Here is a 144,179-nt window from a genome sequence, read left to right as displayed (position 1 = left end):
GCAATGTCATATAGGACGGGGTGAACTTGGGGGGAAAGGGAAAGAGAAGAAATAAATAAAAGACTAAAAACCTTTCTACTAAAAATGAGCCAGTGTTCTCATGTCAGTAGACCAGGTTGAGGCCTTGACTCAGAGGGAAAGTCAGCTTCGAGGTGACAGCCAGGTTCACTTCTGAGCAGGGAGGGGGAAGGGGAGACAGAACACACTCACATGGAAGACAGGGTATCTTTAAAGTCATATTGTGCCATTGTAGATGAGAGTAACTACAGCCTCCCTTGGGATGAAATGTGAACATTGAATGGCTCCAATAATTTAGGACAAAGCAGCAAATCAAAGGACCCTAAAAGGATGTTAATTACTGGAAGAGTACAGAATCTCAGAACAGACGACCTTTCTGAAAAGATAGCAATCCTAGTACTGAAGGGGTAAATTTAATACTGAGACCACACAGAAAAGTAAGATTGCAAAGGAGAGCTAAATAACTTTAAATAAGGATTTTCCATAGAAAGCATTCTTCAAAGAAAATATTTTAAAATATTTTGGCATATTTTACAAACACATTCCTAGACATCCCAAAGTTCTCCCTAAAGAGAGACAGCAACTCCAAGACAAGAAATAGGATTTTGCAAGCTTTTGAAAAAACACACCTATGAACTGAACATTTGTTTTGTCTCAATGGTTGAAATAGGTTCTAGTTCTACAAAGGTGGATTTGGTCCTCCTACAGAATAAAGCACGTTTTAATTATTAAAGTATTTGCCAATGTAGCTACAGTCAGAAAAGAACATGTCTACTTGCTGGATTTATCCTTCTTCTCTCTCTTTCTTCATCTTTCCTGTCTTCCTTGAATTACAAATTCCCACATCCATAAGGGCCAGGCAAGTTGTGTAAATAAACACAAGTTGTGGATGTGAGTGTGGGAAGTCTGGGGCAATGGTGGGTTGGAGAACACAGGCTCCATGGGAATGGGCAAAGTTACTGGCCAGCAAGAGCCAGCAGGAATGCAGGCCCAGTGCTAAGAGATAGTCCCATTTTTGCAATAAGCCAGAATTATAGATACTCATATGAAATCCATCAGGTTTGAAATGGCTACAATTGATTCAAATATTGTTTAAATTGGGCAGACCAGCTTTGGCCTTTTTGGCTACTTTGCAGTCTCTGATTTAACCTATTTAAGGCTAATGGTCATATTATCAAGTATGAAACAGATCGCCGGTCCAGGTTGGATGCATGAGACAAGTGCTCAGGGCTGGTACACTAGGATGACCCAGAGGGATGGGATAGGGAGGGAGGTGGGAGAGGGGTTCAGGATGCGGAACACATGTAAATCCATGGCTGATTCATGTCAGTGTATGGCAAAAACCACTACAATATTGTAAAGTAATTAGCCTCCAACTAATAAAAATAAATGGAAAAAAAAAAAGGCTAATGGTCTCATCTACCTCACAGGACTATCATATGGATTGATAGATTTCTTTTTTTAAATAACAAAAGCTATACTCATTGAAACTTTACTTTTTGCTAGTCAATACTTGAAGTGCTTTACAGGTATTAATTCATTTTTACTGCATGTCAACTTCATGGTGAACGGACTTTAGAACCTTATTTTGTAGATGAGAAATAGAGGTACATTGAAAACAGATGAGATGATGCACAATTAGCATGCTAGTAACACTTTATGTGCTACAAGAACACAAGGCAGTATTATAATTATTAATGAAGGATGGGACTTTCCTGGTCATACAGTGTCTAAGACTCCACGCTCCCAATGCAGGCGTGTGGATTCTAGCCCTGGTCAGGGAACTAGATCCTGCATGCCACAATGAAGATCAAAGATTCTGAGTGCTCCAACTAAGGCCCAGTGCAGCAAAATAAATTTTCAAAAAAATTATAATGGTGGAATAAGGGGACTCTTTTGAAACTGGAAGGAAAAGTTGCACAACAGTCTTCTGAAGAGCTGGGAGTCTAGATGTGTTCTAGTTATCTTGCTGTGTAACAAATGACCTCAAAACTTATCGGATCAAAACAATAATTTACTGTCTTCTCATGGTTTGGGGGTTGATGGGTTCATCTGAGCAGTTCTTCTTGGGGCCACTCATGCAGCTGTAGTCAGATGGCTTCTGAGCCTGGGGTCATGTGAAGGCTTCTTCATTCACACGTTAGGCACTTGGGCCAGGATGGCTGGAACCACTGGGTGCTGGCCGGGCATGGGTTTCTTTGCAGGACCTCTCAATGTGGCTAGCTTTGGCTTCCCTACAGCATGGTGGCCTCAGGGTAACTGAGCTTAAGGGGTGCCTCGGGGCTCCAAGAGCAAACGTGCTAAGGAACAAAAAGTGGAAGAGGTCTGTGAGAGCTAGGCGCTGAAACTGGCAGTCACTTTCACTTATCCTTGGTCAGAGCAGTCATGGAGCCTACCCGGACTGAAGGGATGGGTCACAGACTCCACCCCTCAGTGGGAGAAGTGACGGAGAATGGACAGCCGTCTTTAATCTGCCAAAGGATGGCCAACCAAATGGTTAGTCTCCATTATCCCAGCTGACAGGCTATCGCCAGAGTGAATCACTGTCAATTTTTGTCCTTGTTTTGCCTGAGTTCTGTCTCCATGACAGCAAGATTGTCCAGGCCAAGGGGACATGCAACAGGGAAGTCGCAGTTCCCCGAAGGAAAATCATGTAGTCCACACTACAAAAAAAAAGATGAATGGATGCTATAGAGGTAAAAAGCTTCAGGCATTTATTATTTGATTTAAATCTATTTTTGATCAACATGAGAGTCTTCACATAAACCGTTGCCCCTCCTTCCATGCCCTTCACACCCAAACATTGTCTGTGTCCCTCACTTTATTCAAATAACAAATGTTCACCAGTGGCAATGCTAGGCAGGCCTAGGCTAGGCTCTCTATGGGGGATCAAAGAAGAAACAGCCCTGGAGCTTGCCCGCCAGTCATTCACTCTTGAGTAGCAGGAAAACTCAGGAACAACAGTAACATCAGAGAGGAGAGAGGAGGTGCCGTAAGAGGCACAGACAAAGTGCTCTGGAAGTTTAGAGGAAAGGGAGATTTCTCCCAGCTGCACCCTAATCACATACTGCCTCACATCTCTTGCATTGTTGTCTTGTCTGGTTACTGATTCCCGTGTTGTTGAACAACAGCACACCAGTCACACTGAATAATTAATTCACAGGGCCGCTCCTTCCTCTGCCTCCAGACCATCAGCTCCTCCGAGACAGGGCTGGAGAACTCTGACAGGCATATTGCAGGGGCTCATGTCTATAGACTGAAGAATGCAGCTCCAACAGAAGAGAACATCAATAAGATGCTATCTGAATATGCAATATATGCTCATAAATATAGGCCTCTATTAGCTTCCTCATATTTCTTCAATGCACTAAATAGGAGATTAAGAGGAGATAAAGCCACCTTGCCTTGCCCTGTCCACCCCTCCCACCCCTTCCCCTTCCCCCCCACCCCCCTGGAATGATATATCTTTCTAATGGCGCCTCCTGCTTCCAATGAGTGACATCTCACTTGGGTGTGTCCTCCACTGCAGCTATGGAGAGATGTCAAATAAAGGTGATTGACTGTTGTAGTAAAACACACCTTGGTGACGGCTCTACAAGGACTTCTGGCGACCTCAGATTTCTTCATGGAAAGTTCTTTTGTGTGTGTCCCATTAGAGGGTCGCCTTTTGGCATCCCTTCCAAGTCTTTCTGAAAAACATACTATGTTTTCTTTTTTGCTTCTTATTTTTAAACGACAGATGGTTAGGAAATATCTCCTTCTCTCGTACAATTATTTTCCTCAGTTTTTCTCCATTAAACTGCAATTACCCTCATGCATAATCTTTCTAAGTAGTTATTTTCTAGCTCCCAAAGAGAATAATCACAGTGAAGGCATTCATCTTACGTACTTCATGGTTTTTCTCAGCAGGAAACTTCTAGTGAATATAATTTGTACCACAGTAACTAACATAGACAGACATGTTTGGTAGTTAATTTTTTTTTGAGTGGGACCAAGTTTACAGATGAAACATTCATCAGTTTCACAAAGGGTGGTTTTCCTGGATTCTCTCCAAAAATACCTTCAAGGAAAATTAGATATGTGACTACTGTACTTCAGATATTTTCCAAGGGAGAGATGGAGTGAAAAAAAATTGTTTCCTCTGGCTTAAATTACCTCATTTTTGTACTATGCTAAGCACTTTACAAAAGATGCAAATTGTCTGCTTTATGGAGAAGTAAAACCCCTCCAGGATTTATTTCTTGATGCCAGCAATATTGAAAAACAATTTAATTCACATTATACAAAAAAAAATCCTTAGATAGACTTAACAATTAAACATATAAATCAAGTCACAGCAAAGTAGTAGAAAGCAGAAATAAGCAGTTATGACATCTTTAGAAGAATTATAAGTTATCCAAGCTCAGAAACAGTAAATTAAATATCAAAGGACAAAAACAAGAGATTTGATGTTTTATAAATTGTAACATTAAAGATGATTTTAACAAGCAACATTGTTTTACCAAAGATCATTCATGATTAGTTTAGAAGAAATTATTCTTGGCTTTTGGCATTCAGTGATGGTCACATTTCACAAGCAATCCCCAAAGCCAATGACATAGAGAACAATGTTAGTTTTGACCCAAAATTTGAATTATGCTGAGACCATGGTATGCCTAACAGAGTCCCTCACGTGAAAATATCCTATATGACCCCCCAGCACCTGAATTTCAAGGAGGCCTTGTTCTTTTTACCAGGTTGTTGTGACATACTTCTCTCCAGAAACCACATGTTAATATATTAATATTTGTACAAAAGAAAACATTCACTGCAATAGTTTTTCTCAAATGTGGGGATTCAGAAAGGTTTCACTCTGGAGAATGATATCGCTGGGAAATTCTATCGAATGGTGATAACAGAAAGATCAGTGGAAAGTTGCTGAATTTCTAGAGATATTAGCTGAATATCAGGACTCAAATTGACTTTAGAAAAATTGCAACTTTGAATGACAGTATACAAGGGAATCAATTAATAAAAGGGATCAATTTTTAACAATCACTGATTAAAAAAATGAAAAAGAAAGAAAAATACACATACACACACACTAAAGATCCTTGTCCCCATCATACAGAACAAGAATCACAAGCGGTTAATGTGATTTCTAACAAGGAGACCTCTTGAATTAAATGATCTCTCCCCGCAGTATTAACAGCACACCCAGCTGGACAAGTCCCAAGGTTATATACCTCAGGAACAACAGCGGTTCCCAGCCACACCTGCATTCCTGCGTGCTGTTACATCTCCTTCCTGTTTCTCTCTGAGCTGGTCACACTATCATTAACCCACATCTGGACCATGGGCTTCCCAGGTGGCGCTGGTGGTAAAGAATCCGCCTGCCAATCAACACCTGCCAATCAAGACCCTGGTTCCATCCCTGGGTGGCAAGATCCCTCGGAGGAGGAAATGGCAACTCACTCCAGCGTTCTCACCTGGGAAAGCCCATGGTTAGAGGAGCCTGGGGGCTATAGTCCATGGAGTCGAAAACGAGTCGGATACGACCGAGTACAAAGCACGGAGGCATAACTGGACCGTGGCAAGCCCTCCAATCGGTCCCTCCAGGCTCCAGCCCATTAAATGGTCAATCCATCAGACACATTCCCAAGAGGCTGCTGTAGCCTCCTCCCTCCCAGCTCTAAAATACTTCAAGGAATGGCCCATTGCCTTCAAGAGACTTCCCAATTCTTTCTTTCTTATTCTGGTAAAAAAAAAAAACAGAAAACAAATAACATGAAGTTTACTACTGTAACCATTTTTAAGTATCCTGTACATTCATGTTAATGAACTATAAGCACACTGTTGTGCTGAACAGATCTCTTGAACTTCTTCATCTTGCAGAGCTGAAATTCTATACCCACTGAACAATTCCCCATTTCCCCTCTCCTAGTTCTTGATAATCACTATCCTGCTTCCTGTCTCTCTGAGTTTAAGAACTTTAGATACTTCATGTAAGTGGAATCATAGAGCATCTGTCCTCTTGTGACTGGCTTATTTCACTTGGCACAATATCCTCAAGGTTCATCCACACTGTGGCAGGCAACAGGACTTCCTTTTTAAGACTGAATAATACTAATATGCCACTCTACATGAAGATCACCACATTTTATTCAGCCATTCATCCATTGATGGACATTTGGGTTGTTGCCATCTCTTGGCTATTGTGAATAATGCAACTCTGAGCAGAAGTGGACAGACACCTCTCTCTTCAAGATGCTGCTTTTGATCCTTTCGCATACATACCAAAAAATGGGATTATTGGATTACATGATAATTCTATTTTTTGAGGAGCTTTCATACCATTTTCCATACTGGCTACACTATTTTACATTCCCACCAACAGTGCACAAGCGTTCGAATTTTTCCATATCTTCACCAGTACTTATTACATTAGTCCCCTCTTATCTGGGGTTTCACTTTCCATGGTTTCAGTTAGCCATGGTTTAAAAATATTACATGGAAAAATTCCAGAAAGAAACAATTCATAAGTTTTAAACTGTGGGCCATTCTGAGTAGCATGATGAAATAGCGAGCCACCCTACTCCAACCCACACAGGACGTGAATCACCCCTTTGTCCAGCGAATCCGCCCTGCAGTCATTAGTCTTGGTTATCAGCTCAGCTGTCATGATGTCTCAGTGCTTGTGTTCAAGTAACCCTTATTTTACTTAATAATGGTCCCAAACTGCAAAGGCAGTGATGCTGGAAGAGACTACCATATTGTTATTATTTTACAGTGGTCAGCCCCTTGTGATTAGTGAAAGGGAATATCTTTTCATGTTTGTTGGCCATTTGTACATCTTTTTTCTTTTTTGGCGATATGCCTAGTGAAGTCCTTTTTTCCTTTTAATCTGGGGTCTTTTTGTTGTTGTTGTTTTGTTTTTCTATTGTTGAGTTGCTGTTCTTAATTCTTAAGCATGGTCTACACCCTTCCTGATCTGCTTTGGACATCAGCCTCATTTCCGTCTTCTCCTTACCTCATACACTTCTCCTTGGCAGGCTCAGTTCTTAGAAGTTCTCTACCAGAGGAGCTGGGCTATTGATGTCTCCAAGTGTAGCTCCTGCCAGGGTGCTCCCCTCCCTACTCCAAAAACATCTTGTTCAAAAAAAAAAAAAAAATCTTGACCACTGGAGAAAAATTCTGCTTCTGTTATAAAGAGCAATTACTTTGGGGGGATTACCTCTGAGAGGCCTTCGCCCACCATGTCTTGTAGCCCATCCATTATCTGTTGCAAAGAGAACCAAGTTCACCCTCTTCTGGACCATCGATTGACCCTATGCTCAGGGTTGATCACGTGGGCCTGTGATTTTTATCAGTATCTGACTCCTCTATGAGATGATACTCTCCTTAAGGTCAGCACCAATCTTCTTAATATTCAGACTCTGATACCAAGCATGGAAACTGCCATGGGATCTATATTGTTAATTTTTTTTTCTGAAGGAAGGGGGGTAGAGAAGGAAGAAAGACTGGTGGGCAGGTGAGCAAGCAGGAGCAAAGGCAAATACATAGCCAGGGTTCTTCTCTGTGCCACCTGGTTCTCCTCACCCAGGACTAGAGAACCCTGAAGACCTGGTCACTAGGGTCCCACCCATACCCATGTCTCAACTTCACCAAGTTGAAATGGCTTAGTCCTCACAAGGGTCACTCTCCACGCTCAGCTGCAGGGTCAAAATGGGAGTTTAGATCCAGGGGCTGGAAATGACACTCTTGGGCAATCTGGCAAATATACTGATCAAGTTTTGGATTGTTGAGAAAACAATCATTTACTCCGTGCCAGCCAACATTCAAAGGCCTTCAGATTCGTTATCACATTGCACACATTTCGATTCTTTTTCAGTCCTTTGGGAACTTTGGTATTATCCCCACTTTTGAGAAGGCTGTGTTCTGATGATTGTATCATGATACCCAAGGTTGGAGTCCTTTCAGATTTACAATAGATTCAGTCCATTTCTTTCATATTTATTAGGTACTAGGGCTATAGGGTTCATAGACTGAGAGTCTTTTAGGCCTGGTAAATACCTTAGAGAACATCTAGCCTAATCCTCTTAATTTACAAATAAGGAAGCTGACAACTTGACGTGATTTATAACCATACAGTGAATGTTGTTGTTTAGTTGCTAAGTCATGTCTGACTCTGCGACCCCACGGATATTGTAGCCAGCCAGGTCCCTCTGTCCATGGAATTTTTCAGGCAAGAATACTGGAATGGATTTCCAGGGCAATCCATTCCTTCTCCAGGGCATCTTCCTGACCTGGGGATCAAATTCACATCTCCTTTGTCTCCTGCATCTCCTGCATTGGCAGGTGGATTCTTTATGACTGAACCACCTGGGATGATATAATCATGCTCTGTAAAGATTTTTTTTCCATTTGATTTTAAGTTTTTTTAAAAAATATGAAACCAATACAAGCTCAGGAAAATTAAAAATCAAATAAAATTAAAAAGAATCCATAATCCATATTCCAGTAATCCTAACATATTGATAAACATGGTTTTAGACTTAGTTCATCTGTAACCCATTTTAGGCCTTAGAAAACAGATGAATTTATTCAGTGAATGGTTGCATATTTGTTCACAAGCACATAAGTACATGTAGAATTAGTTTATATTATATTCTTTATAAAATATGGTATTCTTGCTGAATACTATGAATAACTTATTTCATTAAAAATCTTTATAAATATTCTTTGATATGGAAAGGATTTTCACCATAATCATAAAAATAATACTTTTTCACTGGGGAAATGTTTTTTAAAAATATGTAACTCCAAAGTAAAAACTACCTATTATCACCGAAAGAAAACGTCCATTAAGACTTCGGGTTTTGTTTTGTTTTGTTTTGTATTTTGAGAGGAGAATATCTTTTTGCTGTTTATTAATGTGTATTTAACAGAAACAAATGAAATAGACATTTTCAACCCTTGATATATTTTTGCCAAATTACTTTCCAGAAAATTTGTTTTTATTAAAATGAAGAGCATTGGTGAATAAAACTGTTCATCTCACAGTATCTTTTCCAACTTCAAATATTATCTTTTAAATTTTGGGGTTAATTTTATAGTGGGGAAAATGGTTATGAATGTGAACTTTAAAAATACTGATGGTTATGAAAATAATGGTTAAGAAAATAATCCTGGGAGAAGGAGCAAGAGTGAGGTGTAAATGTTTGGACTGTACTTCGTAAACACCAAGACACATGGGAACAAAGGCAAAACATTGGACTCTATTACAGCCTGTGAATGCAATATAATGCTGTCCTCAGTGTTACTATCTGAAGAGGTGAAATCCCTTCATACAGAATGTATTGTCTGGTCTGTGACTGTTATTCATCAGGGATTAATGCTCTCACTGTTCTGGGGCCCTTGGTTAAAAATGCATGATAATCATGATAATGGAAGCACAGGACTCAAACTTCCAACATTCAAGGCCTTAATGTTGACCTAAACAACCTTTTAATCTTGATCTCTCTCCTATGCAAAGCCTTGTTCCAGGAAAACTAGTTTCTCAACATTCTCTTCCCACCTCCATGCTATGTTAACGCCAGTCACTCCATATGGAACACCCTTCTTACCAACATGGTCTGGCGGTTCTGTCTGTTAATCAAGAATCATCTTCTCAAAGTCACCTCCACAATAGCTCCCTTGTTGACCTTTCTCTCCACTCTGAGGAAGGTTCTAGAGACCTCTAGTTTGTTCTCTTCCTTCCTGAGTACGAACTTGTTGCAGGAAGTGGCCGCTCAGCCAGTGACTACGTTGGTCAGTACTGTACAGCCAGGTGTGCCTGAATGCCTCGGTCTTACTAGTTGAATATAAGTGGAAGGGACAGGTGTCACTTCTGGGCTGTGTGTTTTAAGAAATATGTCTGCATGAAAAGATGCTCAACATCGCTAATTATTAGAGAAATGCAAATCAAAGCTACACAGCTACCACCTCACCCTAGTCAGAATGGCCATCGTTAAAAAAATCTACAAATGGCAAATGCTAGAGAGAGGGTGGAGGAACGGGAACCTCCCTACACTGTTGGTGGGAATGTAAGCTGGTGCAGTCACTATGGAAAACAACATGGTGGGAGGGGCCTAGGAATCACCTGGAGCCACCGGGTGATTCAGCAATCCCACTCCTGGGGATATGTCTGGACAAAACTATAATCCAAAATGTTACATACATCCCTGTGTTCATAGCAGCACTATTCACAATAGTCAAGACAAGGAAATGACCTAAACACCGTGAAATGAAACTGTTCCTCTCACAGATGAATGGATAAAGAAAATGTGGTACGTACATACAATGAAATACTACTCAGCCATTAATAGGACAAAATAGTGCCATTTGCAGCAACATGGATGCAGCTAGAGATGATCATACTAGCAAGCATGATAGAAGTAAGTCAGAAAGAGAAAGACAAATACTGTCTGATATCACTCACATGGGGAATCTAAAATACCGCGTAAATGAACCTATCTATGAAACAGAAATGGAATCACGGGACAGAGAACAGATTGGTAGTTGCAGAGAGTTTGGGTCTAGCAGATGTAAGCGTTTATATATATATTTGTAATGGATAAACAACAAACTCCTCCTGTATTGCACAGAGAACTGTATTCAGTATCCTATAACACACCACAATGAGAAAGAATTATTTATTCATTTATAGCCGCGCTGGGTCCTTGTTGCTGAACGTGGGCAGGCTCTCTCCAGCTGCGTGGCCCTGGGACAACTCTCTAGTTGCTGTGCACGGGCCTCCCACTGTGATGGCTTCTCTTGCGGCGGAGCACACAGGCTTTAGGAGTTGAGTAGTTCACTGGGCTTCGTTGCACTCAGGCAAGTGGGATCTTCCCAGACCAGGGATGGAACCTGTGTCTCCTGCATTGGCAGGTGGATTCTTAACCACTGGGCCACAAGAGAAGTCCCAGTGGAAAATAATTTTTTTTTTTAGGAATTAAAGAAAAAAAAAAAAGAAAAAGTGTGCCTTCCTTCTTCACTCTTCCTCCTCTTAGACAGTTTGAAGCCAAAAATTCTAGAACCCTAAAGCAGAGATCAAATTGCCAACATCTGCTGGATCATCGAAAAAGCAAGAGAGTTCCAGAAAAACATCTATTTCTGCTTTATCAGCTATGCCAAAGCCTTTAACTGTGTGGATGACAAAAAACTGTGGAAAGTTCTGAAAGAGATGGGAATACCAGACCACCTGACCTGCCTCTTGAGACATCTATATGCAGGTCAGGAAGCAACAGTTAGAACTGGACATGGAACAACAGACTGGTTCCAAATAGGAAAAGGAGTACATCAAGGCTGTATATTGTCACCCTGCTTATTTAACTTATCATGAGAAACGCTGGGCTGGAGGAAGCACAAGCTGGAATCAAGATTGCTGGGAGAAATATCAATAACCTCAGATATGCAGATGACACCACCCTTATGGCAGAAGGTGAAGAAGAACTAGAGTCTCTTGATGAAAGTGAAAGAGGAGAGTGAAAAAGTTGGCTTAAAGCTCAACATTCAAACAACTAAGATCATGGCATCCAGTCCCATCACTTCATGGCAAATAGATGGGGAAACAGTGGAAACAGTGGCTGACTTTATTTCTCTGGGCTCCAAGATCACTGCAGATGATGACTGCAGCCATGAAATTAAAAGACACTTACTCCTTGGAAGGAAAGTTATGACCAACCTAGACAGCATATTAAAAAGCAGAGACATTACAAAGGTCCAATCTGGTCAAAGCTATGGTTTTCCCAGTGGTCATGTATGGATGTGAGAGCTGGATTATAAAGAAAGCTGAGTGCAGAAGAACTGATGCTTTTGAACTGTGGTGTTGGAGAAGACTCTTGAGAGTCCTTTGGACTGCAAGGAGATCCAACCAGTCCATCCTAAAGGAAATCAGTCCTGGGTGTTCATTGGAAAGACTGTGTTGAAGCTGAAACTCCAATACATTGGTCACCTGATGGGAAGAGCTGACTCATTTGAAAAGACCCTGATGCTGGGAAAGATTGATGGCAGGAAGAGAAGGGGATGACAGAGGATGAGATGGTTGGATGGCATCACCGACTCAATGGACATGGGTTTGAGCGGACTCTGGGAGTTGGTGGTGGACAGGGAGGCCTGGCGTGCTGCGGTTCATGGGGTTGCAAAGAGTCGGAGGTGACTGAGCGACTGAACTGAACTGAACTGAAAGCATGGCAGGGACTCAAGAGGTGGAGCCCAAACCCCTAGATCATCCACTGCGAGAAAGTTGCCTGGAAACCATCACTGAGTTATTAAGTGAGGTAACATTAACTTTCAGGGGGTTAAGCCACTGAAACTCAACATTTTCTTTCTTACAGAGCTACAGCCATTCCCTGACTAATACAACTTGGTATATTCGTTTGTGCTTGGCTCATTTCATTCCATATAGCAGGTGCTCAGAAAGTATTTGTTAAGTTGAACTGAAAATTTCGACACAAAGAGATATAAATTAGATTATACTGTTAGAAGATAGTATGAGATATCTGTTCACACCAAAATGCTCCTCCAACCCTATTTTCTGAAGAAAAAAAAAAAAATCCCTCACCCCAAGTCTCTTGTTTTACATGATAAGTACTCCTACTTTGAGATCAGTTGTCACTTATTCTCAGTAAAGAGAAAATAAGATGTTTTGAGAACTGACAGTCACTCTCATTGAATCAAAGTGCCAAGTTTTCTTCTGGTTATAAGAACCAGATGGAATAACTGTGAACAATATTGGCAAGATGAAAGCTATCCTCTTTGATTGTCAGATACTTGGGTCAGATTTTCAAATAAGACATAATTAGTGGAAAAGGGCCCTTGGCCAGTAGCACTTTCATTCACATTCCAATTCAAATTTCATTGTAAAATGATACTGTTATTATTGCTGGTATAATTTTTTAGGCTGAGCTAAGTTGGACAAAAAAGAGATCTCTATTAGCTCCAAGTTCAAAATGTCACCTAAACAAGATTGGGTTATCAGTCCTCCAAATCAAGCTTCAGGCTAATGCAGTATGATTGAATTATTGCATTAGAACATCAGCATATAAAGTTTGAAGAGTAAGAGGAAGGTGATAAGATAATCAGAAACTGGCATACGGCTATACAGCTCTGCCTGGAATTACTGTTTAATCTTTTCTCAGTGTGCTTCCCCCCCAACCCCCCCCCAACACCCCTGCCCCTCACCTGGCTATGTGGCTTGTGGGATGTGATTTCCCAGACCAGGGATCCAGGAACCAAACTTACACCCCTTGCAGTGGAAGCTTGGAGTCTTAACCACTGGGCCACCAGGGATGACTCCTCAAAGTGCTTCTTCCTTTTTAAACCTCCTTCACCCATTTTGGGCTTTCCTGGTGGCTCAGATAGTAAAGAATCTGCCTGCAATGCGGGTTCGATCCTTGGGTTGGGAAGATCCCCTGGAGAAGTAAATGGCAACCCACTCCAGTATTCTTGCCTGGAGAATCCCACAGACAAAGGAGGCTGGCAGGCTACATTCCATGGGGTCTGAGCAACTAACACCTTCACTTTCACATTTTCCACCCATTTTATTTCTCATCTATCTCAATAAACAAGCATCCACACGGAGCCCTAATCCTGCCTCTGTGTTCAGATACATTTTCTTAAGATCTGTCTGTTTTCCTCGGCTTCCCTGGTGGCTCAGCAGTAAAGAATCCACCTGCGATGCAAGAGAGGCAGGGAGTGTAGGTTTGATCCTGGGTCGGAAAGATCCCCTGGAGGAGGGCATGGCAACCCACTCTAGTATTCTTGCCTGGAGAACCCCATAGGGTCGCAAAGAGTCAGACATGACTGAAGTGACTTCGCATGCATCTATATTCCTAGATTATTTAATTTGCCTGGCTGGCCTATTGTATCATCAGATTATTTTCCATGAAAACATTCATGAACAAGTATACATTTGTTTTTGATCATTTTTTTTCCAAATCTTTTTTTTCTTTTTCCTAAAACAAAAAGCTGAACCCATACTTTCTGATAGCAAGTGGACTAACTGATTCAGACTCACTTTTGGGGACCCATTGTGCTCAGTTGTGTCTGACTCTTTGTGACCCCATGGACTGTAGCCTGCCAGGTTCCTCTGTCCACAAGATTCTACAGGCAAGAATACTGGAGTGGGTTGCCATTTCCTACTCCAGGGAACCCATTTGTGGTTCATAAAAATAAATTTACTGAGTCACAACTGGCATTTCCAAAAATGAAATAGAACAGGAAAAAATATTAGAGGGTGTTATACATCAGTTCAATTCAGTTCAGTTCAGTCACTCAGTCATGTCCCCCCATGGTCTTTGTGACCCCATGGACTGCACCATGCCAGGCCATTCTCTCCATCACCAACTCCAGGAGTTTACTCAAACTCATGTCCATCAAGTCAGTGATGCCATCCAACCATCTCATCCTCTGTCATCCCCTTCTCCTCCCGCCTTCAATCTTTCCCAGCATCAGGGTCTTTTCAAATGAGTCAGCTCTTCGTATCAGGTGGCCAAAGTATTGGAATTTCAGCTTCAGCATCAGTCCTTTCAATGAATATTCAGGACTGATTTCCTTTAGGATGGACTGGTTGGATCTCCTTGCAGTCCAAGGGACTCTCAAGAGTCTTCTTCAACACCACAGTTAAAAGCATCAGTTCTTTGGTGCTCAGCTTTCTTTATAATCCAGCTCTCACATCCATACATGACTGCTGAAAAAACCATAGCCTTGACTAGATGGATCTTTGTTGGGAAAAGTAATGTCTCTGCTTTTCAATATGCTGTCTAGGTTGGTCATAACTTTCCTTCCAAGGAGTAAGCATCTTTTAATTTCATGGCTGCAGTCACCATCTGCAGTGATTTTGGAGCCCAGAAAAATAAAGCCAGCCACTGTTTCCACTGTTTCCCCATCTACTGGCCATGAAGTGATGGGACTGGATGCCATGATCTTAGTTGTTTGAATGTTGAACTTTAAGCCAACTTTTTCACTCTCCTCTTTCAATTTCATCAAGAGGCTCTTTAGTTCTTCTTCACTTTCTGCCATAAGGGTGGTGTCATCTGCATATCTGAGGTTATTGATATTTCTCCCAGCAATCTTGATTCCAGCTTGTGCTTCCTCCAGCCCAGCGTTTCTCATGATAAGTTAAATAAGCAGGGTGACAATATACAGCCTTGATGTACTCCTTTTCCTATTTGGAACCAGTCTGTTGTTCCATGTTCAATTCTAACTGTTGCTTCCTGACCTGCATACAAGTTTCTCAAGAGGCAGGTCAGGTGATCTGGTATTCCCATCTCTTGAAGAATTTTCCACAGTTTGTTGTGATCCACACAGTCAAAGATTTTGACATAGTCAATAAAGCAGAAATAGATGTTTTTCTGGAACTCTCTTGCTTTTTCGATGATCCAGTGGATGTTGGTGTTTTGATCTCTGGTTCCTCTGCCTTTTCTTTCTTTTTTTTTTCCTCTGCCTTTTCTAAAATCAGCTTGAACATCTGGAAGTTCACAGATCACGTATTGTTGAAGCCTGGCTTGGAGAATTTTGAGCATTACTTTACTAGCGTGTGAGACGGGTGCAATTGTGCAGTAGTTTGAGCATTCTTTGGCATTGCCTTTCTTTCGGATTAGAATGAAAACCGACCTTTTCCAGTCCTGTGGCCACTGCTGAGTTTTCCAAATTTGCTGACATATTGAGTGCAGCACTTTCACAGCATCATCTTTTAGGAATTGAAATAGCTCAACTGGAAGTCCATCACTTCCAATAACTTTGTTTGTAATGATGTTTCCTAAGGCCCACTTGACTTCGCATTCCAGGATGTGTGGCTCTAGGTGAGTGATCACACCATCGTGATTATCTGGGTTGTGAAGACCTTTTTTGTATAGCTCTTCTGTGTATTCTTGCCACCTCTTCTTAATATATTCTGCTTCTGTTAGGTCCATACCATATCTGTCCTTTATTGAGCCCATCTTTGCATGAAATATTCCCTTGGTATCTCTAATTTTCTTAAAGAGATCTCTAGTCTTTCCCATGCTATTGTTTTCCTCTATTTCTTTGCACTGGTCACTGAGGAAGGGTTTCTTATCTCTCCTTGCTATTCTTTGGGGAATATTGATTCATGAAAATTCTATTTAATTTGCTTATATATTAGTATGGGCTTCCCAGGTGGCACTAGCCGTAAAGAACCAGCCTGCCAATGCAGGAAATGTAAGAAATTTGGATTCGATCCCTAGGTCAGGAAGATCTCCTAGAGGAGGGCTTGACAACCCACTCCAGTATTCTTGCCTGGAGAATCCCATGGATAGAGGTGCCTGGCAGTCTACAGTCCACAGGGTCGCAAAGAATTGGACATGACTAAAGTGAGTTTAGCAAGCATGCATATGTTAGCATGTTCTAGGAGGCAAAAAAAATATTTCTCAGTGTGAGCTGAAGTGAAAAAGTCTGAAACCCACTGATCTAGCAGATATGTTTCTGCTTATTATTGCCTTAATAATTTAGCTAATAATTGGAGTTTCTTAGGGTGGAAGGAAAAGGGGAAAGATCAAGATTTTAATGATTAGTATTGTTCCTTAAGGTAACAATGAAAGAGAGAAAATTCCTTAATGAAGAAACAATACAAACTTCAGCAAGTCTTTTTACAATGAAAAACTTTGAGGCTTATTTCCTAAAACATCCATAAAATTCATAAGAAAATTATCACCTTGTACTAAAATACTAAAACATTAATTTGCTTAATTATTAGCTTTAAAGGCTAACTCACTTTTTAAAAACAGCTTCATTGAGATATAATTCACATACTATAAAATTTATTCAGTTAAAGTGTATAACCTAAAATTTATTCAGTTAAAGTGTATAACCCAGTAGTTTTTAGTACATTCAAAGAATTGTGCAGTCATTACTATGAACTAATTTTAGAATATTTACATCTTCACCCAAAGAAGGCCCACACCCATAGCAATGACCCCCAGCTCCCCACCCTCTGCAGCTCTAATAAGGCACTATTCTATTTTCTGTCTCTATAGATTTGCCCATTCTGGTCATTTCATATGCAACTGAGTCTTGAACAATGTGGGGGTTGGAGGCACCTATGCTCCTTGCAGTAGAAAATCTATATAACTTCGCAGTTCGCCCTCCCTTTATCCAAGTTTCTTCAATCTTGAGTTCAATCAACTACTGATTATGTATTACTGTAGTATGGATTTATCAAAAAAAATTCATGTATAAGTGGACCCACATAGTTTAACTCCCTCTTGTTCAAAGATCAACTATAAATAGTATCATGTAATACATATAGTCACATATACACAAATTCTTACTGTCTTTCATGTTTGGCTTCTTTCACCAAGCATGTTTTCAAGGCTCATCCATGTTGTAACATGTATAAATATTGCATTCCTTTTTATGGGTGAATAATATTCCAGTGTAGGATATACACATTTTCCTTATTTATCAGCTGATGGACATTTGAATTGTTTCTACCTTTTGGCCATTATTGACAATGCTACTAAAAATATTTGTGTACAAATTTTTGTGTAGATATTATATGCTTTCATTTTTCTTGAGCATATACCTAGGAATGGAATGATAAATCATATAGAAACTCTATATTTAATATTTTAGGAACTGTCAAACTGTTTTCCAAAGTCTTGTACCATTTTACATTCCTACAGTAACTTATAAGGATTCCGGTTTCTCCACATCCTCTCCAACACTTGTTATTGTGTGTATTTCTATTATAGCCGTCCTAGTGGGTATGAAGTGGCATCATTTTATGGCTTTGATTTGCAGTTCTCTAATGACCAGTTATATTGGGCATAGTGTCTTCTACTTATTGGCCATTTGTAATTCTTTGAATAAACCTAAATTTAAAGATGCTGCATATTTTTAACTGGGGTGTCTTTTTCATTGCTAACTTGTAAATGCTCTTGATTTACTTTGAATACAGTTTTATTATCACAAGTGATTTACACATATTTTCTCCTGTGATTGTCTTCTCACTTCTTGATGGTGTCATTAGTACAAACATTTTTAATTTTGATAAAGTCTAATTTTCTATTTTTTTTTATTACTTGGGCTTTTGATGCTGTGTCTAAAAAGCTACTACCTAACCTAAAAAGATGTTTCCCTATGTTTTCTTCTAAAATTTTTATGGTTTTAGCTCCTAAATTTTCGTCTAGGATCTATTTTGAGCTAATTTTTGTATATGCTGTAAGATAAAGATACAACTTCATTCTTTTGCATGTGAATATCCAATGGTTCTGGCACCCTTTGTTGAAAGATGCCAGAACCATTAATTTGGCCATCGAATTATGTTGGCACCCTTGCCAACAGTCTGCTTACCAAAATTACAAGTGTTCATTTCTGGAATTTCAGTTCTGTTCCATTGGTCTATATGTCTCTCTTCATGTCAGTAGCACAAAGTCTTGATTACTTTAGCTTTGTTGTAAGTTTTGATGTTGAGGACTGTGAGTGCTCCAAAACTGTCCTTTTTCAAGGTTGTTTCATCTATTACAGGTATCTTCCATTTCCATTTGAAGTTTAAAATCAGCTTGCCAATTTCTCCAAAAAGTCCAGCTGGGATTTTTGATACGTATTGCATTGAATCTGTAGATCAGTTTGAGGAGTACTGTCATTTTAATAATATTTTCTAGGTCCATCTATGTCAGACAGAGTAAAGTCAGAAAGAAAAACAAATATTGTATTTTAATGCGTATGTGTGGAATTTAGGGACTTCCCTAGTAGCTCAGAGGTAAAGAATTTGCCTGCAAGGCAGAAAATAGTATAGATGATCTTATTTGCAAAGGAGAAGTAGAGACACAGATGCAAAGAACAAACGTATGGATAGCAAGGGGGACGGGGGGTGGGGGGAGGAGTTGGGAGATTGGGATCCACACATACACACTACTGATACTATGTATAAAATGGATAACTAATGAGAACGTACTGTATAGCACAGGGAACTCTGCTTAAATGCTCTGGGTGGTGACCTGAATAGGAAAAAAGTCAAAAGGGAGGGGGCATGTGTATACATATATGTGTGGCTGATCCATTTTGCTGTGCCATAGAAAGTGACACAACATTGTAAAGCAACTATACTTCAATAAAAATTAATTAAAAAATAATATTGTCTTGTGAGCCTCAAACATGGGATGTCTTTCCATTTAATAAAGTTTCAAATTTCTTTTTTTCTTTTTTTTGGCTACATCCTGCAGAGTGCAGGATCATAGTTCCCTAACCAGGGATTGAAACCACACCCTCTGCAGTGGAAGCCCAGAGTCTTAACCACTGGATTGCCAGGGAAGACCACCAGGGGAGTCCTTGTTTGTTTATTCTGTCCTCACCTTTTTAAGACCATGGGAATTTCTTTTATGCCTGCTTATGCCCTAACTTCAACGTTTGCCTCTTTTTTTAATTTCAGCATTAATGATGTAAAATAATTTTCCTAGAGCTGCTTCAAGAACTTAAAAAAAAATCTTAAATTTGAAACTTCTATTTTAAAAAATCTCTGTTCTATTTGACCACTTCTAAGTCTGTAAAATGCAGACACATGGATTTGGAAGTTAGTGCATCTGCCCTTAGCTACTTCCATAATGTGACTGGCATCAGAATTATTTTTGGCCTCATAAACTGCTTTTTTTTTTCTTTTTTTAATTAGAGGTAACTCCAATGCTCTAGAAATTCACATATCCAGCAAAACACACACCCACATCCACTGAAAAAAACCTATTTTAGCAAAGAGCTTCTCCCTCCAGCTCGTTCTGTTCAGCTTCTCTTTGCTCCTTCTTCAGTTCTGCAAATTCAGGTTTAAATTTAGCTCCCTTTTGATTCTCCATATGCTCCTTCTAAAAACATTTCCTATTAAGGACGTTTCAACGCTGATCTCTTGGAGAAATACTGAGTGAATGTGACCCAGAGTAGGTGTGACTGAGGTGTGTCTGCTGGGGGCATCCTGATCAAACCGTAGTCAGGAAGCCCCTCCGGGAAAGGTCTGGCCTGCAGCTCTCCCGTTTTTCCAGAACACTTGCTGCTGATGACCAGAGAGGGTTAAACACGGTGTGTGCGGGGTTGTGGGAGGGTGGTCACAGTCACCTGTCTTTGCCCATGTGTTTCACTTCATGAGGAGGGGGAGTGGGCAGAAGATAGGAAAGGTGGGGTCCCAGCACCACAGACTAGAGAAAACAATCTCCTGGCAGGAAGAGGCCAGCATGCCTAACTGCCCAGGGTCAGGTCCGGTGGGGGCGTCCCAACCCAGCCAGGTCCCTGACTCCAGACGGTGGTTCTCTGACGGAGCTGACCCTGGCCCCCTGATCTCAGACCAACTGCTTAAGCTTGGCCTGAAGGACAGGAAGGGAGAGAGGAAGGGTTTCAAAGCCGGTGAGACCAGCCTTGGACTCCCTCCGCTGGCCCTTTAAAATCACTCTGGTTTCCTCATCTCTAAAGACTATATAGTGCATTAATCAAATCTGTTTTACTGTGTTGGTCTGGAACTGAACCTATGATATCTCTGAGTTATGTTGGTACTGCAATAAAGCAACTCACGTGAATTTTTTGGCTTCCTAGTGCACATAAAAGTTATGTTTGTATGACACTGGAGTCTATTAATGGGCATTAACATTGTGTCTAAAAAAATACATACCTTAATTTTAAAATACTTTATTGCTAAAAATGATAACCATGATCAGCCTTCAGCACATTATAATATTTTGCCTGCGGAAGGTCTTGCCTCATACTGATGGCTGCTGTGGTGGTTGGTGAAGGCTAGGATGGCTGTGGCAATTTCTTAAAATAAGACAATGAGGACAGCTGCCTCATCGATTGACCCCTCCTTTCAGGAACAATTTCTCTGTAGCCTGCAGTGCTGTTTGATGGCATTTTACCCACAGTAGAACTTCTTCCAAAATTTGAATCAATCCTCTCAAGCCCTTCCACTGCGTTATCAACCAAGTTCATGTAATATTCTATTTTTTTTGGTTGCCAATTCAACACTCTTCACAGCATCTTCACAAGGAGTTGACTCCATCTCAAGAAATCACTTTCTTTGCTCATCTATCAGAAGCAATGCCTCATCTATTTAAGTTTTATCATGAGATTTTTATTGGGTCTTCCTGGTAGCCCAGTTGGTAAAGAATCCACCTGTAATGCAGGAGACCCAGGTTCAATCCCTGCGTGGGGAAGATCCCCTGGAGAAGGAAATGGCAACCCACTCTAGTATTCTTGTCTGGAAAATCCCATGGACTGAGGAGCCTGGCAGGCTACAGTCCATGGGGTCACAAAGAGTTGGACATGACTTAGCGACTAAACCACCACCATGAGATTCCAGCAATTCAGTCTCATCTTTAGGCTCCATTTTTAATTCTAGTTCTCTTGCTATTTCTACCATATCTGTAGCTACTTCCTCCACTGAAGTCTTGAAACCCTCAAAGTCATCCAGGAGGGCTGGAGTCAACTTCTTCCAAACTCATGTTCATTGTTGATATCTTGACCGCTTCCTATGAATCACTAATGTCCTTCATGGCATCCAGAATGGTGAATCCTTTCTAGAAGGTTTCCAACTGAGTTCACTATGAGCCTTCAGGGGAATCATTATCTCTGGCAGCTACAGCCTTATGAAATGTATTTCTTAAATAAAACTTGAAAGTTGAAATTACTCCTAGATCCATGGGCTGTGGAATGAATGCTGTGCTAGCTAGCATGAAAACATCAGTAATCCCACTGTACATCCCCATCAGAGCTCTTGGGTGACCGGATACATAGTCAATGCCAGCAATATTTTGAAAGGAATCTTTTTTTTCCTGAACAATAGACCTCAACGGTGGTCTTAAAATATTTAGTAAACCATATTGTAAACAGATGTGCTGTAATGCAGGCTTTATTGTTCCACTTATAGAACATAGGCAGAGTAGATTTAGCATCATTCTTATAGACTCTAGGATTTTAGAAATGGTAAATGAGCATTGGCTTCAACTTCAAGTCATCAGCTGCATTAATCCCTAATAGAGTGTTGTTATTGTCGAGTTGTTAAGTTGTGTCTGGCTCTTTGTGACCCCACGAACAGCAGCATGCCAGGTTTCCCTGTCCTTCACTATCCCCAGAGTTTGCTCAAACTCATGTCTATTGTATCAATGATGCCACCCAACCATCTCATCCTCTGTTGTACCCTTCTCCCTCTGCCTTCAATTTTCTCAGCATCAGGGTCTTTTCTAATGAGGCGGCTCTTCCCATCAGGTGGTCAAAGTATTGGAGCTTTAGCTTCAGCATCAGTCCTTTCAATGAATAGTCAGGGTTGATTTCCTTTAGGATTGACTTGTTGATCTCCTTGCTGTCCAAGCAACTCTCAAGAGTCTCCTCCAGCACCACAGTTCAAAAGCATCAATTCTTCAGTGCTCAGCCTTTTTTATGGTCCAACTCTCATATCCATACATGACTACTGGAAAAACCCTAGCTTTGACTCTACCAACAATTGTCAGCAAAGCATGGTCTCTGCTTTTTAGTACGCTGTCTAGGTTTATCATAGCTTTTCTTCCAAGGAGCAAGCATCCTTTAATTTTGTGGCTATAGTCACCATCCACAGTGATTTTGGAGTCCAAGAAAATAAATAAGTGTTAGCCTGTCGTTCGAAGCTCTGAAGCCAGATACTGACTTCTCTCTAGACATGAAACACCTAGATGGCGTCTTCTTCCAACATAAAGCTGTGTACCATAGCCACCTTCATTAGTTACCTGAGCGAGGCCTTTCTGGAGAACTTCGACACCAGTGCTTGCTGCTTCACCTTCCACGTTCGTGTTCTGGCGATGGTTTCTTTCTTAAACCTCATGAACCAACCTCTGCTGGCTTCATACTTCTCTTCTGCAGCTTCCTCACTTCTCTCAGCCTTCATAGAATGGAAGGCCAGTTAGGGTCTTGTTCTGGATCAGGCTTTGGTTTCCGGGAATGTGGTGGCTGGTTTGATCCTCGATCCAGATCACTCAAACTCTCTCTATATCAGCAATAAGGCTGTTTTCCTTTCTTACCACCCACGTGCTCACTGAAGTAGCACTTTTCATTTCCTTCAAGAACTTTCCCTTTGCATGCACAACTTGGCTAACTGGTGCAAGATGCCTAGCTTTTTTTTGGCCTCTCTTGGCTTTCGACATGCTTTTCTCACCAAGCTTGACGGTTTCTAGCTTTTGATTTAAGGGGACAGATGGTGACTCTTCTTTCACTTGAACACTTAGAGGCCATTGTAGGATTTTTAACCGGCTTAATTTCAATATTGTTGTGTCTCAGGGAATAAGGAGGCCCCAGTAAAGGCAGAGAGGTGGGGAAACAACTGGTCAGATGAGCAGTGATACAATACTCATGAATTAAGTTCACTGCCTTGTATGATCAAGGTTCATGGTGCCCCAAAACAGTTATGATAGTAACAGCAAAGATCACTGATCACAGATCATCCTAACACATACAATAATAATGGAAAAATATGAAATGTTGAAAGAATTACCAAAAAGTGACCCAGAAACACAAAGTGAGCAAATGCTGTCAGAAAAATGATGCCTAGAGGCTTGCTTAAAGCAGGCCTGCCTCAAACCATCAATCTGTAAAGAACACAATTGTCTGTGAAGTGCAGTAAAGTGGAGAGCAGGAAGGCGAGGCACGCCTGGGCTTTTCAGGGCCGTGAATGTGCTCGGCGCCTGCTGCCCTCAATAAATACGACGATACTCCCTCAGCCGCTGCCCCTCCATCTCTGCTGGTCGCCGGCCTGTTCTCCTTCCCTCTCTGTCTCTCTCTCTGTCGCTCCCTTATTTTCCTGAATTTAGTCCCCATGTCCTCAGCACATCTTGGATTCCCTTTCAGCTCTTCGTCTTTATTCTTTGGCCTTCATTTTCAGTGCTTTTCATTCTACTTGAATGGATGCCAGCTTGATCCTGTTGATTCATTCCAGTTGATCCCAGTGGTCAGTGGGTTCGGCTTCTTTCTTTCTAGACTCTTCGTTTTCACTGTTGCTGAATGTTACCAGATTTATTTACCATGAGCTAAAAGCCACTTGAAGAACTCACCACCACCATGGGAGGAGACAGTTTTTACCGGCCTGGCACATTCTGGAATCCTTTCTCCAGCCGTCCTCAGCCCAGGGCTCCCGCGGGCCAGGCAAACAAGCAGGGCTCCTTCCCCTTCCTGGGATCTTCAAGACCATCACTCCAGGCCTCTCTGCCTTTTGACACATTTGGGGAAGGATGAACTTCTGAGACGTGCCTCAGGTCTGTCCTTTTTCCTCCTGGAAGCAGGTCTGTGTACAGAGCCCAGGCTCCCTGTGCGGTGAGAGTCACCTGTATGTGCTGCCCTCACCCAGGGTCACCTGTGACCTGGCCATGTAAATCAGCTTGGTTTTGCCTGCAGATATAATCCACGCCCTCTGGCCTCTTCTCTCTCAGTAAGTAAAAAGGATATTTTTGTTTTCAGCTTTATTCACTGTTTTCTTTCTCCCGCTTCTTTAGAACCCAAAGAAGAAAAAGAAGAGATCCTATTTTTTGAGGGCCCCTCAAAAACTCCCATGGTGTTGGCAGTGGATAAGGAGAAGCGCGAAGGAATGGAGGGGACTGAGGCAAACTGGAGAGAGAGTGTACCGTCCAGAGAGGAGAGTGCCAGCTCAGCTCTAACTCATTGCTATCTTCTGGGCTTTTAGGCTCATTTTAGCCAGATACTTGCAAAAATTTCAAAGAAAGCCAGAGACCTTGATTTTTACCTGAAATTTCCTCTTCTTTTTTTTTTTTTATAATTTAATTTTTAAATCAAAAACATTTTTTTTGGCCACATGTGGGGTTTTAGTTCCCTGAGCAGGGATCAAACCCATGTCTCCTGCATTGGCAGCTCAGAGACTTAACCACTGGACTGCCAGGGAAGTCTGTATCTCCCCACTTCAAAATGTTGACAAAATTAAAATTAAAACCATGAGAGCCAAGTTGGTGTGGAACGAACAAAACCTATCTGTAAGTCAAGGCTGTCCAAAGGCTGTCAGCCAGGGACAGCTGCCCAAATCCTGTCCTGGACCCTCAGCACCACATCCTCCCTGCTCACATTTGCACGTAATTCCACTTCCATCATCCCAGCTGGAAAACTTCCTTACAGCCCATCAGCAAAACTTGAACGCCAAAGGCCATGTGACACCTGAAGAGGGGCATTGCTGTGAGTGAATGAGTTTTTTTGGAACTGGCAAGCTAATCATTTTCATTTGATAACATTGATTCTCCTTTTGATCTGGCTTACTTAAAATGTATCCACTTTTATAGTAGTTACATATCAATTAACATGCCCAGTATGAAAAGCAAATGGCTCCACCCCTTATCTTGGAATCAGGTTGATAAAACACTGCTAACTCTTCAGCACATTGTCTCGAAGGTGCCTAGTAAGTGGAATTTGAACTTAAAAGCTCTTGCAGTGAGGTGGGCAATAGTTTTGTGTGAAGGTTCTGAATCATCACATTGACTCAGCAAATATTTACGTGGTGTATGCGTGTGTGTGCGTGCTCAGTTGTGTCCGACTGTTTGTGACCCCATGGACTGTAGCCCACTGGGCTCCTCTGTCCATGGGATTTCCCAGGCAAGAATACTGGAGTGGGTTGCCATTTCCTTCTCCAGGGGATCTTCCTGACCCAGGGATTGAACCTGAGTCTCTTGCATCTCCTGCCTCAGCAGGTGGATTCATTTCCACTGCACCACCTGGGAAGCTGTGTTTACTCAGCAGTTCTCTAAAAACCACGGCTGTGATGGCAAAACCCACCAGAACACAAGCCTGGAAACTTCTCCCGAAGCTGCCTCTTGTGCTGTTGAACAAAAACGCCAGGCTCAGCTGCAGCTGCTATGCAGCTATGAACCAGGGCGACCTCACCGGCAACATGAAACGTCCGAATGCGGCTACTGATGTTGCCCATCCCCTTGGGGCAGAGCTCCTGGCAGTCCTCCTTTTCTCTCGGTGAGGTCCTCCGGAAACTTTGACATTCAGAAGCTACAGGATAACTTCAGAAAGATGGTAATGAACACGGTCATGCCAGGGCTCTGAATGTGGTTAACTTTCTGTGGCACCAACGTGAGCCTTGTTCCTTAGGCTTCTCGAATATCCTCGAGACTGTCTCTCTCTGGCTGTGTTCACGTCATCCAGGGCAGTCAGCCTCACCCTGGAGCCACCCAGGGCTCTGTGACTCAGCCAGAGGCGCTGGGTGGCGGTGCCCCAGAACCACCTCTCCTGCAGGGTGAAAGCTGGGCAGTCGGGTCCTTCAGTGGTTCAGTGCCAGGTCTGACTGCTCTTCAGGCTCATCTCCTGGTGCCCCCCTCGGGCTCATCTCCTGCCGCCCCTCCTCAAGTTCATCTCCTGGCGCCCCCCTCAGACTCATCTACCGCCCCCCTCGGGCTCCTCTCCTGCCACCCCTCCTCAGGTTCATCTCCTGGCGCCCCCTCAGACGCATCTACCGCGCCCCTCGGGCTCCTCTCCTGTCGCCCCACTCTGGCTCACAGCTGGTCTTCCTTTCCTCTGGAGGCTTTTGTATCTTCTACTCCCTGGCTTGGAAAGCCTCCCAGCCTCTTTAAGTAGTGGTTTCTTTTTAATCTTTAAAAATTTCCATTTAAATATCACCCCCTTAGAGTTCTCTCCTTCCAGTGAGGTCCCTTATGTATTAGTGAAGATGGGCCGGGCATTTGTGAATAAGCTCCAAATCTCTGTGGCTTAATAAGATGAAGATTTATTTCGCGTTCCTGTCACAATCCAGCAGCTCAGGGCTCCAGCTCCTCATCTGTCTGCCTCCGAGGGCATGAGGATGGGCGAGAAAAGGCTTTCAGGCAGGGATGCTACGGCCCTCACCCTCATGGCCAGACCCAGCACTCGGCCCCACCTTACCTGAAAGGGGGCTGGGAAAGCAGTCTTCCTTTATAGGCATTATTTCAGTTAAACCCCACAGCAGGCCTCTGAGGTAAATGGGAATAGCTTGCTCATTTTCCAGGTACGACACTGAGGCTGAGAGAGGCTATATGACCCCTCACCCCTGACCCAAGGCCATGCAGCTAAGTGGTGGAGCCGGGATTTGAACCCAGAGCATCAACCTCCTGAGTCCGCTCAGAACCCAAACTCTGTATTGCCTATGTTGCTTCCCTGTTAAAGAAAACACGAAAATTGATAACCTGTAAATTATATATTTGTATTTGATGTTAGAAACCCAGAGTTTTACAAGAATTCTTGCTACTTCTTCCCTGAATAAACAGTAGTTTAGATAATAAAGACAGTTTTACCACAAAGGACAAGGAACATTTTGGATAAATGGTTCTCAAAGTGAGAACTACAGGGTCTGGGAAACCTGGAGACCTTTCAAGGGGACCCACAACATCAAAACTATTTTCACAATAAAACTGAGATGGTATTCACCTTTTTCACTCTCATTCTCTCATGAATAGATTATGGGGCTTTCCAGAGGCTCCCTATGTATGATAATATCATTGCTGTAACAGTGACATATAATGGCGATATGGCTGTAACTTTAAAATGAATTAACAAATAGTTTGTTTTACTTTCTTAAAAATGTATCCTTTCTAATATAATATTACTAGATCTAACCCACACAAAGGGCTTCCACAGTGGCTCAGAGGGTAAAAAATATGCCAGGCCTGCAATGCAGGAAACCTAGGTTCAATCTCTGGGTCAGGAAGATCCCCTGGAGAAGGGAATGGTTACCCATTCCAGTATTCTTGCCTGGAGAATCCCATGGATAGAGGAGCCTGGTGGGCTACAATCCATGGGGTTGCATAGAGTCGGACATGACTGAACAACTAACATTTTCATTTTCAACCCACACAAAAGTTCTTTGGGGGCGGGGGCTCTTCAATAATTTCAGAAAGTGTAAAGGATCTTGAGACCAAAAAGTTTGAGAACTGCTGCTGTGTTAAAAGTTCAGGGCAATGCGTTTTCTAGTCACAGTTTAAATGCTAGCGTACAGCAATTAAGAGTCTCAGTTTAAAAAATACCTTATAAAAATGCCCACATCTTGGGGGTTCCCTGGTGGTCCAGTGGTTAAGACTCTGTGCTTCTACTGCAGGAGTCTTGGGTTCAATCCCTGGTTAGGGAACTAAGAGCCTGCATGCTGCAAGGCATGGCCAAAGGGGGAAAAATGCCCACATATCTCAATATCTATATCTTTAAAAAGAGGTTATGGTACAACTATAATATATTACTGGAGAAGGCAATGGCACCCTACTCCAGTACTCTTGCCTGGGAAATCCCATGGAAGGAGAAGCCTGGTAGGCTACAGTCCATGGAGTCGCTAAGAGTCCGACATGACTGAGCGACTTCACTTTCACTTTTCACTTTCATGCACTGGAGAAGGAAATGGCAACCCACTCCAGTATTCCTGCCTGGAGAATCCCAGGGACAATGGAGCCTGGTGGGCTGCTGTCTATGGGGTCGCACACAGAGTCGGACACGACTGAAGCGACTTAGCAGCAGCAGCATAATATATTACAGGCTTCCCTGGTGGCTCAGATGGTTAAGAATTCACCAAAAATGTGGCAGACATGGGTTCGATCCCTGGGCTGGGAAGATCCCCTGGAGGAGAGCATGGCAACCCACTGCAGTATTTTTGCCTGGAGAATTCCATGGACTGTACATTCATGGGGTTGCAAAGAGTCGGGCATGACTGAGTGACTAAGCACAGCACATAATATATTACAACCATAATTCAGTACAAATAATCTGTATTACAACATTGAATAAAAGAGTAACTTAAAACATTAATCACAGTAGCTTAGATTAGAATTGAGCATTCTAAAAACTGAGAGGAATATTACTATATAATAATAAATTCAAAGAAACTTCCCATATTTTCTATACCTTTTTCTCTCAAGTCCATTCCTTTCAAGATTAGTGGGGAAATGTGGCCAATTTGCTCTTACCATAATATTCAATGAGTGAGGCTTCTACTTTCCAGAGATTGATAGTCTAATCAATTTACCTTCACCCGTATTAATGAAAAGTCACTCCAGGTAAAATTCATAGTAGCAAAACCCATTTTACCTATGTACTGTGTAAACAGAGAGCTCTTGAACTTGGCCGATGGGTTATGTTGTCCCATGCTGCTGTCATTATGGGAAAGTTCAGTTTAAATAAAATCAAGCAAGCACTGTCTTCCAGTTCACTGTAGTGGCTATACAATGTCACAATGGCTAAATTTTATAATCTGATTTACCTTCCCATAGAGGGTAGGCCATGTGAGCGGAATGTTCACTGCAATGGAATATAGTGTCTGAATTACTTGATATTTATAATCCCTGTTACTTAATAGAAGGTGAACTGTATGAGCATAGAGGAGCCCATTTACAAAACGACAGCTGAGGATTGCACGAGTGCAAATAATGCTTGATTTAAGGTGCAATAACAATTCCTTTAAGATGTTCTAGCTTTTTGAAAAATTAAGATTCTAAATGACAAATTAAAAAGGAGTAAATCAGAATACATGATTAAATACTACTATTAGGTCAGGTGTTATACATGGTAATTGACATGTTTATCATGTCATGTTTAGCATGTTAAATTGACATGCTCACCACCTCCCAACAGTTCAGTGACATAGGCATTACTATTTTTGTTGTTATTCAGTCGCTAAGTCATGTCCAGCTCTTTGTGATCCCATGGACTACAGCACCCCAGACCTCCCTGTCCCTCACTATCTCCTGGAGTTTGCTCAAGTTCATGTCCATTGAGTCTGTGATGCCATCCAACCATCTCACTACTATTAACCTATTTCTGAAAAAGGGAAGACGTTTATCTCTTTAGGATTTAAACTCAGACGTTATGATTCAGTGGACCAAGCTCTCAACCACTGTCCATACTGGTGTCTACTATAAAATTGTGAATTTTAAGCAAATTTGGAGTTTTTTAAAAAGCTATTTTTCATTAAAAGTTTGTTCTCACTTGTTGTCCTCGCTGCTTTGCTGTGGATTGAGTTGTGTCCCCATAAAAGAGATGTTAAGCTTGAGCACCTAGCACCTGAGAATGTGACCTTATTTGGAAAGAGGGTCTTTGCTAAGATGTCATTTAGAAGACATGTTACATTAGAATGGGCCCTAAGTCCAATGACTGGTGTCCTTATAAAGAGCAGGAAATCTGGACATACAGGAGAAGACTCCCATGTGAAGACGGAGGCAGAAATTGGGGTTGCGTTGTCACAGATCAGGGAACACTGAGGGCCACCAGAAACCCCAAGAGGCAGGGAAGGAGTCTTCCCTGGAAACTTTGGAGGGAGTATAGCCCTGCCTGCCTACACCTTGATCTCGGACTCCCAGCCTCCAGCTCTGTGAGGAATTATCAACACATTTCTGTTTTTATAAGCTACCCAGTTGTGTGCTTTGTTATGGCTGCTCCAGGAAATGGATACACTGACTTCATAGGCTGGAGCCCAAGCTGAACTCACGCTCCTGAGAGCGAGGCTTGACTACTGATGCACTGCTGTGCCAGGCACAGAGTAGATGCCCCTGGAGACAATGTCTGCAAGTGAACGGATGATCTGAACAAATTAAGCTAATAATTCAGTCTGGATTCTGAGACTGTTTTGAAGGTCTAGTTTTGTAGTGAGATCACTAAGAATCTCAAAAAAGTAAATAAGATACTATCCTAAATATCTTTTGGAACAAAGGAGGATAAAAAAAAACTTAGGTATTTTAATTTGATGCAATGAATTGATAGGCGATAGGGAGCTACTGAAACGCATGGCTAGAAAGATGGTGTGCAGGCAGAATGGGCTCTTTAGAAGTGGGCTTTGAGCCCCAGTCACTGAGCCACCGCCGAGGACTCAGCAACCTCCCCCTTGAGCCCCCTCGCTTCCCGACGCTCCGTCCCCCCTGCCCGCCTTCTCCCGCCGCCGCCTTCCGCAGGCCGTTTCCACCGAGGAAAAGAAATCGTATCGTATGTCCGCTATCCAGAACCTCCACTCTTTCGACCCCTTTGCTGATGCAAGTAAGGGTGATGATCTGCTTCCTGCTGGCACTGAGGATTATATCCATATAAGAATTCAACAGAGAAACGGCAGGAAGACCCTTACTACTGTCCAAGGGATCGCTGATGATTACGATAAAAAGAAACTAGTGAAGGTGTTTAAGAAGAAATTTGCCTGCAATGGTACTGTAATTGAGCATCCAGAATATGGAGAAGTAATTCAGCTACAGGGTGACCAACGCAAGAACATATGCCAGTTCCTGGTAGAGACTGGACTGGCTAAGGACGACCAGCTGAAGGTTCATGGGTTTTAAGTGCTTTTGGCTCACTGAAGCTTAAGTGAGGATTTCCTTGCAATGAGTAGAATTTCCCTTCTGTCCCTTGTCACAAGTTTAAAAACCTCACAGCTTGTATAATGTAACCATTTGGGGTCTGCTTTTAACTTGGACTAGTGTAACTCCTTCATGCAATAAACTGAAAAGAGCCAAAAAAAAAAAAAAAAAAAAAGAAGTGGGCTTTGAGAAGGGGATCAGAAGAGTGAAAGTATTAGTTGCTCAGTTATGTCCAACTCTTTGCGACTCCATAGACTGTGGTCCACCAGACTCCTCTGTCCGTGGAAATTCCCAGGCAAGAATGCTGGGGCTTCCCTGGTGGCTGCAATGCGGGAGACCTGGGTTCTATCCCTAGGTTGGGAAAACTCCCTTGAGAAGGGAATAACAATCCACTCTGAGCCTGGAGAATTCCATGGACAGAGGAGCCTGGCAGGCTACAGTCCATGGGGTCACAGAGTGGAACCTGACTGAGCAACTACCACTTCACTTTGAGAATGGGAGGGTGGTGGAGGGACGACCTGGCGGGACACTGACCCATGGGATGCGAGCAGATCAGCCAGCCAGGAGACCACTCTCGAGCAGCCAGCTCTGGCCCCTCACTCTCAGCAGCTTAGGTTCAGCCAAGGCTCCAGCCCATGAAGTCAGTGTAACCATTTCCTAGAGCTGCCATAACAAAGTACACCAACTGGGTGGCTTATAAAAAACTGAAATGTGGTATAGACAATCTTATTTTACAAAGCAGAACTAGAGACACAGAGGTAGAGAACAGGCATATGGATACAAAGGAAACGAGGGCAAAACAGGGGTGGGGTGAACTGGGAGGTTGGGGTTGACACATACATACTTGCAGCCAATGTTGGAACGTTTCAACCACCAGCAGGGCTGCCCAGAGTGTTCTGATGTTGGTGGCAGACAGGAGATCAGGAGGCCAGTCTACAGACAAAGGGGTTTGTCTCAGAGAAGGAAAGTGTTTAGGAAGAAACAATAAGAGCCTGCTACACATCAAGTTCAGACAAATAAACCGAAGGATGGCAAATCATATAAAGACTTCACGGTGTCCTCAGGTCAGAGGCAGACCCCATGCAAGCAGCCTGGGTGGAGGAGGATGTCAGGATGAGACGGGGGAGACAGAAACCACAGGTTTCTTCCCTGGATGTGCACCACCAGGGCCAGTGCCTTGAACACACCTTGGTCACCGAAGCCACCTGGGATCACATGAGCACTGACATGTGAAGACTGAAGGACGTGGGCATTGAACAGCGGGAAGGTTACAGATCCTGTGAACTAGGGAAAAGCTGGGGAAGCAGATATGGGTGATGAAATAAGTAACAGCAGATGTTTAGTAAACACTTCCTGTGTGCAAGGTACTGGTCAGAGCACTGAGCGTGTGGTCACCACCTTCCTCTTCCCGTTAAGAGGGGAAGGGTCATGATAAGACGTCCCTTTTGCAGATGAGGAAAATTCACAAAATGCTAATTCACGAGTCAAGGTCCTACAGTTAGGAAGGGATGTGGCCAGCTGTAAGAAAACGACCTGTTTTCTTAATTTTTCAGTCTAAAGAGACTCAATACCATGCATTAAGTGTTCAGTGAGCTCTTCCATACAGCATCCCTCTTGGTGCCTGCAGCAATTCTGTGAGATGGGTGTTATCATCAACCCCATCTCATGGGGTTATTGTTATTATTGTTATTATAGGCTCTTATTGTTATTGTGATTTTTCATGAAATCACCCTCATTTCAGATGAGGAAACTGAAGCTCAAGGCATGGTAGTAACTTGTCCAAGGTCGTGAGATTCGGGACCAGTGGAAGTGGGACTCGAGTCCACATGCTGCGGTCCCAGCCCCCCACTCTTCCACTGCCCGGCCGAGCTGCTGAGCAGAGAGCACTGCTTGTGCGGAAGTGGTGATTTTGAATACAGTGAACCCTGAAATTGCAGAAAAGAGGCTAAGTAGGCAAGAGCGTAGGGAGAAAGGCCAGCATCCTGAGAAGCCGTAGCAGCCTGGAGGACCCTGGTGGCAGAAGGGTGACACCAGAGACCGGTGGCCTGATGTCCTAGAGGAAAGAACCTCTTTACGTCCAACGCCCAGGGAAGGCTGGACCCAGGACGGAGCCAAGGCCTGCTGGCAGAAGGGTGACACCAGAGACCGGTGCCCTGATGTCCTAGAGGAAAGAACCTCTTTACGTCCAACGCCCAGAGAAGGCTGGACCCAGGACGGAGCCAAGGCCTGGCGCTGGCCAGAGACGCTCTGAGAGAACAGAACGCTGAGAACAGTATGCAGGTTACAGGCAGAGGCAAGCCTGCAGCACTCTTAAAATCCTGAATTTTAGATAACAGGGGACTCTTAGACTTGTTTGAAGGCAAAAAGGAGCAGCCATTGGTGGAAAAAGTTGGGGAGCAATCCTCCCCAGTTCTGGAGAGGAGACAGAAGTCCTAGGGCTATGTGGGGTGGGGGTGGGGCCTTTTCATCCTAGAGTAGACAAGAGAGATGCAACCAGACATCACACTTCTGTTTCGCCAACGTATTTATTAAGGTGGTAGGGGAGGCTTCCCAGGTGGTGCTAGTGGTAAAGAAACTGCATGTCAATGCAGGAGATGTAAGAGACATGGGTTTGATCCCTGGGTCGGGAAAACCCTTGGAGAAGGGCATGGCAACCCACTCCAGTATTCTTGCCTGGAGAATCCCATGGACAGAGTAGCCTGGCAGACTACAGTCCATAGGGTCACAAAGAGTCGGACACGACTGAAGCAACTTAGCACGCAAGTGTGGACTCCAGTTATCTGTTGACAGTGAGTGTAGAGAGGAGACTTTTTGTCTTTCAAACACAAGTCCATGTATTAGGATCATATTTGTTGTTTGGCAAATACAGTAGCAAGTTATTATACATGTGAAAGTTGCTCAGTAGTGTCTGACTTGTGACCCCACAGACTATACAGTCTATGGAATTCTCCAGGCCAGAATACCAGAGTGGGCAGCCGTTCCCTTCTCCAGGGGATCTTCTCAACCCAGGGATCGAATCCAGGTCTCCCGCATTGCAGGCGGTTTCTTTACCAGCTGAGCCACCAGGGAAGCCCTATGATATACATGGGGACCTTAAAGACCATTTATTTTCTGTTTACGTTACTTGCTAAAAAAACACATCAGAAAATACATTTCAGAAAATCGGTTTACTATTTTCTGAAAGTAAACCTGAGCTTCACTATCAGGTTACACTGGAGTCCTGTAGACCCTGGGAGGCCAGGTGCATCAGGACCTGGAGGGCGATCTGGAGGCCTGCTTCTCCACATACTCACGCTGGGTGGCCCTGATGGGCATGGCTTTTTCTCTTTTGTTCAAGGAACCAGCCCAGACTGAAAGTATCAGGATTGTTTTTCTTCTGCGGGGGACATAAAAGGGAAAAAGCAGCTCAAACTCATTCAAGCTAATTAGGGAATTTAACAGCTCAAATACCCAAACATTTCCAGCCCACTGGATCCAGGTGGTCACTTGGCCCCGCAGGAGGCGCTTCTTCCACTGGCACCTGTGAGAGGTCCAATCCCTCCTGGTTCAGCCCTCTTGGGACCAGATGAATAACAGGACTCGGATTGCTTGTCTTCCTCAAACCTCTGGTTCTCCAAGAGCCTCAGCAAGTCTCAGGATTGGCCACAGGAAAGCCCAGTTTTGGTCACATGCCCACTTCTGACCCACCAGATGGAACGAAATACTCTTTGGCCAGGCTGGGGTCATGTGTCTGGTCCTGGAGTCAAGGCTGAGGTCAGTCCCACCCCAAACATAGCGGAGAAGGAGCAAATGCGACATGAAGTTCACTGTTTGCTAGGCATGGTTTTAAGTACTTTGGACAACTCATTTTAACCTCACCTTGCGTGCTAAATAGTTCCAGTCATGTCCGACTCTTTGCGACACTCTGGACTGTAGCCCACCAGGCTCCTCTGTCCATGGGGATCTTCCAGGCAAGAATACAGAGTTGGTTGCTGTGCCCTTCTCCAGGGAATCTTGCCGACCTAGGGATTGAATCTGTATCTTTTATGTCTCCTGCATTGGCAGGCAGGTCCTTTACCACTAGCACCACCTGGGAAGACCTTGTTTACTAATTAATCAGCACATTACCCCTTCTTTATAGCTGGGGAAATTGAGGCACAGGTGAATGCATCTTAACTATGGTCTCACAACTAATGGAAACTAAGTTGCAGAGCTGGGATATGACCCAGATTCTCCGCCCCGGGCTCTTGACCATTAGCAAAAGGGGACTGCTACCAACAAGACAAGAAATAAATATTGAATTAACAAAGATAATAACAAGAGATGTTCAGTAGCCACCCTGAATTCTCGATCTACAGAGGGAATTATCTGCCCAGACTGAGCTGGGTATCCACCTTGGTCCAGGGCAGGATCACACGGTACCAGGGTGGCTGCATCTGTGGTGACCTTGTACATGGACCAGTTCCAGAAAACAGGAGGGATAAAAGAATAAGCTCTCTCCTATCATTATTCTCTAATGAGGAGTCATAAGATTGGGGAAAGGCAGTTTTAGTCACAGGAATAAAAAAAAAGCTATAAATTAAAAGGTCCTGGGTATACTTATTTATATTCTACCTTACCCTGAAGTCTGCTCTCCACAAGGGGTGAGTGGGTATGAGGGTCCAATACACTAAAGGTACATGGGGAACCTTGGACCTGGAAGAGATGACTCAGCATGGTCCCTTTTATTTGTTTGGGTCCAGGAGATGACCAGGGACTGAAGCCCAGCCACCTTGCTATAAGCAAAAAAGCACACAGATTTAGAGATTGTTATATTATGAACGAGCTTCACTTAGGAATTATAAATAATCCAGAAAGTGAATCTACCTTTTTGCACATCTCCCACAAGACTGTCCCAAGTAGGAAAATGGTCTTCAAGCCTTAGAATCACCGTTGGATAAAGGCAGTCGATAGTCTCAGCTGATGCTGATGCTAACATGGGAGAGTAGGAGGTACGTGAGTGCTCAGTCGTGTCCGGCTCTTTGGGACCCCATGGACTGTAGCCCACCAGGCTCCTCTGTCCATGGGATTTCCCAGGCAAGAACACTGGCGTGGGTTGCCATTTCCTCCTTCAGGAGGTTGAACCCGGGTCTCCTGCATGGGCAGGCAGGTTCTTTACTATTGTGCCACCTGGGAAGCCCCATGCAGAGCTCCCAAAAAGGATCACATTTGCTGAAACTGAGCCACCCACACTATAAACTTCTCCCTGTTCTGAAATTTCCATCTTTTTCACACTTGTGTTCTGGCAGCTTCGGCTGCATTATACTGTAATAACAACCCCCAGTCTCAATAGTGAGCTCAACAAAGGTTTATTTCTCACTCGTGGTTCACGTATTACACAGGTTGGCTGGGGCTCTGCTCCACTGGGGGATGGGGTTAGGAAGCGCCCCCATCTGGGGTCTGCAGGTCTTTAGGAAAGGGAAAAGGAGCAGGGCTCCACATGGGGCGGTCCCTAACCCCATCCCCAGGTGGAGCAAAGGCAATACAAGGGAGAAAAAAAACTGTCTTTTCAACAAATGGTGCTGGAATAACTAGACATCCACATGGAAAAAATAATTCTAGATACAGTCTTACAGCTTTCACAAGAATTAACTTGATATGGATCACAGACTTAAGATGCAAAACTATAAAACTCCTAGAAGATAAAATAGGAGAAAGCCTAGGCGACCTTGAGCATAGTGATTATGTTTTAGGTATAATACCAAAGGCACGATCCATGAAAGAAATAACTGATAAGCCTAACTTGCATTAAAATAAAACATTTCTGTTCTGCAAACGAAACTCAAGAGAATAAAAAGACAAGCCACAGACTGGAAGAATATTTCCAAAAGACTCATCTAATAAAGGAGTATTATCCAAAATATACAAAGAACTCTTAAAATCTAACTATAAGAAAACAATCAGATTTTAAAAAGGTCCAAACAACAATTGTGAAAAGGTGCTCAGCATCATTAATCACCACAGAAATACAAATCAAAGCCACAATCAGCTATTTGTTAGATGCCTATTATCAAAAAGGTAAGAGATAACAAGTGTTGGTGAGAATGTGGAGAGAAGAAACCCTTGGGCACTGTAGGTGGGAATGTAAATCGCTACACTCACCATGGAAAACAGTATGGAGGTTCCTCAAAAAATTAAAAATAGAACAGAGTTACCCTAAAATCCACCTATAGGCTTCCCAGGTGGTGCTAGTGGTAAAGAACCTGCCTGCCAATGCAGGAGACATAAGAGATGCGGGTTTGATCCCTGGGTTGGGAAGATACCCTGGAGGAGGGCATGGCAAGCCACTCCAGTATTCTTGCCTGAGAAATTCCATGGACAGAGGAGCCTGGAGGGCTACAGTCCCTGGGGTCACAAAGAATCAGACATGACTGAAACGACTTAAGATAGCAGATGTTAAAAGTTCTCACCACAAGGAAAAAAATTGCAACTATGTGAGATTATGGATATTGACTAAACTTACTGTAATAATCATTTTGCAATATTTACATATATCATGCTATTATGTTGTATACCATAAACTAATACAAAGTTATGTCAATTATATCACAATAAAACTGGAGGAAAAAAAGATGCTCCATGTCACATGTAATTAGGGAATTGCAAATTAAAACAGCACTGAGAGGCCACTACCAGCCCATTAGAATGGCCAACATCCAAACACTGACAACTCCAAATGCTGGCAAGGATGTGAAGCAACAGGAACTCTCATTCATTTCTGGTGGGACTGCAAAATCGTACAGTCACTTTGGAAAGCAGTTTGGCAGTTTCTTATAAAACAAAACATGTTCTTACCATGTGACTCAGCAGTGATGCTCCTTGGTCTCTACCCAAAGGAGGTGGAAACTTATGACCATAGAGAAGCCTGTACAGGAATGTTTGTAGCAGCTTTATTCATGACTGCCAAAGCCTGGAAGCAACCAGGCTGTCTCCTAGTGGGTAAATGGACAAACTGTACTACATCCATACAGCACTTAGATGAAATAAACTACCAAACAATGAAAAGACATGAAGGAGCCTGAAATGCACACCAAGCAAAAGGCTACATACTGTGCGATTCTAACTATATGACGTCCTGGAAAATGCAAAACTTTTTGGAGTTTTTTAAAAAAACAGAGAGTTAAAAAAAAAAAAATCAGTGGTTGCCAAAGGTTATGGATGGATATGAAGAAGACAGAGGATTTTTAGGAAGTGCAACTACTCTATGTGATACTATAATGATGGGTACATTTCTTCACTTGTCCAAATTCATAAAATGTACAACACCAACATGCTATGGAGATCAGTGGAGAAATAACTCCAGAAAGAATGAAGGGATGGAGCCAAAGCAAAAACAACACCCAGTTGTGGATGTGACTAGTGATGGAAGCAAAGTCTGATGCTGTAAGGAGAAATATTGCATAGGATTCTGGAATGCTAGGTCCATGAATCAAGGCAAATTGGAAGTGGTCAAACTGGAGATGGTAAGAGTGAACATTGACATTTTAGGGATAAGTGAACTAAAATGGACTGGAATGGGTGAATTTAACTCAGATGACCATTATATCCACTACTGTGCACAAGACTCCCTTAGAAGAAATGGAGGAGCCATCATAGTCAACAGAAGAGTCTGAAATGCAGTACTGGGATGCAATCTCACAAACGACAGAATAATCTCTGTTCGTTTCCAAGGCAAACCATTCAATATCACGGTAATCCAAGTCTAGGCCCCGATCAGTAATGCTGAAGAAGCTGAAGTTGAATGGTTCTATGAAGATCTATAAGACCTTTTAGAACTAACAGCCAAAAAAGATGTCTTTTTCATTATAGGGGACTAGAATGCAAAAGAAGGAAGTGAAGAAACACCTGGAGTAACAGGCAAATTTGGCCTTGGAGTATGGAATGAAGCAGGGCAAAAGCTAATAGAGTTTTGACAAGAGAATGCACTGGTCATAGCAAACACCCTCTTCCAACAAGAGAAGACTCTATACATGGACATCACCAGATGGCCAAACCGAAAATCAGATTGATTATATTCTTTGCAGCCAAAGATGGAGAAGCTCTATATAGTCAGCAAAAATAAGACCGGGAACTGACTGTGGCTCAGATCACGAACTCCTTATTGCCAAATTCAGACTTAAATTGAAGAAAGTAGGGAAAACCACTAGACCATTCAGGTATGACCTAAATCAAATCCCTTATGATTATACAGTGGAAGTGAGAAAAAGATTTAAGGGACTAGATCTGATAGAGTGCCTGATGAACTATGTATGGAGGTTCATGACATTGTACAGGAGACAGGGATCAAGACCATCGCCAAGAAAAAGAAATGCAAAAAAGCAAAATGGCTCTCTGAGGAGGCCTTACAAATAGCTGTGGAATGAAGAGAAGCGGGAAAGCAAAGAAGAAAAGGGAAGATATACCCATGTGAATGCAGAGTTCTAAAGAATAGCAAGGAGAGATAAGAAGGCCTTCCTCAGTGATCAGTGCAGAGAAATAGAATAAAACAATAGAATGGGAAAGACTAGAGATCTCTTCAAGAAAATTAGAGATGCCAAAGGAACATTTAATACAAACATGGGCTTAATAAAGGACAGAAATGGTATGGACGTAACAGAAGCAGAAGATATTAAGAAGAGGTGGCAAGAATACACAGAAGAACTATACAGAAAAGATCTTCACGACCCAGATAATCGTGATGGTGTGATCACTTACCTAGAGCCAGACATGCTGTAATGTGAAGTCAAGTAGGCCTTAGAAAGCATCACTACAAACAAAGCTAGTGGAGGGTGATGGAATTCTAGCTGAGCTATTTCAAATCCTAAAAGATGATGCTGTGAAAGTGCTGCACTCAATATGCCAGCAAATTTGGAAAACCCAGTCACAGGACTGGAAAAAGTCAGTTTTCATTCTAATCCCAAAGAAAGGCAATGCCAAAGAATGCTCAAACTACCACACAATTGCACCCATCTCACACGCTAGTAAAGTAATGCTCAAAATTCTCCAAGCCAGGCTTCAACAATATGTGTACCGTGAACTACCAGATGTTCAAGCTGGTTTTAGAAAAGGCAGAGGGATCAGAGATCAAATTGCCAACATCCACTGGATCATTGAAAAAGCAAGAGAGTTCCATAAAAAACATCTATTTCTGCTTTATTGACTATGCCAAAGCCTTGACTGTGTGGATCACAATGAACTGTTGAAAATTCTGAAAGAGATGGGAATACCCGACCACCTGACTTGCCTCTTGAGAAATCTGTATCCTGGTTAGGAAGCAACAGTTAGAACTGGACATGGAACAACAGACTGGTTCCAAATAGGGAAAGGAGTACATCAAGGCTGTATATTGTCACCCTGCTTATTTACCTTATAGGCAGAGTACATCATGAGAAATGCTGGGCTGGATGAAGCACAAGCTGGAATCAAGACTGCTGGAAGAAATATCAATAACCTCAGATATGCAGATGACACCACCCTTATGCAAGAAAGTGAAGAAGAACTAGAGTCTCTTGATGAAAGTGAAAGAGGAGAGTGGAAAAAGTTGGCTTAAAGCTCAACATTCAGAAAACAAAGATCATGGCATCTGGTCCCATCACTTCATGGCAAATAGATGGGGAAACAGTGGCAGACTTTATTTTTTGGGCTCTGAAATCACTGCAGATGGTGACTGCAGCCATGAAATTAAAAGATGCTTACTCCTTGGAAGGAAAATGATGACCAACTTAGACAACATATTGAAAAGTAGAGACATTACTTTCCCAACAAAGGTCCATCTACTTAAGGCTCTTGTTTTTCCAGTAGTCAGGTATGAATGTGAGAGTTGGACTATAAAGAAAGCTGAGCGCAGAAGAATTGATGCTTTTGAACTGTGGTGTTGGAGAAGACTCTTGAGAGTCCCTTGGACTGCAAGGAGATCTAACCAGTCCAGCCTAAAGGAGATTAGTCCTGGGTGTTCACTGGAAGGACTGATGCTGAAGCTGAAACTCCAATGCTTTGGCCACCTCATGGGAAGAGTTGACTCATTGGAAAAGACCCTGATGCTAGGAGGGATTGGGGGCAGGAGGAGAAGGGGACGACAGAGGATGAGATGGTTGGATGGCATCACCGACTCAATGGACATGAGTTTGAGTGGACTCCGGGAATTGGTGATGTTCAGGGAGGCCTGGTATGTTGCAATCCATGGGGTTGCAAAGTCAGACACGACTGAGCAACAGAACTGAACTGAACTGACAACACCAACAGTGAAGTCTAATGTGTAAACTCTGGTCTCGGGGTGATAATGATGTGTTAGGGTAGGTTCATCAGTTGTAATAAATGTACCATGCTGGTGGGAGATGATAAATGGGGGAGGCTAGGCACAGGGCAGGGAGTGTTTGGGGGCAGGGAATGTTTGGGGAATCCTTGCACTTTCTTTCCAGTTTTGGCATAAAACAGCCAGTTTATGCCACTAACATAAAAAAGTTAGTGATGAATAACTGAGCAAAGCAAAGAAAGGAAAGAAAAAAAGAAAAGATTTTCACTGGTGACCTTCAAAGTTCTTCCAGTCACTTTTGCAGCCCAGGGTCCCAGCTTTCTTAGGAAATCTGCACAGAGAGCAGAGCATGCCCCCTGCGGGATGCGAGAGGAATAGGAAGCGGGGACGCGGGGGGTGGGGGTGGTCCAGGCTGCCTGCTGGAATCGCCCGGGAAGCTCCGAAAAATAGGATTGCTCTGGCCTCACCGCTTACCAGCTGAGACTTTGCAGTGGCAGCGTCCAGCCCTGCAGAGTTGAAAAGCGCTCCAGTTTATTCCAAAGTGCAGGCGGAGCTGAAACTCGCTGCGAGAGAGCGGCGGCGGGTGGGTTGCGGGGTCTGGGAGTCAAGATCCAAGAGGAAAAAGAAACCCTCCAGGGAGAAGGAGGGTAGCCCTCATCTCGCCATTTTCGCCCCCCTCCCTCCAAGCCCCAGCGCAGTCACATTCCTGGATGCTCACTCCAACCGCGTCCCTCCCAGGGGCCTGCGGCCAGATGCCACACTCTGAGCAGCTTTCGCCTCAAGAACGGGGCCCCCAGGGCAGGTGTGCTGACCTTTTGGCCGGGGGAGGAAGGAGACAGGATCCCGGCTGACCGCGCGTCCCGCCGCTAGCAACAACCCCTGCCGGGGAGCCACGTGCAGGTCGCGTTTCCCACTCCGCAGCCACGGAGCGCGCGAATTCACTAATTTGAACTTCACCTTGGTGAGATGAGGACGAATGGGTGACCACGTATTCTTAGGGGCGAATTTTCTCCTACACCCGCTAACTGATCACCCTTAAAACTAAAAACCAGCAAGCGCACAAATTTTAAAACCACTCACACACAAAAGCGCGAGCGTCAGAACTAGCAGATAGACTGGCAGGTGGACCCACCGCCCGACCAGCGACAGGCGGGTTGGCTTCGCGGTCCCCGGCCGCGGTGGCACCCACGCCCTCCGCGCCTCCGCATCTCCAGCGGTGTATATCCAGTAGTGTAGTAGTGTTAGTCACTTAGTCGTGTCCGACTCTCTGTGACCCCATGAACTGTAGCCCGCCAGGCTCCTCTGCCCATGGAATTCTCCAGGCAAGAATCCTGGAATGGGTTGCCATTTCCTTCTCCCATCCTGATGGCAGTGGACACTGGAAACGTTTAGGCATAAACTGAAGTTTTGGCTAGCATAGCTCATCAGTAGAGTGAGATCACCTGTTTGCTGGCTTTCAGCACCGCCCTCAGTGTGGCGATCTGCCCCCGTTTGGTGCTCAGTAGGGACCTGAACTCGAGGATCTCTTCCATCAGGTCTTCCTTGTCTTTATCGATCACGGGGGCCAGCTCCCGTGCGGCAGCTCTTTGACGAGACAGTTGCAAGGACCGGTCCACGGCTTTCCGCAGATGGTTGATTTGGGCCCGGATTATGGCATTAAGGTTGTAGATATTCATTGGCTCTTTGCGAATGTCACTTGTATCTAATACTGGAGATGATGGTGGGGCAGTAATAACAGAGGGTATCGTAAATATCCAGAGGGTATCGTAAAGCGGGAAAATCATACCGTTAAATGCCCAGTTTAACTTCAGGGTCGACTCCGCCCAGTTTAAGTTCAGGATCGAGTCTGCGGAGGTCGCTATAGAATACACCGATTTAGACAGCGTGGATCCCCCACGAACTCCACTCTCGGCGGCCAGAGAAACTGACTTGGGGGCGCCGATACCTTGCGGACTCACGCAGCGGGAACCCCGCCCCGCCCCCGCCCCCGCCCCGCCATCCCCGCTCTAGGTCCCTACACTGCACCCGCCGCTCCGCGTCGCTGGCGCAAGGGGATCGCTGGTTCTGGGAAGGCGGGGGACCGGAAACGGGTGTCTCAGCGCCGGCCGCCCGCCCCCGCCCGGCTCGGCGGTCTACCGGCTCTCTGGCCCTTTAAAGCCGGTCATTTCCGCCTCCGACCTTGGGGGCGGGGAAAGCGGCGCGCGCGCCACTCGAGGCCGTCTCTGGAGCTGTAAGTAGAGGCAAGGCCGTGCCGCGGGCCCCTGAGGGGCCCGCCGGGCGCCCGGGCTGCTGGCCGCGCCCTCGGCGGGGAGGTTCCGGGCTCCTGGGGCGGTGTGAGGCCAGGCCGAGCCGGCGGCCCCTCTCCAGGCTCCCGCCGCTTCCCGTAGCCCCGGGGCCCGGGGTAAAGACGAGCGTCCCTGTCCGCCGCCCCTCTTTGGGGTTAGGGGGGCGGGCGACTCCCGGGAGGGTTCCCAGTCGCGGCGGGGGGCCGACTCCATGCCGGACCCAGGGTCCCGCTCCCCTCGAGTGATTCAGAATCCTCGAGTGTCTTTCACTTTCAGTCTCCAGGAAATGGATCTGCGTAGACCCTGGATATCCAGCTGGTATCGTAAAGCAGGATAGTCACAACGTTAACCCCAGGTTGAAGTTCAGGTTCGAGTCCGTCGTGGTCGCCACTGAGCGCACAGAGGGAGAGGGAGCGAGGGGAGACCAACGCAAAACAACAGATGCCCCGCCGACCGCGGCGGGTTGCAAGCCGCAGTCCACGCGGGCCCAGGAGGTTTAGAAAGCGCCACTTTCTCCGCGCCCTGAGCTCACCTCCACTTCGCTCACTCTTAGCTCGCTGCGAATTCACTGAGTGTATAGGGCATCCAGCACCTTTGGCATGAATTCAGAGCGAAGTCTCACTTCCCAGGAGGGCCGTGCAAAAGGGATTAGAGACTTCCCCCCAACTCTTTCTTCTTTTGAACTTGTAACAACTGGCTTTGAGCATTTGGAGCTACTAAAGAGGTCATGCATTTTCCGGCTAGAGCCTCACTCAGGATTCTTTTGCCCCACAGCTTGGAGGGAGCAGAGAGCTGGGCGGGGGCGAGATGGCCCTGGTGCCCTATGTGGAGACCGCGGAGATGGGGCTGCAGAGATTCCACAAGCCTCTGGCCACCTTCTCCTTTGCAAACCACACGATCCAGATCCGGCAGGACTGGAAGCAACTGGGAGTCGCAGCGGTGGTTTGGGACGCGGTAAGTGAGCCCCGGAGGCCTCTGAAAATATCAGCAATTGATGATAAGACTGCTCTTATTTTTGAAAAGTAACAGCTTTATTGGCTTGTAATTCATATACTGTACCTTTCACTTAAGGTTGTTTTTTTTTTAAGTAAATTCACAGTGGTACAAGTACCACTATGCTCAGTTTTAAAACATTGCATCACCACACCCCATCCCCAGAAAACCTCTACCCATTAGAATCATTTTCCTGCCCCCCGCCCCCTCAAATAGATTGCATTTTAAGAGTGAGTAAAGAAAGCTGAGAGAAATGGAATGACTTGCCACCTGAGCCCCTAGCTGCTTTGGACACTTAGTTTTTAAGTTTAACATTGTACAAAGAAAATGACACTGACAAAGCCCCAAATGAGGATCATGTGTTTTCTTTTGTTTTCCACAGTTGTCATGATCAAAAAATGATACTGTAATTGCTGCTTTTTCCTCTCCCCAGCCCTGTTCTTTCAGCTGCTTGTGGCAGACTTGCCCTCAGCCTCTAGCCACACCTTGGATTCAGTGGGAAGTCAGGATTCAGGGAATACTGGATAAATGATTGGCATAGATACAGTTTTACAATCTTAACATTGTATTAGGGGTGTCAGAAACCTTCAGGGATACAAAATATTGATATATCTGTAACCCAGTAGTACTACTTCTAGGAATGCAGTCTAAGGTTACAAGAAAAGTTTTCTCAGAAAGAGTAATAAAGATACAGAATAGTGAGGAATGGGTGAATCTCCTTCATTCTCACCAAGAAGAGGAATTGCTCCGTATACTTATAGTATGTGGCCATGTCCCCTTTGGTTGTGGCCTTGCTGATCTGAACTCGGTTTAGGAACTGGACATTCCTTAAGCCAGATCACAGAGACTGTTTACATCAGCTCTGCCAGAATGGGTTTGTAAACCTCGAGTGTCAGAGTGCTGTGACGCAGAAGTTAACCTTCCCAGGTTCAGCAGGACCCGGTCTCGGGTGGACAGAATGACTGTCCCCCTGAGGGCTTGTCCCCCTGAGGGCCTCCGGAGGGGCTGGGGGCAGCTGGGCGGTGGGACTCAGTATCCAGGCTTGCTCTAGGTGACCCTGCCGGCAGCAGCTGAGTTCCCTGGGTGCCCTTAACCTGGGAGTTGAGCCTGGCGGGGGGAGGGGGTGCGTGGTAACTTCCTGGAGCACGGAGCCTGCTGGAAATCCTCCAGCGCTTGTTGACCTTAACTATCACACTGTGTTTTGACTCAGGCTGTCGTTCTTGCCACGTATCTGGAGATGGGCACTGTGGAGCTCCGGGGCTGCTCTGCTGTGGAGCTGGGTGCTGGCACAGGGCTGGTGGGCATAGTGGCTGCCCTGCTGGGTGAGTGAGACGCAGGGCTCCCTCCGTGGGAGTGGAGGGGTCGCCTTTCCATGACACAGACCCGTTGTTAGCTTCCCCCCTACTGGGTTACTGTCCTTCTCCTTGTACTTGTTAGGAGTCACGGGCCACAGCTGCTATGCTCACAACTCCGGGAAGGCTCGTTCCTTCTCTCTCTCTCATTCCGTTATTTGTATTCTCATTGGAGACTGCTTTGCCCCCTTCAATTCTGTGATGATATTAAGGAGACTGGGTTCAAAGAGAGTTATCTTATTCATGGATGGAGGTTTTTTCCTTTCTTTTTTTTTTACAGTTTTAGGTACCAACCTCCTGCATTGCAGGGGATGCAGGTTTGATCTCTGAGTTGGGAAGTTCCCCTGGAGAAGGAAATGGCAACCCACTCCAGTATTCTTGCCTGGGAAATCCCATGGACAGAGGAGCCTGGCGGGCTACAGTCTGTGGGGTCTCAAGCGCTGGACATGACTTAGCAACTAAACTACTCTCCCTGTCTCTGTGTTCGGATTTACCCCAAGGAAGTAAGGAGAGCAGAAAATCTTCTTTTACCTTTGTTGCTGAGGAATCTTTGGTGGTTTGTTCCTTTTAGGAAGGGCTGGGCCCCCTGCAGTTTGAACTGACCTCTATTAAACAGTACGTAGTTCTGACTTGATGTCAAAGTTTGTGTGGTTTTTTTTTTGCATACAGACATTAATTTAGGCCTAGAGCATTTTTAAGCTTCATTTCTGTTTTATAATTCATTGACTCTTTGTTGACAAAGAGTTGACTGCTGACAAATTTTTTGATTCTTTTCTACAACCTCTGGCTTATGCAGTTCAAGCTATTTGATGATTGGGTAGACCTGCCTCTAAGATACCATATATCCTATTCTTCACTTCAGTATTGTCAGCTGGGGCTCTTGTTTCTGCTTCTCTGGATCTGGGGTGGTGCCCAAGAGCCTGCATGTCTCATGAGCTCCCCAGTGATGACAGTGATGCCCAAACTGCTGGTCCTCAGACCACACTGGGGTGGTCAGGATCTAGAATTCCGTCACGTGCATACAAGTACTTGAGGACCCACTGAAGCCCCACTTTTGTCCTGTTCTTTTTCTGGTAACATATCTTTTTCAGTATTCCTTTTTCTGTTTAGATTTTGCCTTCCAATGGGGAGCATAGGCAGGGGTGGTGGGTGGAAGTATGTACCTAGAAGCTGATTTAGGCCCATCTCTCTGACATCACAGGTGGCAGTAGTGGTAAAGAAACCACCTGCCGATGCAGGAGACGTAAGAGGCGTGGGTTTCATCCCTGGTCGGGAAGATCCCTTGGAGAAGGGAATGGCAACCCACTCCAGTATTCTTGCCTGGAGAATCCCATGGACAGAGAGGCCTGGTGGGCTATAGTTCCCCGGGGTAGCAAAGAGTCAAACATGGCTGAAGCGACTTGGCACACAAGCGTGTCTGACATCACTGCCCTTTCAGTCACCAGGGAGGCCCTCACTGATAACCATCTTTTGTTCTCACATTATGTTAACCTTGTATATCATCCCTGTGTGTGTTAGGTATGTTTTAAAATTTTCATTTTTCCAGTGAAGCTGGAAGTTCTGGGAAATTAACCCACGTTCTGAAGTCCTGATCAGTGTCGAGCTGAGACTCACACCAGACTTGTCGGATACAGCAGCCTGAGTTCTTTTCTTCTGCAACACTAACCCTCCTCTTGGTGACGTGAGAGGAGTTAACTGGATGGAGAGATGAGGTTTCTTCTGTCTCTTCCTGAGAACAAGGGCCTCCTCACTGCTGTCAAGACAGTGTGGTGATGTGCTCAGGGTCAGAGGCCCACTAGGCGCTGACCTCTTTTTTTTTTTTTTTTAATTTAATTTTACTGAAGCATAGTTGATTCCCAGTGTCATGGCAACTTCTTCTGCACAGCAAAGCGACCCAGACACATATACACATTTTCCACTATGCCCTGTGTTGCACCGTGGACTTTGCTGCCATCCATCCCACATACAACTGTTTGCACCTGCTGAACCCAGACTCCCAATACTCCCTCCTGCCCACTCCCTCACCAGCCCCCAGCTGCAAGTAAGCACTCCACCGCTTCTGACTTCTTTTAACTCTTACTAGCTATGTTACCGGAGAAGGCAATGGCACCCCACTCCAGTATTGTTGCCTGGAAAATCCCATGGACGGAGGAGCCTGGTAGGCTGCAGTCCATGGGGTCTCTAAGAGTCCACGACTCAGCGACCGACTCAGACACGACTGAGCGACTTCACTTTCACTTTTCACTTTAATGTATTGGAGAAGGAAATGGCAACCCACTCCAGTGTTCTTGCCTGGAGAATCCCAGGGACGGGGGCGCCAGGTGGGCTGCCGTCTATGGGGTCACACAGAGTCGGACATGACTGAAGCAAATTAGCAGCAGCGGCAGCTGTGCTGAATCTCTAAACCTCTGGTTCCCAATAGAATGGGAATAAAGACCGTATTCACTGCCCAGTGAGGATCAAATGAGATGGTGCGTAGACATCTGTGGGTCATTGACTGGCACAGAGTAAATGCTCAGCACGTGTTCATAGCCCCTCTGCATGTTTGTTTCCCATCTGGAAGTCTGAGTTTGTGTGCTTGGCAAAGCCAGGATAAGGCTCTTCAAAGACCATCCCAGAGCGAGGGACTAGTTAGTTGTTGCCATGAAGGATGGGGCCTCTGGGAGGGACCAGAAGACAGGATGGCAGACGGTGTGCCTGTGGTTGCCCCGGAAGTACCTGCTGCCTCATTTCTGCAGCGCCCCGGGTTTGGTGTCCGCTCTGCCCCCCAGCTCTGTCTCCTGGCAGGCGGTGGCTCCGTGTGTCTGTCTCTCCTGGCAGGCGTTGGCTCCGTGTGTCTGTCTCTCCTGGCAGGCTGAGGCTCCTGAGGAAGGGGACAGTGTCTGTGTCCCTCTGTGTCTCTGGCGCTGATACAGCAGCTGGCACACAGCGGGTGCCCAGATAGCTTTGGATGAAAGATGAACTCAAAAATCAGGAAAATTCCTGTTTGTTATAAAAATGATACAACTCTATTACAAAAATAGCCCTAGAAGCAGTCCCTCCCCCCAAAAAAACAGAAAAACCCACCAAAGATTCTGGTTGTTCATGACTTTACAACATAATTACCATTAGCATTTTGGTGTGTTTCCTTCTTTTCCTTTACTCCATCCATATTTTTAAGAATTTATTTTTAATTGAAGAGTAATTACATTATCATGTGTTGGTTTCTGGCATACGACAATGTGAATCAGCCATAAATATACATATGTCCCTCCTCGTGAACCTCTCTCCCACCACCCACCCCATCCCACCCTCTAGGCTGAAACACGGCACTGGGTTGAACTCCCTGTGTTTTTCAGTAGCTCCCCCCTGGCTATCTGTGTTACGTATGGTAATGTATATGTTTCAGGACTGGTCTCTCTATGTATCCCGCCCTGTCCTTCCCCAACTGTGACTTCAAGTCTGTTCTGTATTTCTGCGTCTCTATTCCTGCCCTGCAAATAGGTTCATCAGTACCATTTTTCTAGATTCCACTGATTTGTTAATATACAATATTTGTTTTTCTCTTTCTGACTGACTTCACTCTTATAACAGGCTCTAGATTCATCCACCTTACTAGAACTGACTGAGCTCCACCCCTTTTTGTGGCTGAGTAATATTCCATTGTATTTGCGTCCCACTCGTCTGTGGATGGATACCTCGGTTGCTCCTGTGTCCGAGCTGTTGTAAACGGTGCCGCTGTGACCACTGGGCTACATGTGGCTTTTTCAGTCGTGGTTTTCTCAGGGTATATGCCCAGGAGTGGGATTGCTGGGTCATACGGTCATTTCAGTACTAGTTTTTTAAAGGAATCTCCATCCATATTTTAATCGTAGTTATAATCGTGATTCCATACATGTGCCTATGCATTTGGTTATTCCCCACCTGTTACCTTCTCAGTGAGGACTTCCCTTTCAAACCAACTCTCTTACTTCCTGATGTCTTGTATCTCTCTTTCCTGCTTTATTTTTTTCCTTAGTGCATACCTTTGACTAACATACTGGATATCCTACTTTTAAAAACACCCCTTGCTGCCTATCTCCTCCCTTAAATGTAGATTCTGTGAAGGTAGGGGTCTTTGTCCCATGGCTGATGGCAGCCACTTGGACATTTATGGAATTGGTGGATGTTTTGGGGAATGGTCAGCTGACAGTATGATTCTGCTGAAACTTGGGGCACACTTGGCAGGTCAGAAGTAGCCTCAGAAACCTCTGAGGCAGGCATTGGAGGAGGTCTCCCTCTAAGAGCTGTTAATGTGAACATGGAGCTGATGTGGAAAACCACACCACTCCAGTGCTGACCGCAGAGTGCTCTGTAGACTGGCGGGAAGTCCAGAGGGGCAGTCCTCGGTCAAAGTAGGAAAAGGCTTGTTACCAGGAGAGATGGAAAGTACCCCTGAATTCTACTCACCAGGCAGCATCCTGACTAGCAACAGTGATAGGTGCATGCATCTGTCAGCTTGCACATTTTCACAGTATCACACTCAGGACTGAGTCACATGTCCAACTGAATTATACACTCTTACATGTCAAGATAAGAAACCTTCAGTATAAACTGTACTGAAATGGTGCTGCCAACAGCTGTTCTGGGATCCTCTGGGGGATTGCCCATGAAGATTGCAGACTGAAGGATGCAGATGAGAAATAATTTATGAAAGAATGAAATGTAATGTTTATGTTTTAGAATTTACAGGGTTAAAACCAAGCAGGATTATGTGTTCCATAGTGTTAATGCAAGGTAGAGGAGGTGTTTCAGGGCTGACCTTATGTAGTTGCTTCACCTGAAGGGTAACTACCAGTTCGGACTTCTCTCTGCCATACTGGTTCAAAAAGTTCTATCTCTTAGTTCATTGTAAACAACCCACAAGAAACAGATGAATACAATACTGCCTCCTTCATTTTACACATTGCTTGTAGAAACTTAGCACGTAGAGAACAGTACGTACAGGACTGTTAATACAATTTTGTGATTTTTAACTTTACCATTTTTCCATAATTATATATAAATTGCATGATTACATATAGATTGGCTGCTTCCTGACAGCATAAGTAGAGGTAGATTGAAATTTCTTAGTAGCCAGTTAATGTTTTTTCTATGCTTCTTTTTAAAGCTCTAGCCCCAGAAAGGAGCCTTTCTTTGTTTAAAAGTATCTCGCCGTCTTCATTATCATTTGCGCCCAGATTTTTCATCTTTGGCTTTCATTTTGCCCTGAAGCCTGCGGACTTGAAGATGGTAACCTAATGAATGAAGTATAATGGTAGACACCTGTGGAGGGTGGGCCACTTCTGCCTGCAGAATTCAGAAGCATCAGCTAGCTTATCACTTGGGGACTTTGTATTTAATAGGCATTTCACAGAGGCAAACCTTTACATTTACCTGCAGGCAGTAGAGGAGGAGCTTCTGGCCTTGTCTGACGTGTCAGGTGAAATGTGTAGAGAGGCTCCCCCTGCTGTTTAACTTGACCCCTCTACTTATTAACTGTACTGATGTGCGCATTACTTTTTGTCCTACATTCTAGGTGCTCACGTGACTATCACGGATCGAAAAGTAGCATTAGAGTTTCTTAAATCAAACGTTCAAGCCAATTTACCACCCCATATCCAGCCCAAAGCTGTTGTTAAGGAGCTGACTTGGGGACAAAATTTGGGGAGTTTTTCACCTGGAGAATTTGACCTGATACTTGGAGCTGATATCATATATTTAGAAGAAACATTCGCAGATCTTCTTCAAACACTGGAGCATCTCTGTAGCAACCACTCAATGGTTCTTTTAGCTTGCCGAATTCGCTATGAACGGGATTACAACTTCTTAGCAATGCTGGAGAGGCAATTTACTGTGAGCAAGGTTCACTATGATTCTGAAAAAGACGTACATATTTACAAAGCACAGAGGAGATGCTTGAGAGAGGACTTGTAATTGGTTCTAATTTATAAGAATGTCGTCACTGAGTGTATCAATTAAGGTCTTACTTGGGGAATATAATCATATAATAAAGTAGTCTGCTGTAAAAGTTTAACCAAAGGTTCTCGAAAGACAAAGCAAATGTGCAGTTTTCAAACAAAGCAGCACTTTTTCCCATTGCTGTGACTTCTTTAGTTATATTTTACTAACTCTGAAATTCAACTAACATTAAAGGAAAGTGTGAGATTTTGGTTTTTGTTGTTTCTGTATCCCATATGCTCCCTCTCAATAAATAATTTTCATTGATGCTGTGATGAAGGGTTGGTATAAAGAACTTGTTTTGGTGAGGCTAGGTCATGCAAATCATTTAAAACACATTGTAAGACATATGTTTATCCCAGTTTTCTAATTTTCTGAATATAAGACAAGACGTTTAATATACATTCCCTGAGCTATTAATACTATTGAACTCTTTTGTCTGATGTATTTAGGCCTTAAGTACTTTTGGTTACTAGAGATTAGGATGTGAGTTTTCTGAGGTCTCATATGCTTTTTTGGTGTAATTTCAGATTTAGGTATATAAACAAAAGAGTAAATAAAAATAAAATTTTAGTTATTTTTTGGTAAGCTCCTAAAATGGGGAATAGGTTATCTTCAAATCAAATGCTGTAGTATCTTCCTTCAGCTTCACCCTTTCTTGAATGTTTTTGTATTTCTCAAGTGTTGTTTTGTAGCCTTTCCCTGCCTCCTCATGATGCACAGGATGACAGTAAAAGAAAAATTTTAGACTTGATCTTTCCATGGGAGGTTAACTCCCCAAGTCTCAGCTCCTTCCACATTGCACTTATAATTGTTTATTCAATGTTTGTGTGCCCCAGAAGATTGTACAGTTCTTGGGGGCCAGGAATGCTTCTGCCTCTTTCATTATGGTCTCCCCAGTGTCTAGTATATCATAGCCAAATATTTTTTGAATGAAAAAGATACAATTAGAGGGTATTGATCTTTGATTGATTGCTACATTGTTTTATGATTACCTTTGATAGACTTTATGAAGTCACACACATACCCTGCCCTTTTGCTTTTTCCCCCACAAGTGTAAAAGCTTAAACAACAGCTTAAACATTTAGACCACAAGAATATTATAATCTCAGTATGATGTTTCCTAGTAGAGATAGATTTCTTTGTAAAACATCAGAAACAAGACCTCCTCCCTCTTAACCTTTTAATGACTATTTTGGATGTGTCATATTTTAAATAGAGGTTTAGATAGAGGTTTTACTTTAATAAAGGTGAATTTAAAGTTCTGCGCATTGTGATGTACCAGGTTCAACACAATTCTGATAAATGCACATGAAATGGAAATATCCACAGATAACTGAATCCATGAAATGCCAGTACTGTACCATGGGTCTGGAACATCTTTAAAAACAAGTAAAATAAAAGCCCTGCAATATTAACACCACTATAATGAAAGGGCAGTCCCATCTAGGTATCTTACTAGGAATGACTATATTAACTGGAGTTCAGCTCCTTAGCTTGAACACCCCTGACTGTGGAGAGAGCTGTGAGAATGCCTGTGGGTGTGGATGGGCTGGGGTGGGGGTAGTAGCATGCTTGGATGCACTACCAAGTGAAGTAAGCTGTGATTGGGTTCTTTTACATTTCTGTAAAACATTAAGAATCAGAAAAGGTGGAAGGTAATTTTTTCCGCTTGTCCTACAAATAGAAGAAAAGGTGAGAAAAATTCACCAGGAATAGCTCGGTTGTCTAAGTGAAAATCAAGTGGGGTTTTTTTTTTTTTTTTTTGGCTTTGGGTTCAAAATGTCACAGGTCCAGTTCCCCAGGGAAATAGACTCAGGGTTGAAGGTTAAGGTTCAGAAAGTTTAAATGAGAATGCTTTCAAGAACAACACCTGAGGGAGTAAAAGTAGCAGGATTGGGAAAGAGGGAGAAATTGGGTTGGGATGCAGGTGGGAAAGCCCTCAGCAGAATTCAGAGCTGGGGTGACCAGAAAATGGGTGTTGAGGCAAGGGGTGGGACTTACATCCTCTTGTAGCTAGTCATTGGATCCAAGGAGCTTAACCTTGGGGTAGAGACAATTCCTGAGAGACTCAGTGGAGTGCCATCAGCCACCGACATTACCAGAAACTGGGAAATGAGTGCTTCAGGGGTGTGTACAGAGGGAGGGGGTGTAAGAATATGGCCCACTATAAATGTCAACAAAGTTGTGATTTTTTTATCTCTGAGAAAAGAATTTATCCCATAAATAGGTATTTTAAGTGTGCTTATTTTGTCCTCAAGGATAGAAATCTAGTCTCCTCTAGACCTACTGTACTAAGCCTTGATTTCTCATATTGCTCAGTTTCTTAACTGTTACGTGGTTAACAGCCAGTGGGTATCAGTAACTTTTTTTTCCCAGTTAAAATCAAATGCCAAGTGCTGAGTTAAAATATACATTAGGTTTTTAGAACGAAAACTCTAAAGTACACCTGTTTTCTAAGATCCCTCTTAAGGGTATCTTGCTTTAGTTCATGATAGAACCGTCTGAAGCCATGGTTTCTAACCGTACATTTATTCTTCGTACTCAAGGATCAGAATTAAAATTGATCAAAAAACTTTATCTAAATGAGCTGAACACTAGATTGAAAACTGAGGGCAAAGTAACATTGTCTGAAATGTTTCATCATCTTTCCAAGTACAGTTTATGCCCCAGCAAGGCAAGGACTGTACCTCATATTTTATATTTCAAGTGTTAACAGTGTCCTCTTCATAGAAGTTCGATAAATATATACTCATGAAAAATACATATTCCTTTACATATAAGTTACCTTATTAAATTGCCTATTCTCAGGGACATCAAAATGTAAAGCATATTCTCAGTAACAAAATTGGTATGAACTTATATAAAAGATTCAGTTCCAACATCATTTCTGTTTAATCTATGCTTTTAGTTTATGGTGGTTGATGGAAGCGTTTTCAGTCATTTTTAAAATCAAGAAACAAAAATAACAATTTAAGATACTGGTCTTAAAATTCAAGCACTTTAATTTTTAAATTTCTTATTTGTCTGACTGCACTGTGTAGCTTGTGGGATCTTAGTTCCCTGACCAGGGATTGAACCCACACCTTTGACAATGAATGGGCAGACTCTTAACTACTGGACTTGCCAGGAAATTGAAACAATTTATTAATAATTCTTTTAAAAATCACTTTTAATGCACTACTATTGGTAAGAGTCCCTTGGACTGCAAGGAGATCCAACCAGTTCATTCTAAAGGAAATCAGTCCTGAATAATTCATTGGAAGGACTGATGCTGAAACTCCCAACACTTTGGCCACCTGATGTGAAGAACTGACTCATTGGAAGACTCTGATGCTGGGAAAGATTGAAGGCAGGAGGAGAAGGGGATGACAGAGGATGCCGTGGTTGGATGGCATCACTGACTCAATGGACATGAGTTTGAGTAAACTCCGGGAGTTGGGCATGGACAGGGAGGCCTGGCGTGCTGCAGTCCATGGGGTCGCAGAGTCAGACACAACTGTGACTGAATTGAACTGCTAAGAGGTCCTAGATATAGTTGGTGAAATAGACATGTGATTTAGTGTGAGAAAAAGTCATGTATGTTACGGCTCCCACAGCCTCTGCTGAGACAGAAGCAGCATTTTCAAGTGCTTTACAAGAATAGGTGAGATACTCTAGTGAGTGTATTTCCGTGTTGTTGGCAACTGAAGACTTGGGTTCTCTCACCATTGACATGAGTCGCCAGGAAAAGCAGGGCAGTCCTCAGGGCTCTTTTTGTCACTTCAAAAATCGAGGACTTGTTAGCTCAGAAGTTTCTGCTTTAAAATCACATTATGCTTTTCTTCCTACAACCAGAGAAGGGTTAAAATTTAACAGTAAAAAGACGGCATCACCGGATGCTCCCTAGCTGAGGACAGCTGTTGCTCAGGAAGATTAGACGGGAAAACAGTAAAACAGAAATGAGAGGAAGGACTGCAAACCTCAGGCTAGTCTGCTACTTCTCATTCTTCTTTGAATACTTATTAAAAGAGACTGTGAAGTTTGACATAAAAAATACTAATGAATATGACATGTAAAATTAACTTAGCAGTTCTTAATACTGCTTAGCAAACCACCTCCAAATATGAAGGAAACTATACTTAATAAGTTTCCACTTGTCGGTATCTATCCTGGAGATACACTATCTTGTATATCCATCTATACTAACTTGTGTATATCTTAACAGTCAGCAGTTTCAAACTAAATGTCCAAAACGAGAGTACTAGTTAAACTGTGCTATATCTATACAATCGGATACTTCACACCTGTTAGACTGAGGTAATAGACATATAGTGAAATACAACTATTGCCAAGACACATTCAGAGGAATAAAGCACCATTTATATAAAAAAGGGACAGGAGAGAAAAGACATTACATTTGTGTGTACATTTAGTGACAGACTGTCACTAAAGGGATATACAAACTCACCCATTTGTACTGTTTTTTCCCAAATATACATATTGCTTTAAAAAACTAAGTTAAAAATTAGAATGAGGACATTTTCAAGAAAATGAGAAGAAAACTTACAGGATAGGAGAAAATATTTGCAAAATCCTATTATTTGATAAGGATGTAGTATCCAGAATATATAAAGAACTCAAAACTCAAGGAAAAAAAAAAGGTGAGCAATGAAGTTGGACACTTCTCTGAAGATATACAAATGGCCAACAAACATGAAAAGATGTTCAGTATCATTAATCACTGAGGAATTACAAGTCAAAACCCCAGTAAGATACCACTTCCCCATCCGTGAGAATGGCTCTACTGTTTTTTTTTTTTCACAATGTAAACAAGTGTTGGCCAGGATGTAGAGGAACATTTCTGCATCACTGGTGGCAATGGAAAATGATGCAGCCACTGAGGCCATTCCTCAAAATTTAACTCATAGAATTATCATATGACCCAGCAATTCCACTCCTAGACGTATATACCCCTCCAAAAGCTGAAAACAAGCACCCAAACACAGAACTTGCACATGGATGTTCATAGAAGCACTATTTACAATGGCTCCAGAGTGGAAACGAAAAAGGTACAACGCATGAACAAACTGTGGCATATACATACATTGGAATATTACTTGTCCATAAAAAGAAATGAAGTACTGATAAATGCTACAATGTGGAGGAACCTCAAAAACAGTATGCTAACTGAAAGAAGCCAGACACAAAATGTCACATATTGTATGACAATGTGAAATATCCAGAACAGGTAAATCTGCGGAAAGACTGGTGGTTGCCAAAGGGCTGAAGGGAAGGGAAAATTGAGTGACTCTTACTTAATGAGTACAGCATTTCTCTGGAGTGATAAAAATGCTTTGGAACTAGATATAGGTGGTGGTAATACAACATTATGAATGCACACTTCAAAATGATCTTTTGTTACATGAATTTGCACCTCAAACAAGAACACAAATCACATTCAAACTCAAATTACTTTCTCTCTTCACTCGTTAGGTCCTCACTAGCATTCTAAGCCCTAGTATAGTCTATGTGCTTAAGTTGTGGAGAATTTAAAATGAAGAGAAAGGACAACCCTGATTAAGGCAGCTTAGTGGATAATAGTATCACCTTCAAGATGGAGAAGAACCAGCTTAGGGGAGAGTAGATTTAGAGAAATTAACAGTTCAGTTTGGACCTCTATTTTACAGTTGGAGTACAGATGACAAATATGAGTCTAGAGTTCAAGACTCAAATTGTATAAATGTGTTAGGATTGTTTCCTTGGTTGTGAGTCTTAGTTTCTTGAAGACAGGAACTTCTCACTGCCCCAAATTGTGTTCTCAACAAGTACATGTTTGTGAAATGAGCAAGTGACAGCAAAGTTGTGGATGGAGAGGACAGGCACTCTGCTTTTACTGGAGGTCCAAGCACCTAAACTCAGCTTACAAGGAGGGTCACCATCGGTCCCAATTTGCTCAGCATAGTCCTGGTTTACACCTCACCCGTTCCCTCTCAAAAATATCTGTCTTTCATTATGTGGTCACTCTTTGTAGAGGAAAAAAAGGAATAAAATTCATGTATTTCTTTCAATACAATGGCAGATATAAGTCTTAAACAACATGGCAATTTTTAAAAGTCCTTTAGGCTGCAACTGCTAATTTTCAGAAATTGAATCAATAGTACAGGAGAGAATCTTTTATTCTTGTGCTTAAAGCAAAGAGTAGATTAACCACATCTCCTCCCCTTTCCTTCCATTTTACATGATCACAGAACTTTAGAATTACGAGACCCAAGAAGTCATCTATTCTTATCCTTCCAATGCAAACATGCATTTTGTGACAATAAACACAGCTGGCCACGTGTCTCCCATCAGTTGTCTCAACAGGGCAGTAACATCTCTAAACCCTCAAAAAGGCGCTGTTGATTAATCTTACTGAAAAAAAAAAATCTTGTGCTAAAAACCAGGAATACAGTAAAATTAAGTAAAGATATGTTAAGTTTGAGTTAGTTTTCTGCTGCTGTGCAACATAGGCTTGTGATATATTCTAGCATTAACTTTTGCCATTTAACAAAATAAACCAAGTCCACAAAATATTCCTTCACACACCTAGGAAAAACCACAATGTAGATGATCCCATCCCAAAAAAGAGACTTAAGGAGTTTTTAAAAGCATGTTTATGTGACAGCACATAAATGTTTGTGTAAAAAGGGCATTATGACAGTTGATACCACAAAGATTACAGTAAGAAAAAGCACTTTATGACAATATTTCACAAATTCACAAGGATTACTTTAATATACAAAGCAATTGCTACCATTCTGAACACAAAGCGGCTAATATGTACATAGTGTTAATAAAATGCATTATAACTCAGTACATTTTTTTCTCTTTACACAAAGCACAAAAAGATTTAGGTAAAAAAAAAAAAATTAAAACAGGGATGCTTCTAGAATGTAGGGAATTTTATTAGAAATGCATTTTCCTCACTATATTTACTTATTTAGTATTCAACTCCAATAGGAACATCAGAGTTAAAAGTCAATACCCTGTTTTGTGCTGACAGTTTTGGGGGGAGGTATTCTTGACCCCAATCCTCAAGGAAAGACAAAACAACAAAACCGAAAACCCAACACTTTTCTCTCTAGAAACTTCCCTGATTATTTTATTTCTGAAGTTTCAAGTGATACAGCTAGGTTAGAAATAATTCCTTCTTTGGGTGGGGATGACAACTGACATGACAAACCAGTTGGGGACTTTACATGGAAAACTGCGAACTAGCACTCTTCTCTGCCATCCTAATCTATACTCAACGAATTATTCCCCAATTTTAATATAAATAATTTTATTACATACACAAATTGGAGTGGCACCTGGATAAAAATACAATGTCTATAAAGCATATACCAATTCAATTTTAAAAACCTAAGAAAATAAAACTTCCCAAACACAATGACAGATCGTTTCACTTGGCCAGCTGACTAAGATCATCGTCTGCAGGGATTTTCTTCCTTCCCTACCAATTTTTGAACTATGTTAGATTTACTCTCATATCTGAGATGCTCCTCAGACACCAGCTTAGAAATGCCATACTTCTATAGGCAAGTATTAAATAATGCCTGTATAAAGCAGGTAAAATTTGCATTTCCTATGGTTTGACACTTTCAAAAGACATTTACTGAAGAATATTCATTTTCCTTTACTTGCTGGTGAGAATAACTCAAAATGTGTCGTGTTTTACCCAACTAGGACCTGTATGCACAGTACCAGAATGCAGACAGGTCAATATTTTCTCTCTGTGCTAAACAACTCAACCTGTTTATAGTATCAAATTGCTTCACAGGCTTTGTTCTTTTTTTTTTTTCTATTTTTATTTTTTTAAAAAATAAATTTCAAGCTAAAACACCTGAAATATAATCCCTCCATTCAAACGTTATCTGGTCCCTCTTAAAGTTTGTCTGCCCCCTGAGGACACATACAAAGGCTTAAGCTACATTCACTCATCAATAAGAACTTATCATCAGCAGATGAGACAGATGGAACTGCAGCACCCTGTTTGATTGATTTGAAATTCTTCCATACTGACTCAGCTCCATGATATGTTCGACCCCTCAGGGATTAGCGCCTCTCTCAGCCGCTGATTCTAGACAGTCAAGGAAACCAGTTCCTAGTACATACAGTGACTGTGCAGTCAACTTAAAAAAAGTCAACACATCAACATTAGAAGTATTCAAGATGTATGTAAGCCATCCAACAAAAAGTCCTAGTTGTGCTTTGTACAACTGAGTGAACAAATTTATCCCACAATTCTTCACCTATAGGCTTACTATAAGCACACATCACTTTTCCTCTCATCTGAAACCAGTCAAATTTAGACAGTTATTTTTTATGTTAACGAAAACAATTTGAAGTGAAAAAATTAATCAAATTATTACATGTGTTCTCCATGACAACATTACCTTGAAGTCTTTCACTGTTCTGCACAAATTCAAGGATATCTTAGGATCCTATACATAGTATTAATGTTGGGGTGAGGACAGAATCTCATTTAAAATTGGAAATATTTACTCACTTGAGTTGTATTTCCTTCTATCTTTATTCATGATGAAAGAGAATTAGACAGGGTTTGAACCCATTTTTAAATTAATTGAACTAGTCTAATTTCCTTATGTTTCTCTTTTTACAGCTATTTATAAGGCTAGCCTTTAGGTGTTAAATAAAATATTTTAATCAATGAAAAGCTTCCATAAAAAAGACACATGATTTGAAGAGAGGAGAAAGACATAAAAGTCAGATGACAATTAATTGATGAGGGAATTTCTCAAGTTTGCTAATACCCCAAACAGGGTCATTTTAAAAGTGCAAGTTACACCAAACATTTACAAAGAATATAATGTAAATATAATCCAAATAAATATACAACTTTTGTCTTAAGTCAATGGGAAACAATATACCAACAGTTTTCAGGGTTACAAAGGCAACAAAGCCTCTTGAAAAAAAATGAAATGGTGTGTAACAAGTGTCTTTGGAACCTACTTTAATTCAAAATTTTAACTTCAAGATGTCAGCCTTATTAATCCTGAAAAATGAAGCAGCCAACCTTCTGATCTTCAAAATAAAGAGACCAATTTATGCTGACAGCTGACTATAGCTGATCACAGAATTAAAAATATTAGAAATGAAAATGAGAAATCTAGATTGAAGTCACTTAAAGTAAGTAAAAGCATCCTGGTTTAAACAAACTTGTATCTTCCTAAGCCTTTGTATGATTCCACATGTCACCCTAAATGGTCAAAAGGATCAGGGATTAGGCCTGAGAGACAGAGATAAACCTCAGCCAGATGACTTCTGATCGGACAGCCTGCCTGACTGGTATTGTGCTTTCGGATACTAGCACTGCTGCTGACTTACCATCTAAGTATATTTTCTGACAAAAATCCCTGCTCAAATGAAAACACCAAAAATTTTCCCCCAGGATCATTTCTGAAAAAAATCAGTGGTACCTTTTAGAAGCTATCTTCAAAATTTTCTTACCACTGTTATAGCTGCCAGAGACAAAGCATAAAAACCAAACACTTTTGGGGGTGGTGGTGGTTGTGGTGGTGGTTCAAGTGACTGGTAACATGTTTAAAAGTATCAAGTCAAAGAAAATTAACAATTAAAAAAAGAAAATCAGCAGATAAAAAAATCAATCATGAGTGCTGGAGTAATGCAGTCCAAGAAATTACCAAAAGGGATGCAACAGATCACGCAAAAATGTAAAATTTCATCTGACCTCAATATACTATAATACTCAGCATTCCTGACTTAAGAGCTCTCAGAGCCTCAGATATATACTGTATGTATATATATATGTACACATGTATTATACAAATGCCATCCCCCCAAGAATATCTAAATGAATAGAGCACCTATGACAATATTATGGTTGCCAATATGGTACTTGAATTTGAAAAAGAATGAACTTAAAAATTACACCTGGTGTCAATTCTTTTTAATAATGTGAACACATTGGATCTAGCCCTTTCTAAACCACTTTTCCGTTAAACACTATCAAAGCCTAAAAACTCATAAGAGCAATATATCAAAAATAAACCCCTCCCACTTCATTTTTATTAGAGTTAATCTGTCCTATAGATAAAAGTGCCACATGGCCCTATATTTGCAAAGTGAGCAATACCAAACTTGCTATTTTCTAGGCAAATCAGTAGCATATGTACAGATTCCTATGATGACATTTTTATTCCCTTTTGGCCAATATGAAGAGAAAAAACATTTATAATGTGGCCACATATATTCTTGGCTGTAAGATTTTTAAAAATTATGTTGTTAACAAAGATTCTCAAAGTTGCATGCTTAAAAACAAACACATTTTCCCAATTCTCTTAAAAAAAAAAAGTCTTCACAAAAGATGCTTAATTTCTACCTGTATAAACGAAAATCTTCAAGTCTCTCCAAGGTCTAAACAGATTTAGCAACAGAATATATACTTCTTACCTCATCATTAACTGACTTCAAACCAGAGCAGTCATCCTCAAAGTAATTTATAAATCCAACCAGCTAATATGGATGTGATTGCCTTGATTTATCAGGGACTAAGAGACCACCAACTTTCTAATTAAACAGAAAGCCTTATTTCTGAAAACATTTAATTTGCTAAATATTAAGCAATTTTCATTTCTAAAGCTTATGACTTAAAATGTTCAGTTTTGACATTCTGACTCATTTAAGAATTCTGGTTTATGAACAGATTTTTGATTTTGCTTGGTTTCTATCAAACCAGTTTTAGAAAAAGGTATATCTAAGTTGGTATACAAATAATTTTGATGCTATAACTTTCACCGTTAGCTCAGCAGGATAAACAACAAAATTTACAGTCGTTTGAAAGCCTTCTTGAGAATCTGGTGAACTGTCCAAAGATAAGACTACATCACTCAATTCTTAGAATGATGCTGCTTCATAAACTCTGTGCATCCTTAAAAAAAGACAATGCTTTGTTACAAACAAAAAATACCATTTACAAATATTAATTAAAAGTCTTACTTTTCAAAATGGACTCAGTAATTAATATCCACATCTGCATATTTTGTTAACACATTAACAAACTTTTAAAAACCCATAACTAAATATAAAACATTAAATCCTAGACTCTCTTAAAAAAAAAAAACCTTCTCAAATGAGAAATTATAATCTAACATGTCAATTTCAAATTTTTCAAATCTATTTCAGTCTTATTTTTTTTTAAAGGGTAGCTTTTAAATTTATCGACTTAGTGAATAAAATGAGTATTAAAATTAAGTCATATTGGAAACAATGTGTGATACATACAAATACAGATGGTTCTAGTCAGGAGTTAAACTAGGTAGCTCCTTTACAGAATAACAAAGGATATACAACATATTGGAAAGCTAAGCATCCCTATCCCTTTTGGAAGAAAACAACAAAAAAGGTCTTGTAAGAATGACAATTCAAATATTGTAGTACAGCAGTCATTCAAATAAGTCTGAAAAAAATTATTTTCCTTGTGTATATCTAATATTGTACTTTTAAACTATATCCTTGTAACTTCTTTCATTAAAAAATTCACTAAACTGTTAAAGTATGTTAATATGGAAACAATTTAAAATCAGTATTTTTCTACAACGTGTAACATTTTATAAACAAATATATCACTTTACTTCAACATCTTGAAGGCTTTCCTGTTGGTGGTATAAGTGCAAAGGGGAGCAGTTTAATTAGAAAAACCCTTTTAAGTAAATGTGTGACAATATAAATAGGTTTGAAGGTGATGACAAAAACATCTATTTAAAAACCTTGTTATATAACTCAAGGAACTGGTTTACTAATGAGCATCTTTGTACTAAAAATTTAGTACTACACTGAAGCTTTGTAATTTTACTTACTTTGATTTAATTTAAAATCAAATACCATGCTTTTTCATTCAGTTGGTTACTTCTTTTAATGTATTCATAAATGCTGAACACACACAGAACTGAATTAAGAAGCAACAACTGCCCTATCGAAGAGCTATGGTTAATACAGAGTATTTTTAAGAACCAAGGACAAATATTCAGTATTGAAGAGAATGTACATAGAAAGCACTCTGAATTCATTCTTAATTTCTTCAACACCATCGTTAAATTCTTTTCTCAGCGGGTATGTCTCTTTCATGATTTTACATAATTCACAATGGAAATGGGAAAACATGTCAGTTTGGCAATCAACACTTCTTCATTGCACCTTACTTACTTTAAGCATGCGGCCCAAACATTACGTCAACTCAAGAAGCTGGGGTAGTTCTGTCCCTAAGGCAATCAAGGAGCTCAGCACAAACCTTGAAATCATTTAAAAAAAGATTTTCTTTTCCTCATTTCCCCCATCAATTTACAAGTAAACAAATTATTACTTCTTGAAGAGGGCAGGGGATAAAAAGCAGAAGTCTCTTCATGATTCCTGGTGCTGAAAATTTCTTGAGGGGAGAAGTGGAGGCAGGTGTTGGAGCATTCACAGTTTAATGCAAAAGCACAAATGAATGAAATTCTGTAGTTGCTTTCAGGCAGTTTTGCGCATAGAAAAAAAGAAATGTTTAGAAAATAAAATGTTTGTCTTTCTGGTTGTGGCCAAGCCAGTCCTTTTCCCACCGTAATAGGTGAAAATTTAAATTCCAAATTAATCTGATTTGTGGCAGTAAAGGTCCTTAAGTGCTTTTAGCTCCTCAATCAGTGTCTTGTTTTGATTTTCAAGCACTGCCACTCTGTTTTCTAGACATTTCACATATTCTTTCTTCTTTCTACGACACTCTCGTGCTGCTTCCCTATAAGCAAAAGACAGGAAAAATTACGCAACATTTCTGCATTCTTTATTTTGTGTTAGATAGAATACATTAAAAAAAATCTGGCTCAAAGCAACAAACATTTTAACATATTATAGATTAGGCACTTGAAAAAAATAAAGAGAATGACTTGGAAATTGCCTAATGTAAAATTTTCAACATACCATAGAAAACTGATTAAAAAAAAAAAAGAACTGTTCTGAAGCACCAATTTTAATTGATGGGGCAGAAGGGTAGCAAGTGTTCTCACATGAAAATAAAAATTACTGTAATCTGGAGTAGAATATAAAATTCAAATGAGCTTTAAATAAAAAATTTAAAGAACTCTTCAGCTTGGGGAGTGACTCTTAAGGCATCTCAAAAATTTCTGAGTATTTTTAAGAACAGAAGAGAATGAAAAGATTCTCCCAGTGGACTGGATGGGCAAAAGGGCAGATACACAAAGCAATGGAGTAAGCCAGACACCCCAGAAACAAGCCTATACAAATATGGTCAAGTACATTTTGACAAAAGTACAAGGGCAATTCCACAAAGAAAGAAAAATCTTTTTTAACAAATGGTGCTAGAATAAACAGTTGATACAGAAAGATGAACCTGAACACACTTCACACCTTATAAAAATTAATTCAAAAGGGATCAGAGACCTAAATGTGAAATATAGTTATAACACTTGATACAGAGCACTTGGAACTTTCATACATTGCTGGTAGAAAGGCAAATGGTATAGCCACTCTGAAAACAGTTTGGCAGTTTCTTATAAAATTAAATATATACTTACCATTCCATCCATCCAGGCCACTCCTAGATATTTACTCAAGTGAACTGAAAGTTCATATAAAAACCTGTATCTAACTGTTCATTGTAACTTTATTCATAATCCTTCAAAACTAGAAATGAACATAAACTTTAAGGTGAATGGATAAACCACATCCATAGAATACCAAGGATAAAACGAACTGCTTGATTCATACACCACTAACAATGAATCTTGAATATGTTGTGCTAAGTGAGAGAAATCAGATCCAAAAGGTTACATTTATAGGAGATTGTGGAAAACACAGAAGATGGAAAACAGTTCAGTGGTTTCCAGGAGCTGGGGAAAGGGGTAGAGGCTGACCACCAAGAGTTACCACCAGGAATTCTTTTTAAAATGGTATAAATGTACTGTACTGCACTGTGGTGGCAGACATGTCTGTCAGACGCCATAGAACCATACAGCACAAAATTTAAAAACAGAAAACAAAACGTCAGGTAATCCCAGAATTGAATGAACATGTTGACAAATTAACTTTACTGTAAATGTATGACATAACCTCACTGAGGGCTTCCCAGGTGGCTCAGGGGTAAAGAACCTGTGAAGCAAGAGACGCAGGTTTGATCCCTGGGTCGGGAAGATCCTCTGGAAGAGGAAATGGCAACCCACTCCAGTATCCTTGCCTGGGAAATACCATGGACAGAGGATCCCGGTGGGCTACAGTCCGTGGGGTCACAAAGAGTCGGACAGAATTTAGCAATTAAAACACCACCACCACCCACCTCACTGAAAGGAGTGGAGAAAAAAGAAGCACAGCTAAGTAACTCTGAAAACAGTGCCTTCACTAGTACTTTAAGGTTATAAGCAAAAAAAAAAAAAAAAAGAATTGTACATAAATGTTGTATTGTAAATTTGTTTCTGACAGGGGTATAAGTTAGCAATTATAAAACTATTTTATATGATACTAGCGTTTAAGAAATACATAAATAAACCTGCTTTATTGGGAAGCCAAGTTTCTGTCAGAGAACGAAGTTACAAATAAGCAAAGGGGAAAGGGGAAAGGGAAGGCTAAAATAAGCCCTGTGGTTACAGATTAGTCAGTGGGGTGAGTTATAATACATAGAACTATAGACGTGTGCATACATGAGCTAGTGTGTATACACACACACACGTATTTATTTATTAGCTCTGTCCTTTAAGAGGGCCTGTGAAACCTCAGTAGCAAAGAGCACTTTGAAAAATTTATAAAAAGAGAAAAATAACTGTAATGGAGGGACAGTTGGACAGCACTTTAACCAAGTGGTCAAAGTAAACCATTTTCCAATGAAAGAAACTAGGGCTCACTGAAGAAATGGCTGATTTCAAAGCTAAGGTAGAGAAAACCGTAAGATGAGAAGTTGAACCCGGATAATGTAGTGTCAGAAAATAAAGATGTGCTTCAAGAAAATTAAGATGCCATCTAAAGGACACAGGGACCAACTTATAAGAACTCCTAATGGCCAAAGCTGGAATAATCTTAACAATATCGTAATTAAGTAATACTGAATTTCAGCCCAAAGAATAAGGTAAATATCTGTAAATTCATACTGATATAAATAATAAATACATGGGGAAGGGACAGCTTTTCCTTAAAGAATTCCAGTTAATAATTGCAGAAGGAATGGGGAATAATAATCACGGCAGGAAAGACCCCCCTGTGAATACTAAAATTAGTGGGGAATACCTGAAAGAGAAATAAGATATTTGCACAGTCTCCAAGTATCTTTGTGAAATTACACCAATTACTGTGTTAGTTTTCACCTAAAACCACAAATTCTTTGATACTCTCAGTTCCAGGAGGTGGCATTTAGTAATCCTCCATTTCAGTGTGGGCTGAATGTAGTAACTTGTTTGTAAGGAATAGGGTGTGAAGAGAAAAACAGATGGAGTGGAGCAGCTGGACAGCACTTTAACCACGTGATCAAAGTGAACACCGTCAGGAATGAATCATGCTAGTAAGTGCTTCCTGACAAGTGACGAGAAGGGGCAGACTACACCTCTGTGGGATTCTTCCCCCAAATTCATTACCTTCACCTGATCATAAGAAGACATCACACAGGTCCAAAGTGAGGGATATTCTGAAAGAAACTTAATTATTACTCTTCAAAAGTGGCAAGGCCACAAAAGACAAAGAAAAAACTGTCACAGACTGGAGGAGATAAGGAGCCACAGTGAGTAAATGCAATGTAGTAACCCGGACTGGATTTTGGTAGAGGAAAGTGGAGTAACTGAGGAAATTCAAATAAAACGGATAGTTCACTTAGTGGTATTATATACCATGATAAAAAAGAAAGCAAGTGAAGTCACTCAGACATGTCTGACTCTTTGCGACCCCATGGACTGTAGCTCGCCAGGCTCCTCTGTCCATGGGATTTTCTGGGCAAGAATAGCCACCAGGGAAGTCCAAAAATACTATGTTAATTACTATCCATAGTATATAACAGAATGTTAATTTCTTTAGTTTTAAGAAACACAGACTGGTTATAGAATATGCTAAAAGTCTAAGAAGGCTGAGAAGGTTGATAGGATATCTAGAACTCTATACTAAAATGTTTTTAACTGTTCCCATAAGCTAAAATTATTTCAAAATAAAAAGTTAAAAACTATACTAAAAATATGTTATTTATCATTGCACATATATACTAGGGGAAAAAATTATACTCCAGAATGTTAACATTTTGGGTGGCACATTAGTGGTGAGTAAATATTTTAGCTTATGTTTTCTAATATGCTTAATAATGAGCATGTTTATCTTTTGTAATAAAAATAAATAAAAATGGGATTGTAATATATATATAGGTAACCTGCTCTTTTCCACTTTGAGCATCTTCCCATCTCAATAAAAACAAATCTTCATTATTAATGGTTGGTTTTTATAGTTGAATGAAAAAGTGAAAGTCACTCAGTCGTGTCTGACTATTTGCAGCCCCATGGTCTGCAGCCTGCCAGGCTGCTCTGTCCATGGAATTCTCCAGGCAAGAATACTGGAGTGAATAGCTGTTCCCTTCTCCAGGGGATCTTCCAAACCCAGTGACTGAACCCAGGACTCCGGCACTGCGGATGGATTCTTTACAGTCTGAGCCCAAGAATACTGGAGTGGGTAGTCTATCCCTTCTCCAGGGGATTTTCCTGACCCAGAAATTGAACCAGGGCCTCCTGCTTTGCAGGCAGATTCTTTACCAGATGAGCTACCATGGAAGCTGAATGGATGTACCTTCAGTGACATAGCATACATTTTACTTGGTTTGAATTTCTGATTTTTTTTAACCCTATTTCTAATTCATTGTCTTTAAATCTACCTATTACATACCCTTAACTTATCAATCTTCTGACTTTATTTGTTAAAAGGTTTCTAGTTTGTTTGCTTTGCTATTTTATCTTTTCCTTGGCTAATCATAGGTGTTGTCATACCTACTTAACCTTTTTCTTTATGACTTCTACTTTTATGAAACCTCTTAAATTCTTCCTGCATTCTAAAATTACAAGATGGGTTGCATTGCTTCCATACTTTTTCACTCCCCCCTCCCTGTGGGAAGAGCATACATCCCCACCTCACTGACGCTGGGCTTGTCCTCACCTGCTTCCTCGCCAGTGGTACTCGAGTGGACGTGATGTCCACAATCAAGCAGATGCTTCAAAAAGCTCTGCCGCTTTCCCTTTGCTACAAGGACAGGCCTCAAAGAGATGCTCCTCCTTTGGCTGGGAGCATGTGGAGGAAAGCCATAGCATATGACTTGCAGCTGCCAAAATGTAAGTGAGGAAGAGATTTTTGTTTCTTAGACACTGATTTTTTGTTACTGTAGCAACACAATTAATGTAACCATCTATACTTTTAGAACATTTACCACTTTATCTTTGAGTATATGGCAATTTGAATGTTACAGAATTTGAGGCATCACAACTTTTCCTTATCCAAGTTTAGAGGACAGCCTTTGTGTGAGGTGCATAAGGGGCACCTATCCTAGTGAGTATGTTCAGGAGAAGACTGATTACTCTCACTTTTCCACCTAAGTAACCATAATACCAGAGAAAACTAAGGATGGGGGCCCAGTCCAAAGCAACTACTGTTGGTATGAATTCAGTTTTACCTTTAGTTTTGAATCTTTAGTTTTACCTTTAAAATGTTTGTTTCTGTCAAATTTTTGAGCAAAATAAATATTCAAGGAAAGCTCCCATGTTTGCTGCATGGCCCTACACATCTCCAGCACACTGCCACCACGTGTTCCAGTTTGAGTGGCAGAGCAAGCGATGACAGTTGCATGCTGGAACCTGAGAGGTAGCATGTGCACATGCTCTGGTGCTAGATCCAGGCTTATATCCCAGTTCTACCCATTTCTTAAAAGGTGTGACCTCTGGCGAAATATTTACCTGCTTACTGTAAAGTGGAGATAAGCTTCTTTCTTACTGTGGGCAGAACTAATGAAATATATAAAGAAACAAAGTTCTAACATATACTGGTACCTAAATAAATAATATCTCAGGGGAGAGGTCAAAACCAGTATGTAATTAAGCTGTATCAACATTAAGGTGATGCCTGAAATACAGGTAGGCATGAAAAGTTTCAAGGGGAAATTTGAAAAGTTGGCAGAAAACCAGGTGACTAAGCCAAAGAAGAGTTTAGAGAAATGAGCAGTTAGAAGTGTCAAATACTCCCATAAAGGTAAAATGAAATGAAAAGAGAATACTAGATGTGCCAAATGGAAGGTTATCTACGTTTTTGTAGACATTACAATGGTATGGTGGGCACAGAAGGCAAATTCTAATGGATGAAAGTTGAAAAAGTAGAAGCAGCAGGAATCTGGGAATAAAGGGAAAAGGGAGCTATAGCAGTCAATGGGAAGTTTCCTTAGAGTGAAATTAAATCCAAGCCAAAGTATTTTATTAAAGAGCTTATTAAAGTTAGGTAGCTTCTAAATCCAAGCCAAAGTATTTTATTAAAGAGCTTATTAAAGTTAGGTAGCTTCCCTGAGTATCTCAGGCAAGCAGAGGCTGTTAGGGGCTGTAGCTCTGTGTGCCCTGTTCCCAGCCTGGGTGTGTGTGTGTGAAATCATAAATCAAATGAATAGAGAAAAAGGAAAATTTGGTATGCCAGTCAAATTAATTTGCTTTTATAAATGGCCAGCTCGCTCTCTGTACACCAGAGCAGACAAGAAGCCCTAGTGCTGCCTCCTTACCTAGTTCTTAAGTGTTTCTGTTCTACAGAGCCAGACTACAGAGCCACAATCTGAAGTCCTTCTGATGTTTTCATAATCAAGAGATTTATTTTTTACCTGACTGCTGTGTCTGTTGAGAACTGGTTTCTTTAGTAAGTACTGTTATCTTAAAATTTTTAACCTAGCCTTTACTTGAGACTTCTAAGCATACTTGCTTCTAATTTTAAAAAGGGTCAAACATTTCCTTACAAACATTTAAAACTGAAAAAGTTTAAACAGAGTTTATATTTTTAAATACATTTAAATATGGACACAGCTTTTATGTTTCTGCTCATTATTCTAACTTAAATACTTACAGAAAATCACAGATTGATAGAGCACAAATAAGCTACCCAGCTTGTTTCCAACTCTTTACCTAATAACCTGGGAAAAAACTGTGCCATTTCTCATAGTCTAGATGTAATTTACTAACATTCTGTAATAGCTAAGAATATTTTAGGAATGAAAGAGGCTGATCTGAGTTGAAAAATGAAATTGCAGAAAAACAGATGTTTCAATAAAGGACTGCAGTTACAAAGTGCTTTCAAAGGAATTATCTTATTTGACCCACAGAACAACCCTCTGGGTGGGTAGTGGGATGCTATTTTACAACAGATCCTTTGTAAAAACGCCAGAAAACTGAGGTTTAGGAGGTTATGTTCTAAAGTCACAGCAAAAGGGGTAGATCCAAGATTTGAATCTAGAGCCTCTAAATTCAACTTTCATGTTTCCTTCACTTCATCACAGCATGTGAAGAATCTTGGGGTGAAAGGCAGAGGAATATTTTCAATGTTTCAAACTTTTAATATCTTTATTTTCCTTTTCTTTGGTTTGTCTTAGGTAACTTCCATATCTTAAGGTAAATATTTAAATCCTAAGCTAAATACATAAAAATACTAAGGTAAATACAAGTAAATAAATTTTTTTATCTGCTTTTGTTTTTTAATGACAAAGCTAATTATAGCTATGAATTTACTTTATGAAAATAACTTTCCCATGTTTAATAAATTTTTGACCTCTAGCATGTTCACTATTGAAGACTAGCTCGATTTTAAGATTTTTGTCAATAATAAGATATTTTCAGAATTAATCTTTTTTGAAAAATCTTTATTTAGGTGTTTAATATGCATTAAAACTTGGACTAGTCGTCATACATTTATCTTATTACAAATACATTTAATGTAAATAAAGCTTACCATTTATACACACACACACACACACACACACACACACAACTGTTAATTTTCTTGATACTACTCGTGACAAGAAACAATTTTTAAATAACTGAGTCAGCTGGCTGAAGCAATAGTGAAAATATAGCAAAGCTGTGCCTTCTCTCTCTCATGGAGAAAGTGCATGAAAGAAAACTATTCATCATCAAAGACTAACCATTAGCCATGTCATTAAGTGCAACTTATTAAATAGAGAAGTTTTAGCAGGATCCATCAATTTTACCAGAGAAAAAAAATCCCAATGCAAAGATCCTATTGACATACATCTGGCAGAATCTGAAGTTATACTTGACCTACAACAATCTAAGTAAATGTACCTGTTCTTCATGAGGCGAACCTCTCTCTTCCGTGCCGCTTCTTCAGCAGGCTGTGTAGGAAGTGCTGGGGAAGACGCCATGACAACTCCAGGGGCAATGGTGCTAGTGGGTGCTGTGCGAATCTGGTATGTCTGTACATCTCCAGAGGCAGCTGAAAGGAGAAAGAGTGAGCATGCTGTGAGACACTGAAGTACTGTGACTTGGTAAAACTATGGGTTAATCATCAATCTGAACATACAAAAGGAAAAAAAGCAACAGATGATTCTGACTAAAATGTTGAGAATCAGCAGCACTCTTTGGGTCATTCATTACTCAGAAATAATTTCAATTTAGTGTATTTATTAGTATAGGTACTTGGATGAAAAAGGGTCTTCATGACTTATGTCTGCTGGATCTTACATTTATCTTTCATTGGAACGTAGTTCTGTTCTGTTCTTAACGTGTTTACCAACCTTAAATCTAAAAGGTAAGTAGGGCACAGCTTGGATGATCTTCCTAGACAGAGTATAGTCCTCAATGTCTTCCTTTGATATTGGTAAATTCATGTTAAAAAATTTCAAGTAGACTCTTGCCACGACATAAAAACAACCATGACTTTTCATAAAAATAGCAAAATGTAAGAGAAAATAAAGCATTATAGTCAACTATTATAAATTCCTAATTGTAATAAAACTGAAAGGATGAAAAAGTGTATCACTTGATACCAATTATATTACCTGTAAGCACTGTTTTAATGTAAATGGTAATGGCTAAATAAACTGAAGTTTTATTTTTATAATTAAATGATCCATCATTTGTGAAATAAAAAAGTCTCTTTCTAAAAACAACCTAATAATAAATATACCCTCCTAGGAATAAGAAACCTAACATTATCTGAGAGAATTTGTAACTCTTTAAAAACTATCCATATTTGTTATTAATATCAATTAAAATGTGTAGTTTGAGTGGAAAAGATGTATATACTAAATGTGTTACCATCTTCAAACTAATGTTCAGAATTCAAATTCACTGACATCCTGCTTTATAATTTTTGAGTACCTGCATGTAAAGTGAAAAGGTTTAACCCCCATTAATAAGCAAAATATTATCTTCTTCAAATATTATTTGTTTAGTAACAAAATATTCTGTAAGTACATTAGGGCCCTTTAAATAAACTGATTCTTTAGCTGGTTTTAGAATTATAGAAAATTAATCATCCATGGTGAAGGGGCATATCTGTCATTACCTAATAGAGACAAAACATACTATTAATGAAAATATTTTTAGAAACAGATTTATTATTTCCTTAATATGCAAATTTTAAAATCTGGCATAAATCATTCTTAAAATATGCAATGAATTCAAATAAAAATGATCCACTATTCATAAATATTTCTGAAACAAACAGGAAGAAAACAACAAGAAAACAAAACAAAAAAGAAAAAATTTTTGTAATTTTTGAATTTTTGTAATTCACCATGGATTTAACTACTCTTGCTTGTAGAGCAGTGGACTTGCACACTGGCAAAAGATTTTTCAGAACATAATGCTTTCCTTTGAAATAAAAAATGATGACCATAGAAATGAACATATAAACTACTTCTGACTAAAAGCAGAGAAACAGAATTTGAACCTCCAAAGATTCTTATCAGTGATTTAGTACAACTTTTCATTTGACACATTGAAAAAAAAAAAAAAAAAGGTTAGGGGACGCTGGCTCTTGCTCAAAGTCACAAAGCAAATCTATATATTTAGATTTAGAAACAAGCTTTTTAAACTCCCTTTCCTTTATTGTCTTTCCCTCTAGCCTACCCATTTCTCCTACATCCAAATGTTAAAGGTGTTAAATATAGAAGTTATATTTTTAAAACTGAAAGTAGTTGTTTTTATGCCATGATATTTTGGTTCAGTTGGAATAACGGAAGAAGAGTTTATGGAAAATATTATCTATGATGCAGAAAATAAGCTGTATTTTAACAGTGCTTTGCAATACCATACTTACTTTTTTCTGAGTCTATAAAATTTTAACCTTTTAAAGAATTTACCACACCTGTGAGTTCTGAATTCTCTTACCTTGAACAACAACTTGGTTGCTGGGCACTAGGATTTGCTGTCCATCAGTGGTCTGTGCATACTGCAGGATGGTAGTGCCTGGCTGAGTGGCAGCTGCATTGGTCATGGTTAATGTCTGCAGGCCCTGTACCCCATCAGTACCATTGTTAGCCAGCTGTATTGCTCCTCCCTGGGTAATGGCAACTAAAATCCAACAGATTTTATTGTTACAAGTTTAATTAATACCATATAAGACATACACACACTAAATTCAAAGAATAATTTGCAAGACATATCTAGGAGAAATTATTACAGCAGATAACATAACCAAAAGATTCTGTATAGTCAAGTAACTTTCTGCTCAAGAAAACTTATATCCAATTTCTAGAATACAAGTATACTCTATGAACCACATTATAATTTATAATAATGTCAGTTAATTAAAAAAATAGAATGAGAAAATGCTAAATTCCATCTGTAGTTACTTGGTTGAGAAGAAGCACCACTCTGTGACCCACTTCCTTTATCCTGGCATTAACTATGTACTATATTTCTTCTCTACATTCATGTACTTATTAGTGCAGACATGGGTATGTAATAGGCACCCAATAAATGATTATGTTAATGCATAATTAATAAAGCAGTCAGTAGTGCATTCTGTTCTCTTACTCAGTTAGCAATACATAAAGTATAACAGAAATCCACTCAATGAGACAACTAAAATGTCCTATGGAACTTAATTATCACAAACCTCTCATAGAGTTTAAAACTGGAGCCCAAGATGATCATTTAGAAAAAAGTATCTTATTGCTATTTCTAAGTTACATATTCAAGCCTTCTCATGTAGAATCCATTGATTATTCATATGTGTCATTCATTTGCTCCAAAGGAAGTAAATTTTGGCTCATACAAGACATTTCACTTTATTTAAAAAACTGAATTAACCTTTGGTACATGGAAAAAGTCAATAAGACACTTTTCCCTGTTAAGAGTTCAAGTATTCCAGAAAGAGAAAGACTAAAAAAATCACAATATTATATATAAAACTGCATAATGGATTTTAACAGTCAACATGTCTGACTTGAGCATGTTACTGTGTGTCTCTTAGAAGGAAATTACTGATAGTTTGCGATCAACTGTCAGCTAGCTCTGCATGACTAATATCCCGAGTCATCTGTGTATTAAAAATTATATTTACTGTTTAATCAAGAAATAATAACTGTTAATGGCTATGATTTAGTTTAGTAAATAATACCAGTGAAAATTCAGATACTGGCATATACAATCCATCCACTTTAGCTAATTCCATAAATTTTACTTATCTTAGACAAGCGGGAAAAAAGAAATATGTAAAAAGTATTCTGAGATTAACACTGCTGGATAACTTGAAAGAATCAGAAGGTTAACAGAATCAAACCACAATTTCTCAATTAGAGTTAATGAGCAAATTCCACTGTATTCAACACACACAGCTTTCTTCTTGACTATATACCAATGAACTCAAGGTGGAAAGAAGGAAACTAGAAATCAGGAGATTTGGGTTTAGTCCAAGTTCCATCACTAAACTGTTATTTGAATCTGTTATCTCTTCTGTAAAAATAACAATATCTGGTTCTAGCCCGTAAGTATAGTTGTTATAAAACTCAAATGAGTCCATGATTATATAGGAAAGTACTCTGAAAACTGAAGTCTGATCTTATCAAACATTGTTTTTCTCTTAATATTTCTACATGTCATATTTTAAAAGGACTTAAGATTGCTCTCAAAAAAACCTAAACTAAAACAAGAAGAAAAAGAAGTTACTAATGTGTATTTAGATGTATATTTAGATATACATAATGATTCTATCAAAAAATAAGGAAAGAATATAATTAAACAAACTTAGCTGAGAGTTTGAGTAGCCAAAATGATGAGAAAAACAGTTTTATTTAGTGAGACATTTTTTTATACCTAAGAATAACATCTTTCAACACTTATTATCAGGGATTGTGAACCACGTAATGGACAAAACTAATACTAGTGTTAATAAAAAAAACACAACCAATTTACTGACTACAAATTGATGTAGTCACTGGGAAGGGTAACTGCGCAGGCTGACTAGGATTCAACAGTTCCACTCATCAGATGCCACCCCACTGACAGGATGGGACACTATATACTAAAAGAATGTTTATGTAGCATTCTTTGAAACAGTAGAAAAGTCCTAAATATTAATCAGTGTATGCGATTTTTAAATAAATGTTATATGTATACAGTGAAACACAATGTAGCTATTAAAAATACATTTTACATGTGTATGCATAAACAGAATGAAAAAGAATGAAGGATATATACCACCAAACTCTTACTACTGGGGGAGGGGTAGGAAGGGTCTTTACTTTTTATTAATACTATAAACCTCTACCATTTGAATTTTCCCAGCCATATACTTGTTTTATAAGAAATATATAATATTATTACATTAAGTGGTCATTATATTGATTGTTAATAACAATCAAGAACATAATGTTAAATCAGTTCCCTCAAAGCCTCATATATGCATATACAGAGAGAATAAGGCATAAACAGTAGTGCATAAAGCCTTTAAAATCTCAAAGCATCAACCTTTAAAACAAGCAGCTGCTCAGCTGCTGGATGGAAGGGCCGTGCCAAACGAAGCATCTGTCTCTCTGAGCTTTGCCTCCCCCCACTTCACTTCCCTGTCTGAGACTCTGACATGCCTCTGTCTGGAGAGCAGGCCTTCTATTTCTAGTGCAAATGAGAATTGCTGTGGTAAATGAACCTCGTTACTAACAGGACTATGCTGTATTCCTCCAGTGTACTGAAGTTGGAGAAAAATAAAGTTCATGTATCAATGTGTTAGAACACATACCTTGAATAGTTCAAATTTATTTTGATAAAAAATACACACATACACCTATTTCTGCCAACGAAGAAGGAAGAGGATAAGTGAACTCTAATAAGCTTACTAAATGGACAAGAAGCTTAGTCAAAAATGCCTGCCTTCTACTTACTATTAAAAGTTTCAGCTTTGGTACAGCTAAAAAGTCTGCTACTTGTTTTTAATATGGCTGGAATGCAAATTAGTTATGCAAACCAATGCCAAGGTATAACTGGAAAATTATGAACTTGGGAGTCAAACTTTTATACATATTTCTGACACAAACTACCTCAAGACATTAGAAAACCAATGTAGTAAAAGAGTTTCGATGTGTACATTTGATGTCTTATTAAGGAAGACAGGGAGGGCAACTATATAGTGGGCAGCATTGTATTTAATAAACAAATAAAAATGAAGACATCAATGTGTGAGACAGTGTGGAAGGCAAAAAGATATTGGGGAAAAAAGAGAGGAAAAAGGTACCATTCACACAAATGCCTTTGATCAAACAAAGGTAGAACTCAAAAAGTACTTTTATAACAGATTGAGATGAAAGATAAGAAGAGAGACCCAAGTATCAGAGACATCAGAGAAATGGGAACTTTGATAATTTTTCAAAAGAAATCTTTGCTTTCTGTGAGACAAAAATTGGCCTTAAACATAATCAAAGAATAATTATCTGAAAAACTCATGTTTTCTATTAACATAATATGTTATATGAGGACTGAAATACATTTTTATGTAGTGGTTTGAAAATCTTCTGAGACTTTCCATGCACCAGAACATGCACGCCACTTAAAGGTCTTACATACCTGGGCAATCCTAACTAAACCCTGAAGAAAAGCAAATACTTCTGTTACAAAACTTTGCATATAAGTAAAGGAAATATAACAGTGACAATCAAGATTTAGCAAAGCGCAGACTGATTTTATATGATTACTTTGAGGAGAATGCAGCCATTAGTTTTCATCTCATTTTCCACAACAGAAATACCAATTACTCACTATACTGTCCACTGCTAGTTTGGTAAATCGGAGTTGGCACCGTGACAGTGGTGATGGCAGGTGCTGAAGTCTCCTCTTCAGATTTCTCTTCTTCAATCCTTGGCACTCCTGGTGCATCAGAAGATAAGTCATTCAAAATTTTCCTAGAAAAATAGAGAACTGTATCAGTTAAAATAAATGTAACATTTACTGGCCAAATACAAAAGAAGAGGAAAAGATCAGAAAACTGACAGAAAGTTGACAGCGCTTAGGAGAGAATTTAAAAATTTTATAGTTTAAAATGTAAAAACTTACAATAATAAACAATAAAATTTGTAACATTAAACTAAAAATGAATCAGGGCATCTACATGTCAAAACCATATGAAAAGTAAAACAACACAGATGAATTTCTCCTTACAGTGAACCTAAAAAAAGACTGATTCAAAATCTAGGTGCAATTAAAGAAGAGATGAATAGAAAAATTGACTACAGGGAAAAAAACCCTTTTGCATGGCAAAAATGCTTCCCTGGTGGGTCAGCTGGAAAAGAATCCACCTGCAATATGGGAGACCTGGGCTCAATCACTGGTTTGGGAAGATCCCCCGGAGAAGGGAACAGCTCCCACTCCAGTATTCTGGTCTGAAGAATTCCATGGACAGTATAGTCCATGGGGTAAAAGAGCTGGACACGACTGGGCGACTTTCCCTTTAATCTAGACACTAGGTTATTTTTTCCTTTTAAACCGATACAGTCTTATGGTATATTGGCTTTGTTTGGAAACCACATTTAATCAGTGATAATTAAAGAACATTATCTTTTTTAGATGAATTCTTAATCCAGAATCCTGTATGGGAATAACTGATTTTATTCTAAACTCAAGTTCAGAAATGTTACCATTATCCTTAACATTCCATCCTATTCGTTTCACTCTGTTTCCCCTGGCTGCTATGATCTTTCAAGGTTTTTATTCTACATCTATTAGGGTACTTTGCCCTTACGTTTCTGTTATTTGTGAATCTGATAAACATGGCTTTTATGTTTTCAGCTCAATTACTGATAAAAATACTAAGCCAGCTGAAACCAAGTGAGAATTCTTCAAGGACTTCCTCTGGGTAAAAACTGATCACCATAAAGCTGGGCTGTTCCAGTAAAAACCCAGCATGTATTATTTAATTCCCATTTCTCCAACTTTGGAGGTTTGATTATAAGGGAAGAGACCCTTCTCTACACATGTGTGGTGCCAATAAGGCAAAAAAAAAAAAAAAAAGATTTTTTTTCCAACATAAAACTCATGTATCATAAGGTTACAGCTAGGGTTTGCCTAGTACTTATATAGAGAAGCCATGTAGCTTGTTTCTTAGTATCAAGTTGAATTTGCTTCAGGATCAAATGTCTTACATAGTAACACTAGATATATTTCAAAGTTAAAAGATAAAACTAGCTATATTTTGACAATTATGAGTATAAATAAATACAACACATACTTGGTAACACAGAATTCTTAATTCTCAATTTACTGGTATGTCTTTAGGATCCCTAATTTAATTGTGAGGATAGAGAAAAGGGCTAGCTTAGTAGCCAAGAAAATGGAAAAAAAAATGGTAACATTCCTTTGAAAAATAGAATATATATAAAAATAGAAATAACATAGGCTAAAGAAGGGAAGAAGAAGCTTGAAGTTTATTAAACTATGAATTAAGCTTAAAGATTTGTGGAATTGCTCTTCCTGGAGATATTTAATATGGCTCCAAATTCTATGTAGTACTAAAAACAGTTTTGGTCCATCTTGGAAGCAAGGTATGGATTAGGAAACTTTTGTAGTTGAACATAAAACGGCAGTAAGGTGCCCCTAAACTTAGGGAATATCACCAAACATCACCCTAAGCAACTATTAAATTAACAAGCAGTTATCATGCTAAGTACCATGGAATAAGAAATATGTTATGAATTACGTGGAACAGTCTCAGAACTGACTTATAACCAGAAAATGCTATAACCTTATCAAATGTATTCGAATCTTTTAAACAGAAAAGCAGCATCCAGCACAGTCTACAAAAACAGAAGAAAAAAAAAAAATCAGTCTTTATCCAGGACTGTACAGAGTAAGGCGTCCCTGGTGGCTCAGATGGTAAAGAATCTGCCTGCAATGCAGGAGACCTGGTTTGATCCCTGGGTCAGGAGGATCCCTGGGAGAAGGAAATGGCTATACATTCCAATATTCTTGCTTGGAAAATCCCATGGACAGAGGAGACTGGCGGGCTACAGTCGATGGGGTCATGAAGAGTCAGACACAACATGTTCAGATTAAGAAGTGCTCTTATTCTGTATGACAAGCTTCAACTTATTTGAGAGAAGCAACTCAAGATGAAAAGACATGCTTTGTATGGTCCTGAATCAAGCATCTAATTGGCCTTCTGACATCTCTTCATCTGTAACTACATAGGGGTACACTTTTATACTTCTGATCCTAAATTCTTTTAACTATTCAATTCCATACCTGTAGGAAGGCCTCCTTGAAAGAATTTCTCTTCGTTTTTGGGAATCGGTTACACTATCCACTGACTCCTGTGAATCTTCACTTTCTGCAATAGTTGAAATCTGAAAATAAAGAAGAACTTTATCATGATAATCAAATTTAGTTCCCATAAAATTTTTATGAATTTTAAGAAAAGATCAAATACAAAAGGGCATGTATCAACCTTATACATGCTTCAGTAGAAAATCAGTTTTTATGGGAGACAATCACACCATCCCTTTCCTCTCCCTTTTTTCCCCATCCTACAGCGAACTTAAAATTTTTTTGTCAAAACCAAACTTTTGTGGTATCCAAATTCAGCCTACTCTCTTTCAGGACTTCTTATAATCAACACTGAATGTATCAGTATCACTTGTCAGTTGTTTTCTTACAGTTAGAACAAAACTACCAAATAAAGTTCTGACATGAAGGAAAGAATAAGTGACTAAATATCTAGCTATCAGTCTACTGTACAAATATTTTCCTTTAACTAATGTGGAAATACTTTTGAATATATTTACAATTGTACAAATAAGATCGGTGATCTTTCAACCATGTTCCAGATGGCTGTTTCTAGCAATTCTGGAAGAAATCCTCTGCTACATACAGACATGTTTCAAAGCTGGCAATCCACAATTTTTATTAAGCAAAACTTCAAGGTAAAGAACTGTGTATTTCTGGAAAGTATGCTTGGATTGAGAAGGAACAAAGGTAGAGTGAATACATATTTTATGTGGGATAATAATAACAGCAACTAGCATTTACTGAGAACTTACTATGTGGCAGATGCTATGTTAAAGCACATACATATATTACATTACTCAGTACTCACTAAAATACACTAACTTTAGGTGCTAGATAAGTACTATTAGTATGTCCAATTTATAGATGGAATAACTGAGGCACAAAGAATTTAAGTAAATCACCCAAGTCACAAAGCTATGAGGTAGTGAAGCCATTGTCAACACTTGACACCTCAAATTTAGACGTCCATACTAGCATCAAAATCCTGCTGGTTCCAATCTCAAACCAATTTTGTCAGAAGCAGCAACCCAGAAGCATTTTCAGACCATTTTTAGACTAGAACTTTAGTCATTTAGGTAAGCTAGTCTGTCAGATTTACACTGCCAAGTTTCCCTAGGCTAAACAGCAGGAGCCTCCTGCTCTCTCCTAACCTAGGTGAGCATGCTGCTGTCGGAGTGAGAATTAAATTTAACCAAGGCAAAAGGGTCTATGTGGGATAGCACCTTATCAAAATTTATGGCAAAGGCAGTAAGAACGAACACATTTAAGAGAAACTTGAGAAATCAAGTATGTGGTCCGAGCCTAAGGGTTCTGGAGAGCAGGCAGTCGTATTCAGAGGGCTCTGTGATACACACTCACTTTAAAATGAAGTTTGTTTAATCTAGTAATGTTTCACAAAATAGATCTACAATAAAGTAATGTGCCCCTTAAAACATTTTAAAGTAAACCAAGTATAGTCCTATAGACCCGTGATTCATGGTAGAGTAACAACACTATAGTTACTGCCAAAGGAGCACCCAGAACACTTTCCCACTCATCTGGAGCTGCTGTCAACTAGCTCACTCAGTAGAGTCTCTGCACAGACTTTCTCAAAGATGTAGAGCTGATGAGGAGCTTTAAAAAGGCCTTAGCAGAGAATCAGAATTTCAAGGGATAACAAGATTGAACTCAAAGTGAATAACCTGACAAATGTTTACCCTCATTAATGTTTTTAGAACCTTAGTTTCTCTATCATTCTTTTTTTGCTTACTTAACTCTCATTCTTAACAACCTTCTTTCAAGGATAATGACTTAAGCACACTCTTCCACAAGTTGAAAGTCATTAAAATAACAATTTTAAAACATGCTACATAAACCACCCACAGGACAATTTTGAAATGAAACAAATTAACATTGCTTTTTAAATATATGGCCTTTAACTTTTTCCCCCAAACTCAATGCATCTATTGCTCCCAGTAAAACAGAGTCTCCCATTCCTCTTACCTGAAACAATTTGTTAATTCACACAAAAGGAACTAACTTATACTCTACGACTGCAATTAAAAAAAAAAATTGAAGTATGACTGCTGTCAACGTAATTTATAGGTATACAGAATAGTGAGTCACAATTTTTAAAGGCTATATTCCATTTACAGTTATAAATATTGGCTATATTCTCTGTGTTGCACAATAAATTCTTATAGCTTATTTTATACATAATAGTTTGTACCTTTTAGTCCCCTACTCCTATACGGCCGCTTTCCTCGTCCCTATTCCCACAGGTAACCACTAGTTTGTTCTCTGTATATGTCAATCTGTTTCTTTTTTAATATATTCACTAGTTTGTTGTATTTTTAAGATTCCATATATAAGTGACATGTACTGCAATTTTTTAAATGTAAAAGGAATTCAGAACTATTAAATAATACTTAACGAATGTAGTATTTCCTCTTTGGTGGAACACTATCCAGACAGAACTTAGAATTATGAATATGAAGCCAATTCCTATGGACTATTTACCAAAAAACAAACAACCCCCCCAACCCCCAACACCGTACCCCACCAAACCAAAACCAAAACCCCCCAAACCACTAAACCCTCATTTCTAAGACCATTAAAATCCTTTTTAATAATAACAGTTCAACACATATTTAATAGGTTATTAAAAATAACATGAAAAACTATATCCCACTTGTAAGTATCAAAGACTACCATCACATTCCAATTGCAGAGCCCCTTCCTCTGGTCTTCACCTCCTGTCACCTCTATTATTAATCCCTTCCTGAGTTCCTTAAATAGGACTTTAATCATGGCCACTTATAGGTCAAGAAATTTTTAAAAAGCCAAACCCATCACTGAACCTGTGAAGTTTTAGATCTGTATTTCTCAATATTCTTTTTATTTGTTAAAACAAAGTCTGTTAAAAACTCATACCTCCTGTTTATAAGAAGGAGAAAAACTCCCTATTTTGATGTTATTTGAAATGTCAAAATAAAATATATGGTGACTAGCACAAAATTTTAAAAATGGTTGTATTAGATGTTTTCTCAAACTATACATGGTCCCCTGGAAACTTAAGCACTTCCTGGAGTACAGTTCAGGCTCAGGTTTAGGTGTGGTTGTTTATTCACTGGATCAAGGAGTTTAACAAAAGTCTAGAGCAGTAATCTCCAAACTGTTTTGATCTGCAGATCTCTCTTATAAATAAAAAAAATTTGACATAAGCACATACATTTATTTGCAAGTTTTAAGTGTTATCTGTATCATAAAACAAATTAATTTTTAGAAAGTCAGGATAGGTATTAAAATACACCTGTAAATTTCTTAATATTTCATAGCAACAAGAGTGATGTGCTTTAATGAGGTTCATTAAGAAACCATTTACTATTTTATAACAGTGACTCAAAAATCTGATTCTAAGCCTGGACTTTCTGAAATGTGATCTGACATCTGCAACTGCTGAAAAAAGAAGCTCATGACATGTGGATATAGGAGTAAGTGCTGTGTGGCCAGGCTTACTAAGTAAAACAATCTTTTTTTTTTCATCTATCAATTGCACAAACTTTTGATGAGATTTACTAGTATATTTTCATCTCCCTGACTCTTGGTCAGTTATTACATGCTAATACAAGCTTTTATATTTTAACAAATAAGTTCAACACCTACTGAAACTCTGGAACACTTCTGAACAGTCTGGAAAACTCTATTTCCAGAGTTTTAAAAGTATATATATTTGAGTTTCTAGGTGACAAATTTATACTGTTTTCAGTTAAAAAACAGTATGGGAACATTTCCAAACTTCTATATTCAAAATATTCTGTCCAAAGCACAATTTCCTTTCAAAATGCAGGTATTCTCTCATACCTCCATTGTATTCTCTCATACCTCATTGTCAAAATGTCACCTTCTCTCAGAAAGGATAGTTGAAAATAATTTCTTTTTTTCAAAAATGTCTGTTACTTAACATATCCTTTATAGGTCATCTCTTGCTTGCCATCATTACAAAGATCAGCAACTTTGGAACAGTTGTCTTATGTAAAAACAAACAAGTAACATCCTTATGTTTGTTCAGCAACTCAAATATTTGCTATATGATAACCACTGGGTATCTTGCACAAAAGATTTTTATTGTTGTTCCCATCACACTATAAAGTATTGTAAAGACTGTATCAAAAATGTCAGTGCCAACCACAATCCCTCTTGCTCACTCTAATTAGGCCATGTTGTGTTGCTATTCTCTGGTATGTAAAGCATACTCGCACTTTTGGGCCTCTGGACTAGATTTTATTTGGATGGCTTAGCCTCCTTCACTGCTTTCTAGTTTGCTGCTGTTTGTGTTCCCTGACCACTCTACATAAAATAAAATACCCTTCCCTCCACATCATTCTCTATCCCTTTCCCCTGCTTTCATTATCTTCCCAGCACTTATCCTCACCTGACATATTTTATTTTTTCATTGTCTCTCTTCGCTCAAATGTGATCTTCATGAGAATAGAGAAGTATTATTTGCTCACTGCTGTCTTTCACAGCACCTAGAACAGTGACTGGCACATAGCATGTGATCAATAAAAATTCATTGAAGGAATGAATGTAATAATTTAAGGTAACATAATCCATAAATCCTATGAAATGTTTTAACTGCATTGTATTAAAAATGCATCCAAAATTAACAAATGAAAAGTGAGGATGATACTGTTAACTTCTATACATTTGTGTGACTCCCAGTATTTTTGTGGGAATTTTTATATAATCTGTGAGATCTGACTTACACGTATACATAAGGGGTAAGTTAGGGCACTGATGAATATGAAATATTAGTAAAGCTTAGTTTCTAATCCTCTGAGATGAAAAAAGATAAACAGAAATCTTAGTATCTTATTCTCACATCAAGAGAAATGCACCTTATATATTTCAGAAATGCTGCTCTAGGATACTAATATTCTTCCATCAAGAGTCTGAGGAGTCAGTTCTCCCCGTTTGATCACCTCTTCTGTTATACACCATTCTCTAATGATTAACTCTATCACTGTTAAACAGCTGAAATGACCACTGAAGTTTAATAGCTTCTCCATGGTTTAGGGCCTTTAAATTAAAAATACCGTTTGTGTTTCTGTTTATAGAATTCAGGTTTCTAATTATAAGCACAGCTCACACATTTCTACAAGTTAATGGTCATTATTATTACTCTTACCACAAAGTAAAGATTAAAATTAAGAATACAATCAACAATTAAACATCATTTATTAAAACCAATGTTTATAATGTTAGCAAATTTTGTGGTAGTTTTTTGTGTTCTTTATATAAAGACCTCCTACCGTAAGTGAAAAAGAAAAAGTAAAGGTTAATGTGAGATCTGGAATCTAGGTTTCCTGACTAGGAGGTCAGGTTCTTTCCACTATCATCAAGAGGAAGGTACGAGCAGGGAATTAGTAATGGCACACATCATATGAACAACAGTTAGGCAGCATTCAATGAAATAAAAACTGAGATAAAAGATAGGAGACTATTGTTCAGTCAGTGTGGTTCTATAGAAATATCAAATTCTTCAGTCTTTACCTGGACTATACCATCTATTTAGTAACAACAAATTCCTTTTCAATATTATAACTTGATGATTTTACTTATATAAACACATTCATTCTTCTTTCTCCCTCTAGCCCTGCCCTAAATGTCCAAGCAAACGAAAAGCACAGAGATCAAATGAAGCTGAGGTGGAGTTAACATCTAATATATCCTTTGATGACATTAATAGAAGACAAGGGACTTCTCCCCTCTAACAAGTATCAATCAATCTGGCTACTGTACTCAAGGGAAAAAGAGAGAAAACAGCTCTCACCCACAAGATGACGACATGGATGGTGAAGAGGAAACAAAGCAGTGCCAATTATAGATGGCTGAAGAAACACAGGCATTTACTTTGTCTGGACATTTTTTTAATGGGAAGGATGTGGGAGATAGGGTAAAGGAAGCAGTCCAATAGGAAAAGGAGTTAAGTTTGCTTAACTTGTTTCTGGGGATAGAATTGGGACCACTAGGTAACACTTTTAGAAAGGTATTCTGGTTCACCTCAGGGAAGAATATTTTACAATTATCCCTGATTATAAACTGGTTACCTCTGGAGATTGCCTCCTTTCTCTGAAAGAGTTGAAGTAATGCCAGACTGCCGTTTGGAGGAGGGGAGAAGGATGTAAATAGGGAAACTAAGTAATAGATTAAGGGCTGGATAGGTAACAAGTTTGGCCTAGACCTGGAAGATATCTAAGATTTTTATTCAAACCTTGAGTTCCATGGTTAGAGAGAAGGGAAAAAGATATAAAGAATAATTTCTCACCTTCCTTTCTAAAAATAGGACCTAGGACTCACCTGAGTTCCGGAGAAAAGTCTTTTTAAGTCCTTACAGGAAGACTGTGAAGCAAAAAATATGAAATGGGAGGCTGGGGTTATGGCCTACTTGAATGAACGTTCAAGTCTTTCTTTTTTTCCTTCCCCAATAAGCTCATTGCAAAGATGTATACTGCCCTAGGTTCTCTACACTCTACAGTTAAGTAGAGGTTTACATGCCTTTATTCCCCTTGGATCCAAATTAAAGGAACAATCTCTTCAAAGAATAAGATAACATGCATGGAAAAAATCCCTGATTCTTAAGGTACACTTTCTGAAGGTATCATTTTGAAGTTGTATATACTCTAACTTAAGACTCCTGAACATAGTTTTTTTTCTTTAAATTCAAATAATACCTTAGGTAAGGTTATTAATTTTTGACAAGGGTTATTTTTTCCAACAGCATGTTTAGAAAATAATTACAAAGTTATTATTTTGCATCTTATTTCCCTGAGGAACCCTTATGGTCTCTCCCAACATTTCCACTTTATCCCATATGGTTTATGATTTTCCCAATCAATTCTTTTTTCCTCCAGTTTATGAAACAGTTTTTTATTATGTCTGTTCTGTGTATATATGTTCCTATACTTAAGGTGATTATACAGATGCAGCATATTCCATAATTACTATAAAATAAAACTCTAAACTAGACATGTTCCTATTTTCATAATGAAAGGAAGAGAAATATGGCTATAAACGACAGTTATGAAAGTAGATGCAGAACTTTTTATACACATACCTGAACTGTCTGGACTTGTGGAGACTGAATAACTGATGGCTGGGCCGCCTGAATAACTCCATGGACTTGAACTGTCTGCCCATTGGGCAGCTGTACTAAAGTTACGGTGGGAGCAGATGATGTTGCGTGAGCTGCTGGCATAGATACCTATGGTGTTGAACATGGAAAAAAATTACCATCACAGATACCTCCTTGGGAGTATTCATGTCTAATATGAAGCAACTTTTTAGCAGCAAAAGGATGACCCTTCTGCTAGGTTAAGTATTCCAATGGTGTGAAAGGAACTAACATTAAACTTAATATTCTTTTTGGAAAGAAAAAAAAAAACAACACTACAAATACTTCCCATGCCCCCCACTTTTAAACTCCCCCCAAATGACAAAAATCAAAAAACTGTTTTAATGTAATATCAAAATATGTAACACAGACTTTTTATGAACACTAAATACCACTTTATTTGTATGGTGCTTTACATTTTCCCACCTGCTTTCATATTCAATTTCTCATTTGCTCTTTGAAGAAATCAGACTGGGTTAGAATAAGAATTATCCCCATATTCTCTCCCCACTGAGAGACAGAAACATGAAGTGCTCAAAGAGATTAAGCAACTTACCCAAGGTCAAGAGATAAGCTAGCTTTGAAGGAATATAAAATTCTTCAGAGTATCATGTGTTAAATTAAGCCATGTTCTAAAGAATAATTGTTCCCAAACTTGGGCGAAGCTTAGCTACTAAGTCTAAAACAAATACACATCTTACAGTATAAAGCATATTTTTCTCTTATAAACTTATTACAAGTATGCCTTTCATTCATGAGGAAGTACAAACTGAAAATTTCTATCCCCTTCCAGCACTTAACTGGTAATAGTTGATATTTTAAGGATTTACCTTCCTCTTGGGGCAGAATTGAGAGAATTTGAGAAACCAGTTTTCTCCTAGGCACAAAGAAGGCAATTTTAATAAGTCAACACCCAGGTTAAAAGGGCTCTTAAGTCATACATATCTATCAAATAGTATAGTATTTATGGTTCCTGTGCTTGAATGTGTTTGGGGGTAGCAATTTTATTTGTCCATTTGGTAAACAGTTACTGGGGAATTTAATGAAGGTCATGTGATCATATTCTTTCCTTGAATTGCAAGGAGATCAAACTAGTTAGTCCTAAAGGAGATCAGTCCTGAATATTTATTGGAAGGACTGACACTGAAGCTGAAGCACCAATACTTTGGCCACCTGATGTGAAGGGCTGACTCACTGGAAAAGACCCTGATGATGGGAAAGATGGAAGGTAGGAGGAGAAGGGGACGACAGAGGATGAGATCACCGACTCGATGGACATGCCTTTGAGCAAGCTCCGGGAGTTGGTGATGGACAGGGAGGCCTGGTGTGCTACAGTCCATGAGTCATTAAACTGAGTGACTGAACTCAACTACTGGGGATATGTGTGCCAGAACAACACTAGAACTGAAACTACAGAAATGAGAAAGACATAGGTTTCTGCCCTTAAATTACTGAGGCATGGGTATGAAGGAATGGGGAAAAGACCACAAATAAATATACTTCAATAAAGTAATGAAGCCTGCAGAGAGAACAATGGACACAGTGAGGAGAGCCACCCTGCCCAAAGCAGGAGGAGGGCAGGCTGCCAGGGAAGGATGTGAGTGTGAAACAAAGCATGTGAGTTAAAAAAAAAAAGAAGAATGAGAAAGGTATGTTCTTATGAATTGCAGAGGGGAGGCACAGAGCTTCACACAGAGGGTGACACTGGCAAAAGCAAAGAGAAACAGCAATGTCTGTACATGGTAGAGAGGGATGACCAGCAGTTGGTACTACTATATAAAAGTGTTGTTACTATAAGGAAGTAGGAAGTGTGGAGAGATGGAATAACAGGCAGAGGCCAGATGGGCTAGTCATGAAATCTTATACAAGTTACATTAAAGAATTTGGATTTTATTGTGAGATTGGAAAAAACACTGAAGGGCTTTTGAACTGAATATCATAGTGAGGCTTGCATTTTAGACAGGTCACTCTACTTTAATGGTAGTGTGAAAGATACTTATTTCAGAGGAAGAAAAAAGTAGAGGTGAGACCACCTGAGAAAGTCTATATATAGTAGTAAAAGTGAAGGCCAGCAATTAGGCACTAGTTGTATTAGGGATGGAAATAATAAGTGATTTAATGAAAATTCAGGAGGCAGACCAGAAAGGTATTTATGAATTGATGGGAGGAAGTGAGAGAGAAGTCAAAGACGACCCACGCAGTTCACATGTGGGTGGAAATGGGTGAACTATGCCCAATAGAGAACACAGCAGCAGCTTATAGGCGGAAGCAGCTGGGGCAGTGGTGGAAAACACTGGGACGGATGTGACGTCTGAATCTGCAGAGCTGTTTACAAGGCAGTTAAATGTCTGACTATAAAGCTTGGGGGAAAGATACCTACTAAAGGCAGAGGCTAAAGTCATGAGCTTCCCCTTTGGACAGTGAGGAAGTCCTTCCTTATCAATCATTTTTTTGGCCACTATAAATCTTACTTAGTTTTACTTGGTTCTCAAAATGTGGTCCATAGATTACCTCCAATGGAGTTACATAGGATGCCTGTTTATAAAGTCAGAACCTCTGATGGACCCAAGGACATGTTCCCCGACACCAAGGTTGGAGAACCAAAACTGTAAATTATTCAGAATATCTCATATCAATGGAAAGCTCTTCTAATATTTGAAGCAATTAGTATGTCCTCTTCTCTGAGTATTCTATAAGGTAAATTAACAAGCTAACCTAACAAATAATCCTCTTTCTATGCTAATCATTCCACATAATGGTTCCTCTCACTGTAAATTTATAAAATCCAGATACACCAATATAGAAAAAAATCACTTATATTCCTACCACTCACAGCTAATCACTTAATATTTTTGCGGTAGATACATGTGTTTTTAAAGATGCATATATACACTCAATTTTTATAGCACTATTACAGAATCTTTCAAATCCATTCTAAATATCTCTTCATACCATTAATAGTATTCTTTAATGGTTTTAATGACTGTATAATGGTAAAAATTACATAATTTAATAAATTCCTTATTACTATTTAGGTTTTCAAATTTGCCTGTTACAAGAAAGTTACTTTACAACAATCTTACCAACAATCATCCTTTCACCCAGCTCTTTACTTAAAACCTTCCATAAAAATTAACATTCTCATAGTCAAAACCAACATGTTTTTTCCACTTTAAAAGAAATACTTATAAATTCCAAATCTTAAGACATTTCATTATTATTTTAGATTGATTTTCCTCCTTCATTAGTTAGGCTGAATTTGTTTTTTTTACATTCAATGGTCAAATCACAATGGTCTTGACAATTTTATTATAAATGTCTAGTTTACTACTAGACAACAAAAATAGGTATCAGAATTCTGAGAAATTATGTCAAAATGTATGAGTTAAGGACTTGGATGAGCAAGTGAAAAAAAAAAAAACCCTCTGTAATTAGGTATTAAAAGAACAACAACAAAATTTACAAAAGTGAACAGACATTATTTCTCCTAAAACTCAAGTATCATGTCATTCCACTTATCACTGATTATATGCTAATTGAACATGTGCATATAATTTTGTTCCTTCCCGAATTTCCAACTAAGCTTCATGAAACTGATTTTGTTTTTATAGGCATAATCACACCAGCAGAGAAGAATGGGAAAGGAAGTAACAGTAAGAGTTTTGGAGGCTGGAAACAGGTGGGTGAATGGTAACGAACTTGGAAGACCTCAGAAGGCCAACTCATGAGGCGGAGGCAGGGACAGCTTGATTCATGCCACAAGGTCCTCAAGAGGCTCAGAATCTAAAGCAACCTAGAAGGAAGAGGGAGAGGAGGGGCTGAAGATAAGGAAGGCTGACTGAAGGCTCTTTGAAAAGCAAGTAGATCCCCTCCTCACTCTGAAAGGACACTAATCTCCCCTACAAGGACAGAAAAACGTTGGTTTATTTTCTGATAGAGGGTTTCTTGACTGCTTGACACCAGGCATTGCTGAGGTGAGGTACTAAACTCCAGTCTCCTTCCGTTGGTTGGCTCACAGGTCTTTACTTATATGCAGGAGATAGTAAAGCTTTTCTCTGGGGAACCTGACCAACAAACACCAAGTTAAGAAAGACTTAACGACACTGGGATGCCACCCTATCATGGAGCTCACAACTCACAGACGTCAGGCCCCAAACATATACACACAACATCCAACATAGGTTTTTGGTCACCTACTTTTAAATGTAGGCCAACCACCACAAGTTATCAAATATCTGAGGAAAGCTTCTAATATGAAAGATGGTGACCAAAAAAAGAGAACTGAGGAAAACTGTATACAGAAGAAAATCTATGTAGAGAGGAGAAAACTTAATATTATAAGAGATAGAGAAAACTTAATATTATCAGAGATAGAGAAAATACTGCCTGCATGAAACTTAAAAAAAAAAAAAAAAAAGTCAAAATGTTTGTTGCTCAGTCATGTCTGACTCTGCAATCCCATGAACTGTAGCCCACCAGGCTCCTCTGTCCATGGAATTCTCCAGGCAAGAATACTGGAGTGTGTAGCCATTTCCTTCTCCAGGGGATCTTCCCAACCCAAGGACTGAACCGGGTCTCCTGCACTGCAGGCAGATTCTTTACTGTCTGAGCACCAGGGAAGCATAAAACAAACAGGATACTATTAAAATACAGAAGGATTGTTCAGAAACAAAAGGAACTCTTGGAAACATGATAGGAGAAATAAAAAAAAACCCGACAGCTGGGGTGAAATGTGAAGTTGAAGAAATCTCTGAGGGCAGAGCAAAAAGACAGACTGAAAACAGGAGAGAAAAGATGAGAAAATGAGAGAAACAGCCCTAGAGGTAGTAACATCTGCATCACAAGAATTCAAGAGATAAAAGGCAAAGAAGAGGGAGAGAAAAAATCATCAACCAGATAACTTAAGGAAATTGCCCAGAAGTGAAGACCCGAGTTTCCACTTAAAAAAAAAAAAGGGCCCACTGAACACTGCACGATGGATGGTAACGATTCAAGGCCTTGATAATGAAATGGTGAAGCACTGTGAACAGAGATTTTTACAAGGTAACAAGAGATAGAAAGTAAGAAATAGGTTTAGTCTTTTGAAACATAAATACTAAAAATTGAGTGTGCCTTAAAAATTTGAAAAACATTTTCTTTACCAAGAATTCTTTACCCAGTCAACCTTGCTCAAGGAACCACTGGGAACAAAATTCCACAAGAGAGAGAAAGTAGGAAGGAAATCTCCAGAATGACGTTACACAGCAGACGAGGAGGACAACCAGACCAGAAGAATGGTGTCCCAAGAGATAGGTATGTTGAGGATTGTCATCACCAAGACCCCTGCTGTTACTGTATCTTCTTTTTACCAGAGGGCTGAGTGCTTGGATGAGTCCCGATTCATGTCCACATTTGCCCTGACATGTACTAATGAGGCCCTGATGCTTTCACCTTTGTTCCTCCACCTGCTTCATCTTGAGTACGTTTACTTTATCCCTAGATATATTCTGCTTTGCCTTACTCCTCAGGGCTGGAGGTGGGCCCTGGTGATCTTAGGAGAAAACACAAAACATCCCACTGCTCTCACTACCAGAAGACCTAGTATTTGCCCTGGTATTCCTGCTAGAGACCTAGTACTTGACCCGCATTTTAGCTCAGTGTGGTGACCATATGTGATTAGTCCTCCATTTCCCAAGATCCATTCTTGCTCATGACTCCTGTAGAAGAGCTTTTAAACTCTCTGGGAAGCAGAAGCTCCACGTCCCAGTGCCTCAGCTAGGATTATTTTCTCTTGGGAGCTTTCACCTGAAAGAGGCAACATCCCACTCTTCTTACCTAGCAGGTTATTTGTTTGCTATTTGGTGTTTAGATTAACCACTTTTCTCACTCATATATAACATAATGCCAATAAATGTTGATAAAACATTGGAGGAAAAATACGTAAGAACAAAAAATAAAGATGAGAATATAACCTTAGAATGTTTAAGACAAAGACAAAATGAAAGAACTATGAATCATACTTTAAGAAATACAAGGACAAAAACTATCATCCTTGATATTGGTATTTACTTGTGTGTCAATCTGTTTGTTTATTCTATCTTTTTCATTTAAGCACATGTAAATTTAGCTGTTAAGATTATGTGTCCCCATGCCCCCAAATAAATCTATATGATATGAAAAAAAGAAACCCAGTTATCATATTAGGTTTTATTCAAGAGACCATCTACCATCAGTTTAATTATCCTAAATCATGTCACTACTACAAATAATGTGTTAGTATTTAACAATACATTTTTCTATGTTACTGAATACTGTCATTTCTAAAATTAGGCTGATACTAAATAGGAATTTTGATATTCTAAGAATGTTACCACTCATTCTATGTATATCTCTAATAAAAACTAAGTTCTCTTGTATTTAAAACGTATTCCTCTTAGAAGAGACAACTTGGAATCTCTCCATGTTTTTATACCTGGGCTAATGTGGCAATCTGTGGCTGGGCTTGAACTGTCATTTGCTGGCTTTCAGCTTCTGTTACAGCTGCATCTCCACTCTGCTGGTTCTCTGCTCCAGATTCCATGGTCATTTAGTTACCTACAATAATATGGAAGAGTGTTACAAGCACTACAGTGCTTTGTGCTTTTGTGGTTTTAAAGGCAATTTTCAAGTTATAAAAAGGTATATGTGTTGGTTAGGTTAGCAGATGCACTCAGAAATCTAGTTTAGCTACAATGTAGTTGGATTATTGTCAGATTTGTCCAAATATGCTGAGCTGTAAAAGTTCTAGTTTTTTCAAAAAAAGAAAAAAGCTTTTTCCTTTTACTTCCCAATATTACTCCATCTGTTATAGAAGATGGGATTCCCCTCTTCCATGAATCTGTCCTAATAAGGAGAGGAAGGGCAGCAGCAAAGTTTTAATTTTTTAAAAATGTATCAACCAGGTAAGGAGGGAGGGCAGAGAGCAGAAGTGAGCTGATGATAGGGGTATGAGATACCAGCTTCAAGGTACCTCCTATAAAGGTATTCCCTCTGTCATAGGGAAGAAACAGAAAAATCATAACCTACTTCCTCCGGAAATGGCTGGTGGTTAAGACAAAATAGCCCAAGTTTCAAGAGCTCAACTTATGGCTCTTGACAAGAGTCAAATTAGAGACCTCAAACACAGAAAAGATTCTTTTGCGTTCTCCTCACCCTATATAATGTGCAACACTCCACACATGTGCATGTATACACACAAACAACACACACACAATAAAACACTTAAAAATTTTAACTGAGAGATTCTGGATGAACTAATCAAGGCTGATCCTTTTAGATCCTGCTTTGCTAAGAGTTTAGTATGTTTGTTCGATCTGGCACTGGGTGACAGCAAAAGTGGAGAGCAATTCGCAGCAGTGACATGACTTTGAGTTAGAAAAGCTGACTATATAGCAGATGTAACTGGGGAGGGACTGTTCTCAAGGAGTCACAATAAAAGGGATTACTTCTTACTTGTGTACCATTATTATTCAGTCCCTAACATACTACCTGTCAAAAATAAATTTAACAGTAAGGACTACCTATGGTGATTTGATAAACAACACAAAAACTCCAATGCTTTTCCAGAATTTATTACATTTATTTTATAACTCTGAAATTGATAATCAAAATAGTCATTAATCCTTATGTGATTATTACATGCCATCAGAATGTATCACATACCAACATTCTGCCACCATTCACAGGAGTCTATAAAATGTTTTTACAAGTGACAGTTGAAAATGAAAATATCTCCGTGGAAATGAATAATTTAGAAATAAAGAAGCCACAAAACAAACGACAAAGGAAAAGATCAACAGCTTTGACTACATAATTATTTAAAATATTAACAAGACAAAAGCTACTAAGACAAGTACACAAGGAGAAAATATCTCATACATACAATCAACACAATAACATCTAGAATACAGAGAAACTACTACTCAGTAAGAAACTCTTATCACTGACTAGTTTACAAAGATAAAATTTTTTTTTGGAAGAGTAAAAAACTAGAAACAAGTATCCATCATTAGGAGGACCATTAAAAAATTAAAGCAATGAAAAACAATGAAGTCTAACTATAATGGAATGACAAATAAAGCTTTCCAAGACAGTGAAATGGCAAGTTATAGAACGTATTATAATGTAGAACCCCATTTACATTAAAAACAAAACATGTAAAACAAATTGTTATAAAGGTATAGGCATGGAAAAGGTGTAGAAATTATAACTGAACCATAATAAGTGGTAGCTCTGAAACGAGAAAGATTTGGTAGAATCGTATATGATGATTTGCACCTTTTACTTTTATATATTTCAGTACTTTTTTTTTCTTTCTATGAGCATGGATTCAGGATTATGTGTGCAATTAAAGAAATTCTAATACCAGAAATGATGGGTAACATTTTGAAAATATGAACCAAAAGCTTTATTTCGGTCATGATTTTGAAATATCCACTGATAAAAAGTTTTTAATCTGATACTTATAATATGAAATTAGTATTTGTTCAAAATTTACCTGAACTGTTTACCTAAATTTCTGAAGAGTAAAAATAACTCTTTAAAAAAGAATTGTAAAATAACTTTACTACCCCCTGTGATAATTGAGTTGTACACTTAAAATTGATGTTCTTTTAAACTAAAAAATTTCAGACAGACTTAAACAGAAAGCAACATCAAAAAATAGTTTGTGAATACTAAATACGATCCATATTGTTGCTCCGAAAGAAAACATGAAAGCAAAAAAATCTAATCTTAATAACAATAAGTAAATGATCCATCTGAGGACAGCAATGAGTCAAGCTAAATAACAGCTGAAACCCACAAACTTTTCTCTGTCTTCTCCCCCACATCATCAACTTAATGAGAACAAAGATAAAAGCAAATTTACCATCATACTACCTTTTTGTAGACAGAGAACACACAACCATTTTGGAAAGACTTCAGTCTAAGTCTAAGTCACATTTGTTTTTTTAATTTTCTGGCAGCACCATGCCACATGTGGAATCTTTCCCACCAGGGATCAAACACACACACCCCCTAGCATTGGAAACATGGGAGTCTTAACCACTGGGCCACCAGGGAAGTTCGCCACATTTTTTTTTTTTACGCTGTCATCCAAATAGTTTCACCCTACCATCTGATTAAAAGTAACTCAACGCACAGATCATACTTTCTTCTGTTTACTTTTCAATATGTTAGAGCCAATTAATTTTCTTTCAACATTTAAGGTGTGTGCGTGCTAAATCACTTCAGTCGTGTCTGACTTTTTGCGACCCTGTGGGCTGCAGCCCACCAGGCTCCTCTGTCCATGGGATTCTCCAGGCAAGGATACTGGAATGGGTTACCATGCCCTTCCCCAGGGGGTCTTCCTGACCCAGGAAGTGAATCCACGTCTCCTCTATCTCCTGCATTGGCAGGTCGGTTCTTTACCACTAGTGCCACCCGGGAAGGGTATCATTGCAATTTGCTTCAGAAAATAAAATATTTATGATTATATAACAAAAGAATAAAACCATAGTTAACATAAGTAATTATAGTTACAAGGTCACATTCAAAGAAAGAATGTGATTTGCATCTTCTTCCCTACCCAACTAGATATTATTACTTACTTTTAATTTTCTTCTAAAGACAAAGTGTGGTGTTTCCAATGGTTAGGATCCCCCATGTAAATAAACTGCCTGTGTTTCATTACCATTTCATTCTGGAAGACAACCAAGCCTTTTTCAAAGTTGGGGACAGCCATATTAACTAGCTTGAGTAGATATCAACCACTTGAGCAACAGTACAATTGTTGTCTTTCATCAGTTAATTCAGGCCTTTCTCAAAGTACAAGTGAGAATCATTTAAGGAAAAACAATTTGTTTCAGGTAAGAAATTCAAGAGTCAACTAAACCAGAAACTATTCTTCTGGTTTTCACCTTGAAGGTGCTGAAACAGCAGTCTCCAACTAAACTAAACTAGCATTCAATGTGAGCACATTAACTATGACTTTGAAGGCTTTCACTCCTTTGTGCTTGTATCTTCAGGTGGAGAGAAAAGAGATAACAAGGTATGATGTGTACAGTCTTCAACTTTTCTATTAACCCAGCAGCGGTCTTAGTAAGCAGAGCAGTATTCAGACACAGGATCATCTAACAGCGCCAATACACAGGTTTCCAAAATTACTTGAAGGAAGGAGATTCCTAATTGATTATACAAATGAAATGCATTTTGGGAGTGCAAAAACAAGCAATAAGACCGAATAAGCAAAGATCAGGTACATATGAATTCAGATAGAATGTTGTAAAAATACTGGATTTGGAACATTAGAAACAATAGATCTTTAGAAATCACGGAAAATCTAGTATTAGCTTGACAGTTTGTCAAGAATTCTTGAGTCCTTCCAATAATTCTGAATTCCAAAATTTATTTGGAAATGTTATTTAAGATTTAGGTATTTTCATGATTTTTCCCTAAAAATAGAATATAATTCTTTGAAAACTATGAACTTAAAAACGAATTTCAAAATAGTGTCATGCCTAAAATTAAAAAAAATAAATAAATTCATTCACAAAGACATGCCATTTTGCTATAAGGGTCTTCAGAGTTCTATCTCTTAATATGAAAAACAAAAAGGGAATGATTCTGCAGTATTATGCACCTCACCTTGAGCGAAACAAAGAATGCTGTTCTGAACAGTTGGGAAATAGCCTAACATTTGATAGAAAGCTGGAGCTGTCATCAAGTGGTCACAGGACAAATTAGGTTTTTTGTGTTCTAGTTTCCTCACCTGAAAATAAGAGATGGATAAAAAGATCTCTCTCAATTTTAAATGCTTTGATTTTAGGAAGTGACAACACAAGATGCATGCACACACACATAATTACACAGGCCACAATATTTATTACCTCCTTTTTCTATATGGTTCATAGTAAAGATGATGGACTAAAAATATGTCACCTAGCCTCTTAATCTTGGGCAAATATAAAAATATTACCATTCAGATACATTATGATATGTAAAATTTATCAGTTTAACAGTCCTTTTCTTAATTTTCAAAGAGGATAAAGCAGCTTTTTTCTTTCCATCTCAGAAAGTTTCGAGAAATTTATCTGACTAGGATTGTATCACTTTTGTACCTTTATACAGTCAAGACAATGGATATTCAAAAATTTCAATACAGTTAGGATAAACATTCCAGTCAAGTGTCAAATGACTGCTTCCATGATATTTAAGAAGAGAGTATGGTGCAACAGTCAAGAGTGGTGGAATGCCAAACACTGAGGATAAATACAGTATTAATAAATTTGGGCATTTATTTTCTGACAAGAAAAATGGTATAAGCAAAGACTTTAATTACAGTAGGCCTTTAGAGAAATGAGTGAGTCAGTGGTTGGTGTCTGATTTTGTATAAAGGATGAAAGATAAAGCATGGTCATTCCTAATCAATCTGCAGCTACTAGGGCAAAATGAGAGTATTAGAATGATGTTTCAAAGTTAAGTTAATGGGTTTAGAATTTTTATGTTGCAATGTATTTTACTCTGTAAAGCAATATATCCTGAGGTAACTCACCAGAAGTGAATAATTCACTGTTCTTAAACCAACAGGATCTTCAATTTTAATAACTTACATTACATACAGTATACTTGTATTGTATCTGAGTACTTACATGTTGGGCACTGTTCAAGTTACTGGAGATGAAGGAATAAATTTTTTTAAAACTTTGTGGAATTTATATTCTAGTGTGTGGAAATAGAAGAGAGAAAGTGTAACAAGTAAAACGTGTAACAAATCAGAACACAGTAAGTGTTGGGTAAAATATAAGGGTGGGAAGGATGCTTAGGGATTTTCAATACTATAAAAGTGGATCAGTATAAAGCCCTCATGGATAAGGTAGCATTCAAATTCACCTACCCAGCACCTATACAGAACTATACCAAATCGGGGAGAAATTTCTGGCAGTACCAAATTCTATAATAAAGGTCACTGAACAAGAAAGCAAGCCTGTATCATCATTTTCGCTAACAACCATTAAATGAAAGGAAAGAATGCTGTAAATCTTCACCTTGTTCTTTATCCTAAAATACTTTGAACTTTTAAGAAATGCCCAGGTCCTTAAGATCCTAAACATCCTAGCTCAAGTTTATGAAAAATAAATCCATCTCCCTCACAAGTTCACTTTTTAATCCCTTAAATCTATGACAAATGTAATCCAGTTTAGAATGAGCAGATCAGTATTCATAGAAATGAACTGTGAATTTTGACTCTGAAAAAGAAATAATACATTCGTAACTAATAGAACATATGAATATACGCCATGGTTTTTAAAATGCAAATGACCTTTATTATAAACTAGGGGAAAAAAAAAACCAAACTGCTCCTGTATCTAGCAAGTGGGTCTTTCACCAAGTCCAGGGATTTAAGGAAATCACAAAAGCAGACTTAAGACTTAAAGTCTCCAGAAAAATCACAGCAAAAAGTCACATTTGGGCGCCTGATTTTAAAACTAAATGACCAGTCTGTTGTCACAGTCAAATGTATTACTAAAAATACCTTGCAGAAAACCTAAAAACATCTAGCACTCATGTACAGTACTTTTTACATAGTTGTTTTGTACTTGCTAAGTTTTTAGTATATTACAGCTGTTTGAAAGCCTTGGTAGCATACTCATACACCTTTAATATGTCTTGACTAAGATTAATATTCTGAGTGTTATGATTAATTTGAGCTTCCCTTGTACCTCAGTTGGTAAAGAATCTGCCTACAATTCAGGAGACCCGGGCTTGATTCCTGGGTTGGGAAGATCCCCCAGAGAAGGAAATGGCAACCCATTCCAGTATTCTTGCCTTGAGAATCTCAAGGACAAAGGAGCCTGGTGGGCTACAGTCCATGCGGTTCCAAGAGTTGGACACAACTTAGCAACTAAACCACCACCACATGATTAATTTATTAAAGAGAGTAGCAAAATGTTCAGCTGCTACATGAAGGACTCTAGGTTCCAGGAGTCAATGATTGTGGTGCACTGCTTCTTTCTGTTTTTCCCTCCTGTATGCTTTTTGGTTGTTAACCTTGAGACACTTCATTTATCTTCATTGTATGCCCTATCAAGCAGAACTGAGATGTATGCAATCAATACTGGAAATTTAATGCTTCAGGTTTCTGATGCTAATAATAGTCATTTGGTATTAAATACAGCATACTTTCACTGAAACCAGATAGGAAAACAGCGTATTTGGATGTTGTAATGTGTATGTATACATGTGTGTGTGTATGTACACAACAAGCACACTCCACGCTCAACACACTTATCAACTCCAGCGATAAGAACCGTATTAGAGACTGACTACACCCTAACAAACTAAGGTTTTTATGTTTTTAGTGAAAGAACCAGAATAGGCAATGTGAAAAACTAAAATAACCTGGCAACTTTACCAAGCTAAGTAAATTCTGACATAATTTTCAGAAACAGTTTTCTCTATGATCCTACCAAGATCTTTCTCCCTTAACTGGAATACAAATCCATACTTTAGCCTATAGTCTAGTATTAGAGGAAGGGAAGAAAAGCTGTATCTGAAACTAATTCTATGTGATCTGAATTTGATGAGATTTAATCACTCATGAGACAAAAGTAAAAGCCTGAAAATGTGTTTATATGTTTTAATAAGTTATTAATAGTAAACACCAGTACTCAACTACCACTACCTAAAAAAAACCACATACAACAAAAAGGAATCTTTTCAATGTTATTTATTAAAACTAATTCCCTAATTTATGTTTATTGGGCTGAACTAAGTTCAAAATTTACATGTTATGATGTATTGCAGTTTTCTGATTACCACAGTACTTGAATGCTATTTTTAATAAGTTATTTTAAAATATGTAGTATGCTCTGTAAGAAACTGTCCTCAAAAGAAGTACTTAGCAGAAATGAATTAGGAAAGTTACTATTTGATTTACATAAACCATCCTCATATTCTATTGTGACTAATTCTATACTATCTTTCAATAAGAAAGCTTTAGTAGTTTCTCAAATCAGTTACTGTTATTTTTTTAAGTACTGGCACAATGTATCTGCCTTGTTTTCCTTCAGGTAAGACTACTCATGGCTCTGAAACAAGCCTTCACAGATCTGGTCACCGAGAGACAAACGACGCTGCTTAGCAGAGCAGCAGCTATGACTATGCATATTGTAGACAATAACATTCAACTGAACTCTTACCATTTCTATCCAAACACCCATCTGATACCATTTCCACAGCTTCTTCCACCTTGAGCCTTTCAAAGAAGTGACCTTATATAAGATTCTATACATGAAGTTCTACTAATTAGATTTTTGAAGCTGCCTTTTTTTTTTTTTAAAGGGAAAAGAGCATTATGCATCTCCTATATGTAATTACTTTTAGAAGAGCAATTTCCGTGTTGAGTAAAGAGTGAAGCTGTCTTCAAATTTCAAGTTCTGCTTCATAAACTAGCTCAAGGCTAACACTGTTAAGGACCTACAAAAGTTATGCCTGGAGGTTAAATATTTATAGCCCATTACTCCATTTACTCAACAAAGCCTGAGTGACTATGTGAAAATCACTGTATTGAAAGGAAAAATAAATGTCCAAGTGTTTAAAAAAAGGTGTATAAAGTTAACGATTATAACAGTTCTGCTTTGAACTAAATATTAAAATGCTATTCTTTGTGAATTATTTACATACTAGACAACAAAGAGTGAAAATCAGTTTTCCTGAAGTAACACTGTACATGTTATATGGCAGAACTCATATATAAGAGCAATTCTGGCTTTAGCTCTGACTTCACAGATGGAGAACTAAGATGTTAAGAGATTTCTAAGAACTTTACAAGACTGTTTAGGGCTATGCACATCTAGCTTCTGATATTATAAAAAGTGGAGAAATATCTGGCAGTAGAACTGCATAAACTATTAAGCAACATGCTAATCATTTTAATTATATTTGGCTTACTAGAAAAATCTCAAGCACGCAAAGTACCAAGGGTATATTGAACTATATCTTAAAAACTAGCCATGGTTAATATACATGGATGAAAAATGACATGTAGACCACAGTAGACTTTATGTACAGTTTTGATAAGGACTCACTTCACTTCATATTTAGCTATCTTTTATCTCTAATCCTGAAAGAATCAAGCCCAGCATTTCAGGTAAATGTACTTTTATCAACCTGGTAGTGACTTCTGGTAATCATTTTGATTAATAGTCTCATGCTATTTTTCCTCTTTCAGAGGTGAAAAGTGTTAGTAAACCATCAGAATTAATTTAGACTCCAGGGAGAAAATTTTCTTTTTAAGCTATGAAAAAACCAATCTAATTTCCTTGGCTTTTAAAAAATAAATCTGTAACCTGTCTAAGCAATTACAAGTGTCCGACTATTTGTGATCCCATGGACCGTGGCCCACCAAGCTTCTCGTCCATGGAATTCTCCAGGCAAGAATGCTGGAGTGGGTTGCCATTCCTTTCCTTCTCCAGGGGATCTTCTCTACCTAGGGATGGAACCCAGGTTCTCTTGAATTGCAGGCAGATTCTTTACCGTCAGAGCCCCAGGGAAGCCCCTAACTGTCTAAGCATATGCATATGTGTCAGCTTCCTCTAATCTCAAGAAGGATTGGTTTTAATCCCCCTTGGTGCAAAACCTCAAGGGGGATTGGTTTTAACCCTGCTTTTCAAATTTGTGACCCTCCAAGAGGAATTCATTCATTATAAGTTTTCGTGTATATTACATAACTAAGTGTTCTGCCAAAAACTATGGGGACTATAGTGTAAAGCAGCCAAGAACCCTTTCTCTCATAAGGGCTCACAAACTCACCAAAGAGCTAGGCAAGTATAAACTAATCCCTACCATCAGTTTACATATAAATTCCCTCCAAACAAGTATTTAGTTAATAATTATTTCAAACCATAAACTGTTTCCAAACAATAGAAAAACAATGAATTATGGAAAAAAGGAAAGCAAGAGCTGGCTATTTATGCTAACCTTTCTGTTGATGCAGACTTGATTAATAAAATAACGAAATCAGTATTTTTACAAGACTTTGGCTACAATACTTCCTTCAAGTAAATGAACTTTTATAAACCAAAACTATTGATGAGGAACAACAAATTTTAGTAATCATCAATCCAAACTAAACTTTCAAAACTTTCTTCACAAAGAGATAATGCTATTAATATTCAGAGTGACGAAGACTATGCTTTACTGTTATTTCTTGCCCAGGGAAAATGTTCTACTAGTACGTAAATTTAGATTCTCCAGAGGTCAGTTTAGTCAGCTGCAAAAAATGAAGGAGTTAGTACTGCCTCCATGTTGTGTCTGTTAGTCACTCAGTTGTGTCCAATTCTCTGCGACCCCATGGATTGTAGACCACCAGGCTCCTCTGTCCATGGGATTATCCAGGCAACAGTACTGGAGTGGACAGACATTCTCTTCTCCAGGAGATCTTCTGGACCTAGGGATGGAATCCATGTCTTCTACACTGCAGGCAGACTGCTTATGCCTAAGATACCAGGGATGCCTCCATGGTAAAAGTCTGCTAAGTGTGAATTCCCCTAATACAGGAGAATTTAAATTTATGAGTGATACACTACATCCACACAACATAATAAATACTCTAGTAACAAATAATTCTCAAAAATTTGAGTTAAACTTAGTTTAAAAGTTGCTATTTCTTGATATTTACCTTTGCTTCTTTTGGTCAGTACTCAAAACTACGGAATATGGACACAGGATAAAAGAGAAGACCAGAGCAAGTGGGGTGTAATTCCAAATATGTATTAGTAGACGTAGTCATATTTTTCATTAAATAGTGGTGTCCTTTTTGTTGTGGCTTTCAGAGATATTTAGAAAATGTCTATAATAATTAAGAATTTATGATGTCCAAGATATGACAACAAAAAGCACAAGCAATGAAAGAAAGAAAAAGATGAATTGGAAATTGTCAAAATTAAAAACTTTCATGCCAAGAAGTGAAGACAATCCATAGAAGAAAATTTCATAAATCATATATATCTGTTAAGAAACTTGTATCTAGAATAACAAAGAACTATTACAATTCAATAATAAGACAAATAACCCAATTTAAAAATGGGCAAAGGATCTGAACAGACACTTCTTCCAAGATATGCAAATGGCCAATAAGTACACAAAAATATGCCTGACAGCATTAGGTGTTAGGGAAATGCAAGTCTACACCACAATGAGGTACTACTACTTCTTACCCACTAAAATGGCTACAGTGAAAAATAAAAACAAGTGTTGAGGATACAGAGAAATCTGAACCCTTATACACTACCAGTGGGAATGTAAAAGGGTACCACTCTTAAGTCTGGCAGTTCTTCAAAATGGTTAAACAGTTACCATATAAGCCAGCAATTCCACTAATAGGTATAAACCCAAGAGAAATGACAAGATGTGTTATAAATGAATGTTCATGGCAGCATTATTCATAATGGCCCAAAGGTCCAAATGTCCATGAATTCATGAATATTGCATATCTATAAAATGGAATATTTAGCAACAGAAAGTAACGAAGTCCTGATAAATTCAACATGGGTAAACCCTAACAGTTTTACTGTGTTAAGTAAAAGAAGCTCATCACAATGGAATCCATTTATATGCAATGTTCAGAACAGGCTTCCCTAATGGTTTAGCAGGTAAAGAATCCACCTGCAATGCAAGAGACAGAGGAAAGGTGAGTTCGATCCCTGGGTTGGGACGATCCCCCTGGAAAAGGAAATGGCAACCCACTCTGGTATTCTTGCCTGGGAAATCCCATGGACAGAGCACCCTGGCAGGCTACAGTTCATGGGGCCACAAGGAGTCGAACACGACTAAGCACTGGAGACAAAAAGTGGCCAGGGGACTTCAGCAGTTGCCTGGGACAGGGGGTGTGGAGCCCGGTTACCTACACTCTAGCTTGTTCTCACACACCAGCCCTGTTTATGTTGTTCCTCTTCTTATAAGACATTTAAAGCTTCGCGCTTCACACTTAGGGCTCCTCATACTGTGGATTTACATTTAACACGACACTTTCACCACCTCAAGAAAGGTGAATGTCAAGTTCACTCTGCTCCCAGTCTTCACTTTCTTATCCATGCCACTGCCCACAACATACCTCGGTCGTTTTTACCTCCCAAGTTCTTCCGTGTGCAATTTGAGTGCTATCTTTCTCACAGAAGTTTCCTCACTGAACACCTTTTCTTCTAAACTCAACAGTCCTTCAAGACAGTGAAAACTGACATTCTGCCACATATAAACTGTTTTTTCTTATACTTGTTTCTGTCATCTCCATTATACTGTAAATTCCTTGAGGGCAGTAAAGCCACATACTCAGGCTTCTATAGCAACTAGAACAATGGTTTATTTAATATCTCTAAAAATACCTGATTAAATTTTCTTATGACTATTTCACCAACTATGAGAAAGATGATGGTCAATAAATGTTCGCTGAATAAATGACTAGATAGATAAATGGCAGTAACCGCAAACAATAAATATTTTAAGAATATGATGCCCGTTTAAGAGTACAGAGTTCAGAACAAGTAATAAATTTCAATTCAGTGATGACAAACAAGGTATGCATGAATCTCCTACTGCTAATGGCTTACACAAAAAGGGATAACCACCCTCAAAATTGTTACTCAGCTTTGTTTAGACTACAAACATTTTTAGTTACATCTATACTGTCATACTCTTGCCTGGAGAATCCCATGGACAGAGGAGCCTGGTGGGCTACAGTCCACAGGGTCACGATAAGTCAGACACGACTGAAGCAAATTAACACAGATACTGTCATATAATAATAACCAGAAATTCAAACCCAGATAACCAGTTCATTAGAGAAAGACTTAAAATTAAAGAAAGAAATCTTAGTTTCCAAGATTTACTAATCTTTGGTAAAGACATTTTCTAATACCACGGGTATAAACTCTCAGACCCATCCTCCACTCAGACAGACACCAAGGCCATTACTTAGTTATTTTAACTTCTCACTTAATTCTCTTCCCCAAACAAATGTATTTACTTTGCTCCTTTAGGAAAAACCTTGGCATCAATGCCTCAGACCTCTTACTCTCTAAACCTTGATGAGTGATAGATTATTCAGAGACTCTAGATAAATCCCACCAGGAAGAATTTGTTCAGACAGCCCATTTCACTTATGGTAAATTAAATTTTAATAATCTTACCTCAACCCTGAGGAAAAGCAACTCAGGTATTTAAAAGTTTAACAAGGGGTACTATTCTTAAGCTGTGATTCATGTAATTGATTAAATACATAAAGGTAATTTTTCATCACTGGTTATGTAAAATACTGTCTTCTACTTATCTTCTGGAATTAACACCAGAAATCTTTGCCCATCTTCTTACTGGTAAGAGGAGACATGTAAGCAAAACTAGGTAAAACAATGAAACATATCTACAGGATCAGGATTGGCAGAGCTAAGAAAAGAGAAAAATGCAAAGCAAAACAGAACACAAGACAGAGTTTGTATATACTAAGTGAGCATACTGAATCAGAAGAGAAACAAATGTTTCAAATATGTCTCAAAAATCTACATTTACAGATTTAATAGTGTAAATTTAGAACCACACTTTCTTCTTATAACTTCAAAAAGTTGACCAAGACTAACCACATATAATGACTGAGTTAGCATATTTATTAAATTGGCAGAGGAAAACAAGTAACCATTTTCACAGTATCAGTTTGTTGTTTTAGTTCATGATTTTTACCTCCAACCCCAAAGGCAATTCACTGATACAATGAGACTGTGAGGAATCATTTAATTCCCTGGTAGCCCCCAGATATGTTTCAGAGGAAAACTTTCCTGTCTTTACAGATTTCAGTTATTCACTCCTGACTCTTACCAATCTATAAGTGCTTTGTAAACATTTTAGTCATTGAGTGGGTAAAAATAGCATGTTTAGTATTTTATATAAAATACTAGTAAATCCAAAATAACCATAAGGCAATATTCTTATATTAAAAGCTTTAAGATATCTGTCAAGTTAAGCATACAAAGAATGAGATCACCAAAAAAGCTTCATTTAATGATTTGTTTCTTTGAAAGATAAGGGAGTTTTTTGAGTCCCTGCTGCTAGATTATTAGTTATCATTTTCTAAGTTTAATCAACTCAAAGACCTTATAGCATGTGTATCTTAAAGATAAATATACTAACAGATGTATATTTAAAATATATTAATAGTTAAATGCTGCTTAGAAGAAGGTCGAAAAAAAGAAAAAGAGAACATTGAAACCTTTCTTTGTGCTCCAGTTGGAAGGAGTTATTACTTGGGCCAAGTAGTAACTTGGCCAAGGACTTCCACAGTAAAAGAAAAAAAAAATTCATCTAAGAAGTAAAGTCTCAGTAGACAATCATATAGGTGAAACTATTTAGGTATCAAATATAAAACTCACTGATAATTACACTAAGAAATATTAGAAAATCATCAAAAAAAAAGTTAATGAGTGTGTAAAAAATTAACTCGGAGAAAGCTAGTACAGTAATCAAGATTACTGGGTAATCGCATCCCGTGAGATTGGTCTACTTATAAAAAGGTCTGGACTACATAAGATGTTCTTTCTCATTTAAAGAGAAAACTATAGACTTTTATTGGCTGAAATAATAAAAGGCTGTTTAGGGCTATAAGAACCACAACAAAGGAGTTAAATACAGACTAAATTTACTTTGAGAGTTAACTCTCATACAGCTTGCTTCCCTATTCATGTACATCTCGAACATTTTACTAAAACTTAAAACTGAAACTAAAGATAATCGAGGGAGCTTAAATAACTTCGTATCACAGACTGCTCTCATTCATATGAAATCTTTAATTTAAAGAAATAAAGGCATAATGACAAATTTCCTTACTTGAAAAGCCATGAGAGCTAAAATTAAAATCAACACACCAACTGGTCAATAAACAAAGGTATATATTCAGATGATGAAGTGCCTGATAATGAAAAGAATGAAGGTCTTTATGTACTGACACAACCCAAATGCTAAGCCGTGTTAAGTGAAAACTGGAAGATATAGGAGTGTACACAGTATACTACCATTCGTATATAAAGGGGGATGCGGCAGAGCGCACATACATACTGGTTTGTATATGGATAGAGTACCTCTGAAAAGACAAAAGAGAAATTGGTAACACTTGGGTGATTGGAGGGTGGGGGCAAAAAACATGACCTTCTGCTGCATTACATTTTATGTGTTTTGAATTATGGACTATCTAAAAGAATTACTTATTAAAAAATAAAATTGGAAATAAAAAATATAATCCTCTTTTCTTCCATCTTCATCAAGTGTGATCTCTCTTTCCTTTTGACTGCTTTCTTATGGCATATATTCTGCCTTATTAGTCATCATGTCCCCAATAGTTCCTTGAGGGTAGAGAGATATGACAGTGTAATCCATCTTTGGATTTGCTGCAGCTTCTGGCCTAGTGAATTAAAACACAGTAACAATAATAATGATGAATAATTTAAAACATAATAGGAAACATTTGTTGACCACTTGTGACATGCCTAGAGTTTAATATGTACTAACTCATTTAATTCCCACATGTGTCTGAGTTGGATACTGTATACTTAAGATCAAGGAAAATGAGTATAGAGAAGAAATCTGCCCAAGGTTCCACAGCTAGAAGTTAAAATAAAACTTAAAAATAAATTGAATCCCCAAGGAAGTATTTTATAATTACCTGACAACACTAAAAGTAGCTGGCATTATTCTAACAGATAAAAAAACAAAGACTGAGAAAGATCAAGAAGCTTCTTGTAGGTCACAAAATTCCTTGAGGGTAGGCACAGGATAATAGTGGCGACAGCAGGATTCAAACTGGCCCGTGATTCCCAAACCCAATGCTTTCCATTAACTAGATTCTCTACCACAGTAAATGCGAACTATTATTTGAAGTACCATAAAGTGTGTCTCAAGTGATAATGGAGAAATGTGTTCATACCTGAGTAAGAAGAACAAAAAAAACCCTTTCATTTTCTTTTTCCCATTCTCTGACTACTACATCCTTAAACTCAGATTTGAGCTCTAACTAGTCAATAAAGAAGCCATCACTTGAAGTGACACTATGTATTCAAGAAAGATATGCTTGTAAGATTATGTCACAGGCTGGCTATAAACAAGTCCACATAACCATGCCTGATAAGACATTTATAGAATAAATGAAATTACAAATTTCACTGATAAACTATAAGTGTTAAGATTACAAGAATTTTTTTCTACTGTGTAAAGGAAAATAATTTTTAAAATGAGGTGAAGCAAGGGATAATATACGTGGTTTTACTGTAGCCATATTATATCCCCCAAAATAAAACTCAGTGTCTTAGAATGAAAAATAAAGGTACGTCTCTATGCAGAAACAAAAATGTCTATTAATCAGATCTAATCATGAAAATGAATTTCAGAAAGCAGAAAAAAGAGCCATTTTATGAAGTTTCCTTAGGCTCTTTTGTGGGGGAGGAAAAAAAAATGATTCAAAAGGAGTTACACTGGAGTTTTATATTCCATAAGAAATACTTTTTAACAGTTTTCAGTTAATTTCTATCAAAAACTCACTGGCTTTCTGAATACACATTCATTAAAAAAAGTTCAAGCAGATTTAACTAATTTCTGCTGATCCCTGGGAGGGGGTAGAAGTATAACTTAGTAACATGTTACAAATGAATATTCAAATATTAATGATTACAAAAGTTTACAAAGTTTCACCTGAGACTGGTAAGAATTAGATTATGAATTTATAAGTAAAAAATTAAAAAGACCTTTTAAATAAAAGAAAAAACTATCATAACTTTTTTAAAAAAATCAACAAAGGAAGAGTCATTGGCAGACAGTATCTGTAAGGGAAAAGAATTCTATTCAACTTAGGCTGGTCTGCAGAAAATCCTTAAGGAAAAACAGTAATCTATGGCAACATCAAGATCATAATTTCCTCAGTGTTTGGAAATAAAATCCTCTTCCCAACTCTTAACGGAAAAATACTCTTTAGTTCATCTTCTTAATTAAATTTCTTGGCAATGAAAAATGGCTAATGTGTGTGGTTTTTTTTAATACTAGTAATACAGTAAGGAGGTTTTGGAAAAGTGACTTGGATAAAGAAAATCAGAAGACAGTGCTTCTACTATTTACTCCTAACAAGAAACCTTGTATCAATCACTATTCTATCATACCATGAGACAGGGAAGTACTTTAAAAAAACAACCTTTTGCATCACCTAAAATAACCGTTTTGGCTTTATTTTTAAATCAGGAAATGAATGTAAAAGATTTCAACAACTGGCAACCAAAAGTATTTTATACTAAACCTTTACAAGGCAGAACTGATGAAAGCGAACGCTTGCATGAAATTTTAACTTCTGAAGAAGGTAAGACAAACTTAAATAGGTCACATCCCATGGTCCTTTAAAAATTGTCTTTTAATTTTTGATGTGTCAATGATTTTTCTGCTGTCCCTTTTCCCCAACAGGAAAAGAAAAAATAAACCTTATGACTTAAATTATTGTGGGTCTGGGGCTAGGGTTGCCTACTACGGGCGAGGAAAATAATGGATACTTTTAAATGGCTATTTTTAGATTTAGGGTTAACCAATCTCGTATTTAAGAAAGACGTGAGAAATATGGTCGGGATAGGGGAGATCCAAAGGATCCAACACCACGGCTGCCCCCCGCCAAGGTGATGTGAAACAAAAGTACGTCGCTAATACTCGTTTCAACGAAGTGTTTCAGAATGATAGCTCTCAAGTGATTACCTTATTGAAAAGGGTTAAAACCGAAACTGTTTTCAAACATCAGCTTCCCTTTTACAAGATCCCAATAGGTTTTTTTTTTTTTAATTACAAATATATTTTTCTTAGCACCCCCTTCCTCCCCCAAAGAATGCATTTCCATGACTACTGATTTGGAAGAAAAAAAGAGGGTGAGGGAAAGAGTCAAAAAATTATTTTAAAAAGCGCGAGTTCTCATTACCTCATGTAAGCAGAAAAGCACAGAAAACAGCATTTTCCCAATGGGGCGGGAGCGGGGGGAAAGGGCGTGAATAAAATACAGGACGAGAGGAAAACCTTGGGTTTCGAACTTTATTGCACAAAGAGAGGAGAGGAGAGTAGGTCAGACGGAGCACCGCTTCCCCTCGCTAGGCGGGCATGGCAGACAGGGAGGCTACCGGGAAAGCAGGCACCTTCACCTCCTCTGCCCTCAACTGTCGCCTTCTTCTTCCTCCTCCACCCCCCGCGGGCACCCCTGCGGCGCTACCCCGACGGACTGCGGGCCGGGTCGGGGGGCGAGACTGTCGGCGGGGGCCGGGCAGGCGGCGCAGGGGGCAGAGCCGGCCGGGCCGGCGGGCGGCCTCCCCCGGGGCGGCTCCGGGCTCCCGGCTCCGCGCCCGGCCCGGCGGCGGCGGGAACGCGGGCGCCAGCTCGCCGCGGCCGGCCGCCCGCCCGCACACACCCCCGGTCGCCGGCTCCCACCCCGCCCGCCGCCCCGCCGCCCCCCGCCATGAGCGCCGCCGCTGGCTGCAGGCAGAGTCGCTGCCGCCCCGGCCGCCGCTGGCTCCAGTCCGCCGCCATTATTCTTTGTTCGCTGCGAGCGGCGGCGATGGTGTGGGGCTCGGGCGGAGGCTCCATCTTTACCGCGGCCCCTCCTGCGAGGGGAAGGCCCCGAGCGCGGGTGTCCGGCGCCTCCCCGTCCCCCCTCCGTCCCCCCGGCTCTCTCCGGCTCCTGCCTCCTCCTCCTGCTCCTCTTACCGGTGGTACAAGCTCCTCCGTCACTGCTTTCGTTCGCGGCCCGGATCTCGCTGGAGTTTTATTCTCTCCCCCACGTAACACACCGCGTCAAACTACACCTCCGCCGCGTCACTCACCAACACTCCGCTTCTCCCAGCCGCCCGGGCCACAGGCAGCAGCAGCCGCCGCCGACTGAGGACTCGCAGCCAGGGAGCCAGCCAGCGCCGCCCAGTGCCGAGTGCGCAGCGGCCGCGCACGGAAACAGCCGAGCTCGGTCCGGAGGAGCTCGAGCTGCCCCGCCCTCCGCGCTGAAGGCGGAAGTTGCCGAAGACCTTCGAGTTCCTTCGGGCGCGGCGTTGGGGTTCCTTCGGGAGAGGGAAAGCGGCGGTGGGCTGGGACCCGGGGGTGGGGAGGTAGGGGGCTCTAAGCACCCCCGCTGCTCTCGCCGCGTATCGACGGTTTAAAACCGGCGGTGGAAATTTGAAGGAAGAATTGGGGTTTGTGTGTGGCGTGGTGGGGAATTCCCGAGGGTGTGGACGGTTCGATGGAAACCCCCGGTGCAGGCTGCCCTTGCAGCTGTAAGCGGCGATCTCTAGGGCGGCTGCAGCGTCACGGGCCTGGGCCCCAGAGCGCCGCTCGCCCCGGGAACTTTCAAAAGCTGCCGGGACCAGAAAGACGCGCCAACGGGTCGGGGCCCCGACTGAGCGCGGAAGCCCTGCGGAGCCGGGGAGGAAGGCTTGCTGCAGCTCTGCGGTTTCCCGAGGCCTGGGCCGGACGCTGGGACGCTAGGCCTCGGCGCGGCGCCGGCGCGGCCCGGGGGCGTCGTGGGCCACTGTGGGAAGGGTTTTCCGCCTTTCTGGGCAGGCCGGGAGGCTTCGCTCCGAGAATCTGCAGAGAAACCTGGCGGCCGCCGGTGGGACCATTCAATTTCTGGGGACGGAGGCCTTGGGATTCCGGGTAGCTGGCGGAGTTTAGCCGGGCAGCGAGGACGGCCAGGTCCGTGGGGCACACCTTGGGTCTCCGAGCCCTGCCTTGCCCTGACCGAGGTTGCTTTTTTGTACTTTCGAAATGTCTTCCCCTAATCGCCCCCTACCTGCCCGCCTTTTGGGGGGTGGGGTGGGGGGAACCATACTGTATTGCTTTCTTTTTCACAGCCAGTTTTCTACTGCAGCCGCTGCCCCGTTTTCTTCATCTACTTCCCCATCCGAACCCTCAGTGCGACATCCGTTGCCTGGAAGCAGCTGGTCTTGCCCCCTCAGAGGTCACCCGAGAGTCAGTGCTGACTTTGTCATTATCCGTTTTATTTAACTCGGCAGTGCTCTCTCCCGGGCTTTCAGGTCTGTTGTAATTCACTCTCAGTCGCTTAAAGCTCTGAAGAAGGAAATGGCAAGCCACTCCAATATTCTTGCCTGGAGAATCCCATGGATAGAGGAGCCTGGCGGGCAACGAGTCCATGGGCTTGCAAAGAGTCGGACACGAGTGAAGCAACTTAGCAGGCACACTTACCGCAAATGTGTCTTATGAAGCGGAGAGGGTCCAAGTCAGCTCCGCCCCATACTGACTTCCTGTTGAAAGAGTTCCCTCGTCCCGTGCTCTAGCCTAGTACTGTAGATCTCCTGCTTTCTCTTCGGCTGAAGAATAACCTCCTTTCCTTCCGTTATTTTCAACTTTCTTCCGCTACCGGAGTTTCTGTCTAGTATTTAAACAGCCTTAAGTCTCTCTCCCCTGGAAAAGGAAATGGCAGCCCGCTCCAGTATCTTGCCTGGATAATCCCATGGACAGAAACCCGGCAGGCTACAGTCCATGGGGTCACAAGAGTAGGTCGTGACTTAGGGACTAAACCACCACCAAGTCTCTCATGTCTAGATTTCTGTCTTTAAGTCCCTCTCCATCTCTTACCACGTAGACATTCTCTCATGACTCACCCTCAGCCCTCTCTAGTCTAGTTTCTGTTCTTACCACGCACCTGGAGCAGCTCTGAATTGTCACAGACAAGCTTCAGGCCTCTGCTTACAAGACCTTGTTCTGGCATCTTCACTATTGCCCACACCCTTATCCACATATGCTCTTGTCTTCCGCTCTTGTTTTCCTCTTAACTCTGGTTGTTCTTTAACAACCGGCTTCTCCTCCTTTAGCCAGCTGTTAAATACTGGAATCCCGTTGAGCTTCACCCGCTTCTGGAGTCCCACCTATGCGCTTTCCTAGGTGGTCTCATCCTCTTCCTTCCCTTCAGATACCATACGCCAAAGACTCCAGCTCAAAGCTCAAGCCTCGATCTTGCTCTTGAACTCTAGATTCATATTTCCAAGTGCCTTTGCTACACTTTCATCTGGATGACTTGGGTGTGCCAAACCCCTCTTCCTATAGCCCCTGGTTCAGTAAAGGAAATGCTATCCATCTACTTAGTTCAGAAACCTAAGACACCTCCAACACACATCAGAATCCCCTAGACCTGCCTTGAAAAAATAGGAATTTGTGGCTTCTCTCTGTTCTTAACGACCACTTTTCCATCCCACTGTAAGCTAACTTCACCTCTTGCTGGAAGTTCTGCAGTAACTGCCAGCTAGGTCCTACAAAACTGGTCTTGGCTCATTCCAATCCATTTGCCATACTGCAGCCAGAGTAATTTTTAACAAATACAAATCTGATCAAGTTGCTACCCTGTTGAATTCCTTAAGCCCTTCCCTTTGTTTACTGAACACAATCTGAGTCCTTATCGCAAAGGCCAGGCCCTCCGTTATCCAGGCTTGTGTTCTCAGCCTCTCCAGTGATTTCTCTAGCTATCTGCACTCCAGGTTAGTCTTTTATTTTTCCAGGCTCTTTTCTCTTGTTCTCTACTGTAGGTTCTCACCTCGAGGTATTTATACATGCTATTCCCTTGAAATTCTTTCCTGTCACCCACTCCTCCTACCTAACTGTAACTTAGCACTTCCTTGATTCATGATTCTTGGAATTATTTGTTTACTGTTCATGTGAGTCTGTGCAGGTAGTGACCAAGTGCGCCTTGTTTGCCACCAGAATTTCTCTCCTCCCATCCTCGGCACAATGCAGTGGTGTTCATTAAGTATTTATTGAACAAATAATATCTCTGTGGTCATGGCAAAATTTCTAACTGTTTTAGGATTCAAATCCTGGTTCAGCTGTGTGACTTTGGGCATGGTCTTCCCTCGTGCACCTCAGTTTTCCCATCTGTGAAGTGAAGATGATAGTAGCTACTACATCATAGTGTTCTTATGATAATTAAATGAGATCATTCGTGGAAAGTTGTGCTTGGCACAATGACATGTAACAAGTGTCAATTAAAATGTTTCCCATTTTTAGATTTATTTATATATCTCATCTTTGTGTCAATACACTTTCAAAATGTAGCTTATCTCCTTGCTCTTCTTACCCTGGCCCTATACATGATACCAACATATTGGAATTATTTGGGAATTCCCAGGTGGCTCAGATGGTAAAGTATCTGCCTGCAATGCAGGAAACCTGGGTTCGATCCCTGGGTCCAGAAGATCCCTTGGAGAAAGGAATGGCAACCCACTCCAGTATTCTTGCCTGGAGAATCCCATGGACAGAGAAGCCTGGCAGGCGACAGTCCATAGGATCATAAAGAGTTACTCATAGCCTATACTTAGCACTCACCAAATATGGTAATTTTAATTTTAAAATTTCTCTACATTCTCCTTTTCTGTTTGCACTGTGAGCTCACTTAGGCCCTACCTCTTCATGTCTTAGTTGCTTTGCTAGCTTCCTTGGTGCTTTTTAACTGCAGGCCCGCTTGCCTGATCCACCTTTGCCCTATGGTCAGATCAGTGAGCCTCCAACAGTCATTCAGTCGTATTTTGTCCTTGATGTTGGCTCCCCTGACTTCTGTTCTTACCTGACCTCATTAATTCACTTATTCATTCAGTCATCCAGTCATTCAAATGCATGTTATTTTGCTAAACACTTTGGATATGCTTCAGATTTGAAATGTAGTCTTCTAATTTCATGTATTTGCATATCCATAAACCATAGAAATGAACTAGAATCATCCAACTTTAGCATTCATTTTTATCTCTGGGACTTAAAAGCTACTCCTATTTTTTACTTAATTTTTCAATTGGAAAACAGGGTTAATATTGGGGAGATGAAAGAGAACAGTACATGGGTGGAAGTGGACTTAGTATAAAGTAGATGAGATGGAAAAGGGGAAAGGTCTCATGAGATGATTGTAAAAGGCTTCAAGGAGAAAGTGGTGTCTGAGCACTTTTTTTCTAACCACCGCTTCCTTTTCCTGTTATTTTACTCTCTTGCTTCCGCTGTTGAACCTAATTTTTACCCTCACTGTGAACTCAAGTTCCATGAACCCTGCCTGTTTTAGTTCATCATCTCTCGTGACTTAGTTTTTCTACCTAACCCGAGGGCCATGGTGACCTATTTTGTTTATTCTCAAAATACCTGTTGAGCACCTACTTTGTGCCCTGTACTACAAAACTGGAGCTATAGCCATGAATAAAAGGTTGTTTCTGCTCTCAAAGATACTGCTTTCAAAGATACTAAAATAAAATCTTCAACTTTTCCAGCACCTGTTATTTATCTTTTTTGTCCACTCCTTTATGCCCTCATCCTGCCTTGTGATTGTAAATACAATGCTCATGCTGATTAACTCTCAAAATTATATCTTTTTCTCAACTCACTCTCCCAAACTCCAGACTCATTTAAACAGCTATCCATTCATGCCTTCACTGTTGTCTTAACATGTCTAACACTGTTGTCTTAGCCTTGGTTCTCCCAGAATTAGAGGCTTCTGTGCTCTTATCTTACTAGGGAGTACAGTCCTGGGGAAATGAGGGTAGCGAAAAGAAGGGAGTCAGGAGAGAAGGTTAAGATTCAGTCAGAAGATGCTAACACTGCCCTCCTCTGGAACATGTGCACACTTAGGTTTTGTGTGGGCACCAGGCAGACCTTTGTGTGAGATGTGTGGCATGAGCATGAGGCAAGGCACTATTGGGTGGTTACTGCCTGAGGTTGGGTGGCCATGGCAATAGGGACAAAATAAGTTGCAAATTGTCCCACAGGCGAGAAGGCCAAGAGGATCCTAGGTGCTATAGAGGTGTCTAATAGACATCTGAAGCTCAATCTGTCCAACACTGAGCTGATTTCCCCCTCACATCTGCACCTGCAGCATTTTCCATCTTAGTTGCTGAGGTTAGAAATCTAGGGATGATTAATACCTTCTTTTCTCTCTTATTCCACATCTATTCTTGTAGGTAACTCTATTGGCTGTACCTTCAAAATACATCCAAAAACTGACTACTGCCTCCTCTGCAGGTGCAGGGTCGTGGATCTGCAATACCTTCATCTCTTGCCTGGATTACTGCAACTGCTTCTTAAGAAGTTTCCCTACTTCTCCCACTGCCACACAGCAGCTACACTTCTACCTTAGCACCTTGGGTCTGTTTCAGTACTTAAAATGTTTTTTCCAAATTTGAAGATAGCTGACTCCCTCACCTCCTTCACTTTCTCACTGAGGCCTTGCTCATACTATTTAAAATTACAATTTGACACCTACCTCAGCTGCCCCTATTTTTCCCTATAGCAGTCATTATCTTCAGATATACTGTGTGTTTGACTACTTTTTATGTTCATTGTTTACTGGTTCCCCTGCTAATATACACATTCTAAATAGGAGTGGCTTTGTTTTGTTCACTGACGTATCTCAAACACTTGAACCATTGTTGTGGTTTAGTCTGACTCTTTTGTGACCATATGAACTGTAGCCCTCCAGGCTCCTCTGTCCCTGGAATTTCCCAGGCAAGAATACTGGAGTGAGTTGCCATTGCCTTCTCCAGGAGATCTTCCTGACCCAGAGATTGAACCCATGTCTCCTGCATTGGTAGGTGGATTTGTGAGCCACCAGGGAAGCCCATCTATAACAGAAAAAAGAAATGACCTAGATGTCCCCATACTAAGCTGTTAACTATTTTAATTCAAATTTTGTCTCTTATGTACACATACCTCTTTTACCATGATATGAGAACTATTTATTTGCTTGCGGTTCAGTCACTAAACAGTTCTAACATATCTAAACATCTAACATTACATATCTAACCATCTCATCCTCTGCCACCCCCTTCTCCTTTGGCCTTCAGTCTTTCCAGGCATCAGGGTCTTTTCCTGTGACTCTTTGAATCAGGTGCCAAAGTATTGGAGCTTCAGCATCAATCCTTCCAATGAATATTCAGAGTTGATTTCCTTCAGGATTGACTGGTTTGATTTCCTTGCTTGTCTGCATCCTTTATTGAACCATGAACTTCCTAAAGGCAATGTTATGTTTTGTTGGACTTGTATCCCTAGTAATTGGCCTAAAACAGGCCCTCAGTAATGTTTCTTGAATGAGGAATTAATGAATGGTTAGAGTTTCCCCAGCACTGGTCACAGGAGAGGTACCCTGCTCAGCTGATTAAAGCATCTGATCTACTTAGCAGTTCTTTTCCTGCAGTGTAGATGGATGCTTGAGAGTCTTCATAATTGGAAACAGTGTAAGGTGGAGCTATTGTCCATGCCCATGAATTAGTCTTATGACTTTAATTGGACTTTCCCAATAGTTTTCCAACAGAGAGAAGAAAGCACTGATCAGTTACATCTATTTGTGTTCCGTTTACTAGTTATAGTTCCCTGCATAAGTTAGATATGGTAGATTGGAAGGACTGATGCTGAAGCTGAAGCTCCAATACTTTGGCCACCTAATTCGAAGAGCTGACTCATTCATTGATAAAGACCCTGATGCTGGGAATAATTGAGGGCAAGTGGAGAAGGGGGTAACAGAGGATGAGATGGTTGGATGGCATCACTGACTCAACGGGCATGAGTTTGAAGAAAGTCAGGGAGATAGTGATGGACAGAGAAGCCTGGCATGCTGCAGTTTATGAGGTCACAAAAAGTCAGACGTGGCTTAGCAACTGAAAAACAATGTAAATTAATATTTTGCTTCTTAAAATTAGTCTTCAACAATAAATAACAGCAACAAAACTCTCTACTTTCTCCTCTAGCTATTGTCCACCCCCCCCCACCCCCGGCTTTTTTTGGCCCTTTACAATGAATATCCCTGAAAGAGTTCTGTATTTACCATCCCAATTCCTTTCTCACATTTTCTGTTAAATCCACTCCAACTAACTCTTGCCCCCAGAATTCCACCAAAACTGCTCTCCATGTTACTTAATCCAATGGCCCGTTCTCAGTCTTTTCATTCGACTTATCAACAGCATTTGACACAGTTGATCACAACCTCCCATGTAGCTTCACTTGTTACACTTGTTTCTTCAGTGTTACAGGGCACTTTACCCTCCTGATATTCATAATGCACTACTAGTCATTGTTCTCAATCTCTTTTGCTCACTGACCTCTTACTATTGGAGTGTCCCGGGTCTCTGATGTTGCACCTCTTCTGTTTCATGCTCTTTCCCTCAGTACCTCATTCAGTCTTACGGCATCAGATATTATAAATATGCTCACAACTCCCTAGTCTCAGATTAGGCCTTGTGTATCCTAGGATATTTAATAGACCTCTGAAAAGTGAGAGTCGCGCAGTCATGTCTGACTCTTTGCATCCCCATGGGCTGTCTATACAGTCCATGGAATTCTCCAGGCCAGAATGCTGGAATAGGTAGCCTATCCTCTCTTCAGTGGATCTTCCTGACCCAGGAATCAAACTGGGGTCTTCTGCATTGCAGGTGGATTCTTTACCAGCTGAGCTACCAGGGAAGCCTTGGATGTTTAATAGACCTCTCCATTTTATTATATCTAAAACTAAACTCCTGATCTCTCCTCTGCTCAAAAGCCTTCTATACTTACAACCTCCTCTGTCTCAGTTCACGGCAACTCCATCATTTCCACTGCTGAGGCCAACTCAGCAACTCTTTTACACCCCACATCCAATCTGTCATCAAATCCTACTGCTGTCTCTTCAAAATATGTGACTAATTCTCCCATCTCCACTGATACCACTTTGGTCCAAGCTGCTGTTACCTCCATTAGCCTTCATTCTCTTCTCAGCCCAGCAGCCAGGGTGATCCTTTTAAGCTATGATTCTGTTCGAAGCTATCTAGTAGCTCCCACGTTGCTCAGAAAAGGCTGTGATTCTTACACTTAGGCCTACAAGACCCCATTTCCTTTCTGATCCACTTCCTGCTCTTTTCCCACTACCTTTCACTGCTCAGGCCCATTGACCACCTTGCTGTTACTCAACAGTTTGGACACACTCTCAGGGACTCAAATTTGCTGTCCTTTCTGGTCAGGATACTCCTTTGAGACGTTTCCATGTCCTTCTCACCTCCTCAGGTCTTTGCTTAAACATCCCCATTTCCGTGAGGCCTTCCCTTAATACCCTGATGAAAATTGTTCACCCCACACCCCACCTCTCTCTTTGCTCTTTTGCTCTCTCTGTCTCCTTTTGGTACTTTATTATTCTCCATGGCATCTGTCACTTTCTGGTATGACATATACTTAGGTCATTTAATATGTTTGCAGGGACTTTTGTCTTTTTTTGATTGCTATATTCTTAACATTTAGAACAGTATTTTATACATAGCTGGCACTCAAATGTTTGATGAGTGGATGCAGTTGAAATTCTGGACTTAATCTCCTGGCATTGGTCTGCATAAACAGGTCTCCCTTAGCTTGATAGTCTCTAAATGCATCTATAAATATTGTTTCTGAATCATAGGAGTCCACCAAAGTACTGCCTTCTTGTGGGACCTGATTTCAGCATGGTCACACTCTCTGCCATCTCTGTCTTAGTTCTGTATAACCTGAAAGAGATGAAGACCTCTTTGAAGCTTTCTTATCTTCCCACATTCAGAGTCAGAACTGAAGAACTGATCAGCAAGATTCTGGTTGCTTCTTATTTCTATTTTGAGGACCAGTTGGTAAGCTAGTAGTCCTGCTGCATTCTTGTCTTCCTTGTGACTGAAAGCAATGCCATGTAAACAAAATCAACTGACCTCTTATCCTCCTGGAAAGTACAAAAGGCCAGTGGTTGGCAAATAAAACTGGTAGCAGCAATAAGTGAAGATAAGTTCTTACTTTGTGCCGGGCACTGTTTTAAACACTTTTGACTTATTAACTAACTTAATCCTCATAATAACTTAATGAGGAAAATAGTAACATTAGGAACATCTTGTACATAAGTAAGCTGAAGCATGAGGGGATGAAGAAAATAACGTCTCCAGGGTCTTAGAGCTAGCAAGTGGCAAGAGTGAGAATGTGAACCCAAGCTGGCAACCTGATTCCAGAGCCTGCACTCTTAGCCACTGTGCTCCCCTGCCTGGTTGTAGGATGAGAAGTAGGGGAAGAGTTTACTTTGAGAAGAAAGCAAAGTAATTATTATTCCATGAGTGTGAGTCTATCAATCCGATAGCATCATAGTAACACAGGCACTTTCCTCTCGTATCGGTCCTATCACCATTTCATACATGACACAAGAATTAGGCTAAAAAACTTCCAAAATACCTTGTCAGTCTTCCTAGGTGAAGGAGTAGTCTCCTTGGCACCCTCTGTCTAACCATCCCCTTCTGTTTTTGCTTTGCTCATTCCTGCTGTGTAGCTGAGCTCTGAGGGTATGTCATGAACTCTGAGCATGGTGCTTAACCCCCTACCTCAGACTTGCCCCCTAGTCTGATTTCACTGCCTGAATTCCATGTTTTGGTTCCCATTAAATCACCTATCACACTTACTTGCCATTTTTCGTTTAATTGTCTGGTTCCCTGCTAGACTGTAACCTCTGTGAGGGCAGTGATTGCATCTGCTTTATTCACAGCTATATACTTTATACCTAGCATGGTGTTTGGCATATTGAAGGAGTTCAGTAAAAAATAATAATAGTAATGAGTAAAAGTGGTATTTCTATAGAATATCTGCAATCATACCGATGCATTAAGGTGAATTTTCTTATGGCTAGACTAGTCCGTCTTTTTCTTAATTTCTTAATTTCTTTTTTTAAGTCCGTTGTTTTAGAAATAGGAAAGAAAATGTTCTTTTAGTCTGCCTTCCAGCTGTTGGGTTCTTATGTTATCATTGCTTTGCCATAATGATAGTTTTCAATTCGTGCCAATTTCTGCTTTAGATTCAACTAACATCCAACTGCAATATGATGGATGGCTCCCTGAAGTCTTTCATATATGTCTGTTAATTTAAATTGAGATAACTTTTTTGGATTTCAGCTTCAGCTGTACAACCAAGACACCTGATTGACTTGCAGAAGATCAGACTGTAAGTTTGAGAATTGGGGTTTGAATTTAGAAATTCCAATTCTAAATTTAGCTTTCTTTTTTTCATATGTGACCTTTCTGTTCTCATCTTTGATTCTTGTCTGTTAGTCTGTGGTTAGCACCCATATTACTGAGAGTCAAGCATATTTCATAATCTTGTAAGCACCTCCTTCAAAAAAATTTTTTTCCCACTCATTTGTTCTGTTTTCCACTTTTATTCATTTTCTTCCCATTTCTACTCTGCCAGATTCTCTTCCAAACAGTGACACTCATGATTTATGAAAAATTTCTGAAGGCTGTTCTAATCTCATGTATAGATTAAAGGCTTCAGTGATATTTGGTTATTTCTATTATTATTCCTATCTGTTATTTTTATCTATTTGAAAAAAAATTTGAGAAGAATCCCAGGGATTGGAAACAGTACACATACTATTTGGGCTCCTGATCAAACAAGGTGATTGAACACATACTTTTTGCTTTGTTCATTTCTGACACTCCACACTAAAGGAGTAAGAAAAGTGTAAACCTTTACAATAGACAGAATAATAGTCCCTTCATAAATACTCCTATCTTAATTCCTGGGACCTGTGATTGTCTTATTTGAAAAAAAAGGACTTTGCAGATGTGATTAAGTTAAGAATTTTGAGATATGGTGATTATCTTAGATTGTTTGAGTGGGCCCAGTGTAATCCCCGAGGGCTTCCAGGGTGGATCAGATGATAAAGAATCCTCCTGCAATGCAGGAGACCTGAGTTCAACCCCTGGGTCAGGAAGATCCCCTAGAGAAGGAAATGGCTGCCCACTCCAGTATTTTTGCCTGAAGAATTCCATGGACAGAAGAGCCTGGCGGGCTATAGTCCATGGAGTCGCAAAGAGTTGGACATGACTGAGCGACCAACACTTTCTCTTTCAATGTAATCACAAAGCTTTTTATAAGGGAAAGAAGGAGGCAGGAGAGTTAGAGAGAATGGAAGAGGCTCAGCAGCTGGCTTTGAGCATATACGATGAGGTCACTAGCCAACAAATGCAGACACCCTGTAGGAACTTGAAAAGGCAGAGAAACAGATTCTCCCTCACAGTTTCCTAACGGGATGCCACCTGCCAACACCTTGATTTTAGCCGTCTGAGACTGATTACGGACTTCCGACCTCCAGCATTTTAAGATAATAAACCTGTGTTGTTTGAAGACTTTTAGTTTGTGGTAATTTGTCACAGCAGCAATAGGATACTTCTGCAAACCCTCAAGGACAAAAGGAACAGAAAAGCTGACAACAGCAGTTGAGAGAATTCAGCACATACTTAGAAGATAGGATGGATGGAGGAAGGGTAACTGACTTAGAGTTGGAGAAGCTGATACCTAAGCCTGCAGAAGGGGTATTGATGAGAAGGAAGCAAATTTGCCCGACAGGAACCCAGAGTTCAGGGATTCGTGGCCGTGTCTTCTTTATGCCATTTGTAGAGCCTGGGAAAAGAGAATAAATAGAGGCCTATGGAACATTTGTCCAAATATTTAAAAGTTATAAACCCAGCTAACAAACTGCTAACTAAAGTATATTCAATCCTTCTTTCTTGAGAAATGAGGAGAAAGGATCTCCATTTGGGAGTACTCCAGAGAATTTAAGGGAATTGTCCATCCTGAAAGAGAGAAACCAACAAACTATCCAACCAACTTACCAACCAACCAGAAAGTCTGACATCTAAAAAATGTCAGAATGAGAATTTAAATGAATGGTAGAGAGTTTTGAATTGGCAATATATGCTTAGGAAACTAAGTAAATGAAAAGAACAATACAGTTATTAACTCCAGGGAAAACAAAAAGTTTGGTAGGAGAGGAAAAGTAATCATAGTTATTACATGACTCAAATCTAACTGGAATACAAGGTCCCAATAATGTAAAAAAAGTTGGCTTAAAGCTCAATATTCAGAAAACTAAGATCGTGGCATCTGGTCCATGATCACTTCATGGGAAATAGATGGGGAGACAGTGGAAACAGTGTCAGACTTTATTTTTTGGGGCTCCAAAATCACTGCAGATGGTGATTGCAGCCATGAAATTAAAAGACACTTACTCCTTGGAAGGAAAGTTATGACCAACCTGGATAGCATATTAAAAAGCAGAGACATTACTTTACAAACAAAGGTCTGTCTAGTCAAGGCTATGGTTTTTCCAGTGGTCATCTATGGATGTGAGTTGGACTGTGAAGAAAGCTGAGTGCTGAAAAATTGATGCTTTTGAACTGTGGTGCTGGAGAAGACTCTTGAGAATCCCTTGGACTGCAAGGAGATCCAACCAGTCCATCCTAAAGGAGATCAGTCCTGAGTGTTCATTGGAAGGACTGATGCTGAAGCTGAAACTCCAGTACTTTGGCCACCTCATGTGAAGAGTTGACTCACTGGAAAAGACCCTGATGCTGGGAGGGATTGGGGGCAGGAGGAGAAGGGGACGACAGAGGATGAGATGGCTGGATGGCATCACCGACTCAATGGACATGAGTTTGAGTAAACTCCGGGAGTTGGTGATGGACAGGGAGGCCTGGCGTGCTGTGATTCATGGGGTCACAAAGAGTTGGACACAGCTGAGCGACTGAACTGAACTGAATTGAATAATGTAAAAACTCATGATTAATCTAATTAAAGTTATGATATATAGTGAAAGCAGCATGTATGTTGTGGGTGTTCAGAGAAGAAGGAGAATAAATCCTCATTTCCATAATGAAAATAAATAATACCTAAAACAGAAATATCATGTTACCACAATTAAATACATGTGTAGAGATATGGAGGTCAATACCAAAGAACTAGCTAAAAAAGAAAAAAAAAAAAATCAGAGTGGCTGTCCCTGGGGAACAGTAAATATTCAGTGAGAAGGTTGTTGACTCTGCAAACTTTGAGCATGTTTAACTTTGATGAAACTAAAATTTTATTTAAAAAAAAGATGATTTTAAGAGAATATTGAAGATTCTGTCCTAGATTTGAAAAACATGAGCATTAATATCGAAAGAGACACTGAGATCTCTTGAAAAAGCCCCGTAACAAAGCACATGACCACAAAATTTTAGAACAGCCATTAAAAGCCTCTGGGAGCACGTGAAGATACACACAAAAGACTAGAAAAAACAACAGTGGTCTTCTCAACAGCATCATTGGAAACTAGAAGACAATGTCTCAATGCTTTCTGATTCTGAGAGAAAAATTATTTCAAACTCAGTATTCTATTATTTTCAGACATATTAGATCTTTGCCTGTTATAGACACTTTCTCAGGAAGCTACTGGAAGATAAATTGCCAAATTTAGAGCATAAAGCCAACAAAGGAGATCTAGGAAATACAGATATATTCATCAACTCAGGCTATGATGCAGTCACAAACAATACCAAACTCTCAGTGGTTTACAATGTAGGTTTATTTCTTTTCACCCAGTGTGTCCATTGTGTAGTTCTGCTCCTTTTCATCATCATAATTGGACTCAGGCTGGTGGAGCATCCTTTATCTGTGAAATTGCCAGACTTGTGGCAGAGGGAAAAGAGATGATAGAACTCTCTCTTAAGTTTCCACCTTGGAATGTCACATGTCATTGGCCAAAGCAAGTCATACGGTCACTTCTGAGTTTAACAAGGCAGAGGTGGAAAATCCTCCCATCGGATGGGACATCACAACTCATAACCAAGCCTGACATCAATGGGGTGAGTGTAATCAACCCCAAGGCAGGAGCCACAAATATTTTGAACAGCATTATAGTCTTTCTCAAAGGGTACCCCTGTACAGAAGAGACGCAGAGGGAATACCCAGGTCAGCAGCTGTGAGAAGAAGACAGCCCCAGGAGGAAAGTCAGGCTGGGGGGAGGGAGGCTGGCAGTGACCGCTCCCCGACAGGTGTGATTGTTAGTCAGCTGCCACTTTGGGTAGGTGCTGAAGGGGAGAGGTGGGGCAGGAGACTTCCGCTTTCTCATCAACTTTTTTGGTATAAAGTGGATTTTAAAGAAATATGTAAAACAATTATTTTCTATATATTTAAATTATTTTTAAAATGGATAGAAATTTATCTTTACTTTGATGTGTTTGTGTGTGCTTCTGTGATGTATATGCGTCCCATGTTTGTGGATGTGTGTGTGGTTAGGACAATTCTTTTCAGACTGTAGTTCAGAATAGTTTGTTATCCATTTGCCACAAGGTAAGTACAAAAGCTGAGAATAAGCTTTTATAAACTTTAATAGCAATTTGACAGAGTTATTTTATGCCCGTTGAAATCACTAATACAAAATTTGGGGGCTTATATTTTGTATATTTTTAAAAATTTACTTTTCTAGTAACTCGTTTCTACTGTAATTTATAAAAGCTTGCAGTAGATGGAAATTTTAAAATTTGGTCCTTTACCACAGAATGTTTTAGAAGCTCTGATTTAGACTAAAGAATGAATGTATTTGAGAATTATTGTGCTAGAACAATCAGCAAATGACTAGTGCCGTATTTTCTGATCATCCTTCTTCCTCCACAATTACACATATGAGAATTTTATACAGAAAGAACAGAAGTAGGTTGAGGTCAGCATTTCCTGTCCTTCCATAGTGAGGTTGTTTATGGTATTTTCCTCTTCTTCCATTTTACTCTCTCAATAAAGCACCTGGAAAGAGCCCAGAGAAAACAGCGATATTTTCCAAGAAGCTGTGGGAAAACAGCATTAGTAACCCTGGGAAGGTGGAAACATTTGACTTTCTAAGGATAACAGCTTTCTTTTTTACAGTCCTGTCCAAATACTGCATTTTTGGCTACACTACTCTCTTACTAGTGTTAGCAGTCAAATATCTACGGCATTCACTTCAGTTCAGTTCAGTTGCTCAGTCGTGTCCGACCCTGCGACCCCATGGACCGCAGCACTCTAGGCCTCCCTGTTCATCACCAACTCCTGGAGTCCACTCAAACTTATGTCCATCGAATCAGTGATGCCATCCAACCATCTCATCCTCTGTCGTCCCCTTCTCCTCCTGCTCTCAGTCTTTCCCAGCATCAGGGTCTTTTCAAATGAGTCAGCTCTTCACATCAGGTGGCCAAAGTATTGGAATTTCAGCTTCAACATCTGTCCAAAAAGATAGGTTTCTCTTACCTTTTTAACTGTCTTACTGGATTCTTAACCTCTCTCCCTTTAGGTTTTATGCCTTTGCTCCCTAATGCCTATTCAAAGAAAGCAAAGCATCCACACAAAATGTCTTTTGGGGCTTAAAAACTGATGCTTTACTGTGCTGAAGTGAAATATAATTTATCATAGGATGCACTTCAGAAGTATCAGAGCACATTTCTTCTCTAGAAGAGTTAACATTTATTTCAATATATGAATACAAAGGGTGAAGTGGTCATTAATTGCATCAGTCTTCATGCTGATGTTCACATGCATCTTGATAAAACTTTTCTGATCTCTGTGTTAGTTGTGGTTTAGTCATGTATGTAGTCTTGGTGACACTGGAAAACAACACAGCTGACTCACGCCCTCACAGGAATTCTCACTACCTAAACCCAGGTACAGGATACAGTGGCTTAATCCACACCCTAGGAGGCATCCCATCTCTATATAGTGGAATGCTACTGGAGGTGAGCTTAATGGTAGCAGTTACTGTATGTCCTGAAACTATCTGTATCAAGGTATCTGGTTGTGTGTTCAGATATTTCAGATGAGTGGTTCTCAGGTTTTCTCTTTTTCACACATAGACTATTTCCATCAGTAACATCAAAAGATGGAGTGGGGAAGAGACACTATTTTCAAAATTTCCTCCCGCCTAGGCTTTTACCCCTTCCCTCTACAAGGAATTTAGATGAAGTTACTTGCTTGAGTTTGTAAGAATGATGGGGAAGGAGAGAATACATCTTTTTGTCTGTACACATCCCAAGGCTGCAGATGAGAATAAGAACCCTTAAATATTTTCAGTGTCATGATTGCCAATGTTGCTTCTGTGTAGACAGCTTTCAGCAAGGAATCTAGTCCTGTCAGCTAAAAGCTTATATTTTAGTATTTGACACACTTTTTTTTTTCCTAAGGGACCTGTCAAAAATGACAGTGATTTGGTATAGGTTTCTGTACATTGCATTAACAACAGTGTTGCTTCTTCTAGGAAATATCTTCTTGCTAGCTGAATTTAGAGGACATTCTTGCTCATCCCTCCCCTGCACAAGCAGATTTTATACCATTAGGGCCTTGTAGTTGCAGATCAGGAAAAAAAACTTCGTTTCCTCCTAATCCATTGGTTTGAGCAGATATTGTCACAGTTCTGAGATGCTGTTAATATAAGAGGTCCCTTAGTGCACATAGTCTCAAACTATGAATGAGGGTTACAAACATCAGCAAAATGGGATTGAATTTACTAGAATTTGGTGTGTTTATAACCCTGGTTTTTATTCTAGGTTCACAGAGTCTCCCTAAGTAGGCTGATCCTTTTCCAAGGATCATCCTTTTATTCCCCCACCCCCTAACCCCAGTACAAGTACCCTGTGTAGATTCATGTAATGAATCTGTAAATGTTATTGTTTAATATATTATTGACTAACACTCTGTAAATGTCTATTAACATCTATTCTACAGTACATTGCTAAATAGTTTTTGTAACTATGGTTTTTGAGCCCAGCCAATATCATGCTTTTGTAATTGTGTATCAGAGTTTCTTTTTTTTTTCTGGGAAGTTTGGAACTGAATCGTTTTCAGGACTTACATAGAGCCTAGTCTGTCATCTTTAGTCCAGTGTTGAACAAATAGTGTCTGCTCTTGTGGCCTACGTGATACGAGGTGTGAAAGAGCTGCAATCAGAACAGCCTCTGAGGGGCCCGCTGCAGCCCAGGAGTATGTACCGGAACGACCCGTAACCCAGCGTGAAGCTGAAGGAGTTGAGGAAACACCCGCTTTTCCTTTCCGTTAGGGCCTGCCCTAAGCTGTCGCTGCGCTGTCAGAGCTTGCTGCGCGCAGACGCAGAGCACCTGGCATGTGAGAGGGAGCAGATTACCCGTTTCTGCGTGTCTCACCCATTAGACGTAAGTGCCTCAGGGCAGGGGCACCGTGTTACTCATCCCTTGAGCCTTGCACCTCCTTCTGTGCTTTTCTCTTTTTAAATATTTATTTATTTATTTGGCTGTGTTAGGTCCCAGTTGTGGCACATGGGATCTTTACTTGTTGCACTTGAGATCCAATTCCCTGACCAGGGAACTTCCCTGATAGCTCAGTTCCTAAAGAATCCGCCTGTAATGCAGGAGACCCCGTTTCAATTCCTGGGTTGGGAAGATCCGCTGAAGAAGGGATAGGCTACCCACTCCAGTATTCTTGGGCTTCTCTTGTGGCTCACCTGGTAAAGAATCTACCCACAGTATGGGAGACCTGGGTTCGATCCCTGGGTTGGGAAGATCCCCTGGAGGAGGGAAAGGCGACCCACTCAAGTATTCTGGCCTAGAGAATTCCATGGACTGTATGTCCATGGGGGTCACAAGAGATGGACATGACTGAGTGACTTTCACTTTGGAACTCCCTGCATTGGGACTACGGAGTCCCAACCACTGGACCACCAGGGAAGTGCCCCATGCCTATTTTTTTTATTTGAAAAAGGGAACCAAACAAAACCCCAAACCCACACAGAAGACTGGAATTAGAAGTCTGTGTGTAGCAGAGGGAGCAGCTGGACTTGGGATAATAAATGCAGCAGACATCTAAGACTCATGCTAAAGATTTCTTTCTTAAAATTCTTTTTTTTTATTCTTAAAATTCTTAAAGGTGAGAAATTATAGGAGGCTGATGATTTTATTCCAAGGGGAAAAAGTAGCAAAGCACAAAGATTGTATGGGACATACAAAAGACACATAAGTTTTCTTCACTATTTGGGCATTCTCTTAAAAGGAGGGAAATTGGTTACTACTTCATAGGATTGTTGTGAGATTCCATGTATATATAAATTCCATGTATAGCACTTAGCACTGTCCCTGGCTCATTGTGGCTAGTAAGTATTAGTTATTTTTAATCATTATTATCTCATTATATCCAATTTAAAAATTTTTTTTGTGTCACTAAGAAAAGCATTGCCCATTAAACTATTAAATGGTGATTTCTTACCACTGAAGTTATTTTCTATTTTTTGAAAATTTAGTCCGATCTAGTGGATTTTTAAAATCATATTTTATTCTCAAGTCATGTATAAAGAGGTAAATGTAGATAAATCATTTGAGGTATTTTTAGATTTTTTTCATGTTCAGAGTCTAATTCTTCACAATCATTTTTAGATTCAAAGACATTAATTTCTGTGTTTTTCCTCACAATGTTGTCTCTGATATCAAGTGTTGGGAATTTGAAATGGAGCACTTCTAAAATGTGCTGCCCAGCTGAATCCCAGATTTTCTTTCAGACTGCTGACACCCACTCTCCTTGTATTTATTCCATCTTACCAGAAAGTGTCAACAGAACATTTTCAGACAACAGCTAGATTCATGTTCTTTCATGAATTCCTGCTCTTCGCACCCTCACCTGCCTCTTCCATAATCTTCCCACATTGGTTCATGATACCTCCATCGCACTAGTTGCTCAGGACAAAATCCCTAGAGACGTCTTTGGCTCTCCTCTGTTATTGGGGCTTCCCTGGCGGTTAGAGGGTAAAGAATCTGCCTGCAGTGCAGGAGACCCAGGTTCAATCCCTGGGTCGGGAAGATCCCCTGGAGAAGGAAATGGCTACACACTCCAGTATTCTTGAGTGGAGAATTCCATGGACAGAGGAGCCTGGCAGGCTAGTCTGTGGAGTAGCAAAGAGTCAGACATGACTGAGCAACTAACACAAGGATTACACCCCACGTCCTTCCCCCGTGATGCCAAATCCAAAATCTGGCTCTCATCTGCCCCACTTTATGCTGCTTCTCTTGCCTGAGGCCTCCTCCTCTCTCATAATTACCTCCTAACAGGTTTTTCTGCTTCTGTCTTGGCCCCGCTACAATTTTATTCTCCACATAATGACCTGAGTGAATCTTGCAGAAGTAAGATCACGTCTCTCCACTACTCAAAACCCATCAACAGTTCCCCATTTCACATGAGTAAAAGCCAGTGTTTGTAATGGCCCACAAGCTGCCATCACTGATGCTCCCTGCTTTACCTCTCTCTTCCCCCCCATTCCCTTCTGAGGCACTTTGCTCCAGACTCACTGGCCTCCAAGCTTCTTCTCAAACTCACCAAGCATACTCCTGTGTGAGGCTGTTTGCTCTTGTTCTTTCCACTCTCCGGAAGCCTCTTCTTCTGGGATCTGCAAAGACTTGGAGGAGGTGAGTTAATTCCCTCACCTCCTTCAAGTCTTTGCTCAAATCCCGTTCTCACAGAAGAATATATATATATATAAACTATATATAAAATATATAGTTCAAGTACTATAACTTGAACCTCTTTCTGTACCCTAGTCCATTCCAGCCCTCTTAACCCACTCCGTGTTTTCTTTTGCCATATGTTTTTGTTGGTCTGTTGCTAAGTCGTGTCCAACTCTTTTGCAATCCCATGGACTACAGTCTGCCAGGCTCCTCTGTCCCTGGGATTTCCCAGGCAAAAATACTAGAGTGGGTTGCCATTTTCTTCTGCAGGGGATCTTCCTAGACCAGGGATTGAACCCACATCTGCATTGGCAGGCGGATTCTTTTACCACGGAGCCACCACCAGGGAAGCCCTTTACTTTTCCATAGCACTTATCATTATAACATACTATAAAATTTACTTATTATAGTTTGTTTATTATATACTTTTCCTCACAAGGGTAGGCATCTTTGATTCGTTCATTGATGTTTCCCAGATGACCAGAATGGTACCTCATCTTCATTCATTCATTACTTGTTAAAATGTACTGAATTGTAGTAAATACTATGACTGAGGTTTGTACAAGGTGCCATGGCCCACACTGAGCAGGCTAAAACTTTGTGAAGGACCTAATGCTCAGCTGAACTTTTAAGGCTAAATACAGTGAGGCGGCTAAAGGAATCACAAGAAGCACTGAAGTTACGGGTACAAAGTGCTCCCTTGGCTATTGTTTCAAGTGGATAGATTGGAGTCTACCTGTTGATTACAGTTCCAGGTATGAAAGTCAAGAAGCCCCAGAGGTAATACACTTTGCAAGAAAAAAAAAAAAAGAAAGCTTATTTTTGTCTTGGTATACCATGTTATAGTGAGCATGTATAACATTTCATGGTCAGACTGGCATGGGCCAGGAATTGTTGCTTGATCAGCCAAGGTGCCAAACCTTTGTTTTGATCAGTGGAGTAATCAGTAATGAAAATGTTAAGGTTATACCAGCCAAAATAACAGTGAAGGAAGTTTACACTGAATATCTTCAGAAAAGAATGCAATGACACAGGACGTTTTTGCCTTTGAGGTGTCCTTTCAGCATAGACTGGGGATTGTCCTCAGAGATAGAGCCTTTGTGATTTTAGTAGCTGAGATAAGATACAAATTCATTCTTAAACAGCCTTGTAACTTCTGATACATGACTTATGTGTTCTTAAAAATCTATGCCACCTGGTGGCTTCATATTTAAATAATTATTCTTGATAATTAGATGTCAAGCTCAGTTGTTTCTAGCTATTGAAGGAGTGTATGTGCTGTCACCATGTAAAATACATTTTAGAATTGTGCACACTTTATTAGTAAAATGTTTGCTCGTGCTCTTTAATTTCAGTAGGTAGATACAAAGCTCTTTCTGCCTTCCTAATTGTGCCTCTCTTCATAGAATTGCCTAAGCTCAGTCTGTGACTGGCAGACAGTAATCAATACACATTATTTAAATGAATCAAATACGTTTTGGTGCAGAAGAGACGTATATTCTAAGTCTCAAAGACTTGGGGAAACTGAACTTAAGGTACTCTTTTATCTGTAAAATAGGGCTCATCATAGTTCCCATCTCAGTTTTCATGAGAATTAATATATGTCTTTTTTAAAAAGTAGACTTCATTTTTTTAGAACAGTTTTAGATTTACAGAAGTAAGCAGATAGTACAGAGAATATATACCTACATCCGCTTCCCTTCCCCCATCCCGTGCCCAGTTTCCCTACTATTAATATCTTGTATTAGTGTGGTACATTTGTTACAATTACTAAACCAATATTGACATATTATTATTTGCTAAAGTCTTTAATTTATTCAGATTTCCTTTGTCTCTACCTAATGCCCTTTTCTGTTCCCATAATTCTATCCAGAATACTAGTTTACATTTTCTAGTCATGTCTTCTTAAGTTCCCTGTGACAGTTTCTCAGACTTTCCTGTTTTTGATGATTTTGACGGGTTTAAGGAATACCAGTAAGGTATATTATAGTATGTGCCTCTTTAGGAACTTGTTATGGTGTAATGCAGGAGGCCCCGGTTTGCTTCCTGAGTCAGGAAGATCCCCTGGAGAAGGCATAGGCTACCCACCCCAGTATTCTTGGGCTTCCCTGGTGGCTCAGATGGGAAAGAATCTGCCTGCAACGTGTTAGACCTGGGTTCAATCCCTGGGTTGGGAAGATTCCCTGGAGAAGAGAATGGCTACCCACTCCAGTATTCTGACCTGGAGAATTCCATGGACAGAGGAGCCTCGGAGGCTACAGTCCATGGGATCAGAAAGAGCCAGACACGACTGAGTGACTTTCACACAAGATGTGTAAAAGTGTTAGTTACTATTATTGCTTCATGTTTATATTACATTGTGAAACAGATAAGATGTAGGGAGACAGTTTTACTGGATGTAAAAAGATTTATTGAAGGCTTGATCATTTTATCAGTGCTTAAAGATCTCAGGAAAAAATGTGGCTTTCCTACATCCATCCTTTCATCTGTCCATTTGATTCAGTAAGTATTCTCCAAGTCCTTGTTTGAAGGATAAAAGTGTTGGATGCTGGGGATTTAATGATGAATAAAACTGCCCCCATGAGCTTCCAGTCAAATAGGGAGAGAGTTAATAGGCAAATGAAAATAGAAACAACCTAAAGAATAGCTTGTGACAAGTGAAGAAAATAAAATATTCTTATATTAAAGAATATTTCAGCTGGTGAGGGGAAGGGGTACTACTTAGAATGGTATATTAGTAAGATTTAATTGTGAGGGACAGAAAACTTTAAAAACAGAACTGAAAATAGGAATTCCTCATGTTCAGGAAGTCAGGGAATGTGGCATCTCCATAATATCAGGGGCCTGGGCTCCTTCTACCTTATTTCTCTGCTGTCCATGGATTCCTTTCCCAGGATCATCTCATGATCAAAGACAGCTTCCAGGGCTCCATCCATCATATCTGAATTCCAGCCAGCATGAAGGTGAATGAGAGGAGAGAACACCCCTTTTCCCATTTCTGCTTACTTTTTGTTTGTCAGAACTTAGCCGTAGCCTTACCTAGCCACCTAACCTGGTTTTTATCCAGTAGGCCAGGTATACCAGTTAAACATCAGAAGTGTTATTGCTATAGAACAGTGGTTCTCACACTTCAGCATGCATCAGACTCACCTGCAAGGCTTATTGAAATACAGATTTCTGGGCCCCATCCTCGGAGTTTCTCTCTCAATAGAAGGTCAAGAATCTGCATTTCTAACAAGTTCTCATGCGTTGTTGATACTGCTGCTCCAGGACCACACTTTGAGGGCCGCTGCCATAGAAGAAGGGAAGCAGGGTTATGGGGGAAGTGGCCTCTGATTTGGAGCATAATTTGAACTTCGATCATTTACATTTTTATATTCAGACAGATGATGCTTTCTGAGATTAAGTATTTCATCTTTGATGTACCAAATCTGGGTAGCTGTACACAATTTAGTCATTTTGTGTAAGGTCAGTAGTTTGGTTATCTACTGCTAGGTAACAAAGTACCCCAAAACACAGTGGCTTAAAGCAGTAATTTGCTTATGATTCTGTAGACCTGCAATCTGAGCGGACTCAGTGGAAAAGATATGCATCTGCTCTACGTGTGTGGGCTGGTCATGGCTTGGCTGGAGGATGCAGCACGGTCCCACTCACATGTCTGGGTATGGCTGTCGGCTGGGCACCTTGGGGCTCCTTCCTCTAGGAGACTTGTCTAGCAGGACGGCCTGGGCTTCCTTACATGGAGGCTTGGGGCTCCACAAGGGTGCCTAGAACTCACACTGCCAAGTTCTGTGAGTCAAGAAAGTCACAAAGCCAACCCAGGTTCAAGTGGAGAGGAAATGGACTCCACCCACTGATGGAAGTATTCTTGCCCCATGGACAGAGGAGCCTGGTGGACTACAGTCCATGGGGTCCCAAAGAGTCAGACACGACTGAGTGACTAATGCTTTCACTTTCGCTGATGGAAGGAGTAGCAGAGTCACATTGAAAAAGCATGCAATTGAGAGGGGTTATTGTGTCTGCCCCTGGCAATAGTTTACTGTAGTGAGAACTGAGAGTGTCAATATTATAGTAGGAATCCCTAACAGTTGTAAATATGGACATAGACTTGTCAATTGTGTTTTATCCCTACCAGGACTAGAGTATCATGTGGGTAAAACACTTCCAAAAGTGCACTGGTAGAAAAGAAATACAACAAGATTAAATAGTATTTTAGAAATTTTTTTTGTTGTTTTTATTGAAGACAATTTCCCATATCTTTACTGATAACAAAGTTCACTTATGAGGAAGAGAAGACAAGTTGGAAATAACATCATAAATATTTTTCTGGTCTGCTTTAGATTTTGATTGAAAGTAGTGATCTCAACTTTTGAAAGTCAGTATTTAATAAATAATGTTCTCATTCCCATAAAACAGGACCTCATACCCTAAAAAAGGTCAAGTTTATAACATATTTTTATGTGGTACCATTTAGGATGTGGGTAAGAGACATTCCTCCCTGCATGAAATATCTACAAGTTCCTGAAATTTTACAAGGAGTGATTCATTATTTGTTCCAATCATTGTTCATTTTCCCTGGATTATTACATAGCAGATACTTCTTGGAAGGGGAGGATAGGAAGCTGGTAGAACTGTCCTATGAATAATTTAGAGGAACACTCTTCTCAGAGAATTCTGAGTCTGGCTGCCTTTGCAGGAAAGGGTTGTCAAAGGCAGGAGCCAGGTGAGATGAGGAAAGGCTGAGGTGGCATGCACTGGGCTTATGTGATGTGAAAACAACTAATTCCATACCTGCTCTTTATTTTGGAAAGAACACTTTCTTCCTCTGATATGATATTCATGCACTATTTGTGCTTTTTGCCTAAACACTTCTCCACCAAGAATATTTCTTTACCCTTAAAATAGCTCCTGCCACCTGCTGTGAGATCCTTCTCTTATAATAACTTTTAGCTGTTGTGCTTTTCCTTTGGAATGAAGTTATCTCTTTCAGCCCTTCCTTTCCACTCTATTTTTCCAGGTGGGAGAGACGTCCCTGGCAGTCTGCTGGACCTCTGAAGCTGCCGGTCCACTGTGGGGAAAATCCAGCTGGGGCAGGCACAACGCTGTCTGTTCACCAGGTGCAGAATCCACCACTGGGCAGAGCTGCCTGCAGCCTGCGTTTCCTTGTGTGAACAGCAAGCTTATTTACTCCTTTGATTTTCTTAAGGGTACGCAGTCTTTCCTTTTAATGTATTCTTTTACCCAGTGAAAACTAAATCCAACCCAGAAGCCCTGAGGAGTTACAGTCTAGGGAGCTGCTTCTTGTTTGAGGAGCTAGTATAGTGCGGGCCTGGGATTTTATTATTCCCACAGAAAGCAAGAGCTTGTTCTGTGGTTAGGGTGAAAAGCTCTGTGACTAAAGGAGTCTTTCTTCCTTTCTTTCTTTTTTTGGGTTACATTTCTCCCACTAGCTTCCAGGTCCTTTAGCGACACTTCTTCCAGCTGAAGTGATCTATCACGTAGAGAGTGAAGAAGTGGGAGCTGTCTGGTTTCTCTCCCCCCTAGACAGCGGGACTTCTACTCCTGCAATCAGGACAAGCCAACAGCCTGTCACTTAGGAGGTGGGAGCTGAGTAAAGGAGACTTAGAAGTATTGCATCTCTGGAGAAGTCCCCAGATACAGGGCAGTGAGCCAGTGGGTGCAGTCTGCCTCGTGGTGTTCCCTCTCTTGGAAGCCAAGGCTTAGTTTTGCAGCCAAACTAGAGATGGGGTTCCTTCTGTGGTAGTCCTGGGAATCTACTCAATATGGATTTTACAGTTAGTTACAGCTTGACGTAAACTGGAACTAGAGCTGACCAGGCATTGTGCCTCTTTTAAACCTCTGCAAAGGTTTCTCCCCCACCCCACCCCAGCTGGTTGGCAGGATCCGAGGGGATACCCACAGGCTGTTGAAGGTTTCTCAGTGTTGGAGTATCCAATTTTGCACTCCAAAGTCACTATTTCCCCCCCAACCACTTCATAGAGACATGTACTTTTTTGGGCAAAATATGCGGCAGTTTGACAAGTCCAATTAGTAGCATAGTGTCATCACAGTAGCTAAAGAACCATGTGATAAAAGCATCTCTAGTTTCGACAGCTTGCACAGGTCCACCTGAAAAACAGGTGAGCCACGGGCAACAAATGAATTGGAGGGAAGTGCTAATTTGCTAACAAGATAGACCAGCAAGTTGTCAACATGTCAAGAACAAAAACATAATCTCTGGTATTCTCTTGGAGAAATCTCTGCTGATGAGCCCTCCATCTTCCGGCGTCTGTGCATGGGCGCCATCCAAAGCCTAGAACTGCCCCAGTTTCTGAGGGGCTGTAGCAGTGTACTATAAAAGCATAGCCAGGAGAAGAGAAACCATGCTGAGTGTCTGAATCTGCGAAATATAATGCAGCTAACTGTTGGTATAGGAGATGGGAGAGCGGAGAAGCCAAGCAATGGGTGGCAGGATGACTCAGAGGCTAGCAACAGCAGGAAGCCGCTGATTCTTCTGAACTGGAACTCAGCAGGGAGGAAGTGCTTCTTTATCAAAGTAGAGGAGGCACAAGGGTCATCTGGTGGAAACCACTGTGGGACTACTTGGTAGGAGCTGGAGCCACAGAGAAGATGCCAGAGGCACTGCCTTACACAGAGAGGGAGGGTCAGTCTGCTGGAATCCAGAGCAGCGGAGGGTGAGGACTGGCCAGGCAGGGAGCCCCATGCGGATGTGGGCGTGCGTAGAAGAGAGTTCATAATCCAGTCTTGCTGCTCATGGACCTTGTGTATTCAGTGCCAGAGATGACTCTGGGCTGCTGTGAAATCTACCAGTAGCATCACCTCCTGTCATCGGATAGTCTGGTAGAGGGAGTCTCAAGGTTAAGATCTACTGTATAGTTCTTGCTAGGACTGTGGGTTATTTGAACGTATATGCATTTATTCAAAACTCATTGAACTATAATCTTTTAAGTTATACCTCAATAATATATCAATATCCAAAAAGAGTATTAGGCTCTGAAGTCACGCTGTCTGTATTTATACTAATTAGCTCTTTTGCACTGATCTGTGTCTTTTCCCCACTCCCCTACCCATCCCGTCTCCTCCAGATTCACATGTTGTAGCCCGAAAGCCCAATGTGACTGTATTTAGAGATAAGAGCCTCTACGAAGGTAATTAAGGTTAAATGAAGTCATAGGGTGGGTCCCTTACCCATCAGGACTGGTGTCTTCATAACAAGAGGAGGATAAATCTCTCTCTCTACCTGTGTACCAAATTAAAGGCCATGTGAGGACACAGCAGGAAGGCAACCATCTGCAAACCAGGAAAAGAGACTTCACTAGAAACCAACCTTGCCAGCACCTTGATCTTGGACTTTGAAATTCCAGAAGGCTGAGAAAACAAATTTCTGTTCTTTACATCACCTGATCTGTGGTATTCTATTACAATAGCCCAAGCTGACCAATATACTAGCATGTGACTGAGCAAACCAGTATCTTCTATCAATGTTAATTTCTTCTTTTCAAAAATGGAGATGGTTAAAAAGTTCCCCTTCACAAGAAATTTGGAAGAATTAAGTGCACTGTGAGTTTAAAGCACTTAGTATGTAGTAAGTATGCATATGTAGCTCTTACTCCTCATATCCCTGGATTTCTGCCTCAGTATCCCCGCCTGGAATCCCAGGTCTTGGCTCTCATCAGTTGCTGCCTCCCAGCCTCGAAGCCTCACACTGGTTCTTACTGGTCTTCCCCTGTGTTCTGTTCCTGGTGTCTCCTGCCACTGCTCCGGATCCTGCCGGGATCAGTCCTGCTGGTCCTGATTTTCTTTCCCCTGTCAGTGCTCCAGTTGCCGGCACCATTTCAACCCTGAGAGTGTTGTGTCCCTGTTATTTTCTTTGTTGGTCCATCTACCAGCTGGCTTGTGTGGCTGAGCCAGTGTATCCCTTTCCCACGACCCCATCCCCTCTGGACCTGGCTCCATCCTGTCAGCCCACTTGCTTAGGTTAACCCAGCATACCTCTCATTTCTTTAGTGCTCCAGGCTGTTGACACTGACTCTGGAAGCTGTGGCTGCTCTAGGTTTTTCTGTCTAGGCAGGAAATGAGCTTGCTTTAAAGCTGCATTTGCATGGCAGGCACACTTTTATGTTTGTTTGTTTTTAACTTAGATTGTGGGCTTATTGGGTTGGGTTTTAGAAGTAATGGAAATTATATGTTTGGGAGGGTAGGGGGCTATAGTCACAGGCCGATTGGATACGAGTTCCCGGCATCAGTTCCTTACTCAGCACCTATTTCTGCTTTTATTCGGGCCTTGGGATTTGTGGTTGTCTGCCTGAGGTTTGTTGGGTGGTTTGCAAGCAGTGATTCTCAGGTTTGTGATGACTCATGTGTATTAGTTTTCAGTTGCCACACATCTCAAACTAAACAGCCTCAAAACAACACACACATTATCACAGGATTTCTGCAGTTTTTAGTCTTTTAAAAAAAGTACAAAAATGATAAAGTTGGTTATAACAAGTTTGAACATTAGAAGTTCAGAAAGTGAAAATTATACATATGACCTTCTTGCATGCTAAGTTGCTTCAGTTGTGTCTGACTCTTTGTAACCCCGTGGACTGTAGCCCTCCAGGCTCCTCTGTCCGTTGGATTCTCTGGGAAAGAGGACTAGAGTGGGTTGCCCTGCCCTCCTTCAAGGGATCTTCCCAACCCAGGCATCGAAACTGCATCTGCTTTGTCTCCTGCATTGGCAGGTGGGTTCTTTACCACTAGCGCCACCTGGGAAGCCTATGTCCTTCTTACTCCCCTCTATTCCAGTTCTCAGAAACAGCTGCTGATAGTCATTCAGTACATCCATTCATGTTTTTCCATGCTTCAATGAACATACGCTCACACACACATGCCCACTTTTTTTTTTTTGTAGAACAGAATAAACTCAGACTTAAATGACGGAGGACTTTTGTTTGCAAGTGATAGAGACTCTACACTAACTATCTTAGGCAAAAAGAAGAATTCACTGGCAGAAGAATGTAAACCACAGGACTCATTCCCTCTGTCTGTCTCCGCCAGCATTCTCCACAAGGCGGAACTCTGGTTACCAACACCCCCAGGCTTCCCACACGAGCGTTGATCCTTCTGCCTTCAGCTCTAAGTGAGATACTCCCAAGAAGTACTGTGGCTGCAAACAACACAAAACCCAGCTGTCAACAGCTTAATAGGGGATTCTTCTTTTCATGGAACAAGATGTCTAGAGGGAGATGGTTCTGTAGCAGACTGGTGCCATGGATCTGAATCAGTTTCTTGCATTCTCTTAGTCTTCCCCTCATGGATGTAAGTGGGTGCGGCAGCTCATCATATTCTCCTCTGACAATGTCTTTTTTTTTTTAAACCTGGCTTCTCTCAAAGCCAAAGGCCAAGACAAAGGCTGTGTGCAATGACTTGCAGTGATGATTGAAGGGCGCAGAGTAAGGACTGGAGGAGTGAAGCCCGGAATGAGGGGCAACTAATATCAGGATGCGTTACTGCGTGGGACAAGCCTGTGGGTACTGCTAGTTCTAGAGTCCGCTGGCACCTCTCAAGGGGCCTTCTGAAATATATCTCAGCACTGTCCCCTGGGGAACCAAAGAGGAGCATTTTTCTACCAGGGTAGAAACTAAACAGTATGACAGTAAGCATATTTTCCAATCAATGTACGTACATGTGGTATACACAGCTCATATCTCATAGTATTTTGCTATACAGATGAGTCACCCTTTTGCGTTTTCTCCTATTAATTCATGTTTAAGTTGCATCCCTGGTTTTGTATCAATTTGCCATAAGCATTCAAAGGGATATGGCTTTTCTTTTCTTTTTTTCATTCTCAGGAAATTCCGTTTCATGGTTTTGATATATTGAAAAATATAATAATATTCCATCTTGCCAAAACACAACTATTTCACACTAACCTATTCAGAACAAAAATAGGGAAGAGGTAAAAATAGCCAAATAGATGTCAAACAGCCCTGAAATCCAATGCAACAGGCAGTGCTGTGTGCAGTGTCACTCTAGTTTTGTCTTAAATTTCACACATTTTACTTGTAAGAGAGGGTTTTACTGGGAGCCTATCTAACCTCCTTTTACTTATAATTCTAACCAGCTTGGTATCCTAGTTACTATTTCCACAGCAAATAAAAAAGGAAAGAAAGCTGCTAAGGAAGCCACACTGACAAACTTAAAATCAAAAAGTGACCACTGACAAATAACAGAGGAGGCAAAAAACCCAAACAGCGATGATGAAAAAAACCTTAAAAAAATGTCATAAATGTGCAAAAGAGTATTGGTGTTTTATCTACTCTATGGAACAGTAAATGGACTGAGGTTCACAGCCAAAAAGGATAGTTAAAGTTGCATTCAGAGTGCTCTTTACAAGGCAAGGCAATGAATAATTTATTTTATGCCGTTATATTCTTTCATGCAGTATTGACTCAGTATGATTATTTCTTATGTGTAATATATTTTAGAGAGATTTCCCAATAAGTAGGCTTAAAACGATGAAAAGAGTTGATTCTAAAAGCTCTGGGGAATTTCACTCTCCAAACAGCCATTTTCCATGGAGCTTCGGCCAAGAAATTTCCTGCAACATGCCGATTGGGTAGCCAGAGGGAGTGATGTCTCTGCCTCTCTGCACAAGGGGGCGATGTTGACCAGCCTTTGCTTCTAATTCAGGCCAGCGGTGCTCTTGTCTCCAGAGTACACTTGCATAGTCACCATCCATCCTGGCGCTGTGATGGATTAAGCTGGGAGGGAAACGCTAAGGCTTTTATCCATCCTCCTAGAACTTTCCCGGAAATGTTAGAAGTGAGCTGGAATGGAAGCGGTAAGAAAAAAATCCTTTTCCAGGAAGAAAGGCATATAGGAACTTTTTCTACAAAAGTATAATAACTAGCAAACATGTTGTTCATTTTTTATTTTATTTGTCTAATTAATAAACAGTAATATCCCAGCTGTGGCATCAGCTAACCAAGCTATTACTCTGTGTATGTGTGTGTGTGTGTGTGTGCTCTTGGAATAAACTAATAGTATTAAGTTTTTTTTTTTTTTTTTTTTGCTTTGTTACTGACGCTTATAGTCTAATGCACTAATTCTTATATATTTGTAATTTTATTACTATTGTAAATGTTACTACTCCATTTTAAAAATTCACTGTCATTTCTTCCTCTGTTCTTGTTTTTTTGTTTTTTTTCTTTTGAGTCTTATGTACTGTGGTAGACAGAATAATGCACTCTGAAAGATGCTCATGTTTTAATCCACAGAATCTATGAATATATCATGTTGCATGGAAAGGGGAATTAAGTTTGTAGATAGAATTAAAGTTGCTCACCAGCTGACTTTAAAATAAGGAGATTATCCTGGATTATCTGGTGGGCCAAATGTGATCACAGGAATCCTTAAGTGGGCGAGGCAGAGGCAAAAAGAGAAAAAGAGAATTGGCATTGTGAGAAAGACCTGCCGTTGATGGCTTTGCAAATGGAAGGGAGCCACAAGTTAAGGAATGTGGCAGCCTCTGGAATCTGGAAAAGGCCAGAGAATACATTCTCTCCTGAAGCCTCCAGAAAGGGATACAGCCGTGCCAACACTGTGAACTTCTGACTATTAGGACTCTAAGATGTTAAATTTGTGTTGTTTTAGGTCACTAAGTCTGTGGTGATTTTCTCCAGCAGCAACATGAAACTAATACACATGCTCATAAGTTACATTTAAGACATTTTATGAAGATTTCACTGAATGCTCAAGATTGTACATAGAGAAAAGATGCAAAAGTAATGTGAATGTCACACCTTCTCACAAGCCATTGACGTTTTAGAAGATGAACTAGGGTTTTA

The 144,179-nt window shown here is 40.2% G+C and overlaps 2 protein-coding genes, 1 long non-coding RNA gene and 1 pseudogene across 14 annotated transcripts; 3 read left to right on the top strand and 1 right to left on the bottom strand.

Moving 5' to 3' along the window:
- The first annotated feature begins 30,791 nt into the window (after positions 1 to 30,791).
- LOC139032171 (eukaryotic translation initiation factor 1 pseudogene) lies at positions 30,792 to 31,468 on the top strand (annotated as a pseudogene).
- Positions 31,469 to 43,679: 12,211 nt separating this feature from the next.
- Positions 43,680 to 93,004, top strand: METTL21A (methyltransferase 21A, HSPA lysine). Of its 7 annotated transcripts, XR_011484685.1 has the most exons (5): positions 43,680 to 43,768; positions 44,598 to 44,777; positions 46,027 to 46,138; positions 86,523 to 87,511; positions 91,654 to 91,732. XR_011484685.1 is itself a non-coding variant. In XM_070458541.1 (4 exons), exons 2-4 carry the CDS (start codon positions 44,631 to 44,633, stop codon positions 91,734 to 91,736), a joined length of 342 nt encoding a protein of 113 aa, XP_070314642.1. In that variant the 5' UTR covers positions 43,680 to 43,768; positions 44,598 to 44,630; the 3' UTR covers positions 91,737 to 93,004. The 7 variants fall into 7 exon arrangements, 6 of the variants coding, with proteins under 6 accessions (XP_070314642.1, XP_070314643.1, XP_070314638.1 ...); XM_070458541.1 differs by lacking the exon at positions 86,523 to 87,511 and having other exon boundaries at positions 91,654 to 93,004; XM_070458542.1 differs by lacking the exon at positions 91,654 to 91,732 and having other exon boundaries at positions 86,523 to 87,897.
- Positions 58,744 to 113,021, bottom strand: CREB1 (cAMP responsive element binding protein 1). Of its 5 annotated transcripts, XR_002317865.2 has the most exons (9): positions 94,494 to 94,607; positions 87,986 to 88,132; positions 87,229 to 87,270; positions 80,845 to 80,945; positions 78,367 to 78,509; positions 74,503 to 74,685; positions 72,451 to 72,601; positions 64,334 to 64,898; positions 58,744 to 63,059 (listed from the first exon to the last, which is right to left on the bottom strand). XR_002317865.2 is itself a non-coding variant. In XM_020913882.2 (8 exons), the coding sequence occupies exons 2-8, from the start codon at positions 88,124 to 88,126 to the stop codon at positions 64,754 to 64,756; spliced, it is 906 nt and encodes a 301-aa protein (XP_020769541.1). In that variant the 5' UTR covers positions 88,127 to 88,132; positions 112,796 to 113,021; the 3' UTR covers positions 58,744 to 64,753. The 5 variants fall into 5 exon arrangements, 4 of the variants coding, with proteins under 4 accessions (XP_020769541.1, XP_070314635.1, XP_020769539.1 ...); XM_020913882.2 differs by lacking the exon at positions 94,494 to 94,607 and adding an exon at positions 112,796 to 113,021 and having other exon boundaries at positions 58,744 to 64,898; XM_070458534.1 differs by having other exon boundaries at positions 58,744 to 64,898.
- LOC110150822 (uncharacterized) lies at positions 113,018 to 143,382 on the top strand. Of its 2 annotated transcripts, XR_011484686.1 has the most exons (4): positions 113,018 to 113,770; positions 122,974 to 123,022; positions 137,345 to 137,534; positions 139,434 to 143,382. It is a non-coding gene; the product is annotated as an uncharacterized lncRNA (long non-coding RNA). The 2 variants fall into 2 exon arrangements; XR_011484687.1 differs by lacking the exon at positions 122,974 to 123,022 and having other exon boundaries at positions 113,021 to 113,770.
- The last annotated feature ends 797 nt before the right edge of the window (positions 143,383 to 144,179 follow it).

The sequence above is a fragment of the Odocoileus virginianus genome, chromosome 30 (genome assembly GCF_023699985.2).
Source record: "Odocoileus virginianus isolate 20LAN1187 ecotype Illinois chromosome 30, Ovbor_1.2, whole genome shotgun sequence".
Classification (NCBI taxonomy): Eukaryota; Metazoa; Chordata; class Mammalia; order Artiodactyla; family Cervidae; genus Odocoileus; species Odocoileus virginianus.
The sequence above is the reverse complement of the archived record's forward strand: the minus strand, read 5'-3'. Positions and strand labels throughout refer to the sequence as shown.

Bases quoted from the DNA above. Each gene is read 5' to 3' on its own strand.
- METTL21A (XM_070458537.1), top strand. From the start codon at position 44,631: ATGGCCCTGGTGCCCTATGTGGAGACCGCGGAGATGGGGCTGCAGAGA. The intron at 44,778-46,026 runs GTAAGTGAGCCC...GTTTTGACTCAG, and splicing joins CAGCGGTGGTTTGGGACGCG to GCTGTCGTTCTTGCCACGTA. The intron at 46,139-51,704 runs GTGAGTGAGACG...CCTACATTCTAG, and splicing joins CATAGTGGCTGCCCTGCTGG to GTGCTCACGTGACTATCACG.
- CREB1 (XM_070458534.1), bottom strand. From the start codon at position 94,607: ATGACCATGGAATCTGGAGCAGAGAACCAGCAGAGTGGAGATGCAGCT. The intron at 78,510-80,844 runs GTATGGAATTGA...CTATTTTTCTAG, and splicing joins TCAAGGAGGCCTTCCTACAG to GAAAATTTTGAATGACTTAT. The intron at 74,686-78,366 runs GTGAGTAATTGG...GTTGGATTTTAG, and splicing joins AACTAGCAGTGGACAGTATA to TTGCCATTACCCAGGGAGGA.